We start from the raw sequence: 143,569 nt of genomic DNA, 5'->3' as shown, positions 1-143,569 counted from the left end.
TCCGGGGGAAAAAAAAGTCGAAAAGGGAGACACGCAATTTTCTAATTATTTTTAATATTGCCGTCCGGTTTCATGAAGGGGAGGGAAGACGTTTATTTCTTCAGCACCGACTATGCATTATACTTTCCTCCTTACTCCGTTCCTCCCTCTTCCCCGCTTAGTTTCCGCTTTTAAATCCGCCTCTAGCTCTATCTCAGTCACCCAAAAGCAAATACAAAGTCTCTGAAGGTTTTCCTTACTTGGTTACTTTCTTGCAATTTTATTTCCTCTGCCCCGCCGCTCTGCCGACGGGGACTTTCACTCTCCGTTCCTACAGCGGGTAAGTAGTAATCTCTTTGTTCCGCTCTTACGATTTTAGTTTCAGCGCCATCTTTGATCCGAAAACAGGTCGGGCTCTTTTAACTCAATCTATAAACATCCTTCGCCCCTTGGTTTTTATTTCTCAATTTTCGGCACCTTCCTTTATCACATAACGCCGAGGGCATCAGGTGTTAAATTTGCAGAGGTTTGTCGCCGTTTTCAGTGGGTACTGGAGGCATTACCGCATGGGGTTCGCAGAGCTTACCGGAGTGCGTCCCTCGATCCCGTCGCTCCCGAGTCTTCTCCAAAAATAGAAAAAACCCGAAGGAGTTTCTGGACCACTCAGACGCTGCTGGTTGCGCTTCTCTCGAGGGGGACCCCCTCGGGATTTTGGGGTCGCAGTGCCTATGCGTTGCCCCTCAAAAACCCCATGCAGAACGGAGAGGCTTCTCCGCACTCCCGCACTGCTAGCGATCCAAACCGGAAGTCGGAAGTATTTATTTTAGACAGTAACTCAATGGCGTTTGAGTCTTGAGTTCCCTTTGGTTATATCTTAGCTAAGAAGCCCATTGATGCGGTTCTCCCTGTGCTGCTTCAACCCAGAGCTTCACTAGGTATTTTTGTCAAGCCACACAACGTTCATTCTTGTAAGTAGGTTCACCAAGTATTCCAGCATCCTATCACAATTCTTCTGATTATATATATATATATAATCTGCTGGACTGGGCTTGTCTGAGAAGAGCAGGTTTACAATCTTGGCTCTCAGTGGCTTGAGATGAGCTTGTGTTATTCTGTCATAGACGAGGAAGAGCCCCGTGCAGATTCATCGAGCTGGTTCTGCTCCTCCCTGGGTAGTGCAGTCATCTGCATCATTCTGCCCATGAGAACTTGGACCACACACAAGGTGCAGATGCATGAGAAAATTGTCACCAGTAACCAACCAGGAACATTCCTGTGTTTGAAGACACCCACACCGCCTTGTGCGAATTAGCAACAGATGCAGCTCACGTCTTGCAGTCTGTGATCCACGAGATCCCAAACCTCTGGAAGACTGATCAGATCCACTCAAGCCTGCTGAGAAGCTGATGTGGCATCTCAGGATGCCAGTGTACATCACTGATCTCTCCTTCCCCCAGGAGTAAAACACTGGGTGAGGAGGATCAATATACATGCTTACTAAACAACCCAGAAACACCACATTCTGAGCTACATGACATGCAGTTGTGTACATCTTCTGCAGACTCAGGAGTAGGGGAAAGGAATCCCATAGTTTGGAGGACACTCCAAGGCCCATCTCTTGAGAAAAACCTGGATTGGGACCAACCAAAATGTGGGGAACTTTTGGGTCACCTGTAACTCTTGTTTAGGCAAGATGTCACCCAAAACTAGGCGGTAGGATTGAGTTGGAAAGGAAAGGCAAAATGTCGTATCCATGAGGTAAAATAAAAGGCATCACCCAACCAAGTTTTTCTCTTATGGACCAAAACTTTGGCTTTATAGTGTGGAATGTGATGCTGAGGTACGAGTATTATGGATTGCTCCAAGATTCACCTGTAGAAATTAATAGACCTGCAGAAATGTAGCATAAAGAGATTTCTTGTGAGTGATTTAAACCTGTCCAACAGTTGTGGCTTGTTCCAAATCTCTCCCAGAAAATGCCATTTTGTATCGGTGATCAGAATCTCTGATTGTTCCCTCTCTCCCATGTTAAGAGCACTCCTGCCCATTTTTGGCTTTTTACGATCCCTTCATGGCCTTAGAGAAGTCACTTTAACAACGTGAATAATATTTGTGCGTGGTTTTATTTTATTTTTTTAATCTTGAAGAATACTTTTGCCTTTCTGCATAATCATGGTTATAAATGTTGTCCGCTCCACGAATCTGCCTGCCTTTAAAAGTAAAGAAAGTTCACTGTTACGAAGATTTGTAACATCTGTGTGAAAGGACCTGCAGAGAAGCGTTAAGTGAAAAGTGGAAGTTCAGCTGGGTCTTTGGGACATGGGACATAATAAATGTGGTGGCCCCGAAAACATCTCATTCATTTGTCTTATCATGCTATGCAATAATATCATTAAAGACTTGCTGTCTTGGTTTGTGATTCACTGTGGTTATTCTCTCCCCCCCCTCCATTTCTGCTGGAGTCATCTCTGCTTAGCTCTTTATGGTTGATGATGGTGATGATTCAAAAAGAAACCCAGTTACAGCCCCCTTCCCCTCCTCCCCTTTCTGTACTTTTAGGCCGGGGGGGGGGGACACAGAAGAGTCTTGCTTGTGGACTCCCCTTGAGTACATGGTCAGCCACTGTGACACCAGAATACTGGACGAGACAGGCCTTTGGTCTGGATCCAGTAGGGCTCTTCTTATAGTAGAATCATATAATTGTAGAGTTTGAAGGGACCCCAAGGGCCATCTAGTCCAACCCTGAGCAGTGCAGGAATCTCAGCTAAATCATCTGTCACAGTCCGGCTCACAGGCGATCAAAGTCCTGGCAGGGGACCTCAGGACCGGGGGCAAGATGGTGGGGTGGGAGCAGGAACGGGAGTCAGAAAGCCAAGAGTCTGAGGGTCAGAGAGCCGGGAGTCATGAAGTCAGGGGTCCGAGGATCAAGAAGCAAGGAGTCACGAAGTCAGGGGTCTGAGGATCAAGAAGCAAGGAGTCACGAAGTCAGGGGTCCGAGGATCAAGAAGCAGGGAGTCATGAAGTCAAGGGTCCGAGGATCAAGAAGCAGGGAGTCAAGAAGCTGAGGTTCAAGGATCAGGAAGCAAGAAGCCCAAGGCAGGGAACATGTTGCTGTGGCAAAGAGTTGAAGGGACATGTTGACCTTATAACCCTTCCCAGCTCTTGCCACCAGGAGCTGTGAGTTACCAATCAGCCTTGCCTCTTCAAAACAAACTTAGGAAGGCCCCAATCCTGCAAAGTCCTAATGGTCACAGGGCCTGGCTCCTGCACACACAACTGACATCATCCATGACAGATGGCCACCCAACCTCTGCTTAAAAACCTCCAAGGAAGGAGAGTGCACCACTTTCTGAGGGAGTCCATCTCAGTGTCTAGCAGCTATTCCTACTGTCAGAAAGTTCTCCCTAATGTTGAGTCAGAATCTCCTTGGGGATAGCCTCAGAAATGGTCAAAAATCCAGAAGAATGTGGTGTTTCTAGAAACCCCCATCGCAGGACCTTGGACAGTTCCGAGTTGGCAGTTTGCTGAGGTCATATAACCCTTCCCAGTTCACTCTCCCTGTTTTCTTTGATGGTGTATGTAGCATTTATTTAATCATACCATTAGTTAGTCCATAAGCAGAGTTTCCTAGGTGATGGGAAACTTAAAGTGCAGTCTATAACATCGGCAGAGAATGAGCATATCAGTCGGAAGTTAATGCAATAGCAGCAAAATAAAAAAAATAAAAGGACACCTTAAGAGAGCGACAGAAATAGTATTTCAGGAGCTATGTCATATATTTGTACATAATGCTGTGCCTGAGTACATGTCCCAGTGGCCAGGAATGATGTAGCTCACCAATAACGGAATCCACCAATTCCTCATCCTTTGTATAGAAAGTAACAGAGAGATAGTAATCTGTTTCTTCTGCCTGAACTATACTGTTGAAAGCTGAAGCATACACTGGCTTTTTAATACTTTCCTGCCTTCAAACAGAAGATCAAACAGAAGTTCTTGCTTGGCAAAAAAAAAAATAAAAAAAAATTTTTTTAATTGAATAGGTGCCTTTCTTTCCCAGAGGCTGTTTTCCACTAGATGCATCTCCGAACATTTTTTGAGAGGGCCCCCTCCCTAGATCCACAGCCTTGCAGATATCAGCAGAGGACCTGGCAATACCTGAGCTGAGAATGAATTTCAAGAGGAAAGCAATCCTGGGTTGGGTGGTAAATTTTGGACAGCATGACCCAGCCAAGACTGCCCAAAGCGGAAGAAAACGCCAAGGTTATAACTTGGCTGACATTTACGGCTGCCAGCTTAGTTTCAGTTCTTCACACTGTCCACTGACTCAAATAAAGATGTTTGATGAAAGGCATTGGTAGTTTTAACTCTACTTTTTACTTGTGTGTCGATATCAGGGTTGTGGTTGTCCAACAGGACTAATTTTAAATGGATGCCATAAGCACAGTACCTGCCCCAGGAATTTGGAGACCTAGTGGCCTAAGTCTTGAGTGAAGAAATCGGGGGGTAGATGGGAATTTTTTTTTAAAAAAATAATCTCTTGACGTTCTCCATGGAACGGTTGTACCCCAGTAGCCCTAGACAACCAGCCTACACCTGTTTTGTCACTTACTACATGGCTGCCACCAAACAAGCGAGAGAATGGACATTGCATACTCTGCAAGTGTCCTGGAAATATCAGGACTTTGAGAGATTTATTGCAAGCAAAGTGTGCTAATAAATCTTGTACCCACACACTGTGAGCTTTGCAGAATACGCAATGTCGTTGGAAGCCATTTGAAGTCTGAACATTGTCCAGAAAACAGCTTGAAAGCTACAAGTAGTGTTTATTTGTAAAGGTAAAGGACACCTGACAGTTAAGTCCGATCGCAAACGACTCTGGGGTTGCGGCGCTCATCTCGCTTTACTGGCCGAGGGAGCCGACATTTGTCCGCAGACAGTTTTTCCAGGTCATGTGGCCAGCATGACTAAGCCGCTTCTGGCGAAACCAGAGCAGTGCACGGAAACACCTTTTACCTTCCCGCTGGAGCGGTACCTATTTATCTACTTGCACTTTTGACATGCTTTCGAACTGCTAGGTTGGCAGGAGCTGGGACCAAGCAACGGGAGCTCACCCGTCGTGGGGGTTTGAACCACCGACCTTCTGATTGGCAAGCCCAAGAGGCTCAGTGGTTTAGACCACAGCACCACCCGTGTCCTAGTGTTTATTGTAGTAAACGGTAATAAACACACATATTACTATTTACAGATACAGAGTGTTAACAGCATCTCTCAGCAAACACTCTCTCAGCAAACTGCCATCAACCAATTCTTCATACTCTAACTACCACAGACAGACAGACTCTCTGAGAACGCAGGCATACTGTATATATATAGCTGCTCTGTTACAGTATAACACTGACTGGCTGAGCTCAACCAATCCTTATCTTACACCAAACGTCTAACAACACACTCTGTGCATGCTCAGGAGCTAGCTGTTCTATGCAGGCTGTGAGGGGGTGTGAGATATTCTTGGCAGCCTGCCCAGAATATCCCACAGGGACATCCTGTTCTTTTCCTGCAAGATGTGGGCGCTGTGATCTCATGTGGCTTTTGCTCCGAGATCAAACGGGGGGCAGGGCCATGATGATCTTGTGTGGTGCAAAACATGCGTTTCTGGGCATTGTGAGCCCTGAAAAAGAAAGTGTGTCTTTGGGGCTCAGTGACCTTGCGCAGGTCACATGGCTTGCGCAGGAGCATGGACAGGAAGATGCATGTCCCGGTTTTGAGACTCAACATGCTGGAGGGATATGACATTGGAATACATTGGTTCCTGAGACAAGGACAGTACAGATTTTAAGAAAGACTGGGAACCATTCATGTTATATCTACAGAATCAATGTAAAGAAACGGACTCACTTGCAGGGTTTGATTAAACACTTGCAATTAGCAGAACAAATGTAGGAAATAGAACGAGGGTGTTAAAATGATAAGAGAATTATAATAATTATGTTTTTAAAAGTTTTAAAGAAAAGGAAATAAATAAGCTGGGAGAGATAAGATGCCAAAAAAACTGGAAGAGGAATCTGAGGGAAGTCGGGGAGGGGAGGGGGAAATTGGGGGATGGTATTTTTGCTATATGTTATGATATTTTGATGTTAAAAAATGTATAATTTCAATAAGAATTATTTTTTTAAAAAGGATTACATTGGTTCCTTCCATATGACCTTCTTCCAGCCCCCTGCCCACCTTTGGTATAAACTTAATTTCAGAATGGCTATTGAAACACATTAAATTCAGAACACTTTCACATTGGGTATTTTTGGCTAGGCCCTCAAACCTTCCTTATGACCCTGCTAGATTGGGCCAATCCTCCTGTTCTTGCGGTAGCCAAGCAAGGCTTAAGTTCCCATAGAAGCTTTGCAAGGGAGGAAGGTAGGGAGAAAACCAGAGAAACTTGGCTGCACCACTGTGACCCTCCGCCACTTGCACCCCACCCCTGGTCTAGCGGCCGCCAGCTGCCACTGGCTGCGACGGAAAAGATGGTATCACCCAAGCAGAAAAAGATATCTACTGCAGCCGTTCCTATCTATTGATTACAAGCCGATTGCTTTACGTGCCAAATCACTCTCCCGTGTTAATAGGAACGAGCTGCTATGTATTGTGTGCCTGTTCAGATGAATTAAAGCATCATCGTGTCTGCAGCAGAGGGGGAACGAGAAGTCCACAGAGCAGATAAGACAGTGTATACTTCTGACTCACCCTTCACGCAATTTATGTTTTCATATTTATTGCCGATTAGCCTTATTGCGTTTTATGCTGAAAGAGACTGTCATCTCCCTGTGTGTAATAACTTCCAATGTTCCACGGAAATGCCCCACATCCTTTATAATACTAGCCAAACAATACTTGGTTTCCTTTTATGCATTTCCAGTGTGCAATCAAGTATCATCCTGGGAGCTGATATCATTTATATGTTTATCATAGACCACATAAGGATATCAGAAGAGATCTGCTGGAGCTGGCCAATGGCCCATCTCATCCAGCATCCCAGTGGCCAACCAGATGCCTGCAGGGACCAGTTTTCCTGCACTGGGAAACGAGTTGAGTCGGGAGGGTGCTGCAGACTCCCCCTGCAACAATGACTTAGAATGGAAGGTTCTGTGTGTATGCGTGTGTGCGTGCGTGAGCACACCAAATTTTGGCATTGCACAGGGTGCCATGGAAATTTGGAAGCCCAAAGTCCACCACTGGAGGAAGCTGCAAGAAGGACCCACCCCCAAGAGCCCTCCTGTGATTCCCGGAAACGTATTCACAAGCATTCCTTCCCCTGACTGTGGAGGCAAAGGATTGCTATCATGGCTAGTAGACATGGATAGCCTCATCCTCCACAAATTTGCCCAATCCTCTTTTAAAGCCGTACAATTTTGTGGCCATCGCTGTCTCTTGTGGAAGGAGTTCCGTAGTTTAAACTATGCGCTGCGTGAAGAAGGACTTTCTGTTACCTGTCTTGAACCTTCTGACATTGGGTGTCCACGAGTTTGAGTGTTATGAGGGGCAGCGGGGGCTTCATCCACTTTCTCCATGCCTAACATAATAATAATTATAACATAATTATATAATTACAACATAATTATACGGGACGTGGGTGGGTTAACCACAGAGCCTAGGGCTTGCCGATTGGAAGGTTGGCGGTTCGAATCCCCATGACGGGGTGAGCTCCCGTTGCTCGGTCCCTGCTCCTGCCAACCTAGCAGTTTGAAAGCACGTTAAAGTGCAAGTAGATAAATAGGTACCACTTCGGTGGGAAGGTAAACGGCGTTTCCATGCGCTGCTCTGGTTCGCCAGAAGCGGCTTAGTCATGCTGGCCACATGACCCGGAAGCTGTACACCGGCTCCCTCAGCCAATAAAGCGAGATGAGCGCCGCAACCCCAGAATCGGCCACAACTGGACCTAATGGTCAGGGGTCCCTTTACCCCTTTACCCTTTACCCTTTACCCTTTACCCTTTACCCTTAACATAATTATATAAACTTCTGCCATGCCAGCTCTTACTTGCCTGAAAATGTCCAAATGTGGAGAACTGAATTTAAGATAGGAAAACTGAGAAATTGAGAGAAACCAAAACTGACACGTTCGCCCAGTCCTAGTTGAAACACAGAGAGCACCCACTATCTTTTCTTCCCAACAGGTACTATGGCTGGATCCACATTCCGTAGAGTACTAAGCCTAGAACAGTGTCTTGTGAGCTGCCATGGAACCTGTGCTATGTGGGTTGTAAACGATGAGAACCGCTTTGTATGCTATCGTCCACGCATTTCCACCCGGCCCCCAAGAGAAACAAAATTATTTTTTGACATTGCATAATTCAGGGATGGAGAACCTGATGCCGACTCCCAACTCCCATCAGCCCCAGAGAGCATAGCTTATGGGTCAGTGATGAGGGGAGTCAGAATCCAACCATGCCACGAGGCCCACAGGTTCCTCACCTCAGGTGTAAAACGGATCCCAACCAGACCGTAAGTCAAAGAAATCCATGTCACAATTGGTCAACCGGTGCTGAGGAAACCACCACTGTAAACAATAGTCTTCCAAATAAAACAATAAAAAATCTCCTCCGATTTTTTTCCTTCTATCGATCCAGCTTTTTCGTTCTCCTCAACATCATGACTCAGAGCACGTTTTCCACATCCTCACTTTCTTGACAGCACAAGCCGTCATCACCATTGCCGCCACTACCGCCATAGTTTGTGCTCCAAAGTCTTACGAGGTTCACAAATCATGTCTAAAGCTTCAACTGGGAACCCAGCTGTCAAATGGTGAAGCCCATTTCTTTGACGTTTCTGCTTGCATTGAGTGACCTCTACTGACTTGGCTAGCTGCTCTCTCTAGGTCATTAGGCTTTGTATTAGCAGAAAGGGTGAGTGATGGAAGAAGAACACAGTGGATGGTTTGTCTATATTTTCTGGTCTCTTAGTTTAGGAAAACCGAAATCGTAGCAGGTCTCTCCATTGCTACCACCACTCCTCACTGCAACATTTAAGCTGAATAGAACATTTCCTTTATGAGCCAGGATGTGTGATCCAAGCCCGGAGTTGTCTCTGACTAAGTTCTACTCAGAGTAAGCCCACTGAAATGAATGGACCTAAGTTAGCCATGTTCATTAATTTTCAGTGAGTAGAACTAGCAATGGATACAGTTCCTAGATCCTAATGGGAGTTTGGAAACATTACCCTGTGGCCCTGCTGTGGTCCCAATTGATCCAGGGCCTCTGTGCCTGCTATTTGCAACAGAAGGAAAGTTTCAATTTGCAACGATGGAAGGTTCAGGGCCAGAATTGCACCGGGGGAAATGGGTTGAAGCCTCAACCCCTTCCCACAAGTCCCAATCCAGATCAGGGACTCCACACATGCTATTTGCTTTTTTAAAACCCATTCACACGATTGCTAGCTGTGTCCATGCTGCCATGTCTAATTTGGCCCTTGTATTCAGGTATCATTGGAATGGAACAAGACCCAGTCTAGTGCCCAAGTCGTTCTTCAAAGGAACTGCTGCAGAGATCATTCCCCTTCTGGGCATCATCTCGACACCAACTCTTGCCCTCTGACGCAGTTATAGATAAAATTATAGCATGGAGCATATTGATCCCAACTCTCATCCATTGGAGTTTTTCTCAAATTGCTTTGCCAGCTCCGTAGGGTTCTCTTTTTAACTGAAAACCACTTGTACCATTTACTCCTTTCTACATTTGTGCTTTCCGCTATTGCAGGAGTAGCTTGACGCTGCATCATCACCAACCCACAACCCTAGAAGAGACCCTTCAAACTGGTTTTTCATCCTGAGGAGTAACACAATGGAAATTTTCTGACATTTCTTGACATACAGCCATTTACCACTGTATCCTTTTAGTCCCTGCCAAGCTTTTATGAAATTGGTGAATAAGGACCCTGAAGATCTCTTGGTGTGCGTCAGTTTTAGTAACCAGATAACTGGTTGCAGATAAGCATGACCAGCGAGCATTGCTCTTTTCCTTACAAACTTGTTTCCTCCACTTTGCCACTGCCTACATGTGTTTTTCTTAAGAGGGCAAATAGCAGCTGCAATGGGGAGGGGTAATCAGGGAAGCAGAGGAAGGTTAGCTGCCCTGCTCCTATGCCCTTGCCCTACTAATCTGGAAGCTCTTTGAAGCTGCTATTTGGAAAGGATTGAAGGAGACCCAGATACACTGAAAGAGGCTGGGCAGCCATCTCGCAGGGATGCTGTGGCTGCATCCTGAGTTGCAGGACCCACACTAAGCAAGGAGCGGGACAAGAATCTAGATCACTAAATGACTGGATCACTTGTCACTAGAACAGTGGCGTAGTGTGTGTGCGTGTGAGCCACAGGGGCAGTTGCACAAAAATTGGTAGGGTGCACAAAATTTCAGCATCCAGTGCTGCCTCAATACAGCCGTGCACTTCTGTCACTGGGCTCCATTGAAAATGGCTTCATGGGAACCAGGAAGTGACTTCTCCAGACAACGGAACGACTCTCCTTTTCTTATCTCTGTGGCTGCGATCTCCTGGGTGATGTGGATGCCATTAGGCAGTTGAATGCGCATGTGTACAATGTCCGTTTCCCTCCCTTCCACCCTCCCCTCCATGCTGCCCTGACTCTGGCAACCCATGCTATGCCACTGCACTTGGAAGAATGTCCAAGTTCCCTTTCAGTTCTATGATCACCATTGTCACATCAAGTTTGGCCCTTAGCCGTTCTCTTTTCTCAACATTCATTTGTAGATCTTGCTTCTAAGAAGCCTGCTTGAATGGGACCGATGATTCCTGCGACCCAAAGCCCATTTGAAATACACTATCAAGAATGACACTACCAAGTCATCATGCACCGCTTGCAACGAGGTGTCATCACACTCTATCTTTGGCATGCCTGCAGCGAGGTCTAAATCTAAGGAGGGGAGGTACTTCACACAGTGCTTTAGAAAGCCACTTCCCCATGCTAGCACCTCCCCCATCTTTAAAAGGGGCTGTGGCTTGGGATGAGAGGGGAAGGGCTTGGGGAGAGCTGGGGGGCTATTTGGGGGGGATAGGCAGGGGTGAAGTGTAAAGGGAGGAGGGCTTGGTCAGGTGTGTGGGGTAGGTGAGGTTGGCAAGCAGAGCAACTGGGGGATGCTATGAAGTCCTCCATCTTAGGCTCAGGTTGTATATATGTGTAGATGAGCCATCTATCCTGAAGACAGCACAGTCTCTGCTGTCCCTCGTTCCAAGAAAATCAAACTCTAGGTAAGCACATTGAAACCCCTGGAATCATTCACTGCTCAGAGATTGTAATGGCACTTAATTATATATACAGTGGTACCTTGGGATGCGAACGGGATCCGTTCTGGAGCCCCGTTTGCATCCTGAATAGAACGTAAGATGCGATGGCGCATCTGCGCGTGTGCAGGTCACATTTTGCCACTTCCGCGCATGCGCATGACGTCATTTTGAGTATATGCGCATGCGCGAGCAGCAAAACCCGGAAGTAGCACACTCCATTACTTCCGGGTTGCCGCGGAGCGCAACCTGAAAGCGCTCAACCTGAAGCACATTCAACCTGAGGCATGACTGTATATATAAATATACCATATTTTTCCATGTATAAGACACCCCCGTGTATAAGACGCCCCCTATTTTTGGGACTCCACATTAAGAGATTGGGGGGAGATTGCCAAGAGTTGTTAAGCTTTTTTTGGGGGGGGGGGAGATTGCCCAGAGTTGTTGAGCTTTCTGGGGGCAGATTGAAATGTTCACCCACCTGACCAACGCTGCCAATCACATGCATCATCAAAGACACCAACCATCATATGGAGAGAGAGAGAAAGAGCGAGAGACCTTCTGGCCCTTTTACTATTGGATATGTATTCTACTCTACTGCTCTTGAACAGCAAGCATAAACTCTATTGTGCTACCAGTACTTCTATATCCAGGCTGTTTGGCAATGATTTGCTGCCTGCTTAGCCCCCACCCAAGACAAAATCTCTAATTATGGGCTTGACCAGATTTTCTTCTACAAGGCCACACACTTCTAATGATCGCTAGCAGTGGAAAAGTGTTTTATTTTCTGAGTTTCAAGTCATAATCAGACAAATGGAAGGGATGGTGGGTGCAGGTACTCTCCTTGATGGAAAACCACTCTTCAAAAAAAAGCGCTGATTAGGGAATAGTGTTGGCTTCCATCAACTCTTAATTTTCCTGAAGGCTTTTGCAAAACACATTTTTCTCTGCTCCTTTTATTTCATTTTATTCCTGTTTTCCGAATTCAAACTCACCAATGACCCTTTCATTTTCTAGAAGTGTATACCCCCTGGGTTTATTCTCCTTCTTCCTGTCGCTTTCAACCAATTTGCTCATTCTGCTCTTCTCAGTATTCACTATAAAACGTAGTGCATATATACCAGTGGTGATCTCCTTTTTCCTAGTGCTTTTGCTCATGGAGCCAAAATGGCACCACGCACACTGGAATTATCACCTGTCAGTCGCCTTGAAATGCAGACAGACTTTTGCAGGGGACACCTGCCCACACAGAAGACCAGCAGGTAAGAGGAATGGAATGGAGGAACTCTAACCAGCCTTGAACAGCAGCACTCCATGCGGCAACATTTTGTTGCAGGCCTACCCTCGGAACAAATTCCGGCTTTTAAATCCATCATTCAGTCTGACTCCTATGGGGAAGAGCTGTCACTCAGCAGCAGAGCATCTGCTTTGCATGCAGAAGGTCCCAAGTTAAATCCCTGGCATCTCCAGGTAGGACTGGGAGAGATACTTTGGGATATTTTCGGGAGAAAAAAGGCTAAGGAGTGAACCCTATGCAAATCCAGAGTGGAGTCTCAAACAGGTTTGGATGGCGCCTTGTGTGCCTCCTGTCATGGAATTCTACTCCATATTGAACCAGAGCAGATTCCAAGGTATAGTTTGTTGTTATTGTTGTTTAGTCGTTTAGTCGTGTCTGACTCTTCGTGACCCTATGGACCAGAGCATGCCAGGCACTCCTGTCTTCCACTGCCTCCCACAGTTTGGTCAAACTCATGCTGGTAGCTTCAAGAACACTGTCCAACCATCTCGTCCTCTGTCGTCCCCTTCTCCTTGTGCCCTCCATCTTTCCCAACATCAGGGTCTTTTCCAGGGAGTCTTCTCTTCTCGTGAGGTGGACAAAGTATTGGAGCCTCAGCTTCAGGATCTGTCCTTCCATTGAGCACTCAGGGCTGATTTCCTCCAGAATGGATAGGTTTGTTCTTCTTGCAGTCCTTGGGACTCTCAAGAGTCTCCTCCAGCACCATAATTCAAAAGCATCAATTCTTCAGCAATCAGCAGTCCAGCTCTCACTTCCAACGTATAGTTAGCAGAGTAAAAACTTAAATACGTTGCGGGATTCCCCTCCAAAATAGACCAGAGGCAATTAATATTTCATCCAGCAGAGCTTTACTGCTTCTGAAGGCAAATGAGCATCATGGTCACAAATCCAATATGTTCAGGATTGGCACTGTCCATAAGAAATCCAGTTGCAGCAGACTTAACTTAAACTTACAATAACTTATAATAAGTCTAATCACTATATACAGAACACCACACCAGAAGGAAAGGAGATAGAAAGAGAAAGTGAAACCCAGGCTCCTTCTGGCCCTACTTTTATAGTCAGCATGACCTTGACAGAAGAGATGATCGAACCAGTTTAAGCCAGCTGCACTCAGCTTCTCGGAAGGAATAACCCAAACACCACGGATCTCTTCTGCTTGTTTCTCTCACACAGAGAAGCTTCCAGATCCTACTTGAATTAATTACAATAGGAAAGATCTCTACACATCAGATCAATTCTTTCTGCACTAAGAAATGCAAACTGGCATGCCTTCTGACAACTCCTGCCGCCATGCTGGTGCCAAATGTATTGCTCTGCTTTCCTTTGGACGATAACAACAAGGCCACGAGGGGAGTCTTGTTGTCTGGGCATCCCAGGACCCTGCCCAGACTTGTGTCCTGGGGAGGCCTCTTCGTTGCTTCTAAAGCCATGGTTTGACTTCACCCACAGAGGCGCACTCCATTGTCTCTCGAGACAGATGCCAACAATTGTTTCAGAAACTGTGGATCTGGTGGGCTCCCCTTGAAAGATGAAACGAACTGAATTCCTTAACTATCAGCACTGCATCCTAGTCATCACTCGCCTGCCCTTGTCTCAGGTGTCATGTAATCATTAACCACAACCTTTATCTCTTTTTTGCACTTCTCAGATCAAATTATAACATATAACCAATTTGGGAGAACGCTTCAAAATCTAACCAGTGCTGCTCTGTCTGGTCCTTCACCACACCACATCTTTGAGATGTTCAGGGAAGTTTTTAATGGTTGATGTTTTATTGTGTTTTTAATATTTTGTTGGGAACTGCAGAGGGTTGCTGGGCCAACCCAGTCAGATGGGCGGCATATAAATAATAAAATTACGATGAGGACGATGATGATATCAGAGAGCACATTACAGCAACGAAATAAGAATGGGTCATATTGTTTTATAGAAAGGTTTATTGTTTTGTGTACATTCAAATGTAAGATAAAACATATGCAAAGGGACTTGACAGGAAGGCAAAGTTGAAGAAAAGATTTTGGAAGATAAAAGGGGAAAAAATATTTACTTTCATTATTATCATTTTCTGTGCGGGTGTGGGTGTGTGGGTGTCTGCACATATGTGTGTTGTTATATGCAATGTTTGGGAGGAAATAAGACGGTAAATAACAAATAAATTAAATATCGAAGTATGTAATTTTTATTTCTTAATTATATTTAGTGGTAGTGGTAGTATGGCTGTATTGTTTTTTGTAACATAAAACCATTCAATAAAAATTATTTTTTTAAAAAAACAACAACAATGGGTCATATTGTTTTAATTACTAAGTGCAGTGTTGGTAAATGGATCGCCGATACATAATGGTCATTATAGCTCCTTTCCGTGATGATCAGTTTTATTTTTTGTAGTGGGCAACTGCCAACAAAATCCAATACATCTCTCACAAAGTAAAGTTCCCTTAGGCTGTTTCTTTCCAAAAAGATTGGTTGCTCTCTGTTTCCTTCAGAAGTGCCCCTTGCCCTCAGACAAATATTTTTGAAACTGAAGGCAAGATTGATTGAAGCTGGTTCAGGTACACAATTCTACACGCACGCACCCACCAAAAAATCACCCTCACTGTTTCTGACATTCAGACTGGGACAACTGTTGCTTATGTAACAAAACTGCAATAGCCATTGATAAGGGAGAGGTTTCCTTGTGGGGAACAAGGTTTGCAGAACTATTTTTAAAAAGTTGGTTCTTTAAAAAAACAAAAACCTATAGGGAACCCCTGAAACACTCCAATGACAACTAAACATGTCCAGTGACCAGAATGCTCATTGGCAGCTGAGAGGGTAAAAAGTAAACAGGAGGGAGGGGAATCTACCACAGTGACTGAAATCCTGATTCGGAATACTCCATGCTGCAACATTTTATCACAGGTTCCACTGGTCCATAGTCACGTTTTCACTTATAGATGGAGTCTGGAAAATTGAACATCTAAGAAGCAAAACAAAACACTTCACCTGATCTTTCAATATGTGATTACCATTCACTTCTGCATCTTCAAAATACAGTGGTACCTTGGTTCTCAAACGCCTTGGAATTCAAACAACTTGGAACCCAAACACTGCAAACCTGGAAGTGTTCTGGTTTGCGAACTTTTTTTGGAAGCCGAACGTGCTCTGTTTTGAGTGTTATGCTTCCAATTTGAGTGCCACACTTCCGTTTTGAGTGTTACACTGAGGTCTGTCTGTTCTTGCTATTTATTTTGTGGTTTTGTTTTTGTGGCTCTTTTTTGTTTTGTTTTTGTGACTGTGCAGAACCCAGTTCAGCTACTGATTGGCTGCTTGTGTGACTGCAGTTTATTGTGTTTATTGCTTTTATTTTATGGATCAATGGTCTCGTTAGATAGTAAAATTCATGTTAAATTGCTGTTTTAGGGGTCGTTTTTAAAAGTCTGGAACCGATTCATTCATTTTGCATTACTTTCTATGGGAAAGCGCGCCTTGGTTTTGGAACACTTTGGTTTTGGAATGGACTTTCATAACAGATTAAGTTTGAGAACCAAGGCACCACTGCACCCACCAACTGTCTTCCAGAGATGAAACACATGTACTTTTCCTATTTGTAAGAAAGCATTTGGCCAGAAACTTTTTGGGTTTTTAAAAGGACTGCTTTATATAATCTTTATCTGTAGGAAAATGTAAAAGCTTCCCACATTGAGCTTCTTGAGCACGCCTGACTTCTGAGTAAAAGCCTGCTTTGTTTTTGGCAGAGAGGCTGCCACAGGTGTCATCTGTCTTAAGGCGTTGCTTGCCAAACTTGAGCAAATCTCTACCAAGTACATCTTAAGAGATACCATCTGGCGCTTAACCTTGCATAAGGCAGGCCCTTAGCATAAAACATCAGGTCCACTATTAATATTCCATTCATTCCCTGAGGCCTTAATTAGGTTCAGAACTTCCAATATGGCTTCTGTGCACTCATACATCCCAGCGGGCAGCAAAAAAGACTCTCTTTCCAAACTCTCAGCAAAGTTCTGTGATTTGTGATAGAGTTGTGATAGGAAAGAAAACACGATAGCTTGTTTTCATTTATTTATTTGTATCCTATGGGGGGGGGCATGGTGGCAGGGATGATGTACAATAGGTGGGACTGAGGGGGTTGGACTTTTCTTGGAGCAATGCCATTATCTGAGAGAGACAACATTCCTTCATCTCTCTCTGTGTATATTGAATAAACTACGTGGTAAGAACTCTTCTTGTTTTTCTGCTTCTTGGCATCTCACTGCGAGAGGGAGAGGATTCCCTGAAGCCTTGACAATGGGCTCGTTCCAGACTGAGTACTAGAAGCCTTCTTTTTTTAAAAAAAATAATTTTTAAAATTCATTTTTCTTTTTCATTCATTACATACATCTCAAATTCTTAACATTTACTATATATTCCTCCCTCCCTCCCCTCCAAGACTTCCCCAACTTGCGCTTCTGGTTTGTCTCTATTTTCACCCACTTTGCTATCTCTCAACAGAAAAAGTTATTAATAACATAACATCAAACCTAAAAACATAAAAATAGAAGTAAATACACCATCCTATTTCACTATCTTCTAAACATTTTCTGATGCTGAGAATGTGGATGTTTATTTAAATCCTGCCATCAAGTCTATTGACTTTCTTTGTTTCTGCAAAAATAATATGAATGGTTCCCAATCTTTTTCAGAAGCCTTCTTTCTTTAGCTTTATGGTGCAACTCTTGACAACAGCTTTCTAGATTTTCTAACTATTCTTCAATCCAGAGATGCTCAGGGGGGTTGCCAATAGCATCCCTATGAAGCCTCAGAGTGCCCCAAGCATAGCTGTCAAGCGTCCCTTATTTGGCGGGACAGTCCCTTATCCCAACACCATGTCCCACTGCTGTCCCTTATTGATCATGTCCCTTAAATTTCCTGGGTTTCAAAGGAAGCAGCTCCTCTCCCTCCCTCCCTGCTGGCCAGGGAGGAGGGAGGCTCCAACTGTGTTGCTTGGCTGCGTTGCTTACCCAATAAGAAGTCTAAGTACGACTGGGGGGGGGTGGAGCTTGCATGCCTTGTGCTGATCAAATTGGCTGCGTTGCCTGGGGACTCGCCTTTGCTCAGCGTTTCCCAGTGGAGAGGTGACGGTGGTTTTCCTTGAGGCTTGGTTTGGCTGCTGACTGGGCTTTCTGCCTTCGGCTCAGAGGGGCTCATAAGTTGAACATACCTGTGCCCGGAAAATCCCTTATTTTGGCTGCTGATCCCTTATTTTGAGGCTGCTGGTCCCTTATTTTCAAATCTGTAAGTTGACAGCTATGGCCCCAAGTTTACCCCTTGGTCATGTGATGTTAAGAGTGGTTCCTTTTTCTGGGTACACAAGACCTCCGCCATGTGCATAAGATGTTATCCTCACATACTGGTTCTGTGTCATGGCGACCCCAATATTTTCAAACTCTTACTGCAAATCAACATGGTGAAAGAAAGCAGTTTCAGTTTCATATTCATCTGATTTTAATAAACCCCTCATAGAGAAGACTCTATTATGTGGCAGAAACGTAAAGGAAGGAAATAAGAGCACAAATAACGACAATTTGATTATAGAAATTAATATCCATAAATGTCTTCCTGATGCAGGAAGCTTGGTTGTGTCGCATTCTGCCTAAAGCTAAGAAGGAAAAGGTTTGAAAATTACAGCTAACCATCAGTTAGTTGTACACAGATGTGACTGCAATTTATTCGCAAGAAGGAGAAGTTGTCTCAAAGGAAAACAGCCGAGTCATTTAAAGTGAATTAGTGTGTTTGTTGCACCTGGATTCCCTTTTAGATGCTTAGTAACACAGAATAAATTACTATGATGGAAAATACAGAATTATGGTGGTGTATCTATACAAACTGATTTTGCAGTGTATAATTAAAGCACAGAAAAGAAGCTGTATGCATGCATTTATATTCAGGTTTTACTCTTTTTTCCCAAACTACAAAATACAGGGAGACGCTGTATGTTCAGGATGCTTCTGCCCTGGTTTCAGCTCAGAGGCTCGTGTGCACAGAAGAAACAAACCTCTGTATGCAAGCAGATGTTGCGAGCCCAGTTCCTCTCCCAGTGTTGTTTTTGGGAGCGTTACAAAATTGGCGATAGTGCCGGACAGCTGTTCAGAAGGAGGCTCTGGGGAACAGGAGTTAGCCTTGCCTACTCAACCGCTAATCAGTATGACAGGCATTTGTTTCACCAGGTTCCATTTACACAGCCCCATTGTGAGTACAGTGGTACCTCGGGTTACAGACGCTTCGGGTTACAGACACTTCAGGTTACAGACTCCACTAGCCCAGAAATAATACCTCAGGTTAAGAACTTTGCTTCAGGATGAGAACAGAAATGGTGCGACAGCAGCAGGAGGCCCCATTAGCTAAAATGGTACCTCAGGTTATGAACAGTTTCAGGTTAAGAACAGACCTCCAGAACGAATTAAGTTCTTAACCAGAGGTACCACTGTACTGCCTATGTCATGGGTAGGCAAACTAAGGCCCGGTCGCCTTCTAAATCTGGCCCGCAGACAGCCCAGGAATCAGCGTGTTTTTACATGAGTAGAATGTGTCCTTTTATTTAAAATGCATCTCTGGGTTATTTGTGGGGCATGGGAATCCATTCATTTCTCCCCCCAAAATATAGTCTGAGGGACAGTGGACCGGCCCCCTGCTGAAAAAGTTTGCTGACCCCTGGCCTATGTGCTCCTATTCACAAGATCTCTGTTAATGTTGCCATTTTAGAAGTCTTCCAGGAGCTGCCGCAATCTTTGATGTGGTTAAGGGATTCCATGCAATGTTTCTTCTTCTTGACCAATCAGCTTAGAAGTACCCAAGCAAAATGTTGGTTATAGACCTACATGAAGGAGGGTCCTCCCCTTCCTCCCCAACAATTGCAATATTTGTCGATTTCAGTCATCTGATCATTCATTCATTCATTCATTCATCCATCTATTTATTGATTGAAGAGCATTTGTAAACTGCTTAATTTTATTATAATTTCCTAAGTGGCGTACACCCCACCCCCATCATTTTAAAAATACAGCCTAAAACCAATAAAGCAGTGATATAAAAGCATATTATCACAGAATCTTAGAGTTGGGTCATCAGGTCCAACCCTCTGCAATGGAGGAATATCAGCTAAAGCATCCATGACAGATGGACACCCAACCTCTGCTTAAAAACCTCCAAGGAAGGTGAGTCCACAATGTCCTGAAGGAGTCCGTTCCACTTCCGAACAGCTCTTACTGTCAGAAAGTTTTTTCTGAATGTTTAGTCGGAATCTCCTTTTTTTGTATCTTGAAGCCATTAGTTCTCCAGAGCAGGAGAAAACAAGCATGTCCCCTCTTCCAGGTCGAAACAAAATTTAAAAATTCCTTCCAGTAGCACCTTAGAGACCAACTAAGTTGGTCAACTATGGCAGACCAACACCTACCTCTTCCAGGTGACAGCCCTTAAGATATTTGAAGATATCAAACATATAAAATAGGGTCTGATTCAGGTTAAGGAAAGCCTATTCATTTCCCCAACACCACTTGCTTTCTGAAAAAAAATAAAATTAATTGAGTGATCGTTGGTTGGGGAAAGCACATGTGAATTGCCCCATCAATGGTGTTCTTGTATTTGTAAATGTATTTGTGTCCTTGTAAAAGCATAACAAAACATCAAACATTAAAAACATCCCTGTACTGTGCCTTCCGATGTCTTCTAAAAGTTGCATAGTTATTTATCCCCTTGACATCTGCTGGGAGGGCATTCCAAGTAGTGTCTCTACTTTGCAGAACTACAAAGAACTGCAGCCGTGACGCAGAGAAGAATTTGGTGCAGATTTAATAAGGGAAGCAACGTGCTGGCGAAGATACTGCCAGGATCCCCTGGAGCAAAGTTGCCGCCTGTGTTTCTATGCAGAAGAAATGTGTTGGTGAGAGGCGGAGGGGAGCACAAAATGAAAGATGGGTTTGGAAAACTGGATAACATCAACAGACAGGGGCATGTGGTGGGTGTCCGCAGAGGTGTTCCCGGGTATCTCTCAAAGGCTCCAGGCGTAATAAATGCACGCAGGATACAATAACAGAGTGCACAAGGCTTTATCAATCAGAGGCGAGAGTGTTCACGTGTGAATATCCCTGGAGTTATCAGCACCAGTAATTCTCCAAATAAAGAGCCCCTTTCCCCTACTTTGATAAGGGAACAGAAGTCGGAGGCCTTATCAAGTCTCACCAACCAGAGGGGGAAACAAAGATTCCCACTTCATTTATGGACGAGGAGGGTCCTGAAATGGGGAGGGGGAGATGGAGTTTGCTTTAGACGAGGCAAAGCATGTTTCATTCCCATTGAGAGCTTTTGTTTGTTTGTTTGTTTTGTGAATAGGGGAGATATGAATGAATGGCACTGGGCAGAGCAGTGAGAGGGAGGGCTTGCGCATTAATCAGAAAATATCAGGAGCTTGCAACAGGGTGCGTTTGATGTGCAAAAGGAAGAAAGAGAAGAGGCTGCTGTGAAATCTGGCTTTCCCTCAGAACTGGTGCCAGGCCTGTAATAAATTATAAAAACATCACCACCGAGAAGACACAATCTTGGAGAAATTAAGCGCAAAAATTAAGCATGAAATTAACCAAGAGAGGAACTGTTGGAATGGGCAAGGATTTGAGGCTAGATGAAACAAAATTGCACCCCGGTCACCCTGGACTTGTGCCCTGTAGTCTGGCTCTACCACTGCATGGCCATATAAAATGGACTTATACGGAACTGAACCTCTGGTCTGTAAAGCTCAGCACTGTTTGACCTGCCTAGCAGCCCCTCCTCAGTTTCTCAGAGGGCATTTCCTCATTCTGAACCAGAAATCTCTACTTAGGGCTGCATCTGAGACATTATGTAGCATGGAAGGAATGAGCTATGTTGAGCTACGGGCATCTTCCCTACCATTCAGCAGAGGGGACAATATTGAGCAGCTGGCGGTGGGCTTGGTAAATGGGAAAACCTACATACATGCTTTCCCAGCAAGAAAGGCAAGTGTGATCTGCAACAAACTGTTGCAGTGTAAACTCCCTCCAAATAGGAAAACTCCTGTTCAGTGAACTGTTCCCTCCAAACAGGACATCCCAATCTCTCACCCCTGCCACAATTTCCAGTTTCCCTTTTCTAACTGACATGCACATTCCAGGACAACTGAGAATACTCAGCCCTCGTTGGACTGTTTTGTTGGGAGGTGGGGGGGTGCCTCCATAATATATATATATTAAATTGCTGTCAACTAGCTACCAGACTAAGTTCGAAGTGCTGGTTTTACTATACAGCTTGGGATCATGATGCCTGTAAGATCTCTCCCCCCCCCCCTAAAATACCCAATCCGCCACTGCACTCTGCAGGTGAGGGCTTCCCGGAGATGCCACCTTATCAGGATGCCCATCTCACGCAATACAGAAATCAGGCTTCTAGTGTCATGGCACCTGCCCTTTTCAAGTCCCTCCCATTAAATATTAATTGGGCTGTCATGGGAGGAAGCTGCCTCCGCAGCTCTCTTGCACCCCGGAGCCAGGGCCCGAAGGTCCTGTTCCTGAGCCCCAGCGTCCCTTCCTGCAGCTCCAACCTTGATGAGGGAGCCTTTCGTGGGACACCTGGTTGCGCCCCCTCAAAACAATGTGCCCAGGGCCACGGACCCCCACACCCCACGCTACACCACTGGTCTCCTCCCAGCACTTATTGCTAAAATGAGAGTGGACAGAAGCCCTTAGCTTTCATCTCTAGGTGGGAATTTCCCCGAGATCTACTCTTTAGCCTCAAAGGAAGGAAAATGAAAATAAGATCAGTGGAAGACAAAGTAAAGTTCATGTATAAATATGAAGAAGACTTGCAGAAGGGACTTGGAAAAGAGTTAAGAGCATCGGACAGAAGATCACCAGGTTGATGGACTATAGGGAATTGGCGGATATGGCTGGCAGAATCCGGGACCAGGGAGAAGAGTCGGTGGAAGAAGATTGGAAAAAGTTTAAAGACTATTTATAAAAATATTGTAAAATTAATGAGTGTTAGAAAAATGTTGGAAAGGAGCTATTTGGCTTTAGTAGAAATGTTACAAGGAATTAAGTACAAATAGATTATTAGAGTATTAAAGGGAAAATAAAGTTAAAATATGTTAAGACAATTATATATTAAAGGGAAAAATAAGGTTAGAATATGTTAAATTACAGGACAGAAAACAGAGGAAGATGGAAAGGAATTGCTGAAACAGTTAATTAAAGTGGAATACAAAAAGGGAGGTGTGAGGAGGTCGTTGAAACAAGTAAATGAAAGTTAAGATACTGAACTTATTAGATGTGTTTTAAATTGTGTTTGTTTGGTTTTGTTAATTTAATGTTTGGGGGTTGGCGTTGTGTGGTGTTTTTGTTTTTGTATTGTATTGTATTGTTTTGTTTAATTCTTTGTCTTTCTTTTGCAGTCTTTAAAACGTTAATAAATATTATTATTTTTTAAAAAAGAAGAAGCCCTTAGCTTTCAATACACTCTTACCTGCAGTGGGCGATTTCCCCTCAGAAGTCAGAGAAATGCACTTGGCACATGTTCAGAGGAACACTTCCAATTTATTAGGAGTTTAAGCATCTCAGGACTGAAATCTAGTCTGGGGCAAAGCCTTGATATACCTCAGCTGGAATTATCATCATCATCATCATCATCATCATCATCATCATCATTTCTATACCACCCTATACCAGGGGTCTCCTCCCTCCTCAGGCTCTCTCTGACAGGACAGCCCCCCCCCCCCCGCTTTCTAGAGGTAAGCGCTTGCTTGTGTGAGTGGGGCACGACACTCTGCACTGTTTCAGAGGCACCCTCTTCTTTAGGAGGACTTCACAAGGCTGAGCTTTGGGAGCTGACGCCACCCCTTCTGGCATTATTGCGAATTGCTATCCCGCCCCTCGCCTGCCATGGGGCTCTCATATTTCTGACGGGCGCTGTTTTCTAACAGGCAGAAGTTCTCCAGGTGCCGTTTTATCCATCCTTGAATCTGAGCGGTGGTGGTGGTGGGGTAGCTTTACCTGTAAGACTGGTGCTGTCAGCCCGCCGTGCAGCTGCTGAAGCCACAGACGGGGCGGGGGAGAGTGGGGTGGGGGAACCTTCCCCCAGAGGGTAGCACTGAAGCAGTGATGGCTGGACGGGTGGGCGTCAGAGGAAGGAGGAGCGATGGGCTGCGCTTTCGCCGTCGAGCCAGCCAGCCAGTCAGGCGGGCGGAGAGGCGCTGCTCCAGCAGCGCCCTCGAGGGGAGGCGTTAAGGGCTTGACCTTTCCTGCCACCTCGCCCAGCCTGCATATAAAGGCAGGTCCCGGCCGAGGAGGCAGAAGCAGCGCCGCGCTCAGTCTCCGCCGCGACTCGCCGCTGCCCTTGAGCAAGCAGAGCGCCGAGCCGCCCCGTCGAGGCCAAGCCCGGAACGCACCATGGCGCGCCCCGAGTTCCAGCTGCTGCCGAAGCCCCGCGGGCTCTTCTCGCTCCTGGGTCTCTTCGCCTTTGCGCTGTTGCTGGAGGGACGTGGCGTCCGCGCCGCGCCCTTGCAAGGCAGCGAGGGGGCGTCCCCGATGGCCAAGGTCTACCCCCGGGGCAGCCACTGGGCTGTGGGTGAGTACGCACGAATTGCGCCTGGGCGCCCACGGTCGCCAAATGTGTGTGTGTGTGTGTGTGTGTGTGTGTGTGTGGCGCGCGCTTTCTCTCCCCACCCCGACGCCGCGGTTGGCGCTTGACAGTGGAGCATCAGCCCCGAGGGAAAGTGAAAAGAGAGCGAGGTCTTTGCCGTGAGGAGCTTACAATTGCCGTTTCTGCAGGGGGAGCGAGCTGCAGGGGGAGGGTTGAGCGGAGGGAAGGAGAGTGAGTTTTAGAGGGACGGAGGGAGGGATCTCGTACTTTTCCCCAACTTTGAAAAGCTGGCTTGGAGAGCATCCATCCGTCCGTTATCATTTTCCTCCCAGCCAAGCTTGGTACCCAACCTGGCGACGCAATGCCTCCCGTTTCCAGTGAGCATCCCCTCTAGGTTGCCTCGCTCCCGCGCCATCCCCTCCATCCTGTTCGTGTCAATCTATTCCGTGTGCAGACAGATGCGTTGCTACTGATTTTTATTTTCCTGTTTTGGAAAAGAAATTGCGACTTCACACAGCAGGTCATTAATTTTTTATTTTTTTTGGGGGGGGGGGCTTTGCTACCCTGTAGTCATAACCGCCACTCGGTTCGAAGGAGAAGAATGCCATCCCTTGGGTCTTTTCAGTCCTGACAAGTAGGTCACCAAAACATTGCAGTGTGGAGTGCACCTGTTCAATGTCCCAGCCAATCATGCCTTTTGCCAGGATACTCCATTCCTCCCCGCTCCTTCATTTCCTGTTCCTCAACTCTATTCTGTGCCAATTGAACATCTTTGGTCCTCAGTCGGCTGCTATTAAACACCCCTCACTTGGGTCCCCCCCCTCAAGCTTTTTTTTTGAGTGGGAGGGAGGTACTTGGGGTTGCTAAAACATACTGATTAACTGTGGATGGTGTTGCCATTTGAGCTACATGGGGTTCTAAACTCAAGAGAACTGAGTTTTCTATTAAGATATAGGAGAACTAAATGAAATCTCCATAGGAGAACTAAATGAAATCTCCATTGACAGAGAGAGTATAGCTCTGAATACCAGGTGCTGAGGACAAACCAATCAGGGAGCACTGTTGCCTCCCATTCATGTATCTGGCCAGCCAGCCGCTGTTGGAAACAGGATGCGGGACTAGATAGATCCCTGGTCTAAACTATCAGGGTTTTTCTTAGGCTGTCATTGCACTGGCATCTGCTAGAGCTACTTTAGTTTCAGGATATCCTATTGTAAGGAGCAAAGGTTGTGCTAGATCAGGGGTCTGCAACCCGCGGCTCTGGAGCCGCATGTGGCTCTTTTACACCTTTGCCGTGGCTCCGGGGCGGATACTAGCGAGGGGAGGAGGCGCATTGTGCGCCCCGACACTCCCCACTGTGGCGGGCGCTGTACTGGCTGTGACGTCGCATGGGGGCGGTGCGTGCGTTAGTCACGCACTGTCCTGACGTCACCTTCCCGGTTTTGCGGCTCCCAGTTTTTTTTTCTTCGGAAACGGGTCCAAGTGGCTGTTTTTGTCTTAAAGGTTGCAGACCCCTGTACTAGATGAACAATAGGATCCCTGACAAGTTGGTCCCTACATCTTATAAAATTGATGTCTTGTCTCTCCTGCCATTACGAAGACAGAACGCTGCCTTATGCACAATCAGAGCCCTGGTCCACTTAACCCAGTGCTGCCTACACTGATTGGCAGCTGTTTTCATGTTTTCAGAGATAGGTCCTCTGAGCTCTAGCTGGAAATGCTGTGGATTGAACCTGGAATGTTCTGCTCTGCCATAGCCCTCCCCCATTAAAAATAGCTTGCGAAATATTGCATTGATCTCTCTAAGCCACCTCCCCCTTTATCTGTAGCATCCAGTGAGAGCCAGTGTGGTGTAGTGGTTAAGAGCAGTGGACTCGTAATCTGATGAACCGGGTTCGCTTCCCCGCTCCTCCACATGCAGCTGCTGGGTGACCTTGGGCCAGTCACACTTCTCTGAAGTCTCTCAGCCCCACTCACCTCACAGAGTGTTTGTTGGGGGGGAGGAAGGGAAAGGAGATTGTTAGCCGCTTTGAGACTCCTTAGGGTAGTGATAAAGCGGGATATCAAATCCAAACTCTTCTTCCTCCTCCACACATCGTACTATGCACAAGTATCTGCCGCCTCTTTGCTTTTCTCCTTGAGACGGTTCATTCATGTTATTACATATTTCTTCCATGCAGACAGTTCCAGTCTTCCATAACTGAGTGCATGGATTTACAGAAGAGGGTTGTGTGTGTGTGTGTGTGTGTGTGTGTGAGAGAGAGAGAGAGAGAGAGAGAGAGAGAGAGAGAGAGAGAGAGGGAACCAGGAAATCACAGGATTGGTTCACATCTGTGAATCTGTGGCTTTTCTCTGTTTGAGAGTAATTCCTCTCACGCCCATGACTGCGTGACAAAATATCTAAGAGTGCTGAACAGTCCATGAAGACTGCCTACAGGTATCTCTGCAGTTGTGGTGGCCCTGCTTGCCACCTGGTATAATTTGGTGTGGTGTCTGTCATGACACCCCTGTCATGCAACTTCAAGCATAGAATCCGGCAAAGAGAGACTACCTATAAGTATAGTTGGCTGCAAACCCCTTAACATGGTGGTATTAACCTCCCGACGCCACCAGCACCTATTGCAGTTGCAGGAGATGATACTGCCTGCCTGGAGACAGGTGACAGTTTATTCCGGAGAGTAGAAATGATATGATGGGAACACGGCTCATCCCAACAGAACTTTACATATGTAGTTGCAAGTAACATTGATTTAACTAGAACAAGCTCCAAGAGAGGCTTTGCTTTTGAGCAGACAAGTTGCTGGAGAAATGGAAGCTCTTCACCCTTTCCCCACCAGCCATCAAAATCACCCTCCCTCACACTGCTTTTCTCCTCCTGCTCTCTAGATATATGTGTCTTTTTCAGGGACATTGTGGTGGGGGAAAGCAGCTTGGGGGAGGTCATCATTGGGCTCACCCACACTTTCGCTCGTCCTGTGTTTGATCGTATTGTGTTTTGATTAGTTGCCCAGGGTCCGAGAATTTTTCTTGTTCTGCAGCTGTGCCTTCTGAAAATTTGACCTTACCCACTGAACTGAAGCTCAACTGAGCAAAATCTGCCTCTTGATTTTCTGTGCATTCGGATAACATACAAGTCAGCAGGTAAGATCGGATTTTCATACGGCACAGCCGAGGGACAATGAGGATAGCCCTTGCACCTGAGAAAAATCAATTGGTGCACAATATGATCAAAATACGTGGCAACCGAAAGTGTAGATGAGCCCAAAGGTGGCAAGGTGGCCGGCAGGAATAGGGTTAAAGTCAGGAAAAGGTCTTTCATGTCTATTTTAGCCCATAATTTTTGCATGTTTCTGTAGGGCTTCAAAAGCTACAAATAATGTCTTCCTAGACTGGATTACCTGTGCCCAGAAGCACCCTAAATAATTTCACAATGGCTGCCATCACCACTCTGCTAGCCTGGTACTCTTATGAGGGTACCAACTTTGATGCACTTCTGTCTGATTCAGGTATTCCTTGCCGGACGATAGAATCACAGCATAAAGCAGATAGCTCAGTCTGTAGAGCATGAGACTCTTAATCTCAGGGTCGTGGGTGTTAAGTTGTGGGTGAACATATCAGACGACACATCGATTCTTCAACAGCTCTTGTTTATTCACAGGCCAGAACAGAACTGAACTGAAGGGTTCAGCCAGCCTGCTTATATAGAGCTCCACTAGAACGCAACAGTAACCATTTTCTGTAACTATCCAATCACTGAACGTCACTTTCAATCCCTTATTTGCATATGTGGACCTGAGTGAAAACTATCTACAGTATCCCCCTGCTGGCCCAGGGTGAGAACTTCAGTACATAAGAGTGGGTTTGAGCTCCACATTGGGCAAAAAGATTTCTGCATTGCAGGGGTTGGACAATCTACAGTTCTATGACTTTTGGCACCACTTTCATGGCATTTCGGTTCCTCTTGCAGGGCACTTCATGGGCAAAAAGAGCAGCGGAGATTTCCCTAACATATATGAAGAACGAAATGAGTCACCTTTCTCTTTGCTACCCGATAATGCCAAGCAACTGGGAGACTATCTGCACTGGGAGGAAACATTCAAGCATTTCCTCCGGCTTCTTGAGGGGAACGAAAACCAAAGTGCTCAGGTTCTTAGGGAAGAATCTCCGTTTCCTGTCAAGAGCGCTTGGGAGGCAGAGGACAACAGCAGCCTCAAAGACGTAAGTGTAAACGCTTGCCTTCATCTCTGTGTTGATAAAAGTCACTTCAATAATGTAGATGGAGTCCAGAGAGGAAAGAAATCCTGATAACACTTTACTGAGCAAACTGAACAAAGTGTATAATTTGACGAGGAACGAGCAGAGGGATTTTGCCTTTCTTAGTTCAGGCCTTGTAAGCAGCAGGGAAACATTCAGCCAAACACACAAAGGGAAAGTTCCCTGAGAACTGCACAGCCAATCAGAGTGTGTTCTGCCTCAGTAAATGTCAAGCTGCTCTGTCTGGTTGCTAAGCAACACTTCCACCATCCCCCTGTTGGTTAGCTGACTTACTGATCACAGAGTTAACCTTTGAGTTGCAAACTGAATGATCCTTGCTGCAGCAATGCTTTCATTGACAATTTGAACATGGGAAGCTTCCTGTCACAGTTTGTTTTGTTTCGGTTTGTTTCCTTCAAACAAACATGCCAAACATGGTTCAACAGAGGTGAAAATACATCTGAGAAGGTCAGCAAGTTGAGCCTCAAAATAGGAACATGTGGGGAGGTAAAAAAGGTAAAGGGACCCCTGACCATTAGGTCCAGTCGTGGCCGACTCTGGGGTTGCGGCGCTCATCTCGCTTTATTGGCCGAGGGAGCCGGCGTACAGCTTCCGGGTCATGTGGCCAGCGAACCAGAGCAGTGCACGGAAACACGTTTACCTTCCCGCCAGAGTGGTACCTATTTATCTACTTGCACTTTGACGTGCTTTCGAACTGCTAGGTTGGCAGGAGCTGGGGCCGAGCAACGGGAGCTCACCCTGTCGCGGGGATTCGAACCGCCGACCTTCTGATTGGCAAGTCCTAGGCTCTGTGGTTTAACAGTTAAGTCTGTGGTGGTAACTTATGCTAAATCAGACCATTGGTCCATCCAGCTCAGCACTGTCTCTGCTGATCAGCATTGGGTCTCTAAGATTTCAAGCAGGGATTTACCAACCCAGAGGTGCTGTGGACTGAACCTGGGAGCTTGTGCCTGCAAAACAGATGCTCCACCACTGAGCTACAACTGCTCCCCAATTAAAAAACCAACCGCTTTCAAGCATTACCTAGAATCCTAAATGGGGCTGTGAGGACCTCTCAGTCAACTATAATTGCACAACCTGAATTTGATGGTATGTAATTGAATCCCATCCTGTAATAGTGACAATCTGGAAGTGCCCTAGAAATGGCAAAAGACTGGATCTTGGAACTCTTACCTGTGGAGCATATTCTTAACCTCCCAATTTACACAAAAGCACTTTTTAGCTTGTTGAAACATAAATAACTTACTGTCATGAGGTACTGGGAAGCTTGCTATACTGAAGGGGAAACAGCTCCCCCTTTCTGATTATTTTGATTTAATTTTCTAGAAAAACTGATTGATTTGTGCTTGGGGCGGCAGTAAATGAACTACAGCCCCAAGTAATGACTTTATTCTGACATGGTTCGGCCAGCGCCTTCATTATACACCTTAAGGGTGCCCGGCGAAAACGTTCCTCTTTAACCAGGCCTTTGGGTGATTGACATCCAATGCCCTTTTAAATATGTTGTGGAAGTGGAGGGCGGTATTGTTATCATTATAGCGAGGCAGCTATGTCAGGCAGCAGATGACAGATGTGGGGCAGCAGTAGCAGCCCCTGGCTGTTCCTCCTGAGTTGCTTAACTATCCCCATCTGTTGAATGATTGATTACAGTGGTACCTCGCAAGACGAATGCCTCGCAAGACAAAAACGCGCAAGACGAAAGAGTTTTCCGTTTTTTGAGTCGTTCCGCAAGACGAATTTCCCTATGGGCTTGCTTCGCAAGACGAAACGTCTTGCGAGTTCTTGCGAATTTGTTTCCTTTTTCTTAAAGCCACTAAGCCGTTAATAGCCGCTAAGCCGCTAATAGCCACTAAGTCGCTAAGCCGCTAATAGCCACGAAGCCGCTAATAGCTGTGCTTCGCAAGACGAAAAAACCGCAAGATGAAGAGACTCGCGGAACGGATTAATTTCGTCTTGCGAGGCACCACTGTATATTAATATGCTGCTTTCATTCAACTGAATCGCAAAGTGGCTTACAAACAATAAATACAGTTGGACCTCGGGTTTCGAACGTAATCCGTTCCGGAAGACCGTTCGAGTTCCGAAACATTCGAAAACCAAAAACTCAATACGGAAGCCTCAATACAGAAAACTCAATACGGAAGCCACATGGCATGTTCGACTTCTGAGGCGTTTTCGAAAACCAAAGCATTTACTTCCAGGTTTACAGCATTCAAAAACCAAAATGTTCGTCAATGGAGACGTTCGAAAACCGAGGTACCACTGTAACAATAACATAATAGAACACCGCAAATGCAACATAAACTAGACAGCGTAGTTAACAAACCATCAGTCAAAACAATTACAATTCACCAGTAAAACAATTACAGTCACAACTTGGAAAAGATAAGCTAAACAGCGCAACAAAAGTCATATTATAGGATTGCTCAAAGTACTACAGTGGTCATAATCTATAAAACAATGTTAACAACCTTGACAAAATAGCAACCGAAAGATAAGATAAGCACTGATATATTCGTTGACTCTTCCCAGCCCCGTGACTCATAATCTTCCACTCTGTTCAGTTCATTAAAAGACTCCATACACACTGCCCAAGCTTGACCTCTGAGGAGGTCACTTCAGTGCTGTTAACGCAGTGGTTCGACTTCACCCTCACAGGGCCACGTCATTGTCTCTTGAGACAATTGCCAACCACAGTGATATCTGCTGCCACATGGTCACTCTTGGTCCTCCTACTCTGTCCTGCTGCCTCGGGTCTGGTGGAGAATGCTCTCCTGTCACACCAGCGCTGGCATTAGTGGAGGCTGGTCTATACAGGGCAAATGGGCCAATATGCTGCCAGTCTGCCTTCAACCAACTCCTGTCCAATGCCAGCCTTACTTACAAGCAGTGCCGGATTTACGTATAAGCTAAATAAGCTATAGCTTAGGGCCCCACTCTCTTGGGGGCCCCAAAAAAATTTAAAGGAAAAAAACCTGCATGTATATTTCCAAAATATAAAAAACAAATAAAGGCATTTTTGTTATTGCCAAATGCCAATGTGTTTGCATTATTACGTTTGTTATGAATAAAAAATCATTTTAAGTTGGAGCTTAATAATTATTTCACTATTAACATACTTCTTCTTAATTGTATTTCACTATTAATATACTTCTTCTTCATTGTATTTCAGTTCAACAATTACTTGATAAAATACCTATTTTGTTATGTGCAAATGGTTTTAGATACCTGTTAGGTCCACAAATTACCATATAGCATATATTCAACACAAAAAACAGCGGCAACTTGTTGTTGACAAAGGACAGCTGGACATATAAAGGGCCCCATTACCTTCAGTAGCTGAGAGCCTCATCAGACCTAAATCTGGCCCTGCTTACAAATAGTCAGTGGGTGGCTCTGGCACTACCTGTTCTTGGTTTTCTGCCTTCCCCACCCCTACCAGTCCTAGTCTGCCCCACTGAAATGTGGGGAGCCACCCAGTCGGCTCCTGTTTGTGGAAGCCCTTCACCTCCAGCAGTGAAACATACTGGGCTGGAGCTGGTTGAGGGACGTATGACCTCTGCACCCATCACTGCAGCGGCTTTTGTCAAGATTGCCCTCTCACTGTTATTCTTCTTCCTCTCTCTCTGTGTCTTCATTAGATGATGGATTATCTGCTGCAAGCGATGGATAGAAAAGAGGCCTCTCCCAGTTGAAGCAACTGTCTCCCAGCACCGAAGGCATAGAATAATATCTTTGCGAAAGAGACTATTGGTTTCACAAGCATTTTATTGTATATGATAACTGATTTAAAAATAATATTATCTTTTGTGTTAAGCAAGATTTTTTCCCTCTCCCTTTGGCGTAAAAATAACCTGCTCACTTGTATTCCTAATCATGACGTCTCTCTTTGGAGGTGTTTATTTCCATCTGAGTAGCCTTTTCCCTCTTTCGAATGCATTTGTTTGTACGACAGCTTTTGCCACCCTTGGCACCCTCCAAAACACCTGGAGGGCGCTAGGTTGGCAAAAGCTGTTCTGCATTATTGTTGATGAAGGGTCTTCCAATTCTCTGACGGTAATTTGCCATTTCCTCTCCCTCCAATCACATCGTCTTTTGTGTTAACAATCATTCGATGTTTTTCAACATTCACAATAAACAAATATGTTTAAAAAAGGAAAGATTCCGAGGTTAGTGCTTTCATCTGTCTGAAACGCAGGCGATGCTGCAGTCTTGCTGAAGCAAAGCAGGTTGGTACGGGCTTGAATTTCTGGGGGCCATTTTTCTAAGCTGCCCGGAGCTCCATGATGAAGGAAAGGTGGCATACAAAATCAAAGGAAACATATGTACGATAATAAATACACACCTATTTGCGTGTGTGTTTTGATGCACTTATTTTTAAAAGGCATAAACTGTCCTGTGAAATGGTACAGAGAAGTCTGAAACGAAATTTTAAAGGGACAAATAGATTATAAACCAAATGACGACTATATTTATAAAACGACGGATAGGTTTTTAAAACAAGGAAGTTCAAAAGCATACCTCTCTCTGGAGGGCATTTTCAATTTCACATACAGTGGTACCTCGGGTTACATACGCTTCAGGTTACAGACTCTGCTAACCCAGACATATTACCTCAGGTTAAGAACTTTGCTTCAGGATAAGAACAGAAATCGTGCTCTGGCAGCACAGCGGCAGAAGGAGGCCCCATTAGCTAAAGTGGTGCTTCAGGTTAAGAACAGTTTCAGGTTAAGAACGGACCTCCGGAACGAATTAAGTTCTTAACCCGAGGTACCACTGTATCTGTCCATGGGGTGGCAACTGGTGAGGAATGAGACCTTGTTGGGGGATAGCTTGGCGAAGATGCCAGCCCAGTGAACGGCAGCTGTGAAAAAGGAAAATTCCATGCTAGGGATAATCAGGAAAGGCATTGAAAACCAACACTGTTATACAATCTATGATGCAACTGCATCTGGAATACTGTGCATTGTTCTGGGTCACTGGGTCCACTCAAAGAGGAAATTGTGGAATGGGAAAAAATTCAGAAAAGAACAACTGAAATGTCTGCCTGGACAGCTCAGTCGGCTAGAGCGTGATAACGTCATGGTTGCAGGTTCGATCCCTGCACAGGACAGCTGTATATTTCTGCATTGCAGGGGGTTGGACTAGAAAGGAAGTACAGTGGTACCTCGGGTTAAGTACTTAATTCGTTCCAGAGGTCCGTTCTTAACCTGAAACTGTTCTTAACCTGAAGCAACACTTTAGCTAATGGGGCCTCCTGCTGCTGCTGCCGGAGCACGATTTCTGTTCTCATCCTGAAGCAAAGTTCTTAACCTGAGGTAATATTTCTGGGTTAGCGGAGTCTGTAACCTGAAGCATAACCTGAGGTATCACTGTACTTCCTCACATAACAAACTCACATAAGTGAGGAAGTGATGCGTTACAAACTGTGATGGCTTCAAAGGCGGGTTAGACAAAATCCTGAAGCAGTAGTTTATCACTGACTATTAAGCCCAATGACTACATTCCACCTTCACCGTAAGAGGCAAGATGCTTCTGAATACCAGTTGATGGGAGTCATCAAATAGTGCTGATGTCTCAGGTTCTGCTTGCAGACTTCTCATAAGTATCTGGCTGGCCATGGTGGGAAGCCACAGAGTTGATCCAGCAGGGCTTTTGTTCTTAGTCCTAGAGCCCACACAAAGGAGGTCCCCCCGCCCGCCTTTGCACATTGAGAACGTGCTTCTCCCAAAGAAGGAACACAGAGAAGCACAGACCCCCTCAGCCACCTTTTATTTATACAACACATTTATACAACACATTTCATAAAGCACAGCAACAGTGATGAAACGTAATAAAACAATCACCCAGTGAAAACTGCCTGCGATACTCTGGGGCTTGTGAATTTCCAGAACGGTTCAGTCTTGAAAACTGAAAGCTGCTCATAACCCACCTACTTTCAGCAACCAGAAACATCAGAGCCAGACACTGGAGAGACCTGTCAGGAGTAAGCATGGACCAATGGTACCAAATAGTAGTATAGGAAACAGCCTTACAGTGGTATCTCGGGTTACATACTGTCAGAGCTGCCTCTAGGTCCCAGCTCACAGAGGACCAACGCTAGCCAGTAATAACGTATAAAAGTCTTTATTGAAGGTTAGTTTCCATTTCCAAACCGCAGCGTGCAACTCTACGTCTTAGAAGCTAGACCGGCGAAGCTCCATCTGAGTCTCCGCCTCCTAGACACCAGTTTAAGACTCTAGCTTTACTCCACCTCTTCCGTTGTTCTTTCCTCCTCTGGGTCCTTCTGCCCCCTGGGGTTTCCTCCTTTCTGGACTCTTCTGACGCTGACCCCCCTGAGTCTTGCCCCTCCATCCGGCGGGCTTTAGGACCTGGCTCCCTATCTGGGCTGCCTGCTGTGCCGCTCGCCTGTACCTTTGAACTTGGCGTGCGCGCCCAGCCGGTAACTTTCCTCTTGACCGTTTCCCCGCTCTCCGATGGAGGCGTGGTGAATCCTGACTCATCTCCTCTCGCTGGTGGTGAGAACACTGGTCCCGATGCCTGGGACTCCTCCCCCCCACTGCGCTCTGGTGGGGAAGCTGGTCCTGATTTCCAACTGCTGCTCTGGGAGTCCCCGCTGGCCCCTTCCTTCTGGGGTTTCCCCCTTGGCACCCCCCTTGCCCTGGCCATCGGCGCTCCCTTCTGTGAATCTTCCGATTCGCTGGAGAGGCTCATGGAATCCCTCGGACCACTTTCATCTCCTGTGCTTCCCTCGGATTCCTCCCCCTCGCTCTCCATTTCCTCCCTCTCCTGTGCCTCTGCTCCTGAGCCCCTGACACATACGCTTCAGGTTACACACTCCACTAACCCAGAAATAGTGCTTCAGGTTAAGAACTTTGCTTCAGTATAAGAACAGAAATCGTGCTCCAGTGGCACGGTGGCAGCAGGAGGCCCCAATAGCTAAAGTGGTGCTTCAGGTTAAGAAAAGTTTCAGGTTAAGAACGGACCTCAGGAACGAATTAAGTACTTAACCCAAGGTACCACTGTACTAGAAAAATTAACCAATAAACTGAAACGGGGACAAATAGAAGAAGATGCCTTTATCCCGGTATGGTTCCCCTTTATCACATACATGGCCCAACAAGGCAATGACAAAAATCCACCAACAACATACAAATCAATATGGCTAACCTGATCTAAAACACCCACTCACTCACACATGAAAATAAAGTTCACCACAGCCAACCGCAAACAAACAACCACACCCTAGGCCAACCCCAACCTCTCTCACCACCAAAGGAAGACAAGTGAATAGCAGAGAACCTGCACAAGCAACGCTGACACAAAACCCCACATATATTAAGTAAAATAGAAACATCGCCACCCGACCCCACCCCCACTCACCTTTCCCCCCTCCATCTCTTTCCCGCTTTTCTTCCTAATGTCTCAACAAGTGAAACTGATCTATAAAAAATGTTACTTGAAAAGGGAGAGAGAGAGATTGCACATACTTCCGTAAACCAAGAAAATCTTTAATAAAAACAAAACAAAACAAAACAAAACAAAACAAAACAAAACAAAACAAAACAAAACAAAACAAAACAAAACAAAACAAAACAAAACAAAACAAAACAAAACAAAACAAAACAACAAACCCTGAAAGCTGAACTCAACGGTGCCATTGATTTGATTCGGCAAGGGAGCCGTTCTGTTCTCAAATCACTCCTCCTAGCAGCGAGCTCAGGTGGCGAGCGCTGACAGCGATGCAGTCAAAACGGAGCCCCCGAGAAATGGAAAAGATGGATTAGCACACTTGAGGGAACCCTCAGGTTTACAGAAGTCAGAAAATATTTTTCTTAAAAAATGGGGGAAAGGCCAGTGAAGACCGAGCATACCTACAAGCCGCAGGTTAAAGAAACAGACACTGTGGGGAGGGGGGAATGGAGAATGAAGTATCCTGCTATATATACTGCAACTTGTTTGCTCTGCAAGGTGTCCCCAATGCTGCTACCACATAACTTCTTGTCTGGAGAGATTGTTGTGCAACGCATGCACGCAGACACAAACATTTGTGGCACAAAGCGTTACAGGGTTTCGGCAGGCTGGAAGCAAAGCCGTACGCCCACCCAAAATGTTTGCGGGTGCAAACGGTATTGCCAGTGGGATCGATCCCCAATAACATAAGGAACACAAATAATCGTGCACGTGCGATAGAAAAGGATGTCTGGAGAGGCCCTGGGTCAATTTGACATTGCAAAGGTGTGTGCTTTTTTTCTCTTTGAGAGAAATTGCGCCCCGCCAACAACTCTTCAAACACACAGAAGTGGGGAGGAAGATTTGCTGAGAGGCCTCTTGCTTTAGCAGTGCTAACAGTAAACACTGTAATCAGATCAGGACTAATCCGCTAAGATAAGCAAATGTGAGTCACAATCCCAGAGCCTAACGGAAACTTCTAGAAGCAACACTGTAAACACTGTTGAGTCTAGAGTGCCTCTCTTGAGAACATGCTCAGTGCAGGAGAGTGTCATGTTGAAGTTGTTCAGGGTGGCCACTTACCCAACACACACACACATAAGACAAACAAGTACACAGATCTGCATCTGCTAATGCACATATATAGGTGCAAAATTTAGAAACGATTGTTTTAAATCGAAATATAAGACATCTCACCATAGTGGAGAAGACTGCGACGGGCTGACCTGTGTACCTGCTCTGTCTGCTGCCAACTGTTGATGGGCAAGTTCCTTGCTCTCCTGTTTTAGGATTCTCTCTCTTCAAAACAGACCAGGACTAGGTAGCAATTCAAATGGAAGATGATGCTCTGTAAATCAAAGGGGGTTATTTTTGTTTAGTCGTTTAGTCGTGTCCGACTCTTCGTGACCCCATGGACCAGAGCATGCCAGGCACTCCTATCTTCCACTGACTCCCGGAGTTTGGTCAAACTCATGCTGGTAGCTTCAAGAACACTGTCCAACCATCTTGTCCTCTGTCATCCCCTTCTCCTTGTGCCCTCCATCTTTCCCAACATCAGGGTCTTTTCCAGGGAGTCTTCTCTTCTCATGAGGTGCCCAAATATTGGAGCTTCAGCTTCAGGATCTGTCCTTCCAGTGAGCACTCAGGGCTGATTTCCTTCAGAATGGAGAGGTTTGATCTTCTTGCAGTCCATGGGACTCTCAAGAGTCTCCTCCAGCACCATAATTCAACAGCATCAATTCTTCGGCGATCAGCCTTCTTTATGGTCCTGCTCTCACTTCCATACATCACTACTGGGAAAACCATAGCTTTTACTATATGGACCTTTGTTGGCAAAGGGGTTAGGGACACCTTTTTCAGCTCAGGGCCTACTTCTAGGACAACTTACAGCATTTTGCTGTTTAATAATGAGCAGGCTGGAGGAGTTAAACAAGAAATGGTTTTTATTAAAGGACTATATTCAACAGTCAAAACAAAACAAATTCCTTCCAGTAGCACCTTAAAGACCAACTAAGTCAGTTCTTGGTATGAGCTTTCGTGTGCATGCACACTTCTTCAGATACACATGTGTGCACACGAAAGCTCATACCAAGAACTGACTTAGTTGGTCTTTAAGGTGCTACTGGAAGGAATTTGTTTTGTTTTGACTATGGCAGACCAACACGGCTACCTATCTGTAACTATATTCAACAGGTCTTTTCTCCTTTAGTTACTCTCTCACCCTGCTCTAACCTTGCACTCCTGCTTGGGCCTAACCTACTAAGTGAGATGTGGGAGCTGGCCTTAATGGCCACATTTTATTTTTTTCACTTATGCCAGCCAAGCGGAGACACTTGGGCTGTTAAAGCAGGAGCAGTGCAAAGTGTGGCCTGGGGAGAATTCTAAGGGCCACACAGAGTGACACCAAGGACCGCACATCAGGAACTCAAGGAGATTCAACTGGGCACTTCCAAAGTTAGGTGGCTGGGGCCTATCCTGTTAAGCCCCTGTGTGCCAGGGCCAAAACAGGTGTAGACAGAAAGAGGATTATGCAACCTCCGTCCCAGGCAGGCCTTAGGAAGCCTCTGAATTTCCCGGCCTGCAGATCTTCCAAGTGTCCATATTGTCCAGGGAGAGTCCAGGATTACAGAAGCCATCCCGGTTTCTGTTTTGATCCTGGAATGTCCCACTTTTCCTTTGGATGTCCCTGTTTTCATTGGAGACATGTTTGAGGCTATGGAGTTATATGACCTCCGAGCCAAAGAGATAAGAGATAACTATACAACTTTTAGAAGGCATCTGAAGGCTGTCCTGTATAGGGAGGTTTTAAAATGTTTAATTTTTATTATGTTTTAATATATATATTGGAAGCCTCCCAGAGTGGTTGAGGCAACCCTGTCAGAGGGGTGGGGAATACAACAACAACAACAACAACAACAACTGATCCGTCCCTGTTTTCATGAGAGAAATGTTGGAGCATATGAGTCAGTAGCTTCCCATGTCTGAATTTATTTATTTATTTTTTTAAAAGTGCACAAAATGTTCAGAGAGAAATAGTTTGGTTTTTTCCTGAATGCTTATTGAGGGAGAGAGCTGAGATGATTCCAGACTAAATCTATCTATCTATCTATCTATCTATCTATCTATCTATCTATCTATCTATCTATCTTCTATCTATCTATCTATCATCTATCTATCATCTATCTATTATCTATCTATCTATCTATCATCTATCTATCTATCTATCTATCTATCTATCTATCTATCTATCATCTATCTATCATCTATCTATCTATCTATCTATCTATCTATCTATCTATCTATCTATCTATCTATCTATCTTTTCACTACTTCACAGATTGCCCTTACTTCTACCTGCAAAGTAGACAGGACAAGGTAAGGAAAGGGTTAGTTTCACCCACTTCATTTTCAGAAGGGAATGCATCTCCTCTGGTTTTTGTCTTTGCTTTAAATTCCTTCTTCCCTCCTCGATTAAAAATTTGGCAAGTTGGATCAAACACCATTTATTAGTTCTTATGAACTTCTCTTATATTCCACCAGGTGGCAATCTTGGCCAATGTATCCTTGCTGGAATATACATTTAGGAAAAGTTGTTTTGTGCACAAATCCGAATCATTAGCGATGATTTTGATGGCACAATACGAATCACAGCAGCACAGCAGTAATAATAGTAAGAATAATGATCTCATAATCACAAGTCTAAAACTTCTGCTACCTGAGATATTTTTCAGGCCAGGGTTGGACCTGGGACCATCTGCTTTGCAGTCCATCATGGGGAACAGGACACTGAACTAGGTGTTAGGGGTCTTCTTGTGTCCTTAATATGGATTTAGCTCTCTTATTTAGATGGCGCTGAAGCACAAAGAGGCCCCACGGACTATGGTTTTGTTTTAAAGCATGATGATCTGTGTCTCGCTCCATCTTCAAAAGACTAAGTTTGGAAAGTACCTTTATCAAACAGACCATCGTCTTCTTGACCTTGGGAAGTTCAGCTCAGATTAATTCCTTAAAGCTACTTTCCTCCTCTGAGTCTTTTCTCTTACTTATGGTTCTTAAGAGTTCATCATCTTTGCCTTTTTTCCACGCTCGGGATATATCTTTCCTGTGTGGGAAGATCAGGTGCGTAGATGTGTTTGTGTGTGCAGGATTGCTGGCATAAATTTCCCTCCCCAGCGAATGTTTGCTTTTGCAAAAGTGTCCTTGAATGTTGATTCAGAATTAAGCGGATCACGAAGACTTTTGACTGCCTGTGTTCCTCCCGGGTTGCCTTGTCAAGGAGGCAGGTAGAGACACAGTCGGTCACACAGCAACAGAGCATGTTGCCAATTCCACTGATTCCTGCGGCCTTCAGAAGGGTTGCTTGTGAGCAGGAATCACAACTGTTGTTTTCGCCAAATTGGAAAGCCTTAAAATGGAGAGACAACGTGACCCAGGCTTTAAAAGCCGCAGAGGGCTTTCAAGTGTGCCAGCAAAAGAATGTGCTAAAGAACCCCAAGTAACAGACACAGAAGAAGGAATAAACAATTTTGGGGGGGGGGAGGGGAGATACAATCCAGTCAAAATTCAGTGCTTTTAAGACCTATTGATTTCTGTGGAAAGCGAGCCCAGCCTGCACATAACTTTTCCTGTAGGAATTAATGGGTACACACCATGACTTTAAAGTGCATTCAAAGCACACACACCCAAGGTATCCTGGGAACTGTAGAGTGCTGGAGTGGTAGCTCTGTGAGGAGGAAACTAGAGTTCCCAGCATTATTTGGGTGGTTGAAATGTGCTTTGAATGTGCTTTAAAGGCGTGGTCCGTGTTCGCAGATTGAGATGTGTTTTCGCTTCAGTTGGCCCATGCCTCTGGTCTCCTAAATTTGTACAACGAGTACCACATCCCATAATTGGGAAATAATAAACTGCCCCTGCAGCTACCCTTTGAAAAACCTTGGATGTGACCCACCCAAAGGTTAAGAATTTTTAATTCCCATTGATCTCAACAGAAGAGATGAACGTGCTCAAAATAATTCTGTGTACATTGCGGCAGCCTTGTAATAATACTGTATGTGCAATAAAACTGACTGAGACTGAGACCGTTATTCTTTTCTCACCCAGATACAGTTTTGTTTGGACGTCTTACCGGAAATGTTCCTCTCTACCTCCTCTGCTGCCAAATGTACAGCGTTACCTACATGAACCCAAGCAACAGCAGAAGCACCCTGTCACATTTGCGAGGGATTAGCCAGGACAAATCTATCTATATGGAAAATTTTAGGCCTCCAGAAACCTTACAGGACTTTTCCTAATTCAATAGCTCTGTATCTCCGTAGCCAGAAGTGATTCAAATCAATCCATAGGTGGCAATAGAGGGGGGGAAGCACCCCCCCAAACAAGGACCTCATCCATCCCACTTGCCACCCCATTTCTTAACTCCAGTCATTAGCATATGCTGTCATTTTTCATTCTCACACACCTAAAAATATACATTGCCCCTTCTGTCCCCCCGTAACCCAATTTTTTGCCTTTTTCTGGCGCTGTCACAGAATCAATCCCTGTTCAAGCTCAACACTTGAATACCCAACCACTCACACATCATACTAGTGAGCATTCAATAATATTTAAAATGAGAAACGTTTTACTGATGGGTCACCCGGGTAGAGAAATTAAACAGCCTTTTTGCCGGATGGCCAGTTTGAATTAGGATTTAGGGAAGATTGAAAGAAAGAAAGCCTACATTTTCAGCAAGTTTCGTTTCTGATTATTTCCCATTGTTTCTTTACAGTCTTCTTTGGCATTCAAACGTTCTGTTCTGCTGTTAGCAGCTAATGTTTAAAATCTTGCCCTCGTTGCTGGAAGAGAGTTTTAAGTGAAAGAGGAAATAGGAGACTCAAGGAAGGAGGCCCAGGTTAAGAGCCTTAGCGAATTTAGAGCAAAGAAGTGGTTAAGGATCCAGATGATTTAATCCCGTTTTAAGAAAAGGTTTTACAGTGAGCAATTAGATGCTGGTTAAGGAATTAATCACTAATGGGTCATTAACTTTGACTGCCATTGTACAGTTAACAAGCTGAGGCAGGATTATTAGACTCAGCACCCAATTAAGGAGAAGATATTTACAAAAAAAAGGGGTGGGGGAAAGAAAAAAAGAAAATAAATCCCCAACAAATAGGATCTTAAAACGCAACAGGACAGTGTGTAAGAATCCACATGGATGTACTGGATAAAAATGCACGTAAAATCAAGAAAAGGCGGAGAACTGGACATTGACGTTCCTCCTCAGCCTCCATATATTGAAATGAATTTTTTCTGAATGGAAATAAACATTTATTTATACATCTGTCAGCTCAGTGCAAGTGGTGTGTGTGTGTGTGTGTGTGTGTGTGTGTGTGTGTGCATGCAGGGAGGAAAGCACCTGTTGGGTTTTTTATTATTATTCTGTATGTAATACAGTACGCACCCCGGAAATGATCTTTCAGCTTCTGCCTTCTGTAAGAAGGTATAGGATTATAAAGGCCAGGACTAGCCGCCTGGGAAACAGTTTCTATGCAAATGCAATTCTGGTTGTAAACGCAGCATAAGGGGTTTCTATAGTATAGTGTATTTTAAAATGGGGTTTTAGAGTTTTTAGGGGTTTTTGAATGTTTTATGTAGTTTTTATGTAGTTTTTATGTAGTTGTTTTAATGTAGTTTTATGTAGTTTTTCAATTTCATTGTTCTGCATGGGACAATGATAATAAAGATATATTGTAAATGACTGTTCTCTTGGTGATGTCCAATGTCTCTCTAGTAAAACTCTGCTTGCACAATGGCACCTCTCCTAGCCTATCTCCTCTCTCATGGTAGCCCTTGATGTGTATCCTAAAATCAGCTCTGGAGGGATACCCAACAGAGCCAACCCTCTGGATCAGATTGGGGGGCACACAGAAAGCTGTGGGGATGAAGTCCTTTTCTGCTCACAGACAACTGTTCCAGGAGTCCTACCTTCAGAAGACCTTTTGCACTCAGTGCAATCCTACACCTGTCTAGTCAGAAGTAAGTTCTGCTGACTTCCACAGGGCTTACTCCCAGGTAAGGGTGTCCAGGATTGCAGCCTCAGCCTGCAAGTGGTTCTTGCCTCTTGCAGAGGGTTCTGGATTGCACTCAGTTTATTCATGGTTCTAGACAAACATGTCGGGCTACATCATCACATCTTAGATTGGGATTGGATTTTGCAAAGGAAGATCAATAGCGAGGGACAAGCTTGCATGTCCTGCTCAGCGAGGCTGTGGTAAATTTTGAAGTGCGGGAGCTCATCATGGAGGCCCCAGTTGCCAACAGCCCAAAAGGCCAGTCCAAAAACGCAGGCAGCTTCCGTTACTATAGCCGTTTGTGACTGTTATCAATACATTGTGCTATTTGAGTATAGTTTTTTATTCTGTATGCTGTTGTTTCTGTAAACTGGCTTCATAAACTGACTAGGAGAAATCCAATATGCCTTGAAATTATAATGCGGATCTACTTAATTTGCACCTTCGGAAACAGTTGGGCAAACCAAAACACGACTATCCTTCAAAATTTGCACTTCTCTGGGTTTTGTGACGTAGTTTCCCAGCCAAATAATGTGTAAATAAATATGTAAATTAGGGGGAACCGCAAATAAAAATTTGTGTAGCATTGTTGTTGGTTGGCGGCAACAATTTCAGTCTGTGGTGACCATCAGGGTGTGAGGTTGAGGCTTATATCTGATGCCAGCACTGACAGGCATTGAGGCTGTGCAGTAACAAGCATGTTATGATTCTGTAGTTGGGAGCGAGTGGGCAAAACTACGTAGTTTTATACACACACAATCCAAGGCCAAGGATCTGCTCTCATATAAAAGTGCTCTCCTCTCACGTGAAAGATGGGAGAGAAGTATTAGGTGGTCCAGTAGCAGGGATGCACAGAATGGAAGGGCCAAGGGGTGTTGAATTTTGGCCTCCACTGAAATTTAAACAACCAAAGTTCACCCCTGGAGTGCACAGTCCCATTCAGAGATGGGGAGAACATCTTGCATGCCTAGGAGGTCCTGCAGTCCTTTGTATGTGGGTTGCGATATTGTTGAGTACCAGTGACAAGCTCAACTCCTGATAAATAACCAAGCAGCACTGGGAATCCCAGAGCCTAGGGCTTGCCGATCAGAAGGTCGGCAGTTCGAATCCCCACAAGAGGGTGAGCTCCCGTTGTTCAGTCCCAGCTCCTGCCAACCTGGCATTTCGAAAGCACGTCAAAGTGCAAGTAGATAAATAGGTACCACTCCAGCAGGAAGGTAAACGGCATTTCCGTGTGCTGCTCTGGTTCGTCAGAAGCAGCTTAGTCATGCTGGCCACATGACCCGGAAGCTGTACACCGGCTCCTTCGGCCAATAAAGCGAGATGAGCGCCGCAACCCCAGAGTTGTCCACGACTGGATCTAACGGCTAGGGGTCTCTTTACCCTTTACCTATATATGACCAACATTTGAGGGCAAGCTGGGGTGGTGGGTTGTAGCATAAATCTCATCTCTCCCGTATCTCCATACATTGGTTTATTTATATATTAGGCCGAGGGAGGGACAATGTTTATGCGGAAACCCATCGTCCCTTAAAGACCAGATCCTGGGTTCAGGAGTGGCTCCCCTGAGTGCTTCTTGGTTATGCCGCAAGCCATCCAAAACACGCATGTTCGTTGTTTGCCGGCTGCTCCGGGCTTCTCCACTTGGTTACAAGAGAATGGAGAAGGGCGAAGGGCTCAGAAGGAGGAGGAGGAAGGAGGAGGAGGAGAGAGGCTGTTTTCAAAATACAGTGATTCCCATTCTTCCCTGAGAAAGAAGGCTCTCAAGTCGGCAAATGGGAGCGCCATTGTTGGGGCCCCCGCCCTCCCCATCAGCGAGGGATGTTGAGAAATAGCTGAGGTTAAATAGCTCCCTGAAACGAGGCTGAACAAAAGATGACGAGCTTGTTTCTGACAGGCCCCTTAAAGATACGCACAGATTGTGAAAATATAATTAGAGGCCTGGCTTTGTCTGCCCACAATGAGTGGGAAATGTTGAAAGAAGCGGCCTCCTCACTCTTTATTGAACCATCCCCCCGCAGGAGACAATGAGGGGGCTTGTGAGCCTGCTCCTTCTCCTAATGAGAAATGTTAATTGCCACAATTTCCAGAGTGTGTAAAGCACCCTGTGCCCAAGGAAGCGGGTTGGGGGGGCAGGGGAGAGTCGAGAGGAGGGAGGGCCTCGGGAGGGGGTGTTTTATTTAAAAGCTTCTCAGCCCCATTAAATGTGGTAACAGAGATAATGGAAAATAAAATCGCTGTGTTTTCAAATTCTGCAGCTCCGACAATAGGAAAGAGTTAGCTGCAGATGTGCGATTGTCGGCCGATTCTCATCCTCAGAGCAAGTCGCCCTGGGAGGTGCATCACATTTCTTCACTGTGGCTCTGCGATTGCTTGCAAGATGGACTTCCTAAATAAAAAAAAAGTGGGAATGTGGTTTGTTTTAATTTTGTGGTAATTTTTAAAGAATCCTCACAGACCAAATGTAAACATCGAACACTGATTTCCACCCCCCTCCCTGTACAGCGTAAGAAGAGAACTCTCTTGGTTCAGACCAACTAGAAGCCCAAACACAGGGCATGAGCAATTCTGGAGTTGGGATGCAAATGTCTTGGTTACTAGCCATGGGGAATTTTTATTCAGTTCACATTTAAATGTGACCTACCCGACTCACACTTTTTAGAACTGTTCATGAACTAAAACTCAGTGAAATTCACACTTCTACGAATTTTGCAAGGCAGAAAAGTGCCAAGAATGTACATGTTTGGTTAAAGTGTGCATAAAAATGGATATGTTCATGAAAGTAACACCCAGAGTCACATTACACCAGGGGAAAATGTGTATATTGCAAAAATGTGTATATTAGGCAGGACCGTATAAGTTGTTGCTTCAGTTTTTTTGCACACCGCTTGGTGGTATCCTTAATACATTAAGCAATATAGAAATTACATAATCAATCCTACAAAAATACAATTTTTACATACAAAAATAGGAAAAATCATTCATACACACACAGACACACCAGAAACTTATGTAGAAATTTGGAGGACTGGACGTAAGATTGAAAGAATGAGAAACAGAGAGAAACAGAGATTTGCCCAGATCTATCCTCCATGAATTTGTCAAATGCCCTTTAAATGTGGCCAATTATGAGGGGCATCCTTACAACCACCCTGGCCATTCATCACGAGACCACTCACCATTCCCTCTTCTCGGGGGGCAAACCTGTATGTCACCCCTGACCACTGGTCTTGCTAGCTAGGGATCATGGGAGTTGTAGTCCCAAAACATCTGGAGGGCCAAGTTTGGCCATGCCTGACCTAATCCAACCCTCAGCTATTCAGGAATATGCAGCTGTCCCTTACTGGGAGCGCACCTGCAACCTTGGTGTTATCACCACCATGCTCTAACCAACTAAGCTACTATCCAGGCTGGTTTCCCATCCAATTTGAAACCACCCTGGACCCTGCTTAGCTCTGCAAATGTGCTAGCAGTTTTACTGCTGCCTCAATTGTCTTCAACACGAAGTTCCAGCTGTGTTGTAGTAATATAGAAGAGATATTTTATTAACATGCAGACGCCTACACACACACACACACACACACACACACATATATACAATGTCCATCAGCTGAACGGAGCCTTCTTTACTTGAACAAGCTAATGGACAGTCTTGCTTTTAAGGTTCTGTTCATCTTAAAGGTACAGTAACATATATCAGCATGGGTGGGTGGGTACCAAGGAAGCTGAAGAACAGGAGGAGGAGGCATGAAAACAAATCTGTGTGCAAGGGGGAGTTGAGAAAAGTAATGAGCATGGAGAAAAAAGGAGAGTGGAATGGGTACACCATGAGGTGCAAGAAAGAGGGTGCAGTAGGGGGTATGGGAATGGGCTTGAAGATGAAAGCAGCAGCATGAAAGGGCCTGAAAAATAGGAGCAGGGGGTGGCTTCATAACTGGACAGAAGTGGGAAAGGGTGCTTAGCAGTTGCAATGTGTGCAAAGAGGAGGATACAGGAGGTTTTCATGGGGTGGTTTGTGTGCAAAGTGGGAGGGGGTTGCACAAAAGGAGGGAGTGGAGGTGAAGGCGAAAACAGGGGTGCAAGGTGGAGCTGCAGAGATATAGAAAAAAGAAGAGGCTTCAGAAATGGGGTTGGGAAGGTGAAAAGTGAGTTTATTAATTGCATGGGGTGTGAAGGACAAGATCTTTGAGGTTCGTTAGAGGTGGGAGCAGGTGAGCAGGGGCACAGCCCCTAGCTCAGTGTTTCTAAACCTGTGGGTCCCCAGATGTTGTTGGACTACAACTCCCATCATACCCAGTCAGCATGACCAGTGGTCAGGGATGATGGGAGGTGTAGTCCAACAACATCTGGGGACCCACAGGTTGAGAACCGCTGCTAGCTGGTGAACAAAATGGCAGATTAATGTGGAAACGAGGCAGAATGGACTTTTGAACATGGGAGGATGCAGGATTTATTCTAGGGCAGGAGTAAAATACTGAAAGTGGGGAAATGGCAGCTGGACTGGTGACTCGGGGCTGCTGCCGAGACCATATAACACCAGTCTTGAAAGGCCTACACAGGCTCCCAGTACGTTTCCGAGCACAATTCAAAGTGCTGACCTTTAAAGCCCTAAACGGCCTCAGCCCAGTATACCTGAAGGAGTGTCTCCACCCCCATTGTTTTACCTGGACACTGAGATCCAGCGCCGAGGGCCTTCTGGCGGTTCCCTCACTGTGAGAAGCCAAGTTACAGGGAATCAGGCAGAGGGCCTTCTCGGTAGTGGCACCCGCCCTGTGGAACGCCCTCCCACCAGATGTCAAAGAGAAAAATAACTACCAAACTTTTAGAAGACATCTGAAGGCAGCCCTGTTTAGGGAAGCTTTTAATGTTTAATAGGTTATTGTATTTTAGTTTTCACACACAAAAATAAGATGCACAGTGTATTGTATGCAGTGGGTGGAATTTAATGTCACACTATTAGAAATATGCCATCTGCTCACGCATATCAGCTTGCTACACAGAATTATTCTCCTCTCCTCCACATGTTTTGGGGGTTCTCTCAGCAATTTGGGGGAGGCACAGAGGGCACTGAGGTGGAGGAGAGAAAGGAAAAGCTCTTTGCCCAAGCGGAAGCACATGCACAGGGCTGTCAACGCCCATGCTTTTGAGGGAACACATGTGGCGGTGACATGGACAAAAGCGAACTGCTTCATCCATCCCTAACTACCGTTCAATAATCCGGCACATGCTTCACTTGCGAGGGGTCTCTGGTACAGTCCTGGATGACTCCAGTTGACAGGAGCAGCTGGTGGGAAGAACTTCTGCCTGAGATCTTGGAAAGCCAGTCAGAGTACATAGTGTTGGGCTAGGCAGGAAACTAAAAGCTATGGTTTTCCCAGTAGTGATGTATGGAAGTGAGAGCTGGACCATCAAGAAGGCTGATCGCCGAAGAATGGATGCTTTTGAATTATGGTGCTGGAGGAGACTCTTGAGAGTCCCATGGACTGCAAGAAGATCAAACCTATCCATTCTGAAGGAAATCAGCCCTGAGTGCTCACTGGAAGGACAGATCCTGAAGCTGAGGCTCCAATACTTTGGCCACCTCATGAGAAGAGAAGACTCCCTGGAAAAGACCCTGATGTTGGGAAGGATGGAGGGCACAAGGAGAAGGGGACGGCAGAGGACGAGATGGTGGGACAGTGTTCTCGAAGCTACCAACATGAGTTTGACCAAACTGCGGGAGGCAGTGGAAGACAGGAGTGCCTGGCATGCTCTGGTCCATGGGGTCACAAAGAGTCGGACACGACTAAACGACTAAACAACAACAGGCAGAAAACTGCTTAACTAGTAAGTCCACAAAAAAGGGGCCGTCTTATACATGAAAAAAATACGGTATCACAAACCATCTGCAGATATCTCTTGATCCTGGCAATGAAATTAAGATGATTCTTCAGACAACAAATGCCTGGTAAAATATTACCTTTGTTAAAGCTCAAAGTAAATTCTTTGCATCAAGTCTCCCATGGCAGCTAGGAAGGACCACCTGTTTCTTCAAGAATGATTGGTAGCATGTGCTGTCTAGGGCCCTGGCTTTACCAGCTGAGTCTTGGAGGAGTCCATTGGTGAGTTGGTGCAATTCCCAGAACATGCTCCTTGGTTGAGGCCAGGCAGTGTTCTTTGCATACTGGCTGTGTGGCCTAGCGTGTTCCCCAGAATCCTTTGCAGTGCCCCAGAATCCTGCCATGACAGGTGTCAACTTGGGAAGTGTTTCCTGAATGCAAGGAGCATGAAAACTATGGATCCAAGTCTATATCATGGTATCTTATGCTATAAACATAGACCAGGAACAAGCTAACAGAGAATCAGTACTCTAGCAGAACCATTGAGGTGGTCTAAGCACATGAGCCAAACCTCATGATCAAGGCAGAAGCCAATGTCCCCGTCTCCCAGATGCAAGTCAACTTTGCCCTGTGGGAGAGGGACAAAATCCATTCAGGCCTCAAGTAGCAGTTATCTGCTCATCTTCAAGGTGCACTCATTCATCCAGTTTCCCAAAGAGAACATGCCTTTGGCCCTTTAGCGCAAGGGCAGGAAACAAAGTGCCTTCCATAGGCTATTGGACTACAGCTCCCATCATCCTTGACCATTGGCTGGGGGAAGATGGGAGTTAGAGTCCAGCAGTATTGGCAGGGTGCGGGGTTAAAAGTAAAGGACCATTAGGTCCAGTTGTGACCGACTCTGGGGTTGCGGCGCTCATCTCGCTTTATTGGCCAAGGGAGCTTGTGTACAGCTTCCAGGTCATGTGGCGAGCATGACTAAGCCGCTTCTGGCGAACCAGAGCAGCGCACGGAAACGCCGTTTACCTTCCCACCAGAGCGGTACCTAATTATCTACTTGCACTTTGACGTGCTTTTGAACAGCTAGGTTGGCAGGAGCAGGGACCGAGCAAGGGGAGCTCACCCTGTCGCGGGGATTCGAACCATCGACCTTCTGATCGGCAAGTCCTAGGCTCTGTGGTTTAACCCACAGTGCCACCCGTGTCCCTGAGCAGTATCGGCAGGGCGCAGGGTTAGTTAAGTACAAATGCATCACATGCAACATCCCTTATGCGACCACCGAGCCAAGGAAATAAGTAACTATACAAACTTTGGAAGACATCTGAAGGCAGCCCTGTATAGGGATTTAAAAAAAAAAATTTAATTATATTTTTATATATGTTGGAAGCCGCCCAGAGTTGCTGGGGCAACCCAGTCAGATGGGTGGGGTATTATTATTATTATTGACATTTTAAAGTGAGGTTGATCAGAACAAATGTTCACAGGTTATTTCCTTGTACCTAGGAACAGGTGAAACGAGCCACCATTGGCAGGGTTGGCAGCAACTGCAGCAGATACGCTCTATGCTTATGATAACGTACTCTCTTGTTAATTATGCTGCTTTAAATGTGCATTTTATATTTGACTTCCTTTAGTAGTGTCTTCTTTTGAAATGTTTTAAGATATATTTTTTTTGTTAACTTTTCTGCATTAAATGTGCATTCTGTAGCGGACCTCCTTCGCAATTGTTTATTTTGAAATCTTTCATATAACATTTTAGTTTCCTTCTAATGTTGCTTTGGGTGTATACTTTATATTTGACTTTATTCAGTCACGTTTTCTCCTGCATGGTTTTATTTGGTGTTTTAGTGTGTTGTAAAACGCTTTGAGTCCATCCCCCCTTTAAATATAAAACAGTATAGAAATGGAATGAATAATAATAATATGTGATGATCTGCTTACTGATTTAGGTTACTAAAACCAAACCTTGATGGTCCAGAGGGCTGCTGCAAACCACAGTGAACAGATTTAGAATTAACAAACCATAAGTAATAGATACAGAATTAACAACCCCAGCGTCCTGTCTGAAAATATGTGTGCTTTAATGTTACAAAACGTCCCTAGGAAGGATACAACATTTTCCTGCTTCTTCGTCACCTCTACTGTAATCCAGCCAATGAGTCAGGGATATTGGATGATTAGATCATTAAAAAAAGAAGAAATACAACAATCAAAGCAAAGCTAGAACCAAGCCCTAAGTCTTGTGCCAAAGGTGGGGAAGAACACAAAGATTGCAGTGGCTAAATTGGAGGATTAAGGGGTTGGTCGGTAGGTAGGTAGGTAGGTGCAGAACGATTTCTGTTTAATGCTCAAGTCCCTTCTACAACACAGAATGAGGGGGCACTCTTAACAGCAATAGTCTTTGCTTATCTGTCCAGAAGATAAGATCTAAGGGATGAGACCTCTTTCCAAAGGTGGAGCAAGGGGAGCCTTTCTCACAAACCACATGGGCCAGAGATCTCCCTCCTCATATTGTCTGCCATGGTTTCCCAATGGACTGGATGTGCTCCTTTGCCTTCATCCTCAGCGCAGCAATACTGGTGTTGCGGGGGTCCACCTCTTCCAGCGGGAATTTGTCCACAAAGTTTGTCCCGCACTGGTAAGGCGGTGGAGGCCCCATGGCTCCTAGGGGTTGCAAGGTGTGTCCCATGGGGGGAGAGTTTAGGAAAGGGGGAGGGGTGTAGCTGCTGGGGAGGCTCTGTGGGGAAGCCACGAATCCTGGCAACGTCTGCAGGGGGCTGGTGTTGGGCATGGGTGGGTTCAGCCACGAGTCCAGGGGCAAGTTGCTGCCGATGGTCCCGATGGCAGAGGGCTGAGGTGAGCGGTTGAAGGAGAGGATGGGGGAATCCTGCAACTTCATAGATGTCACCTCCAGCTTCTCTTGACGCCGCCACTTGGCTCTCCGGTTCTGAAACCAAACCTAAAGGGAAAAGGGAAAACCACATAAATACAAAGCAGACACATACCCTCCAACATTTCTCAGATGAAAATAGAGACATCCTATTCTACATAAAAAAAGATCAAACCTCTCCATTAAGGAAATCAGCCCTGAGTGCTCACTGGAAGGACAGATCCTGAAGCTGAGGCTCCAATACTTTGGCCACCTCATGAGAAGAGAAGACTCCCTGGAAAAGACCCTGATGTTGGTAAAGATTGAGGGCACAAGGAGAAGGGGATGGCAGGGGACGAGATAGTGGACAGTGTTCTCAAAGCTACCAACATGAGTTTGACCAAACTGCGGGAGGCAGTGGAAGACAGGAGTGCCTGGCGTGCTCTGGTCCATGGGGTCATGAAGAGTCGGATACGACTAAACGACTAAACAACAACATTCTACACATGGAAGCTTCTCCTGCTTTTGATCTCCCTCACACAAAGACATCATACACACATCAACACTGGCCACCTTGAGCCAGTGACAATGCATTCAAAAAATGAGAATGCAAAGGAAACATGATTTAGCCTAAAATCCACATGTGCTAATTTATAGGCATAGATGCAGATTTGGAAACAATAAGCAAGGAATCACCCAAGGAGTCCCATCAGTGCAAACCTGGTGCAAGAACCTCTGCTTGTGCAATGGGGCTTTCTCTCTCTCCTTCCTCTCACCCCCTGAATTTGGCTCGGGGGGGGGGGGGAATGGGGAGAACCCCAGAACAGGACACAGGGTGAGGACAGGAGGGGGTCATTTCATCTGGCAAGCTGCAGTGCTCATAGGATAAAAAAAATTCCTTCCAGTAGCACCTTAAAGACCAACTGAGTTAGTTCTAGGTATGAGCTTTCGTGTGCATGCACACTTCTTCAGAACATAGGATGTTCACCATAACAAATTACAACCCCTGTAATTTAATTGTGAGCAGGGTTTCAGTATGACAGTGGCATACCATACAGAAGTGCTCTTAGGAAAGCAATCAGCAGCTTTTCAGAAATATTAGTGCAGGGTATAGGGAAGTATAGGGACGTGGGTGGCGCTGTGGGTTAAACCACAGAGCCTAGGACTTGCCGATCAGAAGGTTGGCGGTTCGAATCCCCACGATGGGGTGAGCTCCCGTTGCTCAGTCCCTGCTCCTGTCAACCTAGCAGTTCGAAAGCACATCAAAGTGCAAGTAGATAAATAGGTACCGCTCCGGCGGGAAGGTAAACGGTGTTTCTGTGTGCTGCTCTGGTTTGCCAGAAGCGGCTTAGTCATGCTGGCCACATGACCCGGAAGCTGTACACCGGCTCCCTCGGCCGCAACCCCAGAGCGAGATGAGCGCCGCAACCCCAGAGTCAGCCACGACTGGACCTAATGGTCAGGGGTCCCTTTACCTTTACCTATAATGCAGCTCAGGGATACGGCTCAGGAAAAGCTGTGATGTGGTGAGCTGTGAGCCGATTCAGTCATCCATGCAGGTGTTAAACTGTTGATGAGCCCCTCCCGCTCTCCCTCCTGCAGCTTCGTTAACCTGGACTTGGACCAGGCAGCCCTTGCAATAGAGGGGTCCTTCAGTGAGCAGCGAAAAGGTTCAGGCAGAGGAAACCAAAATTTATGAGGCACAAATCCTGGCTCTGTTCCCCAGTGAGGGGGGGGGGTCTGGGGAGCTCACTGCATCCCGCTGTGCCACTCAAGCCCGTGTCTGCCAACTTGAAAGGCAGAGGGGTGTGTGACCTGGGAGTGTGTCCCTGCCATGGATGATCCTCCGTCTCCAGCATGATTTGTGGTTTGTTCCTCCATAATTCGGACACTTGGCATTAATCAAGAGGTGCTCTTGGACCGACATATGCTAATAGGCTGCAATCAGTCAGCTGCCAAAAGGACAGGGCTTGGCTTTTTGAAGGTATCTGAATGTTTTCTTTGAAGCTTGAGAATCCTTTCAACGGCTGGGAAAAGAAGGTGGAGTATAAGGTGATTTGTGCTTTCTTATGCTTTCTTATGGTTTTCAAATGGTCTCCTTTTTCCTGTCCTCCCCTATATAATGAAAAGAATGTGTGTAGCTCAGGAACAGGGAAACTCGGCCCTCCAGATGTTTTGGGGCTACAATTCCCATCATCCCTGACCACTGGTCCTGTTAGCTAGGGATGGTGGGAGTTGTAGTCCCAAAACATCTGGAGGGCCAAGTTTGCCTATGCCTGGTGTAGCTGATGCTATGTTATTCTGTTTGTTACTTCGGAAAGAGGAACAATGGAGGATAGTAATTAACTCTCCCAGCATACCAGGTCCGGAACAACAATGCATATTGTGAAATGGATTGTTTATTTATAAGATGTAACCGAGGTGCTGTTTGTAAGGTGAAAAAAGTGGCCAGCTGGAAGAATGGTTTAACGGCAAGTGAAGGATGTAAACTAGACTCTAAATAAGAAATGATGTGGCTATGTGAGGAAATGATGATGATCATATGTTTGGAAGAGCAGTGGGAAACTTGATTTTAAGAAAATGTATTAAATTAATATAAATTGGTTTGATTTGTAATAATCTGGAAAATTAATTTTAAAAAATTGAAAAGTGTATATATAAACTTGGCCACCGCAGAGTCGGGTGTAGATGAAAATGCACATTCCATGCAATTTTCAATCATGAGTTTTCAGATATGTGAAAATATATCTCTTGTACAGTGGTACCTCAATTTACAGACACTTCAGGTTACATACGCTTCAGGTTACAGACTCCGCTAACCCAGAAATAGTACCTCGGGTTAAGAACTTTGTTTCAGGATGAGAACAGAAATTGTGCTCCGGCTGCGTGGCGGCAGCGGGAGGCCCCATTAGCTAAAGTGGTGCTTCAGGTTAAGAACGGTTTCAGGGTAAGAATGGACCTCCGGAACGAATTACGTACTTAACTAGAGGTACCACTGTATATTAAATGAGACTTGTGAAACTGGCCTAGCTCATAAGTAAACAGCCAAATCACAGTTATTTGCCTTGAAGCCTAAATAATCACAAGGTGCTGCTGGACCCTGTTTTCATTTAAGTAAATGAGATCCCAAAGGTGCTTTAATAGTAGAATTTTGCCTTCCAACTGCCTTTCACTGAAAGTCAACCAGCACTATTTGACTGCCCAAAGAAAATGAGCTTCTCTCTCATATACTTTCTGAGTTTAGATGCTGGCCAAAATCCTTTAAAACCCATACCAAGCCCTGAGCTCCCTTAGTTAATTCAAACTTGACAGGTTAAAAAAGAAACCCCCTGCAGGCAATTTTGTCTCATGCTCCCCATCAAATAATTCCCCTTAGTCCATAAACCCAAATCTGCTCTCATTACCCACTAGAAGGGATAAAATTAGTGCTGGTTTTTGGAGGCTGCTTTTTCCAAACACACACACTTTTGGAAGCCCTCCCAGATTTTTTCCTTCTTCTTTTTACAGATGACTAGTAAATATTTCAGGCTTCTCAAACATTTTCGTGATCCAGGGATTACAGATCATTCAGCTTTCATTAAGCCTGCGAAAAACCTCCCACTTACAATTAAGCAGGTGGGTGGGGGAGAAATCTCCAACTTTCTTCTTTTCGGTGGGAACTGACGTTTCTGAGAAGCCGCAAAGGTGGAGACTCACACATGCATGAGAACGCACCTCTTTGCAACACACTCTACAACTGGTGGGATCCAGCTAAGGTTAAGTGCCGTACTTTTAAGTCCTTGGTGGAAAAAAACATATCTCCATATGTATCCACCCACAATAGGATCTCGATGCGATAAGGAGGTAAATATTGCTACTTGACACTTCCCCTCAATTTCTGTGAAGTGGGTGTATCAAGGGGCTCTTGCTTTCATCCGCAAAGTTCTTCAGCAATCCTTCATAACCTCCTCTAAACAAGTTAGGCTCTCACAATGCAATTCATTTAGCGAAAAACACGGGTACCGTAAAGAGCTTAGCTGGTTGCTGCAATGCAAATATATATGCTTTTGCTTGTCATTCACTTGCGCAGGACCCTGCCAGATTTAGAACTCTGGGAGATCAGGGTTCTAAATCTCACTGGGGGATGTGGGGTGGGAGTCTTCTCAAGTACAGCAAACTAACCTTCTCCAGAACTTCAGCCCCCAACATGTGGGAGGCTGTGCCAATGAGAACATGGGGGAGCAGACAAGGGGCTCCTCCCTTCTCCCCCCGCCCCACAGAGCAGCTCCTTATGCATCACCACAAGAGAGGGGGAAAGATCTGCATAAAAGGTGCACGTGCTGTTCTATATGCATAGATACACATTTAGAAATAATTGCTGGAATTTCAATAGAAGTATTCAATGCATCTCACCGCAGTGCGGAAGTGACCTATGCCTGCTCAGCCTGCTGTCTGAGCTGTCTAACTATTGATGGGCAACTTCAAGGCCTTTCTTGGTCCACTTCCGAAAGATTTTCAAACTGAGCTTGGACTGAACAGCCCTTCAGAGAAAAGGCTGCAAAGTTGGACACATGGGACAGGATTCAAGTCAATGGTTGCATGCACGGAATAAGGTCTGCTAGCTTGCACAAGTGGACATCCTGCTCTTCTGCTGTTATGTGTCCTCTTGCATGCTCCCTAAATCTGCTCCAGAGGGTTGGGATGGGGGAAACCAGGAACAGTATGTGGGGCTAGAAGTCTCAGTGCTCAAGCAGACCTTGTTCCATGCACACATACCCCACTTAGCACTATGTTGAATAAAGGAGGGGTAGGAAGGAAGAATACACGAGAGTCCTATGGGCACCACAACGCATACATGGTGTTACTGCACGTAGATGGGGCCGAACCAACTATTAGGTAGACTGAAGTGACTTTTTTGGATGCTAAGAGGTGGAGAGGGACCATGAGATGTTGGAAGGCAGAGCTGTGTGTGACACACAGTGCTGTTGACATCCATCTGTCTCAGGAGACAATGGAGTGTGCTTCCAAGGGTGAAGTCAAACTGCTGCATTAGCAGCACTGAAGTGGCCTGTTCAGGGTGCAAGCTTGGGCAGTGTGTATGGAGGTCCTGGGCTGCCCAGAAGTCAGATCTCTCCTCTCAGCCTTGCTGATGGGGTCCAAAGGAAAGCAGAGCAATATGTTGGGCACCAGCGTGGCTGCAGGAGTTGCTGGAAGTGTGCCCCATTATTATTATTATTATTACTATTATTATTATTATTATTATTATTATTATTATTATTATTAAAAAAATTGTAAACCACCTCTTATCTGTAGATCTCAGGGTGATTCACAACATGGGGCTCCTGCTTAGAAATGTGCTGTGAAGGACATTCTCTCGTCTACAGTGTTGCAGGAAAATTCAACCGCTGGTCCAGTTGGCGTCTAGACATATCAGGAAGGGGAGCACTGCCCTTTGTCTTGGAGCCAGGACAGAGTGAGTAGCTCCATGTGCACAAAAGGTGCACATCAGTTCTACCTCCACTTCAGCCAATGGGGTGGCCCAATGGGCTTCGGTTTACACCAAAGCCCTGATGAAGCACGGCCACCTCTCCCCCCGGACACTGGGCGCATGCCTTTAAGTTTATCGTGAAACGGGAAAGGAGGCAGCTGTGGGCCTTCTCACCTGCTGGCTTCCCAGTTCTGTTGCCTTCCCCCTTCCTTAGCTGCTGTAGCAAGCAGGTCTCCAGGTGTAGTGCTGGATTAAACCCTGAGGCAGTTGAAATCTCGGGGTCTCCTGCTCTAGTATGATAACATTCAACTAAGAAAGCTTGGTTCCAATTTTCTTTCAAGATCAAATCAATGTTGTTTTGATCTGTTTGTCACAGGGCCCTTAAAAGTTGCAGGGCCGACGGACCGGTGCCTACTGTGCCTGTTTGGTAATCCAGCACTGTCCAGGTGTGCCGTTCAGCAGGTGAAGTAGTGGGACAAACCAGGACTGGGGACCAAGTGAGCTGACATCTACAGCTGCATTGGGAAATTTAAAGGGATGTGTGACTTTAAATGGGAAGCAATCCTGAACTCCCATCCACAGCTTATCACCGAAAAGGGGAAGCAGGTAATAAAAGAAACCCTGCTCTCAGTTTTGCAGTGCTGCTAGAGGCTACATGGAGCAATAAATTCAAATTCAGAAGCAAGAAAATGAACAAAAAGAACTTGAAAAGCCTGCCTCTCTGTGGGCATTGCTAGATGCTAAGGTGCCGATTACAAAGGCTGTATTTCAAATGACATATTATTATTCTATATTGCAGGCCAGTGGTGGACCTACATTTTGGGGGGTCCTGAAGCTTGAACTGTTATGGGGACCCCTTTGCAACCCGCAAGAAGGTCTGGGTAACCATCGTTATCTTCTTCAGTGGGGCTGTTCCACGACAGATCACCACTATTGACTTTGGGATTCACTCAAACATTGCAGGAAAGCTGGTTCTTGTTTAACGAATCTCTAAGTTTCATGCAAAGGGTTGTAGCAGGAAGAACATGGAAAGAGGTGCCAATTGCACATGCTATTTCTGGAGCATTCAAAGAATTTGAAAATTAATCCTGATTGTCACATACTTGGGAAACTAAAACTAACCTAAGGTGATTATTATTATTATTATTATTATTATTATTATTACTACTATAGTTTCTCCTTTCCTTTTCTGTCTCCCCCTCTCTTACTCCAAAATCTACGGTACCCTATAAATAAATAGGGAACTTCCAATAAGTTTAAAAACACATACATCAATGTAAATGATATTCTAAATTGCACAATCTACCAAAACGACGACAAACCAACCAACACCTTTCTCCTGTGCTGGACATTGCATGATTAGGAGAATTCTTAGCCAGAGTATCTGAAACTAAACACTCATAATTAGAGAGAGATTGCGGTCTGGAGTGTTAAAAAAAGGCAGATTAAGGAAAATCCTTTACTACGTATGCAAAGTCTGAAATTATATCCAGGGTGGGGGAGACTTTTACTGGATTAGCAGGGAAAGGCTGCTTTTGACTGAGGTCTTCTAATGAAGATAAGAACCTGAGGATTAACTGCCCAAGATTTCACCATGTGGCTAGATGGAGAAGGAGGAGGAGGAAGAAGAAGAGAAGACCACCTGCCATTTTACCTGGACTCTCACTTCAGGTAGGTTGACCTTCATAGCCAGCTCCTCTCGGCTATAGACATCAGGATAGTGGGATTTCTCGAAGGCTCGCTCAAGTTCGTGCAGCTGGTAGGTGGTGAAGGTTGTCCGGTTCCTCCGGTGTTTCTTCTTGGGCTGGTCTTCATCAGACAGTTTGCCGTCGCTGTTGTTGCAAGTGGCCAGCTCTGGACTCAAGCACTCCTCTGAGCGTTTGGAGCAGTAGGGGTCTGGGAGGGGGGGAGAAGAAGGAGAGGTGAGGCAACCCACCAACAAATGGAGCCAGAGCTCATGGATTTAAGGCTGTAACCTTGTACACACTTACCTGGGAGTAAGTCCCATTGAAATCAGTAGAACTTACTTCTGAGTAGGCATGCATAGGATTGGGCAGCCAAGCTGATTCACACCAGCATGTCTACCTGATGCTAAGCACATTTGAGTGAACGTAAATATACCACTGATTTCAACACCATTTGCTTCCAAATTTAAAAAATCCAGACTTCTTGTCTTGATTTGTTTTAACATTTTGAGCTGGTTTCACAGAGAACTAATAGAGATAGATAGATAGATATAGATGATAGATAGATAGATAGATAGATGATAGATAGATGATAGATACAGTGGCGTAGCGTGGGGGGTGCAGGGGGTTTAAAGCAACATTGATATTGCTTCCAGTGTTTAAAGCAACATTGATATTGCTTCTGTTTCTGCCTTTTGCAGCCTTGCCCTGGATCCTAAAACCTATTACGTATATGCAAATTGCCATTGATTTCGTTGCTTTGAAGTCCCGTTAGCTCTGATCTGGACTGGAGCAATCCTGTGCATGCCTGCTCAGAATTATGCTGAACTCAGCAGCTCTGTGCGCAGCCAAGGATACATGGTCTTGGTCATTTATATATTATTATGAGTTATTAATATTCTATCAAAATCTAAATGAATGGAAGCTGATCCACACAACTGCTCTGCACAGCTTGATGCTTCCCTTCCCCTTCGTCCCAGCATTGTACTATTCCCTTGGTAAAACAGAGTCCATTCCGAACCATTCTCCAATGGCTGTTTTTGGACCATCGCTCATCTGCTTTGGAAAGGTCTGAGACTGCATCTTGCTGGCTTAGAGCAAAGTCTGCCTAAGCCAGCTTTCCCACTGCTTCCCATGGTGCTGAGCCAGATGCTCACAAGTGGGGTGTGATCCACATGACACAAGTGCAATGTAGCCTGGGGGAAGCGATTGGAATTTGATGTGCTGGTGGGACTAGAAAACAATGAGACCTACACTTCGTCCAGTCTAGCACCCTGTTCTCACTGCAGCCAACCAGATGCCCACGAGAAGCTTGCGAGTAAGGCAGGAGTGAAACAGCACTCTCCCCACTTGTGATTCCCAGGCAGTTCAAAGGCATATAATCTCTGACTGTGGAGGAAAAACATAGCCGACAAGGCAAGTAGCCATGTCCTCCCCAAATTTGTCCAGTCCCCTTTAAAGTCACGCAAGTTGGTGGACTTCGCTGTTATCTTTTGGAAGTGCAACCTTAACTAGGCACTGAGTGAAGAAGAACTTTCTTCTTTTTTAAAAAATAATATTTATTAAGAGTTTAAAGATTACAAAAAGAAAGAAAAAGAATTAAACAGATCAATATAATACAATACAAAAACAGAAACAAAAACACTACATAAAACATTGAATTAACAAAACAAAACAAGAACAATTAAAAACACTTCCAATATTTTCAAGCTTATCTTTCATTCACTTGTTTCATTGACTTCCTCACGCCTCCCTTTTTGTATTCCACTTCAATTAACTGTTTCAGCAACTCCTTTCCATCTTCCTCTGTTTTCTGTCCTGTAATTAATATTAACATATTCTAACCTTGTTTTTCCCCTTTAATACATTAACAGTCTATCTGTACCTAGTTCCTTATAACATTTCTGCCAAAGCCATATAACTTCATTCCACCATTTTTCTAAAGCTCATTAATTTTACAATATTTCTGTAAATAATCTTTAATTTTTTTCCAATCTTCTTCCACCGACTCTTCTCCCTGGTCTCGGATTCTGCCAGTCATTTCCGCCAATTCCATATAGTCCATCATGAGTGAAGAAGAACTTTCAATGTTCCAAGATTTAGCTTCATTGGATGTCCCCAAGTTCTATGTAGAAAAACATCTCTGCGTCCACTTTCTTCATAAGCTGCACAATTTTGCACACCTTCATCATGCCCCAACTCTTTGTCATAAAGGGAGTTGCTCCACCTTCTGTGATCGTTTTGCTTTTGCCCCATGTCTGACTCTTTCCCAGCTCTACAGAACTCTTCTTGAGGTGTGGGGATCAAGACGGAACACAGTGTTCTAAGGGTGGTCACACCGGCTAAGCTCTTCCTAACGTGAGCAGAGGTGGGAGCCCTCAGAGAGAGGAACTCCTGGATAAAATGGACAGCTCATAGGCGTATTGGTCCATTGGTTCCGTGCCATTTGATGGATCCATTTGGGAATAAGCCACGCAAGTGTGGCAACCCCAGATGAGATAAGAAAACAAGCTTGAAGAACCGGACAAGACCATGTTTCTCTGTCTCCTAAGCTCCAAGGCTATTCCCCCCAAAATGGAAACAGCACCCTTAGCGCAGAAGCAAGTCCCACTGAAATAATCTGAAGATGAGTTTAGGGAGAGAATCCCTCCCTGGGAAATCTGGTCCCCAACATACGTTGTTGTTTAGTTGTTTCTGACCCCATGGACCAGAGCACGCCAGGCACTCCTGTCTTCCATGCCTCCTGCAGCTTGGTCATGTTGGTAGCAAACTACGTACTTCAGTATAAAATGCCATTGTAATGGCATTAACAGCCGCATTAACAGCCCATGCAGGGAGCCTCACTAAGTTCAGTGGGACATGCGACTGTGTCCAGTTTCAGCGCGCTTGCCTTAATTTGCCATGCTGTGCTCTGGGAAATGCTCTCTTTCCTCCCTTGCATGCCAGAGTGCCTTTTCTAAAGTTGTACAATTTACAGAACACCCATGGCACTGTTTGCTCAAGCAGCCAAAGACACACTCAATAGGTTGCTCCTTTGAAAAGCATCACCATCACCCGGGATCTGCGGGCAGGGCTGGGAGATCTGGAAGAGATGCCTCTTGGAAGCCCTGGAGAGAGGCTGCCAGTCAGTGTAGACAAGACTGAGTTAGATGGACCATGGTCTCACTCTGTGTAAGGCAGCTAACTGTATTTGGGATTTTTAAAGAGTAGGGTTTTTAGAGGGCACTTAGCTGATCTTTATAATTGTGTCTGTGGCGTCTCACAAAGATGCCTGATCTTTAAAACGCTTTCCTCCTCTTCTTCTTCAGTTATCCCCTCCAACACTTAACTGATTTTAAAGGCGCACATTTAAAAAATGCGCCCCTCTCTTAATAATAATGTTATTATTTTTACCCCACCCATCTGGCTGGGTTTGCCCAGCCACACTGGGCGGCTTTCAGCACATAATACATCAAACATAATAAGACATCAATCATTAAGTACTTCCCCAAAATAATAATAATGAGGAAGTTATTCGAACTTGCTTCCAAAGAGTGGGGGGGGGGGTTAAGCAAAGGACCCACACACTTTCACTGGTCCCAGCAGCTACAGGAGGACCGGGTTCCTCCAGTAAGTGGGGGACTATGACCTGACACCTGACACCCGACACCCCCCCAAAAAACCCACCCCTCGCACCCTGCCTTACCTCCGAAGTGTTCTTCCGGGGTCCCTTCCTGGCCCTGCCCAGGCTGCTCAGCTGGCATTTTGGAGAAGCAATCTCTGGGGCTGCGCTTCTCTGCCTCCTTCATAGGCCTGCCTCCGCCGCTGGCATCGTGGGCTTGGAAGGCACCCAAAAGGGGGTCCTCTTTGGTAAATCCCAGGATCGCTTCGATGCTGTGGAGCCTCGACGGGTTCCCTCCTCCGCTGGGGCTCCGCACCAAGTGCCCAGTCAGGGAGAAGCCGCCCTCGGTCATGTTCAGAAGGGAGCCTTGCTGCAGGTGCATGGAGCTCTCCTGGCGGCAGGGCAGGGGGCTGGTGTGGGGAGGGGGGAGGGCGAGGAGGACAGCCCTCGATCCTCCCCTTCCAAGGACCCCCGGGGGCTCCCCTATGCCATGCGCGCTCCTTCCTTGCTCAGCCGTCCAACAAGAGCACGACGGAGGGACCCTGCTTTTTCTTCTTCCTCTCCTCCTCCTTCCGACGGCTGGCAGGATTTGAGAGGCTCCTCAGGCGACCAACTCCCGTCGGGATCTGCTTGTGTCAGAGGGCAGCAGCGGGCGAAGGCGGCTTGCGAGTCCTCGCTGAGCCTAAGCGGCTCTCGGCCCCAGCCTCCCTTCCCGTCTCCTTCCAAGCTGACGGGGCCGGGTCGTCCTCGGACGGCCGAGGATCAGCGGCCAGGATTGGAGTGACCTTTCTCCGGACAGAGCAAGGAGCTCGCCCGCGCAGCGACGCCACCAGCCCTGCCTGGGAGAGGCGCGGCAGAGGTGCGTCCCGTCGGAGTCCCGCGGGCGCTGCTGCTTGCGTGCTCCCGTGCGCTCCGTCTCCCGGGGGCTTTGTGCGACTTGGGGGCCGGAGGCACCTGAATTAACGGGGGTGGGGGCTCTCCTTCGCCTCAGGCTCCTCCCCTCGACGGGAAGGGCGGCCCTTCGAGGAAACTGACCAGCGGGGAGGAAGCAGCCAGAGAGAAACGGTCGCCGTCGAGGGAGGCTGAGGAGTGACGCGGTTTTGTTTTGTTTTTTGCTAGGGTTTCGGGGAGGTCTCAACTTCCGACGGGCAAGGAAAAGAGGTTTTATTAAATAGAATTGAAAGGATAATATTAAATGGCAATACTAAATATAGAGAATGCGTAAAAATGGAAAATATGGATGATTGGTGGAGAAGCTGGTGGAAGTCCAAAAAGTTGAAATTTGTGAATAATGTTTGACATAGCGAATTTGTAAAAGGAAAAATTTAATAAAAATTATTATTTTTAAAAAAAGGAAAAGAGGTTTTATTTTTGCTTTTAAAAAGGGCAGAAAACTTGTTTCAGAAGGACCCGGCGGTTGCAGAGGGAGGAGGGAGGAGCACAGCAAAGTTTCCAGGAGGCATTTGGGAGCTCACGCACGTCTTAAAAACAAGTGGGTTTTAAAAGAGGGACAAATTCACGGAGAGGAGCAGCGAAGGCTACTAGCCACGCTGACTATGCCCTGTTCCACAAACACACTTTTAGAAAATCTCCTCCTGCGAACGGGAACAAGAGGATTTCTTTGTCAAAGGAGGAGCTATCTAGGGGCCTAGGGATCTAGTCTGGGAGTCTTGTCAGATTAGGATCTGAATGTGCGGCGGGGGGAGGAGGAATCGTGGAAGAGGCGCAGCTTCTTTCTAATCTTGAAAGCCTTTCCAAGAAGCCCACCCTTGAAATCCGGGGAGTTTAACGAAAGGATGGAGGTCGTTTTGTGAGAAAGGCGCCTGATGGTTTCACTGATTTCTCTCTTCCCACCCTCGCAGACTGTTAATTAATTAAAGGCAATCAAAATTAGTTAATTGAAATAAATTGGGCAAGTCACAGGAAGGGCTATCGGACGAAGACAGCGATTTAAGGAGCCATCCAGGTCAGGACTGTGAGGTTTTAATTCGATTTCACCCCGTTGGCTTCGACGGAGTGTTTTTGGCTCCTCGTCTAAAGGAACCGCTTGTTCTTTTTTGCAAGGACCTCGTTCCCAGCGCGGGATTGAAAGATGTTATGCAGAGAGGACTCAGGGATATGATATCGTTCCGGGGGGGGGCGGGGACTCCGTTTAAAATCCTATTTAAAATGTAACCGCTTAATCCGCAGTTAAGGCATTAATCGATTTGCCGCGCCTATTAACCACTCCTTGTTTTAACCTTCCCGGCTTTGAATAAATGAAATCAACTTATTTTCTTGCGACTACCCAACCAGCTGGATTTTGTGTCTGTTGTTCTGTCCCGTTTCTGGCCCTACATTTCTAGCGCTGATCCGATGTGCTTTTAAAAAAAGTTCTGCAAACGGAGCTGTTTGTGCAGACGCAGAAATACCATTTGAACGGAGTCAATCCGGTCTTACAACGAGTGTGGAATAAAGAAGGCAGCCACAGCCGCTGACTCTCCTGGGATTTATCAGCTGGGAGGGGAAAGGCACTCTGCACATGCTCAGAATCACGCACGCCTTTATTGCTGATGGTCCGTTTCCTGACCTTTTGTTGTCGTTATTGTTAGGCTTAAACTCACAAGTGTGTGCTTTTGGTTGAAATTAAGGATAAGGGCTGCCAACACCGATCTGAGTCGATTCCTTCAGTTTCCTTCAGACTGAATCATTCCTATTCTCTTTACTCAGTATTTCCAAAATACAAAATCGTTGCAAATCAAGCATCTGGTCGCAGAAACTTCATTGCAGGTAGAAAACAGAGAACAAATAACAAGGACAATAAGAATACAAGACACAGACACACACACACGGGATAAAGTAATAAAATAAAATCGCACAACTGGAATAAATAAGCAGATAAACCCACAATTTATTTATCACATATTAATATAACAAATGCAAACTGTTATGTTTCGAAGGATCTGTTCACGAAAACAAAGATATGCAGCAGCTTCAGAAAGATGTGAGATTGTGCGAAGGTATGTGTTTGAATATCAACGTATGGGGATGAATTTGATTTTACTTTTTTGGCGGGGAATCAACGTGTGGAACAAGGGGAAGAGCAAATCTTAAAGAAAGAGACACTTAAAGAATCTGGCCGATGTTAGTTTTGAAGCCACTTTCTGCTGCTGCTGCTACTACTAGTAGGAGTCATAGTACCACCCTGCAATACTGCAGCTCAATCTGTAAACAAGTGTTAAAAGCACAGACAGCTCTCTGCCCTGAGGAGTCTACAGTCTAAATTTTGCCTCTGAGGTGGGGATTGAGGAGCTTAGAAACATGGGCATAGCCAGGATTTTTGTTAGGAAGGTGGCAGCTTTTTCAGGAAATCAAAATTGTTGAGCTTTTTTGGGGAAATCACGGGTAGAAAATACCCCGTAAATAGGACATTGCGGGTGGCAGGCTTCTGCTGGGGGCGAGGGGCAGAAACTCAGATAACTGAGTACTTTCAATGCTTTTCGACAATATTTGTGGATCTGGGGGGGGGGGCAGCTGCCCCCTGTCCCACTTGGCTACTTAAAAACGAAGTTGAGAGTGGGTGAAGCATAGGGATTAAGGGACAGACGTGGGCAAACACGTACTTCCGTTTCCACTCCGTTTTGAGACTGGAAACTGAGATCTTTAAATAGGCTTTAGGGGAAAGTGGGCTTCTAAAGAGGGAAAGTATTTTGAAGATAAGCAGTGGAGGTACTTGGAGTGGTAAGATTCAGGGTCTCTCTTTCTCTCTCTCTGTGTTATTTGGGCAGTGTCTTCCTGTTGTAACAACTGATCAGCACATTGGTAGGCTGTTGTTCCAGAGGCCATCCGCTGCCCTTTGAAACTGCAATGCCCAGAAGTTGCTGGTACCTCACTGATGATGATGATGATGATGATGATGATAATTTATTTATACCCCACCCATCTGGCTGGGTTTCCCTAGCCACTCTGGGCGGCTTCCAACATAATATTAAAATACAATAATCTATTAAACATTAAAAGCTTCCCTAAACAGGGCTGCCTTCAGATGTCTTCTAAAAGTCTGGTAGTTGTTTTTCTCTTTGACATCTGGTGGGAGGACGTTCCACAGGGCAGGTGCCACTACTGAGAAGGCCCTCTGCCTGGTTCCCTGTAACTTGGTTTCTTGCGGTGAGGGAACCACCAGAAGGCCCTCGACACTGGACCTCAGTGTCCGGGCAGAATGACGGGGGTGGAGATGCTCCTTCAGATATACTGGACCGAGAGCCACTGTATCATTTTATCATCTTGCACAGTGTCTTAAGGAAACGTAGCAGCCTGGATTGAGCTTGCAGCACCCAGAACAAACAGCTTCAGGCAGGAGCCAGCACCAGGTTCTTTGAGTTGCTGAGTTCTGAAGCTGCTGAAAAAATAATGGCAGCTCTGGTTTGGTTTAAGGCAGCTTCCTATGTTCTCCTTTGAGAACAACACAAGAAGCTCTGCATAAGGACTCAACTACACACCTGTTTCGCTCTGGGCTCATCCCTTGATGGATCCTACATGTGAAGAAGCCATCACAGATCAGATGGCTGCTACATGTTACATTAAACACACATTTGGAAAAGTGTGTGGGGAATGGGTTATTTGCCATCAAAGATGCTTTTTCAAAGGATGAACAAATGAAGCGTCATTATACAACGTACAATTTTATAACAAGGTATAAGTTTTAAAACATCATACATTACACACTCATACCTCGGGTTACAGACACTTCAGGTTGTGAGTTTTCAGGTTGCGCCGAACCCGGAAGTACCAGAATGGGTTAATTCCGGGTTTCGGCACTCGCGCATGCGCAGAAACATTAAATCATGCTTTGCACATGCGCAGAAGTGCCAAATCGTGACCCACGCATGCGAGATGCAACGCTGCGGGTTGCGAACATGCCTCCTGCACGGATCACATTTGCAACCCGAGCGTCCACTGTACTGACTATTTGTTCAACTAGCCATGTCTACACTGACCAGGAGCAGGTATTTCTCACCACTTGCCACCTAAGTGAGACAGGGCCTTTTTCACTGTGGCACCTTAACTCCAGTCAGGAGAAGCCTAGGGCTTTGGGAGTTGGTGTTATCTTGTATGCTCAGGGAGTAGCACAGGTGGAATGCCTGTTAAAACGCCCCAGTCCAAATGACAAGGCATTAGGAACTTTGTACCACTGTCACTAACAGAGTTCCTTGGGAAGACACATGCAATTTTAAGTGGCACAATCACTCCCCTGTTGATTGCTTTGAGTGTGTTCTCTGCTGCCTCCGCGATGCTGCTAACTTGTCTCCTTCCTCTTTCACCCAGTTCCCTTCTGTTTTGCCATCACACACACACAAAATGGGCTCGATAAAAGGTAACCTTGCCTGGCAGCATTAGGGAGTGCAGGGCAACGGGTAAAAAGAATTAACTCTGGGAAAACAAAAGACTATAAGCCCCTTAGCAGCATGCATGCAAAAGCTTAGAGGAAACACAGCCAATCGTGGTTTGCCCTGCCTCTCTGGTCTGGGTTGCAGGTTGGTCTGCCTAGCTGCCTGCCACCAGCAACAGCCAAAGGAGCCGTGCTGCATCAGACCATCTAGGTCCATCTAATTGTCCATTATTCTGTTTGGCCAGGCAGATGCCAGTGGAGAGCTTATTTTGAATGCAGGAGCCTTTCCTTGTTCTTTGTCCCAGATATACTACTGGACAGAGAAGTTCCATTGGCAAGAATGGCTAACAGTCATTCTGGCAGATTGAGGGCCACACTAATGCTGATGGAGAGGCTGTGAACCTGCCTGCCCTGCTTAAGTATAAAATGGAGGGCGGGGTGCAAAATAGGATGGAGGAGACACACACATTACCTTCCTTTGCTGTGCTGTACAGTGGTACCTCGGGTTAAGAACTTAATTCGTTCCGGAGGTCCATTCTTGACCTGAAACTGTTCTTAACCTTTAGCTAACCTTAACTTTAGCTAATGGGGCCTCCCACTGCCGCCGCGCCACCGGAGCACAATTTCTGTTCTCATTCTGAAGCAAAGTTCTTAACCCAAGGTAATATTTCTGGGTTAGCGGAGTCTGTAACCTGAAGCGTATGTAACCTGAGGTACCACTGTATGCAGATAGCAGGGTTGAACGTGAGTTTAATGAACTGTATCTCTATGGTTATCATTTTCTGTTTGTGTAATTTTGTACCAAAACCAATAAAATATAAATAAACATTAAAAAAGAAAACCCAAACTAGAGCCTGAAGGCACTTTGGGATGAATAATAATAATATTTATATGCCCCCCATCTGATTGGATTGCCCCTGCCACTCTGAGGAACTTCCAGCAAAATCTAAAACCACGATAAAACATCAAACATTAAAAATTTCTCGATGCAAGGCTGCGTTCAGAAGTCTTCTAAAAGTCATAAAGCTGTTTATTTCCTTGACATCTGATGGGAGGGTGTTCCACAGGGCGGGCGTCACCACCGACAAGGCTCTCTGCCTGGTTCCCTGTAACCTCACTTCTCACAATGAGGGAACTGCCAGAATGATGGAGGTGGAGATGCTCCTTCAGGTATAAAGGATCAAAGCCATTTAGTGCTTCAAAGGTCAGCACTAACACTTTGAACTGAGTTTGTAAATGAACTGGAAGCCAATGTAGCTCTCTTAGGACCAGTGTTATATGGTCTCAGTGGCATTTCCCAATCACCAATCCAGATGCCACATTCTGGATTAGTTGTAGTTTCTGAGTCACCCTCAAGGACAGTTCCACGTAGAGCGCATTGCAGTAGTCCAAGCGGGTGATAACCAGAGCATGTACCACTCTGGTGAGACAGTGTGCAGGCAGGTAGGGGCTCAGCCAATGTACCAGATGGAGCCCTGGACACAGAACTGACCTGTGCCTCCATGGACAGTTGTGAGTCAAAAATGACTCCCAGGCTGCGCACCTGGTCCTTCAGAGGCACAGTTGCCCCATTCAGGACCAGGGATGAAGCTCAAAAGAGATGAGGAGGGAGCTAGGAGGGCTAGTATCCAGGGCAAAGTGGGGCAGAGCCTTGTCCATGCTTTTACTTAGGTGTTTACGGCATCTATGCAAGGGATGACAATTGGAAGAAGACCAGAAGAAATTGACCAGAAGAAAGAGACCTCCTTGGCTTCTCCACCAGACCCCATTTTACCAGCGACCACTGTGAGAGGACACCCAGTGTTAATGAATGCACAGGAGCCCAGAAAGGAGGAAGAGTGTGAGGCTGCCAAGCCAACCTCTGTCTTTCATGAACGAACCACCACAACTTATTTGTCAAATCTCCCCACCCCCCTCATTTCTCCCATGAGGTTTTTGAGTTTCACACAGTAAAGCTACATTAATGCAATCCTTCTTTACTTGTTTTCCAATTAGCCTAATTGAATTCAGATTGCTTAAAAGTGGGCACCCAAGACGTTTATCTTGATGGGATGACGGCTCTGAGCTCCAGCGATCCTATTAGCGGTAAGAAGAATGAAAATCCGGGGTTGTGTTGTTGTTCCTTTGGCGGCGGCAGCCGGCAGCTCCCATGTGATGGAACACCAGTAAGACCACCTTCCCCCCTTCTTCTTCTTCTTCTTCTTCTTCTTCTTCTTCTTCTTCTTCTTCTTCTCTCTGCTACCTTCCTTTGATATGGTCGCCATCCCTGGCAGAGATACACCCATGTGCACATATTGCATCTCAATGTGTGCAATAAAAGCCATGGCATCATGGCATTTTTCAGAGGGGCAAGTGGGGGCTAGGCCAGCACAGACTATTCTGGATGCTATGCACTGCTGCTCTTCAGCTTTTGTGAGTGTGTGTATGTGTGTTTGTAGAGGAACAAAATATCTAAAATTTTGGACCCTATCTAAGGGAGTGGATATGGGGGATCCAACACTTCAAAATGTACATCTATATCACTTCTCTCATACACTACGAATACCAAACCTTAATAAAAATGCATTGCAACCTTGGCTTTAGTCTTTTGCATTTGCAGGCAGTGTTCTAAGTGTATTGTACTTTGTAAACTTTTTTTTTTTAAACACACCTCCAAAATAAATAAGGGAGAGTCTGAGAGAAACAAAAATGGGCTTGCCAATTTTATAGCTGGCCATTGTAGCTGTGTAGCCTTAAAAAGCAGCTTGACGTGCATTACTAGAGTAGGGGAAGGTTTCCCCATAGCTAAGGCAGAGGCAAACTTGGCCCTCCAGATGTTTTGGGACTACAACTCCCATCATCCCTAGCTAACAGGACCAGTGGTCAGGGATGATGGGAATTGCAGTCTCAAAACATCTGGAGGGCTGAGTTTGTCTATGTCTGCCATAGCTTCAATTCCACGTCAAGAAACACTTTACTGGGTTTTCTGGAATTCTGGGTAAAGTCAGCTGTTAAAGGCACAGAAGCAGCTCCTGTTTGATTTCTACTAAGCTGGCTCTTGACTGTTTTGCAGTGACTTTTATGACGTGGCCCCCAATGCACGCCGATGACCATGCCCATGCTTGGGCCGTGGACGTGTCACTCACTGAGTTCCTTGTCTGAGCAGAGATAGGAATGTGAGGTCCTTGTCTTCATTAGCACATTCTCCATAAGGGGGGGGGAGTTGCGCCGGTTGAATTTCAGTCGATCACATAGTATTTGGAGGAAGAGTGCCTTCCATAAAAACGATGATGTCCTGTTTAGCACATCTTCATCAGTAAGGAGTGGGGCTATATAGATAAAATATGACTTGATGGGTTTCATTATGATGGAGCAACATGGTTTAGTGTTTCTCAACCTGTGGGTCCCCAGATGTTGTTGGACTACAACTCCCATCATTCCTAGCCAGCATGACCAGTGGTCAGGGATGATGGGAGTTGTAGTGACCCTGTGGATATATTGATGATGAGATACTGGACAACAGCGCTCCCTCTCTCCCTCCCCTCCCCTCCCCTCCCCTCTCCTCTCCTCTCCTCTCCTCTCCTCTCCTCTCCTCTCGCAATGGTCCCTATAATTATATTTCAAACCTGTTAACTCCTATCAGCCTTAAATTTGATGGAATCTCATTAACCACTTGTTTGGTAATTCTGATTGTACTTTCTCCTTTGACCCCTTAAACCAGGAAAATGCTGATCCTATATGTGCTGACGAATTTAATTAGCTCCTCTAAACCACCAGATGCTTTCAATAAGATTTTCAAGATGTTCCTGTCACATTTTAATTCAAAGGTCAAGAGCTTTAGGTTTGTTTAGTGCCGTGTTTTTAGATAAGGTACTTTGCTCAGTAAAGTACCGTAATGCAAAAGGTTGGAGATCCATCACCAATGGCCAGCTTGCAGTCGAAGTCTCTCTCTCTCTCTCTCTCTCTCTCTCTCTCTCTGTGTGTGTGTGTGTGTGTGTTTTTAAAGGAATATAGAGCGATCGTCTCAGACCAGAGCTAAGAATAATTCTGTGTCTGTAAAGAATCATTCTGAGTCTGCTTTGGCATATTGATTCTCTCCTTCTCATAAACAGAACTTTAATATTTCTCAATAAAGGAAAAGTAATTAAGGGTTTATAGCAGGGTGAAAAAGAAGACAACGTTCTGCCCTTTAGTAGTTGTATAGAGGAGGCAATATTAGCAATGGTAGCTTGCTGGTGAGTTACACAAATGACGCTTGTCGAATTAATCACTCTCCTTAAAGGAACCATGTAGACTTTTGAATCTAGTTTGCAGAGTTTAGAACAGCTCTGAAGTGTTTAGAACAATGCCCAACCCAAGTATCCTTCAGATTCTTGTTTGTTTTATTTTGCAAGGTACTTGTCGGTATTTTGTAGGACATCGGCAAACCAGTGCAATAAGAGTACAAGGAAGAAATGATGATAAAAAAGAGAAACTGTGTAGAGTGGATTATTGTACATCTCATTACATGCCGATACAATTGATGGGAGTACCTGCTAGCAATCTCACGAGGTGGCACTCCTGCAGGTGCCCCCACAACCCTGCCACCACAGCAGCTGCACAACCCTGGTAAGCAAGACTTTGGCAGCAGGTGGCAAAATGGACTGGGCCACCCCTGGTTATTTGGGGTAAGGATGTGGAACCTGTGGTCGATAGCCAATGGCAATGGAACATGGAACCTTATAATATTACAAATTGCCCATCCCTGATGTCATAGGAATAATAGAATTGTACAGTTGGAAGGGGTCACGTGGCTCATTTAGCTCAACCCCTGTAGTGCGGGAATCTTTCACCTATGCGGGATTCGAACCCTCGATCCTGAGATTAAGAGTCTCCTACTCTACGGAGGTGTGCCTGTTTTGCATGTAGAAGGTATCCAGTTCAATTTTCCTGGGACTAAGGAGGAGGAAGGTTGCAGGCAGTGGCAGCCCCTCGGCTGGTTGCAGGCAGGTGGGGTCTACCTGAGGGCAGATTAAGGTTGGCATTGCTATTGGCCCCAATAGACCACCCTTCACTGGACATAATGCACTCTCACCCATTCCCAATCACCCATTCCCAATCACCCATTCCCACCACCCTTCTGAGTAATACCCCTCCCCACCTTCTCACTATATAGAAGGGTCTGGAACCTTCTGTTTCAGTGTATCTGAAGAAGTGTGCATGCACACGAAAGCTCATACCAAGAACTGACTTAGTTGGTCTTTAAGGTGCTACTGGAAGGAATTTGTTTTGTTTTGACTATGGCAGACCAACACGGCTACCTATCTGTAACTGGCACTCTCTTATGTTCAAGATGACCTAAGACAATAGGACAGCCTTTGCCAACCTGGTGCCCCCAGGAGCCGATTCCCAGTGCCCGTGGGGGCTTTGGCCCCCGCAATAAAATATTTGAAGGGGCTGAGTCCCTGCAAAGTTGATGGGCGTTGCCATTCCAATGGTGTGCTTGCACTGTGTCATGTGATCGATTATGCAAAGCAGGGCTCACCTGCAATATTTCATTCAAGTTGGCACTTCTCCTGGTGCCCTCCAAGTCTTCAAGGAGACAACTCTTGTCAGACCAACCCAGCATTGGCATGCTGGTCCCTAGAAGATTGCCTTCCAAGGAATGTGGCCCTCTGGAAAAAGCTTCTCCAACTGCCCTGTTATGGTATTGTTGAAAAAAGTTTTTTCCCCCCTGTGTGCTTTCTCTGTTTCCCTCTCTCTGCAAAAGGTCCATACCCACAACTTCATTTTCATGGGAAAATATTGCCCGGTGCTGCCATGAGGTGAATGATAAGATTTGTAAGGGATTAGTAAGGATTAGTCGATAATCAGAAACTCTTCCAGGCACCTAGTAGATTAGCAGGTCCTGCTTCTTTAATAAAAGAGTTTCAGGGATAATTATAGCATGATGCTACCTATTATAATAAATCCACTTGGCTGTGTGCACAACGGGGGGAAAACCCCTGCCCAATGCGGACAGGAATCAAGTGGCGTCGGTTTCTCATGTGTCTTTCAGACCTGTACCCAATGGCGCAGTTGAGCAGGGATGAAGTGCCACCACTCTCCTCACAGAAGGGATGACATCATCATCTCCAGGGGGTGCTATTTGCCGAACCTCTTGCATGCCAAACAAATAAGCTTTTTATCAAAGAGAAACTCACCAGATAAGCTCAACAAAGGAAGAGGTAGCTAATGGTTAAACTGCATGGAAGATGGAGCAAGCTTGTCTTCTCCTGCTCTGGAGGCTAGGACCCAAACCGATGACTTCAAGTTATAAGAACGGAGAGTATGACTAAACATCAGCAAAAACTTTCTGACAGTAAAAGCTGTCCGACAGTGGAATGGACTCCTTTTCGAGGTTGTGGATTCCTTTCTTTGGATGTTTTTTAGCATCTGTCTTGGATGCTTTAGTTGAGATTCCTGCATTTCAGGGGGTTGGACCAGATGACCCCCAAGGTGCCTTCAAACTCTACAATTCTATAATTCACCACTCAAGTACAGGGATTCTGTGTTGGCCACCATGGCAAATAGGATTCTGTACAGTGGTACCTTGGGTTACATACGCTTCAGGTTACAAATGCTTCAGGTAACATACGCTTCAGGTTACACACTCCACTAAGCCAGAAATAGTGCTTCAGGTTAAGAACTTTGCTTCAGGATAAGAACAGAAATCGGGCTCTGGCGGCGCGGCGGCAGCAGGAGGCCCCATTAGCTAAAGTGGTGCTTCAGGTTAAGAACAGTTTCAGGTTAAGTACGGACCTCCGGAATGAATTAAGTACTTAACCCAAGGTACCACTGTACTGGATGTCTCCTGAGTCTGATCTAGGAGGGTTTTTATGTTCTGAAGCAGGTCACTTGTCCTTCCTTCCTCCAGACTAGAAAGGCTTTAAGGTCTTCTGAAAGAGGCTTATGTCTGAACCATGCTGGATTTGTGAAATAAACTTACCCCTCCCTCCCACACTTAGAATCATAGAATCATAGAGTTGGAAGAGACCACAAGGGCCATTGAGTCCAACCGCCAAGCAGCCTCCACCTGATTTGGAGGAGCAGCCATTTTCAACTTTTGCAAGTTGTTTTCTTGAAAAGCTGAGTAGCAGCATATGGAAGGAAGTGGACTTGTCACAATTTTGCAGGAGGGATTCATTTGCATACAGCTGAAGTTAGTGGGACTTGAGCTTCTGAACAGACATGTACTGTTAGCCCAAACTTTCCCTAGTGACTTGAGAATACAGAATATATTGCTATGTGTTTGTGGGTGCTAGGCCCCTCAAATCCCCAGGTCCAACAGGTGTTAAAACCTAATCAAGCCTTCTGATCCCTGGATCCTGCAAGTGTTAAAATATAAGCTAGGCTAGTTTCACGATGAGGTAATCACCTGGGTGTTGGGCCATAAAGAGAACAAAGGAAAGGGGGCTCTGTGTGAGATGGCAAATGGGTGGGGCCCCTCACACAACTTGTAGACAGTGAGAAGGACAATAGCCAGAGTTTAGAGCTGAAAGTGGGTGTGATGTGACCTAGAAGAAAAGCGCCAAGCAGGGAGAGAGAGTGTCAGGCTTCAGGGAATCTGATCCTCCTCACAGCTGGCAGCCAGAAATGGGAAAACAAGACGTTCTTACCATGGTATTTTATTTAATATTCACAGAGACGGATGATGCCGCCTCTTAGATAATGGCGTTGCTCTGATTAAAGTCCCACCACCTCTGTCTCTCCTATTATACACCATCCCTGTGTCAGCTGATCTGTGCTTTCTGCCTTTGAGCTTTCTGTTCTACTACTCTCAATGCACGCCTGGCCCTGAGGTGGTGGTCAGGAATTATTTCTAAAGACACTGAGTCTATCAGCTGTCTCTGCCCTGCTTCTCCCTTTCTGCTCTCCCAATATTTCCCAGCTTCTCCCCTCTGCAGCCTCTGAACTATGACCTTCTGCAAACCACTGTTCTCCTCTTCTTGGGAAGGTTCAGGAGGGTGTGTGTGTGTGCTATGTCAGACCTCTGATCAACCTCAAGGCTGCAGCTAAGGGAGAAACAAGATCCTTTTGGGGTGTTGATGTTGTGAACCCCTCATTGCAAACTCAGGTTGTAGATATGTGCAAATAAACCATATATCATAAAGACACCACAGTCTCTGCTGTGCCTCATTTCCAAAAGGAAACACGAATCCTGGGTAAGCGCACCAGTCGGAGACTGAGGTGGCATGCAATACTATAATTGCATAAGGGAAACAGTGTACATTTAATCAATCATAACAACAAAATGCCCCAAAGCAGTTGGTAGGAGGAAAAAGTTTAATAACTACATTTCCCCCTCCCATACCCAGTATAAGGAATATCAGAAATATTATTCTGGCATAAGAGACACAGTATGGAAAATCTGCACATGGGTCGAATGTAGAAGTATGTTTTCCCTGTACTTAGAAACAAGTAATCTCTGTGCCTGGAGTTGCAATGTGAAAAAGAGCCACAGAGCTTTTTGCCCATAGAGAGGCTGCTTTCAGATGGGAGTTACCCTGCCCACACACTCTTAATACTGGTGCAGCCAGCAAAACTAAGTCAAAAATCTGAGGAACCGTATTAGAAGGAAGAGGTGGCTAGGAATGGGGTAGAGATTCGGCTCAGTTCACATTTAAATGACATTCCTAATTTGCATTTTTCAAAATGATATGCACAACCAAAACAAGGCAAACTTTGGAATTTGCACTTCCCTGAATTTTCCAGTGCAAGTAATGTGCACAAAAATGCATGAGTCTGGCCATGCCATTTATTGAGAGGCAGTGTGAATCCAGTGGTTAGATCAGCCTTCCCTCAGTCTAGTGCCATCTTGTCGCTTTGGACTGCAATGGCCATGCTTGCTGGGGCTGATGGGAGTTGTAGTTCAAAACAAAGTAGATTGTGGGAGGCTAGGTTAGAGTGCTGGATTATGGTGGCGGCAGAGACCCAAGTTCAAATCTCCACTCAGCTGCAAATTTCCTTGGGCCAATCACTATTCAGAAAGCACTCCTGGAAATTTGGATGCGGCCTTAATAATTTATTTTGTATGCTAACACCTGACATAATTCCATTAAGCCTTCTGGGTAAGTGTAAACATTCATGCAAGAAGTGGAAACCTCAATATTTGGGGGAACTCCAAAGTTGGAGAGCTCATTCAGCAATACAGCAGCTCCGTTATGGTTTAAACTTTTTTATTATTAAGAGTAATAGATGAGAAAACCTTCTCTGCATTGGGCTGCTCTTAAAAGCACAGGGAGTGGAAAGAAAAAGATAGCAGCCACATAATAAGCCTTAGTGAAGTTATAGTCATTTGGCTGAAAGTTGTAGGTGTCAGAAAACCTTTAGTAGTTCTGTGATTTGATGCATTCTGAGTTGGTTAAATAATATGTCCTGTATTAAAGTGGCAGTGATAAAACAGTTAATGTTCTGAAAAACAACAACACTGGAGACCTTTTTCTTTTCTTTTTTAAAGAAAGGTTCTCTGCTTTCAAGCAAATATAAAATCTACATTATAAATAGGGAGAGAGGAGGTTTGGAAGGTGTAAGTAGGTTTTATCTTAAACATATTCTGCTTTCACTCTACGATAAGGTTGCCATATGTCCGGTTTTTCCCAGACATGTCCGGGATTCCAAGGGCGAAATCACCATCCGGGGAGACTTTTTAAAAAATGGGCAAAATGTCTGGGTTTTTGCAAATAGAACCAGGAAGTGTGTGCGCGAGTATCACGCTTTACTTTTCCCGATCTCTATGGACACGCCTGCTCTCTGCACAGAGACATGCTTTGCAAGAAGAGTCAAGGAGTGTGCATGTGAGGATCACTCTTTACCTTTTCCTGTCTCCATGGTGTACCCACATGGTGCATGCTGGGATGGGGCAGATGGAATGGCAACCCTACTCTATGACATCACTGACCCCACTGGAATATAATAGGAATATCTTCTGCTCAGCAAAGTCCTCGTGTAGAACTCTAATATTTTTTTATCTAGGAAAGTCTGTTCTAATAACCCAAGGTGTGAACTACCGTACCCCTCTTCAATCCTGCAAAGCAAAATAATTTTAAGCAGTTCCATTCACAAGTGGCTCTTGCCACGTAATTCAGAACCTGACACCATGATGGGCGTTGGCAGGGACCTATATGAGCAAGTGTATTTGCAATTGCAAATACTAAAATCTAAAGAGAGGAGACTCTTGAGAGTCCCATGGACTGCAAGAAGATCAAACCTCTCCATTCTGAAGGAAATCAGCCCTGAGTGCTCACTGGAAGGACAGATCCTGAAGCTGAGGCTCCAATACTTTGGCCACCTCATGAGAAGGGAAGACTCCCTGGAAAAGACCCTGATGTTGGGAAAGATGGAGGGCACAAGGAGAAGGAGACGACAGAGGACGAGATGGTTGGATAGTGTTCTCGAAGCTACCAACATGAGTTTGACCAAACTGCGGGAGACAGTGGAAGACAGGAGTGCCTGGCGTGCTCTGGTCCATGGGGTCACGAAGAGTCGGACATGACTAAACGACTAAACAACATTTGCAATTGCTGCTTTATGTTTCGATATTTACCTGCGACATTGGGGTCCCTCTGCCTCCACCATCATATGTCAGCACACATACCCTTATTTTTTCTTTTTGGGGAGACACACACACACACATCTTTCCTCGTGGAGGGGTAGAGAGTGAGTAGCTGCCGCAGCCACAGCCTTCCATTTCTATGGGGTATTTGTATACGGATCTTGTAAATGTCTCTATTTACATTACAGAACACTTCTCCCCAGCTGCTTGTTTAATATCAGTGAAGGTGGCTTGGGCCTTTTCTTTGATTTGATCCATGTCCATGTTCTGGATGTTCTGAAGTTGCCCGAGTATAGAATCCTTGTCTTCTTCTTCTACTTGATCTTCCGCCACCATTTTCTGGAGGTCTTCCGGCAAGCCCACGTCGTCCCCAGCCATCTGGATCTGATTCTCATCTAATTCACTCTGAGCAAGGAGGGAAAGGGAACAGGAAAGGAATATAAGTAGAAGAAGTGATGAGCATGTTCTGCAGGGAGAACTTAAATTTAAATTATCCCATTGAGTCAAATCTCAATCGTGCGCCAATAAAAACTTCCTGTAATGCTTGTAAGTTCAGACGGGGTGGGGGGGGAATAGCAATTGCTATAACTCTTTTATTTCCTGTTTTCTCATTGTGTCTGGTTCTGTGTTCAAATCCTTTGCAGACGACCACAGTGCCTGGAGACAGATAGTCGGGCTGTGTATCTGCAGCAGTGACCAGAGGAGGAATGACTGCTGAGAGAAGAAACGCCATGCTAACAGGAAACCCAGACTCCTTCACCTGCCCCAGCTGCAATAAAACATGTCTCTCTTGTACTGGCCTCCACAGCCATGGCAGGCTCTGTAGGTCTCCAACAGTTTGACCAATGGTACACCCTTCCATTGTCTCTCAAGACGGACAGGTGCCAACAAGGAAGAAGGACAAGGAATTTTGGATTCTTATATTTCACAAAAACGTTGTAATATTTTTATGCCCAGTTAGCAATGCAGCCATTGCCGCAGTTGCAAAAACAAATATTCAGCCCTGTTCAGGGTGAGCAGGACTTCCCCTGCATAGCTGTCAACTTTCAGATTTGAAAATAAGGGATCAGCAGCCTCACCTGTCCCGGGGACAGTCTACGGGATATCTAAAAATCTGGGATAGCAGCGGGAAGCAGCAGGAAACGGCGCTGGAATAAGGGAATTTCCCGCCAAAAAAGGGAAGGTTGACAGCTATGTACCCCCGCCATGTCGTGCAACTCTTTTTTCTGCACAACAAATTTGCTAATTCTGCTGTTGGGGCAGGGTAGGGTTTGGGGGCAGAAGTCCAGTGCCCCTGTCATTATAATCATAGGAGCCAACTTCTAGGGGCCGAGGTCCCTTCAGCCCCCCCAGTAAAATATTTGATGGGGATTACCATTCAAATGACATGCGTGCCCCATGTATTGTGATAATTATACGGGGGGCCGGGTTCCCCTACCCATACTTTATTCAAGTTGGCATCCCTGATCATAATGATTGGGAGCACCTTCTGATGTAGCCATGTTAGCTCACCACATTTTCAAGTAATAAAAATGATACACATCACCATCTAAGAAGGGGGGGGGGGTCTAAAAATTTTCAGCTGCAGCCCTGGGCAATGCATCTTCAGTCAGTTGCCTCTTTCCTTCCCATCCCAAAACACTCCATGCATTAGAAGGCTAAGCCAGTAAAATCCGTGCTCAGGCTATGGCAAAGGGTCTCTCTAAGGGCCGTGAGGGAAAGAGGTGGAAGAAAACCCCTCTTCTCTCTCTCTCCTAGTTCCGGCACCTCTCAGGTGGGTGCCATTGCCATTCTAAGAGAACAAGGGAGGCGGTCATGGGGAGTTCTGGCACCTCTTTTTCTATGAAAAAAATAGCACTAGTAAACACCGTACTACAAATACTCTTCAACACACACACACACACACACACACACACACACACACACAAAAATGGCACAAACAAATGAAACGAAAAAGAGTAATAAGAAAAAACAGCATAAAAATAAAGCTGATTTGTTGGTAATAAAAATGGAAAGTGATGGGAGCCTGTGAGAAAAAGGACACCGCCTGGTTCACCATAAGTTTCCAAGCAGCCATGCTCCAGAGAGACAGAACTTACTAGAGAGCAACAAGCACACACGAAGCAAAACGTTTTCCCATCAAGGTCCCTCCCCTAATGCACAGTGATTGGAGGGCCCTGGCAAAATAATTTCCTCTGATTAAAGGCTAAGAGCTATCCATCTTCTTGCTCCACTCTCTCTCTTTCCTGCGCCTCGCTCAAACAGCAACAGGCCATTCCCCTTATGGTCAGCTTGGTTTTGCCTTTAGATAGATAGATACAGTGGTACCTTGGTTCTCGAATGTCTCTGTTGACAAACATTTCGGAACCTGAGTGCTGAAAACCCGGAAGTAAATGCTTCCGTTTTCGAACACGCCTCAGAAATCGAACGGCTTCCGCTGCGTGTTTTTCAATTTTCTCAGTTGAATTTTCAGATACCACTTTACGTTTCGGTTTTTGAACGTTTCGGAACTTGAATAGTCTTCCAGAATGGATTACATTCAAGAACAGTGGTACCACTGTAGATGATAGATTAGATAGATAGATAGATAGATAGATGATTGATTGATGATTGATTGATAGATAGATAGAGATAGATAGATGATAGATGATAGATAGATAGATAGATAGATAGATAGATAGATAGATAGAGATAGATTAGATCAGTGTTTCCCAACCTTGGGCCTCCAGCTGTTTTTGGACTACAACTTCCATCATCCCTAGCTAGCAAGACCAGTGGTCAGGGATGATGGGAATTGTAGTTCAAAAACAGCTGGAGGCCCAAGGTTGGGAAACACTGGATTAGATAGATAGATAGATAGATAGATAGATAGATAGATGTTAGATGATAGATAGATAGATAGATAGATAGATAGATAGATAGATAGATGATAGATAGATAGATAGATAGATAGATAGATAGATAGATATAGATATAGATAGATAGGTATAGATAGGTATAGATAGATAGATAGATGTAGGTAGGTAGGTAGGTAGGTAGGTAGATACTGGTAGATAGATAGATAGATGATAGATGATAGGAAACACCTCTGCAGCATTTCGTGTGGGGGGGCGACAAATGAGGCTTTGCAGGCCGAGAGGATGTTGCTACTCTTGACCTGGGACACCTTGCTAACATCCTGATTCAATCTTGGCATTCAAAACAATGACACCTCAAGGCACCCTGATTTGACTTGTGACTAGGACTGCATGCAGAGCCACTGCACACTGTTACATTTAACTTACAGATATAAACAAGACCTTCAGGATAAGGATTTGTAGTGAGTCGACCACTGGCAGAACTGGTTGGAGGGAGAAATCCGTCACATGTGGCATGAACTGAGCCAGGATTTCCTGGCAGCAAACCCTTGCGTCCTGACTCTTACAGGAACACCGATTAGCCGTAAGGACCCTGAGACATGGAGTTGCTCTGTTCAGCCATTTGCCAAGCGAAAGCTGAAGGTGGGGGGGAGATATAATTTAATTGCCACTGAAATGTCTTTTGCCTTGAGCTCCAGGTCTAACGAATGGTGGTAAGATGGCAGTGGCTCATTCTGAACTCAGCCGCTTTTAAGTCCTCCCAAGCTGCCTGCTCCACAGTGCTAAATTAGAAGCACCATGAGTCACTTTTTCTGACCAACTCTTTCATTCCAAGTCAGCCTTTACTATCCATTCATACATATTTTTTTCCACTACATCATATTCATGCCAGACGACATGCTTTTTTGTTACAGTCAGAAGGGTGAAATAATGAACAATAAAATCACCCAGAAATGTAAAATCTGGCCTACTCAATTGCCTTTTATTGTGTGTGCCAAAGGTGAACCTGTTCTCTCTTAAGAAAGCTAACAGGCATGGGTCACCTCCCTTTTCATTTGACAGATTCGTTGTTTCACCACCTGCTCGATAGGAACATACTTTCACGCTATATAAACGAGGTTATATTCTCATAAGACACAATTAATCAGGGCAGTTACTCCAGGGTACAAGAATGCAAGGACTGACCTGTTGGGTTTGGACAACAATACCTCTGGTCTAGCGTTCGCCTGTCAGCAGTAGCTACTAGCCAAACTCCCCAAGAAAGTCACAAACTGGGCACAGTTGGTATTGTGAATCCTTCCACCCTAATTGCACTAAACTTGGAAAAGGGTCAGATGCTGAGCAGGAAACTCCATCTACTCTCATGGGTTGGTTGGTTTGCTTGTTTTATAACAGGGCACGGGTGGCGCTGTGGGTTAAACCACAGAGCCTAGGACTTGCCGATCAGAAGGTCGGCAGTTCGAATCCCTGCGACGGGGTGAGCTCCCGTTGCTCGGTCCCTGCTCCTGCCAACCTAGCAGTTCAAAAGCACATCAAAAGTGCAAGTAGATAAATAGGTACCGCTCCGGCGGGAAGGTAAACAGCGTTTCCGTGCGCTGCTCTGGTTCTCCAGAAGCGGCTTAGTCATGCTGGCCACATGACCCGGAAGCTGTACGCCGGCTCCCTCGGCCAATAAAGCGAGATGAGCGCCGCAACCCCCCCTTCTCCTCCTCCTCCTCCTTCTCCTTCTCCTCCTTCTCCTCCTCCTCCTTCTCCTTCTCCTTCCTAGACTCAGATATGGATTCAGATGTATACCTTGTTACAATTCTCTGATCTATCTATTGTATGAAGCAATTACCTGTGTATATGCTGTTGCCTATACATATGCACTTTCCTCATTTATTTCAATGCAAACACCAAAGTATCAGGTGACACCCTCGTTCCTGAATATTGTGGTTCGCAAATGCTAAAGCAGAACAATGCACTGGGCTTCTGTCTACCAAGAATAAATATGTGAGTAAATAACTGGTTAAGTAGCTGGCCAACCCATTCTGCTCCTGAAGGGTTGTGCCTATTCATGCACTGTGTGCACACTCATTCATTCATTCATTCATTTGCTCCTACTTTTATTCAGATGCACGATCCCATCTTACATTCTGAAACACCTCCTGCTGACAGCATTGATGCTTATTCCTGTTGGCCTTTAGCTGCTGTCAGCGTTCGTTCTGGAGATTTAATGAAGCATTAATGCTTATCTTTGATGGGTGAACTGTGTGTTTTTTGGTTTTTTTTTTAAAAAAAACACAAATCCTGTACATAGAAAGCCTGGGTCCATCACAGCAAAAATCTAAACAAAATGGCCATTGTCTGAAGAAAGGACTGGTCCCATCAAGAAGGCATTACAGTAGATATATAGGAAACAATGCCATAGGAAACACAGCAAGTCCTATGCAAACTTACTTTAGAGTTAGCCCATTGAGACAAACTTCTGAATTAGCCTGCATAGGAATGGGTTGCATCTAGGGATGGGCAGATCTGTCAATTTCAGTTTCTCCCAGTCTGTCATTTTTCCACTCTTGAGTTCAGTTTTTTACATTTCCACATCAATTTCCTTTTTTCCTTTTTTAAAAAACAGTTATTATGAAAATTCATCAGCATTTGACTGCGAATTTCTCCTAATATGAACATTTTTGCATGCAATTTTGTCCAAGATACAATTTTGTCCAAGTAAAGCGCTTCCCCCTGAAAAATGTGTCCTTATATGTCATTTTCACTAACATATGCATTTCAATGCACAATTTGCTCTTGTTTATGCATTTTTGTACACATCATTTGGCACTGCAAAATTTGGAAACGTAAGAATTTAAGGGATGGCTGTGCTTCAGTTTGCATATTGTTCCATAAACTGGAAATTAGGTAGATTCACCTTTAAATATGAACCGAATCAAATTTCTCCCCACCCCACTCCCCTAGATGCCTGGCATCCTATTTTGAATGTCTTTCGGTGACTGAACATCACTATTACCCACCTGCCCTCTTTCTGTAGCCCTTAGCTCTTTTTGTCATGCATCTCGACCACAATACGTTTTTTAAAAGAACAGTTGTCAGAACATATTGACCGGCCTGTGCTGCCTTTTCAACACAAGGAATGTGGTTTGGGCCTTCAGTTAAAGATGTATCTTTTTCAGCAGGCAGCTAGAGGAGGAAAGACCTGATTACTGTTGTTGTTGTTGCTGTCAGTAATTATTCTTTAGTGGTTTGTTACATGTTTCTAATGAATTGTGTTACTTTATGGGGCTTATCACTATAACTAAACAAACAAACCAAAACAGATGAGGATAAAAGAATGTCAGTTCCCCTTCCTTGAGCAAGTTTCCATTGGAAGATGATCCATAAATAATACAAACTAACAAGTAGCAATTCATGCATCCAAACAAATGTAAATGGCTGCTGTTCAGACCTTTTCAGCAAAAGATTTTTCTACATGATTATGGGTGGTAAATAAACTAACCTCCACCACTAGGTGGCACTGCAGGTACTGAACTGCTTTTCTTGCCTAACCATTCATTATGCTGGCCTGGCTAACACATATAGGTCAATTAAACAGATTCAGTAAGAAATAAAATCCTCTTGGGCCTGTATAAAGTCTCATATCTCTTTTCTGAGGAGCCCTAAGTAGACCCACATCCAGTTATTTCACCCCCGACCTTCACCAGAAGGGAAATCTGTGATCCCCTCCCTCAGGGGTTCTCAAAATTCCTACCCCCAGAGCCCACGAGATGCCTGGAAATTACTTGGGTCCACCAGTCATGAAATGGTGACAGAAGGAGGCAGAGTTTGGCATAATCAGCTGACAATTACATCCTTCTCTACCAATACCTAATCCACCTGTGGAAATTGCTACGTTCTTTGCCAGAGCATTTTGCATGTGGCAAGGAGTTCCATAGCTCCACTTTCCTTGTGCTAAGGAGGCATTGTGATTCCGCCTCCCCATTTTATTTGATTCTGCGATATTTTTTTTTCTGATCCTGATGCTCTTCCTTACACCTACAAGCCTTTCAAAGTACTAATACCCATCTCCTGTATTTTCTTATTCCATTCTCACTCAGCTTGTACACTACTCCCAACACCAATACCACACCAGCACCTCCTTTGCCCCTTTCCCCTCAGAGGAGGGAGAACTTCCTTCCCTCCTCAGCCTTGGGACATTGGTGGCTCCCAACCACATTGGTCTAACCAATGCCTATAACAAGGCCAAGGGGTTGGTCAAGCAGGTGAGGGGTCACTGGTCAGACTGTGGTACTAAGACCCATCTGAAAATGCCTCAAGGCCCACGGATGAGTCCTGGCCCTCTGTTCAAGGAACATTGCCCTCATGTTTTTCAGGTTGTCCGGGTCCTTCCTCACCACATAGAACTGTAGAGTTGGAAGAGAAACCAAGAGCCAACCCCCTGCAATGCAGGAATCTCAACCACATTGCACTGCAGCAAAGAACTGCCTGTGCCCCAGTGCCTTCATTCTGCAGTTCACAGTGTTATACCTGTGAAAAGGATCTAGGGGTCTTAGTAGACCACAAGCTTAACATCAGTCAACGGTGTGATGCAGCAGCAAAAAAGAAGCAAATGCTATTCTAGGCTGCATCAGCAGAAGTCTAGTGCCCTGATCAAGGGAAGTAATAGCAGAGCCGTCTTTCCTATTGGGCTTACTGGAGCACTGCGCCAGGGCGCTGGCCCCTTGGGGCGCCCCAGCGAGTGGGGGAGCTGTGCGGCTTTGCCGGTGGCCTCCCCTTTCCCTGGACGCCTATCAGCTGTGCCCCGTCAACCATATGGCTGGCGGGCATGCAGCTTCCTTCCCAAGCCTCCGTAGGAGGAGAGCGATCCCCGCAGAGGCTTGGGGAAAGGTTGCCAACTCTGGGAAAGGAGGTGGGGCGCCAGAGGAATCTTTGAACCACACAGCCGGATATGCTTAAGATTGCCCTGAGTAATAGTCCCACTCTATTCTGACTTGGGCTCCACAATTTAAGAAGGATATTGACAAGTTGGGATGCAGGCAGAAGAGGGTGACCTTGGGCCAGTCACACTTCTCTGAAGTCTCTCAGCCCCACTCACCTCACAGAGTGTTTGTTGTGGGGGAGGAAGGGAAAGGAGATTGTTAGTTGCTTTGAGACTCCTGAAGGGGAGTGATAAAGCGGGATATCAAATCCAAACTCTTCTTCTGCTCTGGAGGGTCGGACTTGAACCAAGGTATTCAAGTTACCCAGCCCCAGCCCACCTTCTGATGCAGTCTTGGGCATAAAAAGGTAAAGGTAAAGGGACCCCTGACCATTAAGTCCAGTTGTGGACAACTCTGGGGTTGCGCTGCTCATCTCACTTTACTGGCCGAGGGAGCCAGCATTTGTCATGTGGCCAGCATGACTAAGCCACTTCTGGCAAACCAGAGCAGCACACGGAAACACCGTTTACCTTCCCGCCGGAGCGGTACCTATTTATCTTGCACTTTGATGTGCTTTCGAACTGCTAGGTTGGCAGGAGCAGGGACCGAGCAACGGGAGCTCACCCCGTCGCGGGGATTCGAACCGCTAACCTTCTTGGGCATAGCTATGGGCAAACTGAGCAGATAGATGATTTTCCCTCCCTGTTTTATAATGAAGCTGAATGTTGACTGATTCGAGTCTGGCAATAGTAAGTACTTCTTCGCACAGTGCATAGACTATAGAATTTGCTCCAGCAAGAGATTGCCACTGTCTTAGATGACTTTAAAATAGGATTAGATAAATTTGTGGAGAATACAGTGATTGATAGCTGCTAGTCATTATGGCCACTGTTCATGGACTGCAGAGGTTGGGCATACATCTGATGTACACACATTTGCTTGCAAAACAGCCATGTAAACCAGGGAGGAAATTTAGTGGGGAGAGTCCCTATATATTTCAAATCCTGCGCTAAGTGACTTTCAATGCCCCTTTAGCATTCCAGCAATAGAGTTCCACTTATGAGCAAGCCATAGGACTCATGGATGAAAACATCTTTTCAATGACAAATCTAACCTGACAATCCTATTAATAGGATTAAGGTTCATTAAGGACATGTTTTGTCATATAAGTCTGCCCCAAATACCCTGGAGGTTTAAGTCTTGCATTGGAACCTGGGGCCTCTTACAGACTAAAATCTAAAGTACATCTTCTGAGAGCTACCTACATTTTTAAAAAACAACATCACCAGACATCACTTTAACCAGAGAATACTATATCAGTTTTATACCAGACTGCCCATCAAAATATATATTTTACATTTACATTCCTGCCCGTCTTCAAAGAAATTCAAGAAAGTGTAATGGGGGCTATTCCATTTTATCTCCCTCAAAAACTCTGAGAGGTAGGTTAGGCTGAGAGAGTTTCACAGCAAAACCGAAACTTGAACCTAGGTTTCCCCGGAATCAAATGGATTCTGGTGCCAGATTCTTCTGTAGCCTGGTTCTGTTCGATTTTATCATTACCCTTGAGCTGAATGTTTGCCAGTTTAAGTAAAAGTTGGTATTCCTCTCTCTTGCAAGCTGAGGCATGACAAATGAGTAGGGGATTTCTGATTCTGCCTGGATGAAGCAAGCAAGTTGAGGTGAACCAGATTTCCTCCATATTTTTTACCATATTTTTTAAACGTGCACGTTCACTACATTCACGGAACTAACGTCACTTCTAATTTGGCCCTGAGTCGCAAAGTCTGACATGCAGTGAAGCAATCGCACTATTTCTTCACTGTAGTTCTGCTTTTGCACAGTTAACACACATGTTGTCAGGAGCTCAAATCTGCAACAGGACTGAAAGTGATGTTTGGGGCTGTGTTTCTTTAGGCCAAGCCTCCACAGAGGCGCCAGCTTGCGAGGATGATGGGGGGGACGCATGATGTCAGGATATTTAGGAGGAGCCAGGGCTCTGCAGTTCACCTCCACGCTTTTTGGACATTGGGGCGGAGGAAGGGGTGTGTGGTGGGGGTGGGCCGCCCCGGGTTTCACCACTGAGGGTGGTGACAAAATGCCCGGCAGCACTCACTGCGGGACCTGCAGCACGCATGAGCCACACATCTCTCCTGGGAGTGACGCGGTGGCTTGGGTGCCTGAAGGCTTTGCTCTGCCCCAAACGGTCTGCCCATTGCCTCCCCCTCAGCTGTAGGGTGGCTGAGTGGGAGGAGGCAGGAAGAATCCTTGGAGCCCCCGTGGAGTGTCCTGTCCTGGCTGGCCCCGCTTCTGGGCGCAGGGCACACACGCCACCCTAGGCGCCCGATCAACTTGCTCCGGCACTGCTGGCCCCCACTCCAAAAATATTCAGGAGAAGCCTCAGCCCCCAGGAGTTGGCACTCCTGCTTTCCAAGCTGGTACCTTCCAGATGTTTTGGATTACAGCTTCCATCAGAAGCCTGCAGGCCGGGGAAGCCTGGTTTAGGCAACAAGAAAAGACCCGTTTTGTATTCTCAGATACAGTGGTACCTCAGGTTAAGAACTTAATTCGTTCTGGAGGTCCGTTCTTAACCTGAAACTGTTCTTAACCTGAGGTACCACTTTAGCTAATGGGGCCTCCCACTGCCGCGTGGTTTCTGTTCTCATCCTGAAGCAAAGTACTTAACCCGAGGTACTATTTCTGGTTTAGTGGAGTCTGTAACCTGAAGCATCTGTAACCTGAGGTACCACTGTATTGTATTCCGTTCTGCCACTGTTGTCCTTTTGCACCAACTGCAAAGTAGGGTCTCGATTTAACGTTTTATTCTAAAGGTTTGCAAGTTTCCACTTTAAAAACAGTGTATAAATAATTTTTTTAAAAAGCACCTAGCAACCATCAATGTACACTTTTAAAAAGCACAAAAGAATCATTGATCAGAGAAACATGCGAAGCACTAAAAAGGGGTGTGTGGAGGAGGAGAAAATGGATGAATCCGGCAGCCTGCATGAAGTGTGGCAGGAGGGTCAAAGAGGAAGAAGAAAATATCTGGATTTGATCCTCACACTGCTGATTTTGTTACTGGGCTCCGTTGAAAGTGTCCCTTCATAACTTGGGACCAATTTACCTGAAGGATATGCTCCATGGCCACTTCAGTCTGTGGAACTTGCACTTGTAGAAGTGCCATGTAATGTTGGTTCCACATTTTCCATGATTCAGTCTTCCACCTATGCTCTGAAGCTCCCTGCTAATTGATCTGTCCTGAGTGCTTTAATAATAATAATAATAATACAGTGGTGCCCCACAAGACGAACGCCTCGCAAGACGGAAAACCCGCTAGACGAAAGGGTTTTCCGTTTTGGAGGCGCTTCGCAAAACGAATTTCCCTATGGGCTTGCTTCGCAAGACGAAATGTCTTGCGAGTTCCTGCGGGTTTCCCCCCCTTTTCCTAAGCCGCTAAGCCGCTTATCAGCTGATCCGCTGATAAGCCGCTAAAAGCCGCTAATAGCGCTAATCCGCTAAGCTGTCAATGGGCTTGCTTCGCAAGACGAAAAAACCGCTATACGAAGAGCCTCACGGAACGGATTAATTTCGTCTTGCGAGGCACCACTGTATAATTTTATTTATATCCTACCCTCCCCAGCCAAAGCCAGGCTCAGAGCGGCTAACAACAGTAAAAACAGCACAGTTTACATAAAATCACAGTCAATTAATTGAAATACATTCTATTTTTTTTTAAAATATTTTTATTAATTTTACAGGATACAGAGATACAGAAAAGAAAAACAGATAAAAGAAAAAGAATATAAAAGTTTCAAATTTCCGTAATCCTTTTATCAAATCTACTGGACTTCCCCACATCCTCCAGACCTTGCATTATTTATAATACAAACTTCAGCAATTTGTCATCTTATTTCATAACTTATTGTATCTTTCAATTTATCATGTTATCAAATTCCAAATATTGTACACCAATTCTTATATATTTTAATTAAAACACAATAAAATTATTTCCTAATTCCACCTCAAATTTCTTGTACCTTAATTTTCATTTCACCTAATTGCTATTGCTGGGGCTAAGATTTCCTAAAAGGTGCATTTTCTTAGCATTCATACAATTTATAATGTTTTTGTAGATAGTCCTTAAATTTTTTCCAGTCCTCTTCCATTGCTTCTTCTCCCAAGTCTCGGATTCTGCCAGTCATTTCAGCCAATTCCATATAGTCCATCAACTGCGTCTGCCATTCCTCCAGCGTGGGTAAATCTTGTGTCTTCCAATGCTTTGCGATGAGAATTCTTGCTGCAGTAGTAGCATACATAAAAAAGGTTCTATCCTTCTTTAACACATTCTGGTCTACAATGCCCAGAAGAAAGGCCTCCGGTTTCTTAGGTAAGGTATATCTAAATACCTTTTTTAGCTCATTATAAATCATCTCCCAGAAGGCCCTCACTTTCGGACATGTCCACCAGAGGTGAAAGAATGTCCCTTCCGCCTCCTTACACTTCCAACATTTATTATCAGACAGGTGATATATCTTAGCAAGCTTGACTGGGGTCATGTACCACCGGTATATCATTTTCATAATATTTTCCTTCAAGGCACTACATGCCGTGAATTTCATTCCGGTGTTCCATAACCTTTCCCAGTCTTCAAACATAATGTTGTGTCCAATATCCTGTGCCCACTTTATCATGGCGGATTTGACTATCTCGTCCTGTGTGTTCTATTTAAGCAGCAAGTTGTACATTCTGGAGAGCAGTTTATTTTTTGGTTCTAACAATTCTGTCTCTAATTTCGATTTTTCCACCTGGAATCCCACCTTTTTGTCCACTTTAAAAACCTCCTGAATTTGGGCATAATGCAACCAATCTCGCACCTTGTTTTTTAATTTTTCCAAGCTCTGTAACCTCCAATTGTCTCCAATTTTTTTCAATTATTTCCCAATATTTTGGCCAATAGGCCTCCATATTGAGTCTCTTACGTGCCTTGGCCTCCACCGGTGAAAGCCACCTTGGGGTCTTACTTTCCAATAAGTCTTTGTATTTTGTCCAGACCATAAAAATTGCTCTTCTAACAATATGGTTTTTAAACAGTTTATGAACTTTAACCTTGTCATACCACAAATATGCATGCCATCCAAAAGCATTATCAAACCCTTCCAGATCTAGGACATCAGTGTTCTCCAGCAAAATCCAATCTTTCATCCAGCAGAAGGCTGCAGATTCATAATATAACCTCAAGTCTGGCAGGGCAAATCCCCCTCTTTCTTTCGCATCAGTTAAAATTTTAAACTTTATTCGGGGCTTTTTGCCCTGCCAAACAAACTTAGAAATATCCTTCTGCCACTTTCCAAAACATTCCACCTTGTCCACGATCTGTAGGGTCTGAAACAAAAATAACATTTTCGGCAATACATTCATCTTTATAGCTGCTATTCGACCTAACAAGGAAAGTTTCAATCTTGACCAAATTTCCATGTCTCGTTTAATTTCTGACCAACATTTCTCATAATTATCTTTAAACAAATTCAAATTTTTGGAGGTCAGATACACCCCTAGGTATTTCACTTTTTTAACCACATTTAATTCTGTCTCTTTCAGGAACTCATCTGTTTCTGTAGATGTCAAATTTTTTGCTAAAACCTTAGTCTTTTGTTTATTCAACTTGAATCCCGCCACTCGACCAAAATCAGAAATTAATTCTAAAACTCTTTTAGAACTAGAGACTGGCTCCTGTAATGTTAATACCAAGTCATCTGCAAATGCTTTCAGTTTGTATTGTTTCACTCCGACCTCGATTCCTTGTACCAACCGGTCCTTTCTGATCATGTTCAATAGCACCTCCAGGACTGAAATAAATAATAGAGGTGATAGGGGGCACCCCTGTCGTGTCCCTTTTTCTATTTTGAACTCCTCTGTCACCACATTGTTAACAATCAATTTAGCTTTTTGCTCTGAATAAATTGCTTCTATTCCATTTTCAAACCCCCGTCCCACTCCCATCCCTTCCAAATTTTTCTTCATAAACATCCAAGAAATGTTGTCAAAGGCTTTCTCCGCATCAATAAATATTAACACCGCTCTAGTGTTAAGATTTGTTTGTAAAAGTTCCAAAATGTCAATGATGTTTCTTGTGTTATCAAACAAATGCCTACCAGGGAGAAAGCCTGCCTGGTCCTTATGAATCACTTCATTAAGGACTTTTTTAAATCTATTTGCCAAAATGTCCACAAAGATTTTATAATCCACATTTAGGAGTGAGATGGGACGGTAGTTCTTAAGTTGGGTCTTTTCAGTTTCTAGTTTAGGTATCAATGTGATGAAAGCTTCTTTCCACGTTTCCGGTGCCTTCCTCCCCTCCATAATCTGATTACAGACCTCCATCAAGGGTTGTATCAAGTAGTCCTTCAAAACCTTGTAATATTTGGAGGTAAGTCCATCAGGGCCTGGAGATTTGCCTAGTTGGAGGTTCTGTATGACACTTTCGATTTCCTGCCGTGTAATTTTACCATTCAGGATTGTTCTCATTTCCTGGGGTATTTTTTGTAATCCATTGGTTTTGACATATTGATCCACCTCAAACTCTTTCTGCAGCCCTTGTGCATAAAGTTCTTTGAAATATCTCTGGAAACACTTTCTAATTTCCTCGGGTTTCTGAACAATTCTCCCTTCAATCTCTAGATTTGTAACTATATTTAATTTTTGTCTTTTTTTTCAACTGCCATGCTAGCAGTTTCCCACACTTGTTAGCTGATTCAAAAGATCTTTGTTTCATTTGCTTAATTTTCCATTCCACTTCTTGGTTTATCAATTTCGAATATTGTGCTTGGAAAAATTTCACTTCTCTCAGCACTTCCTTCGACTTAGGCCTAGATCTTAATTTTTTCTCTCCTTCTCTTATTTTCTCCAATATCTTCTCCTTCTTTTCATTCCAGAGTCTTTTCTTTATCGTATTTTGTTGTATTAGAAACCCTCTCATGACTGCTTTGCTTGCGTCCCAGATTGTTCTTTTTTCCACCGTAGTGTTTAAGTTTATCTCAAAATAGTCCTTTAGAGTTTTTTGGGCCTTCTTAACAATCTCCTGGTCCCTTAATAAGGTGTCATTCATTTTCCATCTAAAGGATCCGGTTATGTTAAGTCTCAGTTCCACTTTCAGAGCATTATGGTCGGAGCAAGTTTTTGGGCAGATTTCCACTTTTCTAGTCTTAGGTACCAGTCCTCTAGTTGTCCATATTTGGTCGATTCGTGTCCATGTCAGATGAGCTTCAGAAAAGAAAGTTCCTTCTTTTCCTAAGGGGTTCTTAACCCTCCATATGTCAATTAAGTCCATATTGTCAGTCATTTCAAAGAAAGTTTTAGGTAGTCTGCCATCTTTCGTTATGTTAGCACTTTGCGACTTATCCATGTTTACAGATACGACCCCATTCATATCGCCCAACATAATAATGTTGTTGTAGTCTAAGTAGTCCAGCATAATCTCATGCAGCTTCCTGAAGAATTCCGATTTTCCATCGTTTGGTGCATAAATTCCTAATATCAAAAAATTTTCTCCTTGTGTTTGAATTTCAATCGCCAAAATTCTGCCTAGTTCATCTTTAAATAAAAATTTCGGTGACAGGCTCTCCTTTGCATATATCACCACTCCTCTTTTCTTGACTTTATCCGAAGAAATGAATTCCTGGCCTAACCTTTTGTTAATTAACACTTTCCTATGGAGCCTTGTCACATGGGTTTCTTGCAGGCAAATAATGTCCAATTGTTCTTTTTTCAAGATATGAAACACTTTTCTTCTTTTTTTCCGGGGAGTTTCCGCCATTTATGTTCCAACTAAGCAGTTGCAGAGACATCCTGGATCAATTCGTAAGTCTTACAATGGGGTATCTTGATTTTCCTCCGATCCCGGTGGTGGTAATGCTGGTCCAGCTCCAGGTGTAGGTTCCGGTAGTGGCGGTGGCCAAGAAGCTGCTGCCCCCTTTTGGAGGTCTTCCCCGTGGTCGTGTAGGAACTTCTGCTGGTCCTCTGGTGTTTTAATTCTTACTTTCCTTCCTTTGTAGGTAAATGATAGTCCTTGCGGAAACTCCCACCTATAAGGGATTGCGTTGTATCTCAACAATTTTGTCAGTTCTAAATATGAGGCTCTAAGATCCAAAAGCTGTTTGGGTATATCTCTGTAAATTTCAGCCTTTTTACCTTGTATCTCCAAAGATTTTTTAAAATGTAGGCCTAGTATCTTGTCTCTTTCTTCTCTTGATCTCAAGATGACCAAACAGTCTCTGGCCTTGTCTTTCTTTACCGATCTACCCAGTCTGAATGCCGTCACAATTTTAAAGTCTTTATCTTCTTCTATTCCCCAGAACTTGGAAAATAAAAGTGTCAAAAATCCCTCCAAATTACCTTCCTCCGATTCTGGGATGGCCCTCAGCCTGAGGTTATTCTCCTTATTTTTCAGTTCAACCATTGACAGGTAGGCTTGCTGTTCCCCTACCTGTCTTTGCCTGTCTTTTCTCCCTTAATCTCATCAACCTTTTTGTTCGCTTGCTCTGCTTTTTGAAAGGCTTCCTCAGCTAATTTATGATTTTCAGCTGTTGCTTCTTGCAAATTCTCAATTGCTTGGGTATGCTGGGAAACCTTTTCAGACAGTTTACTAATAGAGGATGTTGCTTGGTCAATTTTTGTTGATTGTTTGTCCACCTTTTGGTTCAAAATTGCTAATTGCTCCAAAATTTGTTTAAAAACTGCTTCAGACCCTCCTGCTGCCATATCTTCTGCAGCAGGCTGTTCAGCTTCCACCTCCTGTGCTGTCAGCACAGTTGGGACAGATGATCTCCGTTGATGAGTTAAAGTTGTTTGAACGAGTTGCACAGCTTTTTTTTCTTTTTCTTTAGCTTTAGCTGCTCTTGTTTTCCCTGTGCCGCTCATTCCCCACCTGCCTCTGTTCAAGGTCAAATTATCTTTTATTCCATGGGATAGACAAGTCCAGAATGTAAACAATTAAACCTCAGAAAGTCCAAACAAAGTGTAGTTCCCAGGCCTCTATATCTCCACAATCCACTAGGGGGGGTATCTCACAGTTTCAAGGAAGGGAATAATTTTTCCGCCATTAAAGTTCCTATATTCCCTATGTTAAATCCTTATAGTTCCGAGACAAAAGGAAAGTTCCCAAAAGTTCCCAAAAGCCTTCTATTTCTTAAAGGAAAGCCACAAGGTAACAAGAAAGGTGACAGCAACAATGTTTAAGTGTTGAGACCTCAATGCGTGTAACAGTTTAAACTCTTGCAACAGTAATCCGCAGTTTGACAGCTCTCTTGCGCGCTGGCAGCCCGACGGCTTGGTTGTCCCTTTTAAATCCAAAAGCAAAGGAAAAACAAGAAGAAAGTTCCAAAAGCAGATCCCACAGGTTTAAGAATAATTTCTCCTTTATCCTTTAACTAAGTCTGTAAATGCACAATAGTTCCACTTTTACGATCTCCTTTAAACTCCTCAGCATTCCTCAGAGTCTTTGCTTTGATCTGTTTAGCAAGATCGGGAGACGGACTTCCTGTTACTCGCCTCCCGTTTTCGGCCGAATTTCCAAGTTTTAAATTTTGGATCCAGATTTTAATACCCCTTACTCACGGGTAAATTACAGCCAATCCGATGTTTTTCAGGAAGAAAGGTCGGCGCTCATCGGCAGCAGCTGCGCGGCTTTGCATCCACGGAAAGAGCGATGAACTCACAGTGCCGCTCCCCCTTTCACATTCCGGAGCCCCTTACGGGGTCCCTTCTGCGCTTCTGGGGGGGTTTCTGGCACCCGCCGAGTCCCACGGCCACAGGCTCACTCTGCCTGCGGTTTTTCTTGATGGGTCTCCGCTTTGCCGCAGCGGACGACCCTTTTCCGCGGAGCCCCTCTTCACAGCGTAAAGAGGACCACCATTGCCGTTTCGCGTCGCCTCCGGAAGAAATACATTCTAAAATCAAATCTATTGAAATACATTCTAAAATCAATTCAGAATCAAATTAATGGCAACCATTGGGCTAGGGTTCTGTGAAGAATACAGAAGGATAAAGGGGGTCGGACTGCACCTTGACCAAAGACCTAGTGGAACAGCTCTGTCTTGCAGGCCCTGTGGAAAGATGTCAAGTCCCGCAGGGCCCTAGTCTCTTGTGACAGAGTGTTCCACCAGATCGGGGCCACAGCTGAAAAAGCCCTGGCTCTGGTTGAGGCCAGCCTAACCTCCCTGGGATCTCCAAGATGTTTTTATTTGAAGACCATAAGGTCCTCCGTGGGACATACCAGGAGAGGTTAGAGATTCTTGCATTGCAAGACTTTGACTAGATGTTCCTTGGGGTCTATTCTATGACATAGGTATATCAATATGCACCCCGATACATATATTTTTTTCTTAATACCGATTGCTTCAACCATTTTCTTCTGATGGGACTCTATGATTTGAAATAAACCAGTTTGAATCTAGCCCATGCCACCTGGCCCTGCTGTACAGTACATCTGCAGTCCTGCCACTGCCCTGCTGTATCCTAATGATGCTGACCCAGAGGCCACATGAAAAATGTGGCTTCAAAGAGCGTATTTGAAGGAAAAGAGAGGGGGCAAACTGTAGGTGCTCCCATAGGATCAGAGGCAACAAGGGAAAGTGGGAGGAGATGCTTTTAAAAAGCAGCAGGCTTTAGGGTGGTTGTGTTGAACAAATCAAGATTACAGGTGGCGATCCTGGAGAGATTCAGTTCATTTCACCTTTTAATGTAATTTGCACTTCTTCAAACAGTACGCAGCCAAAATGCAGCCATAGTTCAAAATCTGCCCTTCTTCAAATTCTGTTTGTTGGTACAAATGCACGTACACAAGGGGGGAGTGTGCATTACAGTGCATTCAGCAATATGCAGTGATGCATTCTATTAAGGGGAACGGATGCAAACTTGATCTTGAGATTGGGAAAAACAAGAAACCGAGAGAAACCAACATTGACAAATGTGTCCATCCCTTCTTACAGGCAGGGGGATGTATTGAAAAATGGAGGGCACATCACCACACAATCTGTAAGCTTGTCCTTTGCCCTCATCAAGCACATCCACATTTGGGTAAAAGCAAAATACATTGTGTCGGTGGGTTTGAAGAACCTAACCCGAGTCATGTTTTGCACCGGTCATGTTTTGCGTCCTACTTGTCCGTTACTTTATTTTAGCCTATAGAGCATGATTTGCAGTGGTAGTCGGATGCCAAAAGACTTCTCCGCCTCCATGCGCCCTGAGAAAAATGGTTCCCAACCCCCAAGGTCTGGCAAAGTGAATATTACGAGACCTGACAGCTCCTGCGAAGATTTTTTCCTAACTTTTCTTTAAGTTGCGCCTTAACAAGGTGCCTGCGCATGGGCCCAAGTTTAACGCTTTCCCCCTGCTGTTCCATAGCCTCGGTGATTGTAACCCTAAGCAATTATGAATGAAGGACCCCAAGGATTCAATAATTGGTTACCTGAGGACATTTCTGAATGTGTCAGATTCCCTGTGGATTGTTAATGTCATTACCAAAGCTTAATTTATACAGAAACCAAAAGGCTGCAGAGAAAACTTCCGAGCACTTAATTGGGCCATCGCTTCAGATAAATACTTAATTCAATTATTATTATTTTTAAAAACCAAAACATGTGCAGGAAAAATATCAGTACCAACACTTAACACTGCTATCCTGACATTGTAAAAGCTTGTTTCATTGATTATTTGGACAAGTGCATCTTGAATTGGATTTTGGCTTGATGCAGTTGGTCACTATGGCAGGAAACAAGGGGGAATAGACTGACAAGGGTTCAGCGTTATAATCTGGAACCAGAACATTGGTGCTATGACATGTTACAGGGTTTCAGCAAGAAGTCGCAGGACATGTACTGATTGGAAACTAAGCAATATGACTGCCCTGAAAGTTTTCAGGCACAAATAATATTAAAACTGGGATAGGCAAATCATCTGTAGATGATTTGGTAATTACAGTACAGTGGTACCTCGGGTTAAGTACTTAATTCGTTCTAGAGGTCCGTTCTTAACCTGAAACTGTTCTTAACCTGAAGCATCACTTTAGCTAATGGGGCCACTGCTGTGCGATTTCTGTTCTCATCCTGAAGCAAAGTTCTTAACCCAAAGTACTATTTCTGGGTTAGCGGAGTCTGTAACCTGAAGCGTATGTAACCCGAGGTACCACGGTAAAGGTAAAGGTAAAGGTAAAGGTAAAGGTAAAGGTAAAGTTAAAGGTAAAGGTAAAGGTAAAGGTAAAGGTAAAGGTAAAGGTAAAGGTAAAGGGACCCCTGACCATTAGGTCCAGTCGTGACCGACTCTGGCTTTATTGGCCGAGGGAGCCGGCATACAGCTTCCGGGTCATGTGGCCAGCATGACTTAGCCGCTTCTGGCGAAACAGAGCAGTGCCCGGAAACGCCGTTTACCTTCCTGCCAGAGCAGTACCTATTTATCTACTTGCACTTTGGCGTGCTTTCAAATTGCTAGGTTGGCAGGAGCAGAGACCGAGCAATGGGAGCTCACCCTGTCGCAGGGATTTGAACCGCGACCTTCTGATCGGCAAGTCCTAGGCTCTGTGGTTTAACCCACAGCGCCACCCTCTCCCTAAAGTGATAGAAAAAAACCCAAAAGTATGGACAAATGGCAGGGTTTAAATTGAATAAAAACAAAACTAAATTATTAGTCAAAAATCTTAGAGAATCAGAAAAGATGGAACTCTCCCAGAGTTTGAATATAGAAAGCCATAAAAAAGTAAAGTATTTAGGAAAATGGTTAACAAACAGGAATCTCAATATATATAAAGAAAATTATGAAAAAATGTGGAATGAAATGAAAAGGAATCTAGAAATTTGGAGTAGGGTGACTCTTTCTTTTTTAGGAAGAATTGCAGCAATTAAAATGAATACATTGCAAAAAATGTTGTTCCTCTTTCAAACAATACTGACAAAAAGTAATAGCATTTGCTTCAAAAAATGGCAAAAAGATATTTCAAAATTTATCTGGAGGGGGGAAAGACTGAGAATAAAACATAAAATACTTACAGATGTAAAAGAAAGAGGGGGCTTTTCCCTTCCAGATTTCAGAATTTATTATGAAGCAGCTTGCCTTACTTGGATTCTGGATTGGATCAAATTGGAGAAAGAGGCGGCAATAGAACTGGAGGGACATGATAACAGATTTGGCAGGCATCTATATTTGTGGTATGGAAAAATGAAAGTACATAAAGGATTTCACAATCATATAATAAGAAAATCTTTAATAAAAGTTTGGGAAAAATATAAAGACTTATTAGAAGAAAAAACTCCATGGTGGTTATCACCTATTGAAGCACTATTATTTAAAATTACAACAAAGAAAGAAATATGGCCAACATATAGAGATCTATTAATTGAACAGGAAGGAAAGCTAAAATTAAAGGATTATGAGGAGTTGAAGGAATACCTTCAAAGCTGGCTACAACATAGACAGATAAATGAAATCTTTAAGGAAGATAATAAGAAAGGATTTGGTTATACAATTTCTAGATTCCAAAGAGAGATAATAGATGACAATTTCACATTACTTAAGAAAGCGTAAAGTTTGTTATTGGAATGGGAAACTAAGGAGGAAGAAGTTAAGTCAGTAATGATTAAGTGGGCACAAGATGTGGGCATAATATACAATTTGAAGAATGAGAAAAACTTTGGAAAGTAAATATGAAATTCACAGACTGTATTTTATTGAAAGAGAATTACATGAAAATGATGTATAGATGGCATATAACACCGATTAAGCTGGCCAAAATGTATAGAACAGAAATAACTGTTGGAGATGTAAAAATAAGGAGGGTACCTTTTATCATACGTGGTGGGAATGTAGTATCATAAAAAAAAATTGGGAGAAGATATATAACAAACTGAAAAAAATGTTTAAAATGACGTTTGTTAAAAAAAAGAAGCATTTTTAATAGGTATTTCTGATCAAGAATGCTGAAAGAGAAATGGAAAATATTCATGTACGCAACAACAGCAGCAAGAATCCTAATAGCACAAAACTGGAAGACTGGAGAAATACCTTCGAAAGCACAATGGCAGGAAAAATCGAAGAATTATGCAGAATTAGCAAAGCTAACGGATAAGCTACATAAAAAAGACAATAGTGATTTTAAAAAAGAATGGGAACCTTTCATAAACTATCTGCAGAAACAACTGAAAGAAATGGACTCGGTCGCAGGATTTGAATAAACATTCACAACTTTATTTAACAAAATGAATGAAGAATAACATTGTAATAACATTTTGACAGATAAGGAATAGCAGATTGTATCATTTGATGTAGCAAACCAGAGGGGTAGCTGAAGGATGTCAACGGGAGGGGGGGGATGTAGAATGTATGTCTGGAAATGATTTTGATATTTGTTGTTAGAAAAGAAAACTAATAAAAATTATATACAAAAAATAAAATAAAAATGGGATCACATGTAACTGCCCCAATACCATCATGAGCACAAGCAATCATGAATGCATAATAAACAAGATGTCTGGAGAGGCTTCTTTTAGTTTTGGTGGCAGCGATGGTTGGGCTTATCTTGGAGGTCCCAGGCCACAGAGAGGTTAGGCTGGCCTCACCCAGAGCCAGGGCTTTTTCAGCTGTGGCTCCAATCTGGTGGAACGCTCTGTCACAAGAGACTAGGGCCCTGCGGGACTTGACATCTTTCCACAGGGCCTGCAAGACAGAGTTGTTTCGCCTGGCCTTTGGCCAGGGCACAGCCTAACCCTCTCCTTTGCCAATCCTCACAGAACTCTAGCCCAATAGTTGCCATTAATCTGATTTGAACTGATTTTATAATGAAATGATTTTAGAATGTTGTATCATTTTACTGTTGTTCTCCGCTCTGAGCCTGGCTTCGGCTGGGGAGGGCGAGATATAAATAAAATTTTATTATTATTATCTGTGTTCATTTCTTGGGCTTCATTTGTAACTCTGGCAATGCCACAAACACATGACAAATGGGGATCTGCTCTTTTTGGTCTACATATCTGGAAGACCAACCCCTTTGATGCCTATCAGGTATAGAACTACTGAGCTGCGCAGAGAGATACAAGTGATAAACAAAACCAACATGGGGTCTTAGCAGTGGTGGACATCCATTTTGGGGGGCCCTGAAGCTTGAATTGTTATGGGGACCCCTCCACAACCCCCAACAAGCTCCAAGTAACTACCATTATCTTCTTCAATGGGATTGTTTACAACATCTGTGCTACTGAAATATATCCAACAAAAAAATTAATCAATTTGAGTTGTGCGACTCAAATTGGGTCTACTAGACCCATCCCCCCCCCCCAAAGCAATGTAGATTAAGTCAGGGAAATGTAGCCCCACAAAGTGCTGAGCAACTTCTGATCCAGATTCCTTTTGCCCCTCAGAGAAGTATAATTCCCAGAGTTCCCTAAGCCAGTTTGAGCTTGCAGTGTGGATATGCACGTTCACTGCGGTCAGAAGTAGGAAGATGAATTTGGTTTAATCCCCAATTAAACTAATGTATCCGTCTCCCTGATTCAAATGGCTCTGAATTTTGCTTGCATTACCACTGGATTAAAAGGGAGCATTACAACGGGAAAGGGAATTTCAAAGTGCACCACATTCATTTGGCTGAGTGGTTTGAGGAACGGAGCATTTCAAACCTTTGAAGAATGCCATGTTTTATACATGAAGCGTTTACTTTTCCATTTCCTTCACCTAAGGACGGCCCCAGTTTTCTTGCCCCAGGTAAATCAATTCCCTCTTTTGGCAACGCCTTAAATCAGGGGTGGGGAACATGTGGCTTTCCAGATGTTGATGGACTGCTACAAATTCCACCCTCCCTCATCATTTGCCATGCAGGGCTGATGGCAATTGGAGTTCAGCATCTGGGGAGCCAGGGGTTCCCCATCCCTGCCTTAAAATGTTCAGGATGCCCAAGGGTTCCTTCCACTATTTATATCAGTTAGTAAACTGATCATAAAGACAAAATTATGATGTTCCATTTGCTCAAGTCCAAAATACATATGAGGCTAAATCTACCTTTGCCAAGCTAGAATCTCTCCAGATGTTTTGGCCTACAACGTCCATCAGCCCCAGTTGTGTGCACACTTGGTTTTCAGTTCTTTCATACTCCCTCTCAACAGTCTGCCTGCTTTCTGCCTTAGTCCTCTCTGGGCTGTATTTGGCAGTTTCCCACTTAGATTCCCCCCTCTATCTATCTATCTATCTATCTATCTATCTATCTATCTATCTATCTATCTATCTATCCTGTATATGGAAGTGAGAGCTGGACCATAAAGAAGGCTGATCGCTGAAGAATTGATGTTTTTGAATTATGGTGCTGGAGGAGACTCTTGAGAGTTCCATGGACCGCAAGAAGATCAAACCTCTCCATTCTTAAGGAAATCAGCCCTGAGTGCTCACTGGAAGGACAGATCCTGAAGCTGAGGCTCCAGTACTTTGGCCACCTCATGAGAAGAGAAGACTCCCTGGAAAAGACCCTGATGTTGGGAAAGATGGAGGGCACAAGGAGAAGGGGATGACAGAGGACGAGATGGCTGGACAGTGTTCTCGAAGCTACCAGTATGAGTTTGACCAAACTGCGGGAGGCAGTGGAAGACAGGAGTGCCTGGCGTGCTCTGGTCCATGGGGTCACGAAGGGTCAGAAACGACAAAACGACTAAACAGCAACAACAAGAAAATGTTGTGCTTCTGCAAACATTGGGGTTACCCTGGATCTGCCAGTGCCTCCTTGTTGCGCACAACTCTTGACAATTGGGCTCTATTTATTTTAATTTATTATTACATTTATGTCCCACCTTTTCCTCCAAGGAATCTAGGGTGGTATACATGGTTCTCACCCACCCCATTATCCTCACACAACAACCCTGTGAGGTAGGCTGTTCTGAGAGACAGTGGTTGGCCCAAGGCTACCTAGTGATCTTCATGGCTGAGTGCAGATTCAAACCCACATCTCCCAAGTCCTGGTCCAATACTGTTACACCACAGTGATATGCCACTGTGCAATTCTTGACTTAATTCATGTCTCTTGCGCTTTCTCATCTCCTCTTTGTAACGGTTGTTTCTCACACAGACCTGCCAAGTGCACTCATCGAAGACTCACCACTTCAAGTGAAGTGTCCATTCTGAGGACCACCCCACAGCTCTTAGGAAAGCTTTAAGTATTTAATACCCTCCAACATTCCTCTGGTGAAAATAGGGACGTTCCATTCCATAATGATAATTCTACTATTTATACCCCACACATCTTACTGGGTTGCCCCAGTCACTCTGGGCAGCTTCCAACAGATATAAAAAAGGTAATAAAACATTAAACATGAAAGAACTTCCCTATACAGGATTGTTTTCAGATGGCTTGGGGGTCAGATAACCATCGGTGTCAACTTTTCCCTTTTCTTGTGAGGAATCCTATAAGGGAATTTCCCTTTAAAAATAGGAAGCGTTGACAGCCATGCAGATAACGCCATACCCTCCAACATTTCTCCACTGAAAATAGAGGCATCCTAAGGAAAAGGGGGACATTCTAGGATTGATCCGAAACTGGGGCAGATTCTCTAAATCAGGGACGTCCCTGGAAAATAGGGACACATCGAGGGTCTGGTATCTGCAAACTCCTGGAGTCAAAACAGTGGTGATAGGCCCATTTGCAGTGTAACCAGACAACAAACTCACAACGATATAGGCCTCTTTGTTCCTTTTGGTCTGTAAACAAATGGATAGGGAACTGTAGCACTACGGCCATTGAACCAGCCCCACTGGCATCCAAGCCTTCAGCAGGATATCTGGAAAGGAGAGGTTATGGGTGGGGTTCAAGTAGTGAGTGCCATTAGCAGAAGCCCTTTACCCCCATCTCTTCCCCCATGCCCCACCAAAATTGTCTTGGGGTAAGTCAGAGAATGCTTGGAACACTGCACAGCAGGGAGAAAAAGGCAATTGTTTTGTCTGGCAAACCAAAATGCTTGACCTGACAGAATGATGACCTTAGCACAGCATTGAATTCCTACTTCTGTGCATACAATTCTATGTGCATGGGCTCTCCATGTTGACCACACAAGGCTGCCACTCCTGTGGATCTGCAGCTTTTGGAGTTAGTCCTAAAGAACATGCCCACCTGGAACAACATCGTTATGAGATTGTGGCTGGGCTGGACCCCACCACACACATACACACAATTGATGGTTTGGTCCAATCCTGACCAGGCATATCCTGTGCGAACCAGTGGCAAAGTGATACATGCTGAAGTGCAGGTGCCCTTCATGACCGATCCCATAGACACACCTCCTTAACCATGCTCCTTCTAAGACGCCACAGCAAAAGCGAGCTTTCGACTAACAATGTTTCAGTACCAAGCTACCATTTTTCTCACCCCACTTTCCCCAATATGAACCCATCCAGACCCTTTGCTCTTCCTCTCAGGTTATTCTCTGGGTGCCCTCCCCACCAGGAAGTTTGAAGGATGGTGACAAGGTGAGGGCCTTTTCGGTTGTGGCTCCCCACCTGTTGAATGCTCTTCCCAGCAAGGTCTGCCTGGCACCATCATTAACATCATTTTCGCAACACTTGAAAAACTCTCTTCTCCCCAGGCATTTGATGGATTCTGGTTATTTTTCTGTCTATCAGTGGTAAGTTTTAGCTGCTGAAGTTTTGCTGCTGTTTTATAGGGCCTGTTTTGTTGATTAGTGCATGGCTTTTATTGCAATACATTTATGTCAAGCATGAGACTCGTAATCTCAGGGTAATGCGTTTGAGTCCCAAATCAGGTCAAAGATTCCCGCATTGCAGGGGGTTGGGCTAGATGATCCTTGTGGTCCCTTCCAACTCTAGGATTCAAACTTCAAATTTTGTTTCAGCTGAAACGATACATAAAGATCAGGCTGACTTTCTCCCTGGTAGACACTTATCTGACAATATGAGGAATGTAATTAATATTTTGGAAAAGTTACAAGTGAACATCAATACAGAAGCAGTTTTGATATTTGTAGATGCGGAGAAAGCCTTTGACAATATTTCTTGGAGTTTTATGAAGAAAAATCTTCAGGGGATGGGAGTAGGGCAAAATTTTGAAAACGGTATAGGTGCGATTTATTCTGAGCAAAAGGCTAAACTGATAGTTAACAATGTGGTGACGGAAGAGTTCAGGATTGAGAAAGGGACACGACAAGGCTGCCCAGTTTCCCCATTGCTTTTTATTTCGGTCTTGGAAGTTTTGCTAAACATGATAAGAAGGGACCATTTGATTCAGGGTATCCAGGTCGAAGTTAAACATTATAAACTTAAAGCCTTTGCAGATGACCTTGTATTGACATTACAGGAGCCAATATCTAGCACTAAGAGGGCTCTAGAATTAATCCAGGAATTTGGTCAAGTGGCAGGTTTTAAATTAAACAAGTCAAAAACTAAGGTTTTGGAGGAATTTTTTTTTTCAAACTTCAAATTTCAAGCTTGTAGGCTCCTTATGTGGCAAGAGAAACCTTAGAGTAAGAACTGGAACCCGTCAAATCTCACTGCTTGAATTGGAGCATGTGTAACAATACTGTACTCTCAGAATGTGAGCTGAACTACTAACACAGGATTTTTCTTGTAGCTTTATACTGCTGAACAGTAAACAAAATACAGATAGAAAGTCACCCAGCCTCTCTCTCTATACTTAGAAACTAAGTCCAGCTGTTAAAACCTAATAACCAAGATTTAGCCATCATGTCATTCAGTTGCAGACTGTAGTCACGCAATGTTCTGGCCTGGTGATGAAAAACACTTCAGACTTATATAAAGCTTTAAACTTCCCGTTGAAAAGGCATTAGGCTCTCCAGGTAGCTTTGCCATTCGCCTCACCTGCTTCCACTAATGTTCAGATACACACCTTTTAAGACATTCCCATTTATATGTTAGTGGGTGACAGAACATTAGATCTGCGTTAGACTTGGCTCAGGGGAGTGTTCATCTCTGTTATGGCACCCTGGCTGTGGAACTCCTTTCCACTGGAGACAGTTGTGTTGTGTCCCCCCCGCCCCTGGCCCCAATAACAGCCTTTCTTTTCCTAGGGGCCTCTGGAGGAGACTGGTGTTTCTGCTGCCGAATTGTTGCTGTTTTTCAGGTGTGGTTTTTATGGGTTTGGTCTGTTTTCTTTGATATGCTGCATTTTAACGAAAGGTTGGATATACTGTGGATTTGGGGGGAGAGAAAGGGGGGGTAAGGCAAGTGGAAGGCTACTTGCAGCTGCTCTCGCCTCCCTTCACCCCCAAGGCATCAGCAGCACTGAAGATCTCAGTTATACATTGCCAATAAAGAGGACAAAAGTGGGGCAGGGAATTCACATTCAACTCGCAGAGGCATCTTTAAATGTATACACATGCAAATTGAGAAATAATTTAAATAGTACTATAGTGGAAAAGACTAGTGGGAAATACAGTGAGTGTGTGATCTGTGTGCCTGTACAACATGCTGCCAGGGTGCTCACTGCTGGTGGGCAATTTAGGGGCCTCACCTGTTCTCCCTGAATAATGGTTCTTTATCTTTAAACCAGGCCTGGACTGAGCAGCCCTCCATCTTTGAACAGAGGACTGCCCTCTGAAAACTAGCCCTCTCTCCCTAAAAGGTGTCACACACTTCATTTATATATCCCAAGGTGTTGTTTAATGCACAGGAGCAGGGACACCAAAAAAGAAATATTCAACCTGTTGCTGAAAACAGTCAGGGGTTTCTGGTAAATCAGGTTGGAGAGGACAACAATTCTACCGTACTTTTCCACATATGTGTGTGTGTAATAATACATACATACACACACACACACTAATAATAATAATAATAATAATAATAATAATAATAATAATACGTTATTATTTGTACCCGGCCCATCTTATTTGTTTCCCCAGCCACTCTGGGTGGCTTCCAAAAAAGATAAAAAATACATTAAAATGTCACACATTAAAAACTTCCCTAAACAGGGCTGCCTTCAGATGTCTTCTAAAGGTGTATATGTATATGTATTCTCTCTCTCTCTCCACACAGATAAGTAGTCAAGAACACACACACATATATATCTTTAGGTTAATATTTAAACAATCTATGTTGTTCCCTCTTGTACTGATTGCAACCCCAACATGGGACATTTTACATTTTGTTTAAAAATGGTGGGCTACTGCAGGGGTCAGCAAACTCTTTAGGGAGGGGGCTGGTTCACCATCCCTCAGACCTTGTGGCGGGCCAGACTGCATGCGCGCACAACAGAGGGGGGCTTCTCTCACCCCAGCCTCTCTCCTCCCCCTGCTTTCCTTCCTCCTCCGCTCTGCCTGTGGTTGGGAGCCGGCAGTGGTGGAGGCCCCACTTCTTTCCTGGCCAGGCTTCCCAGGTGCCAGGCATGGGGCCAGCAGGCGCACCAAGCTCCAGCCGAAGCCCCGCAATGTGCCTGTCACAATGTCCACAGAGAGGCCATGGACGGAGAGGCTGGCAGGCGGGTGGCGAGTCTGGGCTGAACCTCAGCGTGGGGGTGGCGAGGCTTTGGATTGGCTGGCACCAATCAAAGCCCAGCTTTTTTAAAAAAAACCAAACAAAAAAACCAAACCCCAAACACATCTGATCTTACCTTTGGGAGTCTGTACTTCTCTCGCAAATGGACCCTCAGGACGGCTCTCTCGGCCTTTTTTGTTGCAAAGGCTGCATCTCTTTCCATCCTGGGAACAGAAATGGGAGGTTTTGTCATCATGGATGGCTAAGAAATTGGCAAGGAAGGCTGCACCACAGAAGAAGACATTGCGGAAAACCACACAAGCGCAAGATAAATATTCTAATAACATAATGAAGGTAATGATTACATACACACCATGCACTTAAAGCACATCCCCCCAAATCCCAAAGAATATTTCGAACTGTACTTTGCTCCCAGCAACCAGCTCTCAACAATGAGTCCCCCTCCTTAGTCTCAGGTTGCATTATACACTAACCCATTTCTAGCCTTAACCATTTAGGCCCAGGGTACCTCAAGGACTGCCTAATTCCTTATATCCCGGCTCAGTTACTGAGATCATAGAATCATAGAGTTGGAAACATGAGGGTCATCTAGTCCAACCCCCCTGCGATGCAGGAATCTTTTGCCCGAGTTGGGGCTCGAACCCACAACCCTGAGATTATGAGTCTCAGGCCAACTGAGGTATCTCAGACCTGGTCTTTGGAAGAGCCATTGTTACTGGTCTCTCATGGCTTGGATCTACCAGAAGCCATGTGTTTAGTACTGGGAGCCCAGTTTTGTAGAATTCCCATCCAGAGGAGGGCCGATAGGCCGCTACCCTCCTGACTGACATTCCAAAACACATACACACACATCCCAGCAGGCATTTTAACTGAAGTTTGATTTCATAGTTTTAACTGATTTTTATTCTTTTTTGTGGGACGCGGGTGGCGCTGTGGGTTAAACCACAGAGCCTAGGACTTGCCGATCAGAAGGTCAGCGGTTCGAATCCCCATGTCGGGGTGAGCTCCCGTTGCTCGGTCCCTGCTCCTGCCAACCTAGCAGTTCAAAAACACGTCAAGTGCAAGTAGATAAATAGGTACCGCTCCGGTAGGAAGGTAAACGGCGTTTCCATGCGCTGCTCTGGTTTGCCAGATGCGGCTTAGTCATGCTGGCCACATGACCCAGAAGCTGTACGCCGGCTCCCTCGGCCAATAAAGCGAGATGAGCGCCGCAACCCCAGAGTCGGCCACGACTGGACCTAATGGTCAGGGGTCCCTTTACCTATTCTTTTTTGTACAGTGGTACCTCAGGTTACAGATGCTTCAGGTTACAGACACTTCAGGTTACAGACTCCGCTAACCCAGAAATAGTACTTCAGGTTAAGAACTTTGCTTCAGGATGAGAACAGAAATCTCACAGCAGTGGCGCGGCGGCAGCGGGAGGCCCCATTAGCTAAAGTGGTACCTCAGATTAAGAACAGTTTCAGGTTAAGAATAGACCTCCAGAAAGAATTAAGTTCTTAACCTGAGGTACCACTGTACTGCGATTTTGAGACTATTGCATATAAGTTGTATAAATAAATAAGCAAGAACATAAGTGGGGCCCTTCCAGGTCTGACCAGGGGTATCATGTTCTCACAGTGGCCAACTAGATGTGTCTGGGAAGTCCAGCAGCAGAGCAGAGCATGAAGGCAATAGCTCCCTCCAGCAACTAGTATTCAGTGAAATGAACATACATCAGCTATACTAGTAGTAGAAGAAGAAGAGTTTGGATTTGATATCCTGCTTTATCACTACCCTAAGGTGTCTCAAAGTGGCTAACAATCTCCTTTCCCTTCCTCCCCCACAACAAACACTCTGTGAGGTGAGTGAGGCTGAGAGACTTCAGAGAAGTGTGACTAGCCCAAGGTCACCCAGCAGCTGCATGTGGAGGAGCAGGGAAGCGAACCCACTTCACCAGATTACGAGACTACCGCTCTTAACTACACCACACTAGTAGTTGGGCAGCATCTAAAGTGCTGGACCAGACATTACTTCCACCTACTGCAGCATCCTGCTTCCAACACTGGCCTTAAGGAAGCCCCTAAGATAGGCAAGATGAAGAATGGTATCCTTAGCACCTACTGTCTCTGAACATGGAAGTTCAGAGGGACATGTGCATTGCGTTGGGCCTCTAGGAAGCACTTAGCTTAAAGCCATGCTTCTGAAACTGGGAAGTGAAGGCCTTTGGGTGAGTGTGGAAGGAAGGCAAAGTTTAAGAGGAGGTTGGAATGGTGCCTTCCTCAATCACCATTCAAGACACATGTGGTGGCTTTTAGCAGAAGACCTCTACTGGATATGTAGCAGTGGACACCTCCATACTGCATGATCATCCTGGGCTACATCAATAGGAGTATAGCATCTAGATCAAGGGAAGTAATAGTGCCACTGTATTCTGCTCTGGTCAGACCTCACCTGGAGTACTGTGTCCAGTTCTGGGCACCACAGTTCAAGAAGGACACTGACAAACTGGAACGTGTCCAGAGGAGGGCAACCAAAATGGTCAAAGGCCTGGAAATGATGCCTTATGAGGAACAGCTAAGGGAGCTGTTTAGCCTGGAGAAGAGGAGGTTAAGGGGTGATATGATAGCCATGTTCAAATATATAAAAGGATGTCACATAGAGGAGGGAGAAAGGTTGTTTTCTGCTGCTCCAGAGAAGCGGACACGGAGCAATGGTTCCAAACTACAAGAAAGAAGATTCCACCTAAACATTAGGAAGAACTTCCTGACAGTAAGAGCTGTTCGACAGTGGAATTTGCTGCCAAGGAGTGTGGTGGAGTCTCCTTCTTTGGAGGTCTTTAAGCAGAGGCTTGACAACCATATGTCAGGAGTGCTCTGATGGTGTTTCCTGCTTGGCAGGGGGTTGGACTCGATGGCCCTTGTGGTCTCTTCCAACTCTATGATTCTATGATTCTATGATTCTAGATATGTAAAGATGAGAGTTCAGAAGGAAGCTGCTACTTTGCAAATATGGCCTAATAGGCATTACTGAAACCTGGTGGGGGAGACTCATAACTGGAATGTAGAAATCGAGGGGCATAACCTATTAAAAAGGAATAGACCATACAGAAAGAGAGGAGGAGTAGCATTATATGTAAAGGGTGTGTATACATGTGAAGAGAACCATGACCTGGGTCGTGGAAACCAGATGGAGAGTATATGGGTAAAAATTGTAAGAGAGAGAAACAGCTGTGACCATGCAGTGTGTCTGCTATAAACCTCTAAGCCGAACTGGATATTTAGAAGATGCTTTCCTACAGCAGATTGCCAACCATTCAAAAAGGAGAGTCATGGGAGACTTCAACTACCCCAATACAGTGGTACCTCGGGTTAAGTACTTAATTCGTTCTGGAGGTCCGTTCTTAACCTGAAACTGTTCTTAACCTGAAGCACCACTTTAGCTAATGGGGCCTCCCACTGCCACCGCACCGCCGGAGCACGATTTCTGTTCCCATCCTGAATCAAAGTTCTTAACCCAAAGTACTATTTCTGCGTTAGCAGAGTCTGTAACCTGAAGCGTATGTAACCCGAGGTACCACTGTATCTGTTGGGGTATCTCTGCCAAGAATGTAAGGTCCAACAAATTCCTCTATAGCCTCGCTGACTATTTCATTTCTCAGAAAGTGGGAGGAGCAACAAGGGAATCTATCTTAGACCTGGTCCTCACCAACAGGAAGGAGCTGATCAATGAAGTAGAAGTACAGGGAACCTTGGGAGGAAGTGATATTGTTCTCTTGGGTTTCATTATACAGAGGCAAGGGAAGGTTAAGTGTAGTTCAACATGCACTCTGAACTTTAAGAAGGCCGATTTCAAAATGCTTGAAGAATTACCGAATGATATCCCATGGGCAGAAATACTCAAAGAGAAGAGAGTCCAAGATACAGTGGTGCCTCGCAAGACGAAAAGAATCCGTTCCGCGAGTCTCTTCGCCTAGCGGTTTTTTCGTCTTGCGAAGCAAGCCCATTGACAGCTTAGCAGATTAGCGCTATTAGCGGCTTTTAGCGGCTTATCGGCTTAGCAGATAAGCAGATAAGTGGCTTAGCGGCTTAGAAAAAGGGGGGGGGAGGGAAAAAACCTGCAGGAACTCGCAAGACATTTTCGTCTTGCGAAGCAAGCCCATAGGAAATTTGTTTTGCGAAGCACCTCCAAAACGGAAAACCCTTTCGTCTAGCGGGTTTTCCGTCTTGCGAGGCGTTCGTCTTGCGGGGCACCACTGTAGATGGAAGTTTCTTAAAGGTGAAGTACTGAAAGCACAAATGCAGACCTATTTTTATACACAACAATAGCTGCAATAGTATTGTTGGCCCAGAAACGGAAGCAAGAGGAAATACCGATGAAAGAAGAATGGCAGACAAATTTAATGGACTACGCAGAATTGGATAAAATAACAGGAAGGATTCGAAACCTGCAGGACCAGAGATTTACAGAAGATTGGAAGAAATATATGAACTATTTGAAGAGCAACTGTAATCAACAAATTATGCTAGTAGGACTACAAGAAGTTTTGTAAGGAGAAATATATGAAATATTGCAAAGAAGGGAAAGAAGAGAGACATTAGTTATGATATTTAAATGTAACAGTGAAAGTAAGAAATGCAAATTAAGTGAAAAGACTGGAAAATTTTCAGATGTGATTGATGGAAGTCCAAAAAATTGTATAAGATATAAAAGTATGTTTAATAATTGTTGGAAATGATATGTTAAAAAAAACACACACAAACACACACACACATATGTATGTCTGTATGAAAGAAAGCACAAATGTAGACCATTCCCACAAGGAAGAAAACCAGTAAGAAAACTTCTAAGAAACCAGTGTGGCTGCATAAGGAGCTTACAGATGAACTGAGCTTTAAGAAGGGCATGAATAAGAAATGGAAGAAATGGGAAATGGCAAAGGAAGAATATACAAGTGTAGTCAACAGCTGCAGGGGGAAGGTCAGGCAGACCAAAACTCAGAAGCTTACTGAGAAGCTAGAACATGTGTGGAAGAGGGCGACAAAGATGATCAAGGGTCTAGGAAACAAGACATGTGAGGAACGGTTGAGGGAGTTAGGTATGTTTAGCATTGATAAGAGAAGACTGAGAGGAGATATGAAGGCGATTTTCAAATATCTAAAGGGCTATCCCACAGAGCAAGCTTGTTTTTTTCTAATTCAAAGGGTAGGATCCAAACCAATGGCTTACAAGTTACAAGAAAGGAGATTCCGACAAAACATCAGGAATAACTTTCTGACAGTAGGAGCTGCTCAACAGTGGAACAGACTCCCTCGGAAGCTGGTGGACTCTCCTTCCTTGGAGGTTTTTAAGCTGAGATTGGATGGCCACCCGTCATGGATGCTTTAGCTGAGATTCCTGCATTGCAGAGGGGGTTGGCCTTGATGACCTTCAGGGTCCCTTCAAACTCTACAATTCTATGATTCCCTCAAAGAATCCTAGTTTTTTGAGGATGCTGGGAATTATAGCTCCGTATGGGGCTAAACCATAATTCCCACGATTCTTGGGGGGTGGAGCTGTGTGTTTTCAAGGTATGGTGTAGATCAGGCTTCCTTAACCTCGGCCCTCCAGATGTTTTGAGACTACAATTCCCATCATCCCTGACCACTGGTCCTGCTAGCTAGGGATCATGGGAGTTGTAGGCCAAAAACATCTGGATGGCCAAGGAAGCCTGGTGGAGATCATCAGTTTGATTCCCTGTCCCCAGTGCTGTCACTTTCATGACTGAATAACGTTCATGGTTATTTGGTTGTGGGCTTTATCTCACATTTGTCCTTTGCAGACTTCTAGAATTTACAGTTTGGCAGCACTGCTGCATTCTGAGCATCTGACGAAGTCGCAAATACAGGGAAACAGGGAAAACCAGAGAGGGAAAACCGGAGGGTCACAAGGCATTTAATCCAGCCTGATCCACTGATTCAGTGTGTGACCTTTGGCAAGTCATTTAACCTCTGTGAACTTCGGCCTATTCATCTGTAAAACCGAGATATTACAAGGGGAGGGGGAACGTTGCGCCCATTACCAAGTTCTTTTGATGGCTAGGGTCTTTTCCAGATGACCTGGTTATTGAGCACCCATCCTGATTTGCTTGTACAAGGTTTGCGGGCGATGCTGCCAGCTGCTTATTCATTCCGATTTGTTTGCGGGGAGGTTATACCATGTTGGACCAAGCAGGTGTCATCCCACACTTTGCTGGGAGTATCCCCATCACTTTGCTTACCCCCAAAGTCTGATTGTCGGGGATGGTGGATGGGTTTGTTGCGCAAGAGCTTCAAAACAACTTCAATGGCACTACCTGAATTTGCTGGTATGTCATTGAATCCCACCTGGAAATGGTGACTGTTATGTAGTGAAGTTTCACCCTGGGCCAGCAGGGGGATACTGTATATAGTTTTCACTCAGGTCTGTAGATAGTTTTCCCTCAGGTCCGCGTCAGTTATTTTAGGCGGGAACTCTGGGCTGTTGTTGCTACAATGTTGACAGCCGGCTGCCTATAAAAGCAGGCCGGCTGAGCTGTTTGCAGTCAGTTCTATTCCAGCTTACGAAATAAAGAGCTACTTGGAGAAATCGCTGAGTCGTCTGCTATGTCAACCCACAACTTAACAGTGACAATCCAGAAGTTACCTTAATCACCCATTTCCATGGTGGCAGCTTTTCCCCCTTCTCTGTGTAAAAGGTTTCATTCCAGTCCTGAAATACGTGCAAATTCTCTTCTCAGCCAAGAAACAGCTTTTAGCATTTGATGCAATTTGGCTTAAAAAGCAGTATTGAAAGGCGTCTTTCACCTACGCAAAGATTGTATTTGTTCCAGGTGTTAAAGGAGGGGAGGAGGTTGACCACTCCCTGGTGTACCTTTTTTTTTTTTTTTGCTAAGAACTGTCCAGCATAAAGAAGTTGCATTTAAGATTCCATACGTTTAGAAGTCCACCTCACAGAAATGACAACTTCTAAATATAACCTGGTCTGCCTTAAATTCCATAGATCATTAACCTTTCACCCTTAATCATCTTAGATGTGGGATTTAGACAACCATTATGTAATTGATCATTAGCGAAATGATGCACTAGGGATTTGAAATTCAATTGTTTTTGGAGTTTCAATTGTGCTTGGCTTTAATGCTTTCATTACTGAACCCCTTTCATTTTCCTTCACATGAGCGTACAGGCAGATTATTGATATCACTAGTATACTTGACAGTGTTAACATTTCACAGAGCTTTTCTACAACTTTAAAAATACCCAGCTTCATTTTAACAAGTAAAAACAGTTACTTGTGTATGCTGTATATTTGAAAGTTTGGGCAGAGGAAGGACAAATAAAAAGGCTTGTGATTTTTAAATCAGTAGATTCTCCTCTAGGTATAGAGAATTAAATTACAGCAGACTAAACTTTCCTTTTTTTTTTTTTTGCATAATTGTAATGACTCATCGCAGGGGGAAAAAGCCAGGGATTATTTTAAGCACATTATATAGCACTTTCAAAGGAAGGCTCACATAACACTGAGCATTAATTCCCCATGTATTCATTTATTTTTAGGTGGGGGGGGAATACAACTTCCCCTCCCATTCATTTAGTCTACAGAAATAAAATCAAAACTAACCAACCGAATGAGGCATTCTGTTGAACTGGTCAAAATGTTTCAGTGGATTGAGGGACATTGTGACGCACTAACCACAAAAAAATATGGTTCTGTTCATACAGCTATCATTATATGGGACGTCTCAAGATGTTTCTCTTTCCCCCTCTCTTAGTAATCTGGAGGAAGGGAATTAAAATGCCCTGGTGTAATTCTCAAGGAGACAGTGACATGAAAAATCAACAGAACTTCTTGAGAGTAAGTAGCAGAAAGATTTTACCCATATACATCCCCTGTGGTTTTATTATCTTGTTCACAGACTGAGACAGAGTGGATCAGTTACAAGCTGATAATACAGGAATCTATACTCACTTTTCCTCTATCACTTGCTTTTGATATTCTTCATATTCTTCCCGGGTCATCCCTGCGGCTGCGGCTGGGTCAGTGGGGGCTGCCTCTTCCTTGGCTTCATCACCCCCTCCACCAAGCCCCAAATTTTTCACTTGGTTGCTCAACATGCTTTTCATTAGGAAAGCCATGTTCTTCTTTCCTTTCGCCCCAAAAGCGGCTCACTTCCGAAATTTGAAAAACCAGCCAAGAGCAGAGAGACGCGACCTCGAAAGGAAAAAGAGTAAACTATTCGGCAAATGGAATTTCTACAGCCTTGCACACAGATCTTGAAGGGCACGGAGCTACAGAAAACTCTACGCCGAAAACAGTTTGTCAGCCATAATCTGGATTAGCGCAGTGAACTCCTTAGTATCCAGAGGCAGATGGTTCAGATTACTCGGAGGAAAAAATCATTAGATGCAGCCACCTACTTTTTATATTAATACCTTAAGCCAATTGTCATTTTAAAAAAGAAAAAACACCCAAAAATTTGCCGACATTGAGACAATGGGAAGATGCCCGTTATTTCAAGACCTTTGAGCGCAAGAGATGCCTGCGATTGATGGGAGATGCTTAGTTTAAATGGCGGAACCTGGTTGATTGCATGAGCACCCTGCGATACGGGTCAGCAAACCATGGACCAGAGAGATTTGTAGGGAAGGAGGGAGGGGGGAATAGGATTCGTCATTAAACGAGAATCAATCCTTTTATCCATTAATATTGTTTTATCCCATTGGGCACTGGATTTCAGCCTGGTCTGCTCTTTCAGATTCCTAAGTGGTTTGTGGTCCACCATTGGAACATTGTGCCAAACTTCTATGGAACCCTTTCTCTGCCTGCCAGTCATTCATACTCCGGCATGTAGAATCAAGTAAATAAGGAGGGAAATTAATGACACATATAATTAGATGTGAGTTATATTATTAGATGTCTATTATGTTTTATAGTTGCATCTGAGAGAAGTGGGTAGTAGATTACGAACATATTTAGCAGGGGCAGAGGAGTTTATTGCTGGGATGCCGGTATTGTGTACACAGTGGTACCTCGGGTTAAGTACTTAATTTGTTTCAGAGGTCTGTTCTTAACCTGAAACTGTTCTTAACCTGAAGCACCACTTTAGCTAATGGGGCCTCCTGCTGCCAGAGCATGATTTCTGTTCTCATCCTGAAGTAAAGTTCTTAACCCAAGGTACTATTTCTGGGTTAGTGGAGTCTGTAACCTGAAGCGTATGTAACCCGAGATACCACTGTACTTTGACATTGTAGCTTAGTATAGAACCATAGAATCATAGAATTTCAGAGCTGGAGTGGACCCGAGGGTCATCTAGTCCAACCCCCTGCAATGGAGGAATCTCAGCTAAAGCATCCATGACAGATGGCCACCCAACCTCTGCTTCAAAACCTCCAAGGAAGGAGAGTTCACAACCTCCAGAGGGAGACCACTCCACTGTCAAACAGCTCTTACTGTCAGAAAGTTATTCCTGATGTTTTCATTATGCATTATGTACTAGTGTGTAGTATGGAAATGTTACCTCTTTTTTTTCTGCATGTGGCAGCCATTTTGTCCTAACACTCACAGTATTTTTTTATCAAGATACCAGTACCAACACTTCATTTTTTTTTTTTACCAAAAAAAGAGCAAAGAATGAGAGAACTGTATAAAACAACTGTTTTACTTTTTCGTATTGTCTGGCTAATGGGTTATGCCTTGAAATACTGTATATTATTTATTAAGTTCTATGTTGTAAATTGCCCATTGGTCTTTGGACGAAGGGTGGTATATGCATATATAATTTTATTTCTATGCCACCTTTCCACAGTTCAAACCATGCTCAAGGCAACTTACAACATGAAAAAACACATAACCACAACCTAACAAAAGTAGTTATAAACATCATAAAATACACAACCAAACCTAACAATTTCCAATCAGAAGATCTAACATGAAGACACACACACAAAAACAACAGCAACAACCCCCCCAACAACTTTTGTAGCTGGAGTCAGTCAGGGCTCCGCCCTCCCAGGCCAGGTGGAAATGGCCTGCAAGGAAGGGATGGTGATATATAAATGTTGACAATAAATAATAAAATAAAACAATATGTAGAGATTAGCAAGTGTATATCACTGAGGTAGTAAACCTCTGAGCTCCACTAATTTCACACTATGGTTTGCAGCTCATGTGACTGGGCCCTAATTTTAAAATCACAAAATCCTGCCCAGAACACAGAAAACGGGATGCCATGGAGGAGCAAATGTTATTTATGTGGAGTATTCAATCTGTCATTCAAGGACTCCCCCTTTATAGTCTGAAGTAAAAAAAATATGTAAAAAAGGTAGTCTGAAGTGGTATAGTCCAGACACAACTTTACCCCTTCAGCCAGAACCAAGCCTCTCTCAAATTTATACTCAAATATACATAACTAGCTGGACAGCCAAAGTCACGCAGAAGCTGCAAATAGTTTAGCATTTACCTGGATTAGTGTCACAAGGAGGGCTCAGTAGACTGTCCTTGCATCCTATTTTTAGGCACCAATGTCTTTGATGGAGCACTTCTGAATCGAGCAAATGACGGTAACTTAATGGTGTTTGGAAACGCTTTGGAGCATTGGAGCCAAATTCACAGCAAATTTGTGTGTGGTGCATGGGGGAAATAGGCAAAAATAAATAGCACAGTTTTGCTGAGAACAAATCAACTGGCAAATCAACCCAGTGTCTCTCCCTCCCCTGAGGCCATGACAGTTGCTGGTCGCCACAAGACCCAGATTTGTGCACTGACAACAGGTTGGTGGTGCGAAAGGAAAAGGGCAAGCTGTGAAGGAAACATTTTTGATAACGCAGAATGAAAAGAAACGAGGAAGAAGTGAAATTGTATAAGACGGGAATGGGAAGAGGCTGCGCGACTCCAACTACCATCAGCCACAACCAGCATGGTCAGCGATCAGGGATTATGAGAGATGTAGTAAGCAACATCTGGATGACCTCTGGTTCCCTATCCCTGATATAAAAAAGACAAGCCGACCAAATAAAGAGAAAGATTTGGAAGCACTGGAAGTAGTTACCATATTGGCCCGAATATAAGCCGCACATTTAAAAGTCAAGGGGACTCCTGGCTGCATACTGGATTTTTGTAAGGTTGTGAGAATATAAGCAGCACTTTAACTTTTCACAGATGGTCAGAATTTTTTTATTTTTTTGGGGGGGGAGTAAGACTTTTATTCGGGCCAATACGGTAATACTGCTACTATGCTCATAACACTGCTTCTTTCAATCTGTACCTCTTTAAGGGGGTGGATACCCATGATTTGAGTTAAATTTTAATGCATGTTTAACAGGGATTTCTCTTAAAGGTTTTGCAGCACAGTCCACATAGCTTGGAGGAGCGGTGTGGTTTTGCTGTAACATGCTCTTTTTGAGGAGTACTACAGAACCATGTCAACCGTTTTTGGGTATAGCTTTAATAACTGTTTGTGTTATTTCCATGTGAATGGGCCTCCGAACAGAGCCACCCATTTCGTTGGACATATGGGAGGAGTCATTCTTGGCTAATCCCTTAATCCACCTTAGTACCTTTCTAATTAAAGGACACCCTACTCCTTAAAAATAGTACAGGATGTTCAGTAAGCCAAGCTTATCACTTGTTAATCAGCAGACATGAACTTTCCTTTTGAAATAAGATAGCATCTTGGGCAAGGTTGTCCAAGATGGTTTTGATTTGCTTTATAGGAAATTAAAAAAGACTGATATGGCTTTCATATATTCTTTCAAAAAACAACAACAACCCACTAGCCCAATAAGCTTTGCCTGGAGAGGTTGGCATGTAGAATAATACTGAGCTAGACACACTAGCCCAAAGCAACTTTAAATGTATATTATTTTTTCCACGTTTATAGCTCATTGCAGCTCTGGATGCTGCCACAGAGGAAGGGCACCGTGAATTTGCCAATCATTATTTTGAAAAAGACTGGAATATCACCTCCTGGAAAACCATGATGGGCAGGGCTGGAAGCAGATGTGAGCAGATGAATAGGTTTATCTTTAAGCACTAGGCCACATCCCAGACAGGAGAAAGGCAGTTTTCTGTGCTCTCTCTCACACACAGAATCATACAATCATGGAATTGGAAGGGGCCCCAATGATCACCTTGACCAAGCACCAACTATGCAAAGGAAGGAAGGATAGCCCACAACTTCCTGAGGGAGTCCATTCCACTGTCAAACAGCTCTTCCTGTCAGAAAGTGCTTCCTAATGCAGAGTCAAAATCTCCTTTCTTGTAACTCGAAACCTTTGCTACAGGTCCAGAGCAGGCTTGCTCCATCTTCCATGGGACAGCCCTTAAGATATTTGAAGATGGCTATCGTATCTCCTCTCATGCACCACAACGTCTCTCCACGCAGGCAAGAGACATTGGCTTTGTACACATTAGTGGCTTAGAAATGCACTGAGGTCGAAAATGATGTGTGGTTGGTATCTAACAGAGTAAAATTGCGAAACTGTATAAAACTAGTTCGAATCTGTGTTGGAAACGCAAAGGGGAGGATACTTTTTAACCACATGTGGTGCACAGGTAAAAGCTTTCTGGGAAATGCTATATAATGAATTAAAGAAAATGTTTAAAAACAAAAAAGCCAGAAGCTTTTCTGTTAGGTATAATAGGTGAAGAGATATCAAAAGAGGACAAGAGACTTTTTATGTATGTAATGTCAGCAGAGGAATGCTACTAGCCCAGAGATGGAAGGAAGGAAGAAGTACCAACAGGAGAAAAATGGCGGACAAAACTGATAGCGAACACAGAGACGGCGAAACTGATGGGGAAGATCAGAAACCCAGAAGATCAAGTATTTTTAAAAGACTGGAGTAAATTCTTAAAAGACCACTGTAAACAGTTAAAATCATTGGCAGGGATGTAATCACTTGTAATGTGGAATTATTTATGGCAACAATAGATGCATAACAGATGGCTAAAGGAAAAAGATGCAGAAAATTTCATATTAAATATGGAACCCATGGAGGGAGGGAAGGGGGGAGACACATCAAAATGCAGTACAGTGGTACCTCTGGTTGCGAACAGGATCCGTTCCAGAGGCCCGTTCGCAACATGAAAAGCCCACGACCTGAAGCGCCGTATCTGCGCAGGTGAGCAGCATGATTTGGTGCTTGTACGCATGTGCAAAGCGCGATTTAGCGCTACCGCACATGCATGAGGAGCGAAACCCGGAAGTAACCCTTTCCGGTACTTCCGGGTTGCCACGGGACGCAACCTGAAAAATGTAACATGAAGCAAACGCAACATGAGGTATAACTGTACTTCATAAGAAATGAAAAGGATGGATATGGATTGGGGCTAATGCTGTGTGCACATCGCTTCTCAAACCAGTGGTGGGTGCAGACTAAATGGGAGCATGGACACAGTTGTGGTCAAGATTCTAAGGGCATCCCAGCCATGCAGAAGCAATTAAGGCCAGGCAATGAGAAGCAGGGCCTGGGAAGAGTTGCTAGGATATAAAAGGTATGGAGGCTGCATTCAGTCCGAAGGCTGAAGACTGCCATCCCCACCCACCCGGACTGAGTAATACTGGGGGGGAACTTAGGATATTTTACTTTGTATACAGATAAGTCTTCATATTATAGGTTGAATCACTTTAAAACAATCACCTTAAGCATCTTCTTCCTCCTTCCCTCTACCAGTGCAGCTTTGCCAAATTACAAATGTCAACAAATCATTGCTAAAAATAGGTACTTTTATTCAAATTCATTTCCAATTTCCTTTAAGTGCTTGGATTTTGAGGACAACAGGACAGCTTTTTTCTTTTAAGCATACAGGAGTTGACGATACAAAGTTATCTTCAGCAGTGTTTTTCCATTAAACAGTAGGTTTCACCCATAGAAGGTGGTCTGTACATAGTTAAGAACATTCTGCACTTGCTCGTTTGAATTTTATCCATCATCAGCACGATCACGTGTAACAGTGAACAACACAGCACCGGTTTGATGCAAAGTGCTTCTAAAACTGGATTCGTACGTTGTTCTCTTGCAGTCTAAAGGAATAGTATTTACACCAATTAGAAATGCTAACACAAGTAGCCTTTTGGAAAATGTGCTTACATTTGACCACATACCAGAACAGAGAGTATAGCTGAGAATTATGAAAAAGTGGGAGTAGCTCGGTTTAGAAGCAAACACGCCAGGTAGATGTGTAGAATTGGCAGGGATCACATAGCAAATCTCTTCTTTTTGCTAGCACCAAGTCAAGATGCACCAGTTTGGAACACCACCTTTGAAAAGGGGGGTGTTTTGGCAGCCTTCTACTCCCATTCAAGACATAGGTCAAAATGCTGCAGTTTTCAGAAAAGCATTGCTCTGGTATTACTTCCCAGGCTACAGGTTACTTCAAGACCCAGTTTTATCCCACCCGGACACAAGATAACAATACCACTAGTTGCTTCAATATTTTAATTCTCAAATTGAATGCATCACAGCTGGGAAGATTCACATTTTGTTGAAAGAAGATAAGAGATGTCGTCTACAAGCAGATTCTCGTTTCTCCAACGATATTTCAGAAAGAAACATCTCACTGAAATCAGCTCTTTCAACATAAAAAGCACTGAAAAGTCTTTCTGCAGTAGAAGCCGTATCTTTCTTTGGTGCTGGTGGGAGCAAAGCTTGAGCAGATGTTCCTTTTTTTAATTAAAAAAAAGAACATTAGCTTTTACGTATTTCATTTAGTCCAAGGCACCTGTAAAAATACTTGCTGGTGTGAGTCTGAGCAGGTTAATTTGCCCTCTTGTATGATTTTGGTTAGTTAAAAATGCTGCTGCTGTTTTATTTGTCCTTATTTGCATATTATGAATTGAAGTTTTGAGCAGCAGGTCCTTCATAAAACAGTAAATAAAAGCCTGATGAGAAACATCTATAATTCAGCACATAATGTTACTGAAGTCATGGCAGGGAGGGAAGGAAGGGGGGAGACCACATTTGAGAAGGAGAAAACTATTGCATAGATTTTGTTCAATTTTTCCAAGCTGACAAGGGCAATATGCCTTTAACGTACGTAATACTGAACGTGGTAGACTGTTGCTGCCTTTGGAAAAATGTTTAGGGTGGATTCCAATACTGTCCTTCCATTTGCAGAACTCCTGTGAACAGAAGTGAGTTTTTGCTGATTGTGTATTTCCTCTGCAATCCCCATTGCCTCTCCCCAGCCCCGCTCCAGATGGTTGTCAAATCCTCCAGCAAAGTCAGAGATGGTGTGAAGGGAAGGGGCATTTGGCAAAACTCACTCCCCTCACTCCTCCGTTCACAGGGTCAAAAACCTTTCCACAAGCAAAAGAACAGCACTGGATACAATTCTTAAAGTCAAACATTGTTAGAAATCCTGATTTAAATTCTATTAAAGGCCTACAATTTCCACGGCCATTTGAATACAATTTGGAAGGCAACAAGAGCGAATTGCAAGATGTAAACAAGGCAAGAGTAAATCTGTATTTTCAGTTGGGGCGTGGGAATTCCCATGTAATGTGTTTACATGATAAGGCGGCGAGGCACCAAAAACTTTAAGCAGATTATAAACAACACCTGTACAGCAAAAGCAGGGATGATCAACAATGGGCCAGTTTGTAAGAAAACGGTTGATGTGCACTCACAATGTTCCCAGGTGAAGGTATTCAACGTTTTGGAGAACATTCTAAAGAGTTCACTGCAGGATCGGCATGGTTTTCAACGCTGCTCAGTGACTTTTTTTAAAAAGAGGACCACCACTATATCATATACTCTGAACTCAGATTAATTTTAAAAAGTCATGCAAGCTAAGGTCTCTTCCTTGAAGAGAGGTTAAAGAACACTTTTACAAAAGTATGGTCAGTTTCAGAAGAACTATACCAAAACATGCTTGAAAGGACTACAGTATTCGGCAGACTTGTTTTCTTCCGTTGTCGCCACACTAGAAAATTCCACCTTGTGTTGGTCCACTGAATCGTTGCTCTAAAGACCTTTTGATTAAACGTCTCTGCTGATCACTGTTATTGTGCATATTTCTGAAGGTGGGCTTGCAACATACCAGACTGAACTTGCCCAAGATATGAATGCTAGTTTTGCAACCTCTTTCCATAAAACAGAAGGGGAATGCAATTTTAAGGTTTCCCAACCCCAAATAAATCTGATATGTAACAAATGTTTTATAGCAGCTCTTCCCGCCCCCTGCCCACCCAAAATCAGATAATGTAATAATCAGTGCGAGCAGGACCACAGTCCCAGTTCTCTGCCTGGGAAGTATCTTGACAGTAGAATTAAGGGGCATATTCCAACATCTCCTGGAAATGCAAGGACAGAACTGGTCTCATTTGCTTCCTCAGCGTCCTTGTCAATTTTACATTTTATCTGGAATTCAGCGTATTCAGTAAACACTCAATAATTTAAAATATTGAAGCATTTTAAACACTAAAGTTTCCCTCATCTGCAACTCCTGTAACGCTCTGCATGCACACAGACTGGCCATCAAAAGAACTTCTTGGCTGCAGCTTCTTGTTGAGTCCTGCACACAAACAAAAAGGCGAGAGCAATTAGCAAAACCAAACACAGGAAGCCTTTAGCTCATTTCAGCAAGGCAGTACCTCTTTCAGATCTAGGAACGTCAGATCTAGAATTCAGAGCAAGGGTGCAAATATCAGCCAGAGTAGTACAGCACTAGTCTCGGCTCCTTCTTTTATGGGGTAAGACTAGAAGCAGAACAGGCATGAACCACCCCTGCAGCTGAACCTGAACCAACTGAGTCAACTCTTCAGACATGCAGGCCCAAGTGTGGGTAGGGCTAAGCTGAGTTTTCAAAACTGTTTCAGGTTCTTTCAAATAATAATAAAAAAGCTTTGTGAAAGTGTGGCCATTTTAACCTACTTTATTTTGCACTAACTTTTTGGTCCTTTTAGGGACAAACTACCTACACCTGTATGTTGGAGAAGATCCTTGAAAGTAGGAACTTTGAAGCAAAGAAGGGATGTGTGGGTGGTGGTGGGGGGGGAGAGAATGGCGTTTAACTCTTCCTGTGCAAATCATTTCCCTCCTGAAACTCTCTGTCCTCCACCAGTTTGGAACTGTGGGTGGCTGGAGAAATGGCTCCCAAAAGTTGCTCTTATGCATTGCAAATCAACTATTCCCCAAGGGCACGACAGAGGAGACAACAGGACTATTGTTAACACAGCTGCCGTGCAGTGTGCTGCCTAGCCTGCAAAATCTTGTCCACTTGTGTTCTGCAGAACTTGGCACTTCTAGCAAACTAATCTCTGTCTGTCACTTGCCCACAGAATCAGGTCCGCAAAGCCATTTAAAGTGAGTTGCCAGTCTCCTCTCCATTGCTGCAGCCAGACAGGAGGAGTGTCTCTTTTTTTCCTCCATATCCAAATTAGCAGAGAGATCACGCTTGCCATTAACTTGCATGGGGAGCAGAGGGGAAGGAGGACACGTCCACCTCAGAAACAGCAGGTGAGAAGGAAATCCTGTCCTTCCCCAGCATGAATCCCATTAGGGTCCTCGATGGGGTGTGGGCTTCAGCTTTGGGGGCTGCAGCCTTCTTCCACCTCCACAGAAGTATGCCTGGTGACTATGTGTGGCTGAGTGTGGTGTGCACAGGATTTGTGCACGTGGCCCTACAGCACTGCTGCCATGCAGTATGGTGAATGCAACACTCAAGCTAGGGGGCGGGGGAAGCCACCCCTACCCTAGGGCAAGGAAAAGGTGTAGGCAGTGCTAATCTTAAAAGCTGACATGAGAGAAAGGGCGATGCAATTGCTTCTTTGTCCTGCGGAAGTGTACTTTGAACTTTTGGGAACCCTTGATTAGAGAGGTATGTATTGGGAGTTGCCAGGCTTCAGTTGCTAATGAGATGCTTAACCTAACAGACTCAATACTGGACACGGGTGCATAGCTTTCCTACTGCGGAATTTAAGGTGGGGTGGCACAACTGTCTTAGATCATCTTTAGGATGCAGACTGGCTGAGGAAAAATAGCTCAGGACTCCTGAAATATGGAAGACAATATAATGAAGTGGTTAAGATCCTGGAAATGATGGTCACAAAAGAAAGGGAGGATCTTTGCACAAAGAAGACACCCCTTCTCAGGAGTTCCACTCAGATTTCATCTCTGCAGAAAATTTCTAAGTATTTGTGTGCGATTCTGAAAAACTGTTTGAAGTCAGAAATCCACCAGAGTGTGCCTTTAAACTCAAGCTCGGGAGAAGAACTGGGCACTTCACAGTCTCACTTTCAGAGTTTCACTGAGGCTCAACACAGCTTCAGGGTGGTTCTTACTAAGCTCAGAACTGGGAGGACAAGAGAGTGTGGCTCCCTGCAGTTGGGCAGGGGACCTGAGAAATTCCAAGCACCTCTGAAACTCTCTCTGATACTGCAAGGAAGACCTTGGAGGGCAGGGTGGAAAGGGAGTTTTGGCTAGCCACCAAGTCATCCTGGCGCCAATGACAGGGCAAAGCCTACCATTTACCAGTATTAAATTTTGTTCAGACAAGGGAAGGTTTTTACACCTTCCTCTCTGCAGTTACTCATGCCTGCTTAAGAGAAACTGTTTTGCACTTTTGAGCCACTGAATCAATTCTATTCCGGCACGATGCATGCAAAACGCATTCCAACTTACCTATACATGATGTAACCGATGAACAGTAAAGTCTGGACTGCTACAAATATAAAGAAGTGTGTTGTTGATAAACATGATGGGAACTGTGGCAACTCTGGACATTTAGGTTTTTCATTTGATGGCTAGAAAGCAAGAGGGAAGAGAACAATTTCTCAGCAAATGCAATATGCAGTAGGGAAGGTTTCCCTTATGCTTCCGTGTAAGAGAGTGCAAGGAATACTTGTGAATGTACCAGAGTGTTGGTATATTCACAGGAGGTAACCAAGCCTACCGACAGGCAGAGATTTTGGGCATCACTCTAGAACTTCAGGTTCCGGAGGGCCCTTTGGCAAGACAATTTTCTCACCACCTCTTCATGGCTACTGCTCCCAATGTTGCTGCTTTCCCTTCATCACTGTTATGTCCTTGCTGGCCACGAAAGAGACCCAATAGTCAAGTGAGCAGGTGGGTGATTGATAATCCTCCTGCTCATTGCTGCTGTCAGTTCCCTCTGGGCCAGGGGAAAGGGCAAAAAAGCAGGCAGAGAGGCAACCACCACCACCACCAGCAGCAGGGGCCAGGGTTTCTTGGCAGTGGGTCTCCCGCAGAGGGGTGAGCCTTGGTAGATGCTCTATCATGCCAACACCATCCAAAAGAGTGGCAATATAGGTTTTTACAGGATTGGATTTTAGTCTTTAATCTCAAAATGACTCAAGACAGCCCTACTATCAGAAAACAATAAATACCTCAAAATTACTTCAGAATAAAAGTTTAGCAATAAAACCAGTGACGCCTCAAGTGTCTCATGCTATGCATATTCTCTCTCTCTCTCTCTCTCTCTCTCTCTCACACACACACACACACAGAGAGAGAGAGAGAGAGAGAGAGAGAGAGAGAGAGAGATCCACCCAAGAAGCATGCAAAAATGACTGGACAGGCACCAGGTGAAAAAAAGCAAATTTGCATCGCCATCCCAAGCATGCTTACTTGGAAACCTAACTGAATGTCAATGGGAAGGAAAGTGTGTGCAGAATTTTACATGCACAGCCCTGGTCTGACAGCCTCCTCTTGGGGCGCTTCTGAGCGGCTCTGAAGCTTTGGAGCCAATCAGCATTGTCACAGACCCCCTTGGATCCAAGCATCTATGAGGTAGCGATTCTTGCCCAAGTCAAATGCCCAACCCTGGCACCTTGCCAGGCCTTAAAACACTCCCTTGGTAGCATGCAAGCAGACACAGCGCAGCAAACTGCTTCCGCATTTGACAAGAGGCTGCAGTACCATGTTCCTCTGGACTAGATGTTCGATGTCCCTCTTTACTACATGGAGATGCTCCTTGATGTCGTTGAAGTGCTGGGTTGTTTCATAGATTCCCCCAGCAGAGGCAGGATGTTGACTACCACTGACTAGCTTCAGTGTTTCTCCCACAGAGTTCCTGGAAAGAGACAAAAAAACCCAATAGTGATGTTTCCCCTCCCAAACAGAGGTTCGCCCTCCTTCCCAAAGGAAGCAAGCAGCCGTAAGAGAGGATCAAAAGCTTCTCTAGCCTCCCTACAGCTGCAAAGCTAACAGAGGCAAACAGCTCTCTTAGCACCGTTTGTTTGGTCCACTACTTGCGAGGGCCAAGGAAAAGAGAGACAAGCTAAGAGCAAGCACTCTATTCAAACAGCCCCTTTGTGTACCTCAACTGCTTATTCCCATGTATGGAGCCAAGATGCAGCAGATGGGAGTGAGCAGCCAAGGGTGAGATTCTACCACGACCATTGCTGCTGCCCAATCCAAGGAAGGCGGGGTTAAAGGTCCCTTTTGCTTGTGCTGCGTTTGACATAAGGCAGCACACCTCACTGGCTGCTCAAGATTGCCCAAGTCAAGCTGCAGTTTGAGTGTTTGCTGCTGTCCAGGGGTGCACACCTAGCTAGCCTTGTGTGCTGTCTGGGTGTGGAGAGCCAATCGGACACATGCCCCAAATCAAGGCATTTTAGAATAGGCATCAGGAAGCCCTTACACTATGCATTTCATAAGGGGTGGAGATCCTGTACATATCCAGATGTTGTTTAGAGTCCAACTCCAAGTCTGGCTCCCTGCACCCCAATTTTATTTGGAAATTATATCTGCATTCCTCAGGTGTAGTCCTATACACGTCTGCCCAGAATTAGGTCTCACTGAGTTAAATGGCACTTACTCCTAGGTAAGTAGATTACAGCATTGATCAGCAGCACAGTTGTATGGGTGGTATAAAAGTGCCCCAGTGAAGTAGAAGTAAAGTGAAATAAAGTTTTTTTAAAAAGAAAAATAAAGTAAGAAAACCCACCACTCTTTAGTAATGAATTCTAAAAAAAAAATCTATTATTCTACTCTGCAGATGATGATGCAGCTACGCAGTGTTTCAGTGTCAGCCTTCGGCAACCTGCTGTGTGCAATAAAATATTTTGTGGCTGTTGCAAGGCTTACAACTTTGTTCCAAAGACTGATCTGAATCCAAGTCTCCCAAAGCTTTAAATGATGTCAAAACTCCAAGGAAGCTAAAATCTGTTTCAAGCAGCAGAATATGCTTTAGGGATAAGCAAAGATTTAAAGACATGGCCCGTGATTACCTTTTATACGACAAATTTCATTTCCCGCATGCATCAATGCAATACACAGAATTATCTTGGAATAAATTCATTTTCTGCTCTTACAGAAAAGAAAATTAAAGCCACAAAAAGTGCAGATGCTGTAACTGGTGATATTAGACATCTAAACTGATTGGATAAGGGAGGCAGGCCTATTTCTTAATCAATATGTTCATATAAGTTTCTTGTTGTGATGCCTCTTTCCAGTTGCAAAGAGGATTAGCATCTACAGCGACATATCATCATATGAATGGTAATCCCTTTCATTGTTAACAGAATAATCAAAGTCTATGCCCCAAATTTGCTTCTATTAATTTACTTGAAACTTCACATTTGCTTGGACAAAAGATGATTTCACAGCAACTCTTTGTTCAGAGACTTACCCTGTAGCCTTTAGTAAAGCTCTTTATTCAGCCATATAATAACAGTGATTGCAACTTTACTTAAAAGAACCGATTCAAATCACTGCTTCGTGTAAACATTCAAACACACTGGAAAGCTCATCTTCATTTAAGTGTTGCTATGTGCTGAAGTTAAGCATAAACGCTTCATGTTTTAAGCAGGCATTGTTAAGATCCAACATTCGTAGATATGAATGATTCATTGGTTACCAGTTGCATAAGATTTAAAATTGCAAAACATGGAGCTGAACTGCCTCCTGGATCCCAGAACCTTGTTTAAGACAGGAGTTGGGAACTGGCCCATCAGACGTTGCCAGAATCACAATTCCTATTAGCCCCAGACAACATAGCCAAGGGCCACAGGTTCCTCAACACTGGTTCAGGATTAGAATACTGTTTTAGGAGACCAAGGCTCAAAGTCATCAAAGTCACTGGATGAAATGTATCTCTTGGCCTCATTTACCCCCAACAATTGTTTCAAAGAGAACTGTTTACGTGCCACATGTGTATATTGTTCCAGAAAAATATAGATCGTTACATGTTTAGCAGGGAATTGCCAGGCTTAAGTAAGGTTTTGTTTTGTTGTTTTTAAAAAAGATTATAATCAAGTAACTCATCTACTTGTCAAGTTACCAGAAATGCAAATGTTATGAATCAAAAATCTCAGTAAACACTCAACACGGAGCACTTTATTTCAACAATTCTCTGGTCAAAAAGGGAAGCGGACCAATTTCTTCTACATAAGCTAGAAGTCTTTTCTAATGAAGCGATTAGGAAACATACAAATCTTGACATGAAAATTGCAAGGACTGTAAGTCTTTCCCCCTCTGGCGATGGCCACAAAGGCCAGGAAGCTGGGGGTTGGGGGATACTGATTTGTTTTTGTTTTGTATCAGCAAGACATTCTTTAATCTCAAGCTGAAAATATTAAGATGATGTTACGCAAAAGCTTTCTTAATAAGTAGTCACTAAAAGGGCAGGCTTCTGATGTTAACAAGGAAATCTAATTTACTTGTCCGGCATAAAGATTTGCCAAGAATATTAAAATAAAAGCCGTCCCCAAGAAACAAGGGTGAAAATGGAAGTACAGTCTATAATCTTTATTCTATAAAAGCTGACCTACTTAGGCACACTGAAGGAGCAGTCCTTGAACCATTAATAGTGATAAACGTTGACGGTTCAAAGCCGTTGCGTGAAGATTGCAAGAAAATTTCCTACAAGGTATGTCCCTCTCTTGTTTTCAAACTGAACACAGGGGCGACACAAGCTCACAGGCATTCTGATGGGCAGAGCCCAGTAATGAATCTGTCACAAAACAACTGCTTGGGCGGGTGCTTACTCTGTGTCCAAGAACATGTGTCGACACTTGGTACATCTCCCTCTGGGAGTGAGAAGCAAGTGCCAGCTTCCTGGCAAAAGCTTTAGAAGAGGGGTAGCCAATGGGGAGTCCTCTAGGTTGTTCCAAACTACTAACTCCCATCATCCTTGACCATTAGCCATGCTACCGCTGCTTTAGACTGCTCCGTAGGTAGGACTGTATAGAGGGCACAAAGGTCACACTTTGTCCAGCAAGCTAGATTGCGCTCATTCACAAGGTCCTCTCAACTATCAGCCTTAAAGCTCTCCTCTCGCACCAACAAACCTTGACAAACAGCTACTCAAAACTCCAATGCCAGAACTGTTGGTTTCGCAGGCCTACCACCTGGAGCCCTCTCCCATTTTATTGTCATAAAGCGACCTCGGTTTACCCAAACACATGCTATTTTAGGGGAAAACTCTACAACCTTACGGAAACGTATTTGCTCGCATTTCAGAGTCCCCTAGAAGTCTGTAAATACACTGGGTGCTGCATGGTGTAAAATGCTTAAGCAGTGAACTGAGAAAAAAAATGAATAGAAAGGAGCCCTACACAAATAAACAGAAGGTAATGAGGCTTCCTATTAGGCAGCTTACCCAATATAGTGCCCTCCAGATGATGTTAAACTACAACTCCCATCAGCCCCAGTCAGAATGGCTAATGGCCAGGGATGGCGGGAGCTGTAGCCTACAAAACTTCTGGAGGGCATCAGGTTGGCTGCTACTCCTTTAAATTAAAAAAGGAATCCTAGAAAAACATTCTAACCCTCTAAGAGAATGCAGTGGTTTTACAGAAGATGTATATATCACCCTGCTTTTCTGCAATTGGTTTAAAATTTCTCAATCCAGCTTTTGGGGAGGGGGGCTAGCAGGTCTGAATGACAGAAATTCTATTTTCTGTTGGCTTCTTGCAATAATGTGTCAATGTGTTATATTGCAAAATAATATTGCAATAATGTATATTTCAATATTATTGCAAAATAATATCGCAATAATGAATCGGTGGAGGTAGGGTTTGCCTTGGTGGCTTCTAAAGTTAGAGCCAATTTTCTACCTTCTCAGTAGTGTGATAAATAAGTTAAACTATTATTGTGCACATTTCGTTTTGTTGTAATTATTAATTTTCTTTGTTCCACTATCATTCATGGTTGCAATGATAAAGGCTAACTGAGCAAAGATAACACTTTTCTCAAGCGCGTTATGAAGAGCAAGGAAATCCCAGGTCCCAACACTTCTGTATATGTACCAGGCAACATGAAGCACAACTCAGAAACAAACTGGGGGTGGGTTACATCCTCTTTTGTGCATGCACTCTTACTTCATTTCGATGACTTGTCTCAGGACCTCCTCTTGAGTTCTTACAACATTATCAAGCTCCTGTTGGGAGACCTTAAGGAAACACAGAAAGAGACACAAACCCAATACAGTTAGTGAAGAACGGCAAAGAAGGGGACCTGAGAAACATGCATGAACTGCGTGTTTTGCTTGCCTGGCCTGGCTGTACTGGGCCACCACTTCCTCTTTTGGAAATCTCTTCTGTCACTGTAGAGACGTATCTCCTCTGCTCATCCAGAATCATGTCCAACTGCCTGTTGAGCTGCTTTATTTCAAGATGAATTCGATTCTGGCCTTCAAAGATTTGCCTAAGCTCACGATCACTCACAGTCTCGTAGAGATCATCCGCTTAAAAAACAAATAAGAAACAAACTGAAAGGACATTCTAGGTATACGTTATCAATGTTAGAATTCCTGCTCCGTAATTGCAGTCATGGGATTGTTGTGTTTTACATGACGGTGTATGTTTCGACTCCACAGAGTGGGAAGTGACGGAGACAGGATGTTTGTGTTACTGTGTTCCGTGAAATGGGACTATTGTCCTTTGTTCCTTTTCTCTTTGCTGTCTGATGCTAGAGAGAGAGGGAGCCATGTTGCAGTGCTCCGTGTGTGTTTATATTGTCAATGAAATAATGTCAATGAAATGAATGTCAATGAAATCACGCCGAGAAATGAGCCTCAGTTTAGCTTGATTTGTCCAAACCCGGCTCATGGTTTGCTTCCCTCCAAACCATCAGCAGAACACAAAGTTTTTTCTTGGTTTCCACTCGTGGTTGGCTTGGAGAGAAGGAAGTCATGAACCCAGGTTTGGATGACTGAAGCTACACTTGCTTGCTTCCTGGCAGAAGCACTGTGCGAATGAAGCAACCATTATTGTAGCAGCGTGCACAACCATACCACTCAATCATTAAAAATCATAGTTTATTTTTATTATGGTTTAAGGAGATGTTGCCATAGCAGATGTCTAACAGCAAATCAAGATGGATGCATGACAAGAAGGCAAATATTCGAAACCGAGTCATCCCTCTTCCCAGTCACCTGGCCACTTACTAGGCTGCCCTTGCATGTCAGGGTGCTCCTTCTGAAATTCCTCCTTCCTTTTGTCCAGCTCTTGCTGGAAATGCTGAAACTCTTCTTGATATTTCTCTTTGTCCTTTTCAGGAATTTCTGTATCAGGGGGAGGCTATAAAACCAATTTTAAGAGAAATTTGTTTAGGAAGACATTCTAAATGTCTCCAGCAAATATCTTTGGTATTCTGAATCCAGACCTACCCTTACCATTAGAAGCCAGAAAAGTTAGCATTTGTTCACATGCCTTTCTCCTAATGAACTAACAAATCCCTGATATACCACTTGCCTCTGGCCTGTTCTCACACACTAACAACCAAGCATGGACCAGTATTTTTAAAATCATGCTGACCATGTTGACAGATGGTACACTTAGAAGACCACACCCCTCTAACCTGCATCCAATCAGTTCAAAGCAACAGCCGCATCCAGTTCTGCATTGCATTCTCACCCACATTGCTCTGGGCAAGCAATTTCATCCCAACCACACAGGACCTTGTACATGCATTACAGATGCTGAATTCAAGCAATCGTGGTTTTCTGGCATCCCAATGTGTGTTTTTGGCTAGGCCAAATCAAGACACTGCAAAGTTTAAGGAAAGGACTTCATAACCAGCGTGCCATCACCTACTAACTGGAGCCCATCAAATTCATGAACATAATATTCAAATATTGATGTCAATGACAGCTCCTCAATCATTAAGGCTTCAGGGCATTCACCTTAAAGAACCTATGTGGAAGCGACGTTCAGCTAAATAACTCTACAGCAATTCTTTTCTCCTTATCCAAAGGCTCATTGACTGAAAGTAGAATTTAAGGTAATACATTAGAACTGAAGCACAAATTGACAGATAGTTTGCAGAAGAGTGATGGCTGCCAAAACACCATTATACATAAAAAGAAGGAAGTTCCCCCAGTTGCAAGCCAAGCATTCATCTTTTGTTTCATTTAAACACTCTTCACACTGTGAGAGTGAAGTATTATCCAGTGCTGACAGGAACGAGGAAAATCTCTTTTCTCACAATGCTCCTGTCACACAAATACATCGAGGGAAGTAATTTTTATTGCCCAAGGATGCCTACCGCGACTTTGCTAGGTTCCGTCAACTGGAAAGTCAGGAAAGACAAGACATCATGGTCATCTGGGTAAAAAGAAAAATCCCAAACACAGCAAGTGATTAGCTCTGATTGTTCCAACACAGTAGAATGACATCCGTATAAAAGAAAGTTCGCCTCTGCACCTGGTCTACTGCGTGACCAGCAGTACCACACATTAAGATTGCTGAGATGCATCGACAGATATGCATTGCAAGGCTGACCATCAGCATCTGGGGCCCCAGAGAGCTGACTGTGGCAGACTCCAGCATCATGGCACTTTCTAGGAGAACTTTGGGCCTGTATTTCCTCAAACAACCACCTCCCTCCCCCTGAAGCTCTTGGTGGTGAGGATCTTAAAGGACATCAGCGTGAGCCTCCATGAAGTTAAAACCAGCACCCTCCTAGACTGGGCACAGTGCTATACAGAAGTGTTCTTACTGGAGCCAATGCTCTTGATTCTATCCTTCTCCATCAGGAAGAGAAACTCACCAAGGAGTCTGCCCAAACCCACCCACCAATAGCACTGGTATATACAAGTGCCATGAACCAGAAGTGATTTAACCAAAAGGAACGCATCTAGAGCAACGACTTGAACTTCTACATCCTTGTTTAATTCCTTTCTTCTGCAGACTTCCACAAAGCACATTAGCATCAGGTGCCAGTCATGGTTGCAGATTCTCTTGTTCCTAAGCTGGCAGACATTTCACATTTTAGCAGTTATTAATTTACCCAAGGGAGAGGGGAAGTCTTTGCTAAAAAGGAAGGAGAGAAGGTATGTCTTCAGTACTAAAAATCACCTGCAAGGCCACCAGTTGCTGCAGAGATCCCAAAGTATCCATTTGAAGGAAGCACCATGTTTTCCACTTTGGCACAAAACTCATAGTCTTCTTTGTCTGGAGTAAATCCATTGTTGATCAATATCTTTTAAAGAGAGAGAGATGTAAAGATAGGAAATTGCCTTATACAGTGTTTGGCCAATTCCCTGTCTAGCCCATATAGGTCTACTTCAACTGGCAGAAGGATTCTGAGGGTTTCCCGCCATTCTGCCACCTGAGATTTAGTAGAGATGCTAAATGTATGTCAATTACAGTGGAAGTCCTCTGTAAAAGGTAAAGGTAAAGGGACCCCTGACCATTAGGTCCAAGTCATGGCCGACTCTGGGGTTGTGGCGCTCATCTCGCTTTATTGGCTGAGGAAGCCGGTGTACAGCTTCCAGGTCATGTGGCCAGCATGACTAAGCTGCTTCTGGCGAACCAGAGCAGCGCATGGAAACGCCGTTTACCTTCCTGCCGGAGCAGTACCTATTTATCTACTTGCACTTTGATGTGCTTTCGAACTGCTAGGTTGGCAGGAGCAGGGACTGAGCAACGGGAGCTCACCCCATCGTGGGGATTCGAACCGCCGACCTTCTGATCAGCAAGTCCGGGAAGTCCTCTGTACCCAACCTCAAACATATGGTTCTTCCAGTTATATGAGGAACTCATTGTGATGCCCAAGGCCAACTAGCTTGCTCCTACATCTTAATCTGTGTAAATTGGGCAATAAAATTGTAATTTAAAGGACTATTTAACTCTCCATTAATTAGGGGGACCATCTAATGTGTTACTTCAAGCCTGTAGCGCAGCCTATTTATTGAGAATTCCATTCTTTATACCTAAAGGCACAATGAATGATAATAATCCCTAGTTACCCTGCAGTCCTTACTATGAATGCGATCAATACAGTGCCACATTTTTCCATGCTGCACCCAACTTCTGTTTAGCTTTGCGGGGGGAAATGTTGTTCTGCAAGATGCAATAGGCCAAACTATAAACAAATGGAATAGAAACTCTGATTGTACAGACTACCTGGCCTCTCCTAACAAAGACGCATACATCTTGCTTTCATTAATAATATTTTCCCAGCTTTTAAATCCCTAAGGAAGTATGCCTGCTCAGAGACTGCAACATTAAAATATGTACACACAGAAAAGTATAGTTAGAAGAATATAATGAGAATTAAGAGTACATACAGTCAGCGTCTTTTGGTAGTATGTGATCTTTGCTCGAACGGGGTAAGGTTTGTTACGAAAGTCTCTTTGACACGACGCCAGTGCTTGTGTGGAACCATCACTTTAAGAGGAAACAGACAAACTTTAAAACCAGAAATATGGTAGAAGACACACAGGTGTGAAGAGTTGACACCATGACTAAAATAAAGTTCAAGCGATCTAATCAAGAAATGAAATATTTATCATAATTTCCATTAATGTACACTCTAAGAAGAAACCACATGCAGCAAAAATCCCCTCTTTGCCAGGAACTGCAAGTGGTTTAAAAAAAGATTCAGGCTAACTACTGTTAGCCATGATATGAAACCTGGCATCATCTTGATCTGTTTTTAGGCATGAGGTTAAAAAAATAGTTCTATTCACCAATGCCTTTGGAGCTCAACTCTGCATATTTTTAGTGGGGCCGAGTTGAATTCGATTTGCTCCTTTATTATTATCATTGTCTTTTAGGTTGTTTTTACCCTTGCTTTCATATCTGTTTCTCAGTTGCTTTAGTTCATTTTTCCTACTCATTAACAGTAATAATAAAAAATGATGATATCTGCATCAGTGCATATGCAACACTAAAATGCTTAAAAAGAAACAACTGTATTTGGGGAATCCCAAATATACACCCAGCTTTCGCTAATTTTAGAACATGCTGCAACCCTCTGTCATTGCACAGGATAAAATAAAAATGAAAGCAAACAAACATAATTTACTTAAATAATTTTCACCCTGGTTTATAAGCCTTCCAAGTACCTTACCAAAGACAACTTACTTTTGATGGTCATAATGGAGCTTGCCATTGTTGCCAACAACAATCACCGCTGGGTTGTTTTTCTGAGGGGGGAAACACATATCAAGATAAAAGTCTCTCTCAAAAGTGTTTTTTAAGTCTAATCTGGAACTCATTTAACTTGAAAGGTGACACTGCTTAGCACTGTATAGTAAAAAAAAAAAAAAACTAGTACAATGCTTCTGTGAAGTTTGTGGTCCTGGATCATGCACTAGTCGTAATCTGAGGCATTATCAGAGTTCAAGAACACATTGCAGTCAGGCAAAAAGCACTTGGGGTGTGAAGCAGGGCCAGTGAAGGGCCTATGAAGTGTTCACAGAGCCAGTTAACACAACTTTTCAACTGTGTGGAGGGGGATATTGTTTTTGTTTGTTATTACTGTATGTATTTTTGTGTTTTTATACTGTAAACTGCCCCATGCTCTTCATAAAATACAGAAACTTATTAAATAATAACACTTGATACAGACTATTCATATCTTATCAGAGAATAAACAATGCCAGCTTGAAGCATTAGTATTCACGAATAAGAAGATTAACAGTAAAAGGCATTGTTCAGAAGTATGCAAAGAGCTAAGTAAAGCTGGACAGCTTAACATACAACTGGAAAAATCAAAACCAAGGACTTTTAAGACTTGGTGCAATACCACTATCTCTAACAAAATAACTGAGAAGCAGTCAAAAAACCCCAACAAAACCTACCAATGAAATAGCTCTTTATATTGGGCCACACCTGTTCAGCGAGACTTGCCAACGTAAAGAACTTTGGGTGGCTGAATGAGGCCCTTAAACTTTTAAGAAAAAGCAACTGATTTTTACACAAAAGTCTCTAGACTTCATGCAAAAGGGGTGCTAATTCAGAGAATGAGAGAAGCTGCTCTTCCTTTTCTACGCCCACAACTTCATTATTTACAGTTATGCTTGCTTTTGATTTTTACCAACAACTTCAGTGTTATTGCATTTTCACATGGAAAGAAGGGAAGGGAAGAAGTCAAACTCATGAAGAACAGGTCTAAGCAACATAATCTAGCTTGTCACGAGGGCTATATGGAACCTCTGTATTTCAAAGGCAGCATACCTCTGAGTATCAGTTCCTGAAAAGCAACAGTGAAAGAAAGCTACTGCCTTTTCCCCAACTATGGGCTTATCAGAACTATCTGGTGACAAAGCCAGATGAGACAGACCCTTTTGCCTAATTCAGAAGGCACTTGCATCCATTCTAGCTCAATAGAGAATATGTACGAATACATTCTCTTCCAATGTGTCCAAATGCAGTTACTCTTACATTATCCTGAAAGCATCTTGCACATACCCACTCTATCTGCATAGATGGGTGTGCATTACGCACTATAACAGTTTCCCCAGTGAACAAGTTCCCACTTTGGCTGTGGCAAATGAAAGGGTCAAGGTTTTGTTTTAAAAACACAACAATGCAATTACAAAATAAATGAATAAATCATTTTATGTTTGCCCCATCATGCTATCCACTCTAACAGTATATGATGGGATACCATGTAAATAGTTAAATCATCTTCAAGGAACCCAAGCATTTATTACCTCCCAATCCTTTGAACAACTGTACTGATACAAATGTTCATAGGATCCTGAGCTAAGATTCTACTACTGGCAACAAGAGACAGTTTATGAACCTGCTCTGCAAAATATATTTTAGGTGGCAATTCTATGACAAGTCATTAAATTCAGTAGGACTTGCTTCCAAGTGCAAACTGGCTGTAAATTCACATGTTCTGCAACAACTATCTTAAGAAATGGGCATCTAGAGTCTACAGAACCTCATACAAAATAGGGCTACTACACACACTATTAGAGAACTTTATTTGCTGTGCATATTCTGTATGGCTTTCCACTAACCTTTGCGTCGTTGTCAAATGAGTCAAAGAAGATGCCAACTCCATTCCAGTTATCTGCTGCACCGAAAACAGGACCGTCTAAGCCTTGTTCTTCTGTAAACCAGACTGCCTATTTAGAGAAATCCAAATCTAAATTTTATGTCTCAGGTTCATACAACCGATTTGTCTGCAAATGCAACCATTCTACCTACCAGTCCATCAGCTCCTACTCGTCCTCTCCCTGTCACTCGGAAAGTCACTTCGATTTCCCAGTATTCAAATATAGATTTGCTTTTTGTCCATACTGATCCCCTCTGACTTTTTAATGATGGTGTTATTCTTATCTGATCAGCGCTGGGTATAGCATCTGAAAGGAAAGTAAGAAACAGATTTTTAAAATCATCAAGTGTTTCAAAACACACACCATTGGCTCTATTTGCAGAATTTATTTTTGACAACTGAAAATTACATGTGTTTTACCCCTCTCATATTCCATTCCCATATTATATTACACTATAGAAATAAGTACTTTGCAAAATATATTGCAATACACTAAGCAGCTCGTATTAGCTGTAGAACCATGTCCTGTTCTGGCCAAGAAAGTTTCAAGAAAACAGTGTGCAGATATTTTGTTTGTTTTCCCCAGTTCATTAGTAACAAGGCTATTGTGTTAAGTGTGAGTGTTTCTTTAGTGTTTATTCAATCAAATGATTGCAGTATCAGAAGTTATTTGCTTCATGTTTCAAGTGCTGGTTTAATCAATGACAGAGCAGTCAACATTAGAACAAATTACAGGCAGTGAGGCTGGTACATTAGAAATAAAAACAAAAAGAAGTTGCAGTATAATACACGGATTAAGACCAAATTAATCAAAACTCTTATCAGACTAAAGTTTTTATTTTAATATATTTTATTAAAATGAAATAATTGTCAGAGGGGGTCAGAGAAAGAGATGCTGCTGGACACAGAAAAAATTATAAGCAGGCCTCTCATTTCTGTCATTTGTGACACATCACCATAACTATACAATGGTTTCCCATATGGCATTTCTATAAATGCTTTGACTAAAACGAACAAAGCAGGCAACCACAAGCAAAATTTCAGTTTAAAGTAATTTCACATGTTCAATAAAAAGAACATATTCATTCTTAAAGAGTATATTTAGACCATCCTTTTGGCACCTGCATCATGTACTGACTTAGCAAACTAATGACAAGTCACACACTGAAATCTGAATTTACAGCCTCAAGACCAAACACATGTTAGCTACGGAAAGTCCCTGAGTGGGACCGAGTTGCTAAAGCAGGCCGCTGACAGCAGGTCCCAAGATCCTAATATGTTAATTAGGACCTAGTAAGGAATAGCTGCCACCCTCAAATCAGTAGTCGCTATTACCAGCATGAATAAAAATTATTTCTGTCCATTAGACACACTTATATGAGAAAAATCATTTAAACTGTAGGTATCTCACTGCAATAAAATGGCAGAGGGGGGAATGACCTGAACAAACAAGCGACAGAAAGAGCACTTTGCTTGTCAGAACACATTTAAAGAAACCTATTAGAGAGACATCCTTGTGGCTTACCTAAGCACCATATGGTGTGGTTTACCTCATGGGAATGAAAGATGCTACTAATCACCTACCGTGGAAAAGCACCACGACAGTGTAAACACTTCTGTAAAAAGAAATACGCTGCTCCATCAGCAAGCTATATATGCTAATTTTTTTAAAGTAAAATGAACACATACAGTAACAGCATTCAGGGACAATAAAGTATTACAGCCTGTGCCTACATGCTATAAAATTGCGACAGAGGTTAATAAAATAATGACACAGTATGAAGGAGTGTAGGAAATAAAGGCTTGTGGTTTTCTTGAGGAAAGTTAGAATGGAGTTTCTGCTCAAGTCACATTCAACAAGTCTTTACTCTTGGTTACAAAGGATTGGGGGACGGGGTGAGGAAAGGCCTGTACCAATAAGCCAATAATATAAAACAAAAGGAGTAGCTGATAGGTATTCACCAACTGAAAGATGAGGTGGCAATGGTGTGTCTGTTCTAATAAAGCCACGATTCCCTGCCCAAACCTTGTAATTCCTTTAAAGAGAAGCCAAATCACTTCTGTGTAGCACAGTAGTGTTGCTATATGCTGTATTTTTCACCCCATAGGACACACTTTTCCCCCTCCAAAAATGAAGGGGAAATGTGTGTGCGTCCTATGGGGCAAATGCAGGCTTTCGCTGAAGCCTGGAGAGCGAGAGGGGTCGGTGCGAACGCCGGGCTCCCACGGCTTGCGGAGAGTTGCCTGCATGCCGAAGCCTGGGCGCACTGAGCTCAGCAAACCCAGACTTCACGCAGCTCTCCACAAGGTGCGGGAGCCCTGCGCTGGGCTCCCACGGCCTGCGGAGAGTTGCCTGTTCTGGGGGCTGGGGTCGGGGGAAGCTTGGGCTTCCCCCGCCTCAGCCCCGCGCCTGGGGGGGGGGGAATAAATTTTTTTCCCTTTATTTCCCCCCCCCAAAAAAAAACTAGGTGCACCTTATGGGATGGTGCATCCTATAGGGCGAAAAATACGGTAAATGAGCAATAGCAGTGGCAGCAGGCAGAAGTGTATGCATCTAGAGTGAATACTACTACGTAAGGCAGGAGTGAGGAAGCTGCAGCCAGATGTTGCTGCATCTCAACTAACTTTCCTGACCATCGGCCATGCTGCCTGAAGATGGAAAGAGTTGTAATCCAACAACATCTGGATGGCCACAGGTTCCCTGCATCCACTCCAATATGCAACAGGTTTGAAAACAGTGGCGCCAGACCTTTTATCCTCATTGCATTCACATCACAGAAGACTTGATGCATGACAAAAGTTTATGAAATTAGCCATGGCATGGGGAAAGCTTGACAGACTTTTTTTTCCCCTCATTCTCACATGGCACAAGAACTTTTAGAAACCCACTTAAGGTGAATGTTGGAAGACTCAGGACAGGTTAAAAAAATGTACTCCTTCACGTGATGCATAGTTGGAACTCTGGAACTTTTTCCTACAGGAGACAGCAATGGGCACCAACTTAGCTAGCTGCAAAGGACAACTGGACAAACTCACAGAGGATAAGGCTATCAATGACTAGAGCCATGGTGGGTATGCTCTGACTCCAGAGCAACTGGTGTTTAGAGGCATCATTGTTTCTGGAGTCCCACTTCTGTCAGCACTTAACAGGCTACGTGTTAGTAATTTTGGATGGGCATAATTACAAGACCCACATAGAAGGCCAATAAATATCATAATCGCTCTGAGCAGCAAGCACTGCTTTCCTTATAAACTCTACAGAAAGAGTGTGTGTGCACACAGCAAGACTTAACCAAGCACTTAGGAGCACTCAGTTAAGGCTTTACAAGTGATCTGTGTTTCCCCCCCAAATCTGTATTTTCTCCCAAATATGCGCTCCTGCTAAGTAGCGCCTTGGCCGAACAGACTACGTTTCAGCATTTTGTGCAACTATCTCAGCACCAAAGGTAGAGGACCACCGTCAACCTTTGGTCCACTTTACCTACAGCTGACAAGGAAGCAGCAGCAACACAAGGGAAAACCCCAAAATACCTGGGATGAAGGGAGAACAACACACAACCTCCAGCCATATGCCTTGCTTTGCGCATGTGGAAGCTTCTCCTACCTGTACTATTAAGGGCGAGGGGAGAAAGTCCAGAAGGGCCACGTGGCAGACCTTACAGATAAGGAGGTCAGGAACGCCTGGGAGGCCTCTCTAGGTTTGCAGCTCCCCCCGCCGGGGTCGTCGCAATAAGTACATTTTTATTTTTCGTGAGGGCGGAGAACCTGCTGGACCTGCGAACCCCAGGCGCGCGTAGACAAACCACGCATGCTCAGAGAGCGAGGCAGCCGCACTCTGCACAGGCTCAGGGGCACCCTCGCCTTTGCTGTTTGCTTGCGGCGCTTCCCGGAGCCGAAGCCCCGGGCCTGACGTGAAGCCGTGGGACCCCTGGCGCTCCCTCCCCTCCACCCGCGGAGCCCTGCCCGCCAGTACTTACTGCCCGTGTGCACCCAGAAAGGCACCGACCCGTCCCCCTGCACCAAGTGCGGCCCCTTGAAACTGTATTTGTACTCGAACCGCCGGTGAGGCGGCGCGGGGCCGGCAGCTCCGGCGTCTATCTGGCCGGTGGCGTCTGTGGCGGGGAGGAGGCTGCCGACGAGGCAGAGCAGGGCAAGAAACCTCCCAGCCGGGCTCCCTTTCTGCACCCACACCGCCGCCATCTTGGCCCCAGCTGCGCGCAGACCCGGCTCGGCCAACAGGGCGCTACCTGATTGGCCGAGGCTCCCGGGGGGTGGGCGGGGCCTGAGCGAGGCCTGCGAGGCGAAGAGCGCCGCGGCCGGGGGGGCGGTGCCTCGTTTTATCGCCCCCGCCCCCTCCTGCGTAGTAACCCAGCCAGCCCCGCCCACAAGGCGAGGAGGGGGGTGCGAGGGCGTTGTGGACCCACGTGGTTTGAGCATTGTCCCCGCCCACTCGCTGCCCTCGCTTTAAATGCCCAGCAACCGTCACCGCCTCGTTATTTTGTGGCGGTCGCTTTTAGCTTACGTTGGTCTTGTTCTCTCTCCCCCCCCCCCAGCTGTCAACTTTTCCCTTTTCTTGCGAGGAATCCTAATCGGAATAAGGGAATTTCCCTTAAAAAACGGGAAACGTTGACAGCTATGCTCCAGTATCTGTGACATCTATTTGTGACAGAAGCAACTTAAGGAAGGGTCTAACCCTGATCCTAACATAACATAATCACCCTATTATATACACGACAGTCGGTTACCTTTCACTTTTTCATGATGCCTACATAAAAAGAAATTAAGGGGTGAGCAGT

The 143,569-nt window shown here is 44.4% G+C and overlaps 4 protein-coding genes across 8 annotated transcripts; 1 reads left to right on the top strand and 3 right to left on the bottom strand.

Moving 5' to 3' along the window:
- The first annotated feature begins 23,776 nt into the window (after positions 1-23,776).
- GRP (gastrin releasing peptide) lies at positions 23,777-32,618 on the top strand. Its single transcript, XM_081881727.1, has 3 exons — positions 23,777-24,168; positions 28,151-28,401; positions 32,100-32,618. The coding sequence occupies exons 1-3, from the start codon at positions 23,991-23,993 to the stop codon at positions 32,151-32,153; spliced, it is 483 nt and encodes a 160-aa protein (XP_081737853.1). The 5' UTR covers positions 23,777-23,990; the 3' UTR covers positions 32,154-32,618.
- An 18,238-nt stretch (positions 32,619-50,856) lies between these two features.
- On the bottom strand, positions 50,857-63,299 carry RAX (retina and anterior neural fold homeobox). 3 transcript variants are annotated; one of them, XM_081880831.1, is made up of 3 exons: positions 62,482-63,299; positions 58,766-59,007; positions 50,857-51,734 (listed from the first exon to the last, which is right to left on the bottom strand). In XM_081880831.1, exons 1-3 carry the CDS (start codon positions 62,777-62,779, stop codon positions 51,282-51,284), a joined length of 993 nt encoding a protein of 330 aa, XP_081736957.1. In that variant the 5' UTR covers positions 62,780-63,299; the 3' UTR covers positions 50,857-51,281. The 3 variants fall into 3 exon arrangements, with proteins under 3 accessions (XP_081736957.1, XP_081736958.1, XP_081736959.1); XM_081880832.1 differs by having other exon boundaries at positions 58,778-59,007; XM_081880833.1 differs by having other exon boundaries at positions 58,766-58,983.
- A 15,071-nt stretch (positions 63,300-78,370) lies between these two features.
- CPLX4 (complexin 4) lies at positions 78,371-118,190 on the bottom strand. Of its 3 annotated transcripts, XM_081881717.1 has the most exons (5): positions 118,028-118,190; positions 115,537-115,779; positions 107,687-107,774; positions 81,683-81,811; positions 78,371-78,722 (listed from the first exon to the last, which is right to left on the bottom strand). In XM_081881717.1, exons 2-5 carry the CDS (start codon positions 115,701-115,703, stop codon positions 78,495-78,497), a joined length of 612 nt encoding a protein of 203 aa, XP_081737843.1. In that variant the 5' UTR covers positions 115,704-115,779; positions 118,028-118,190; the 3' UTR covers positions 78,371-78,494. The 3 variants fall into 3 exon arrangements, with proteins under 3 accessions (XP_081737843.1, XP_081737842.1, XP_081737844.1); XM_081881716.1 differs by lacking the exon at positions 118,028-118,190 and having other exon boundaries at positions 115,537-116,501; XM_081881718.1 differs by lacking the exons at positions 81,683-81,811; positions 118,028-118,190 and having other exon boundaries at positions 115,537-116,501.
- Positions 118,191-121,276: 3,086 nt separating this feature from the next.
- LMAN1 (lectin, mannose binding 1) lies at positions 121,277-143,004 on the bottom strand. Its single transcript, XM_081881541.1, has 13 exons — positions 142,751-143,004; positions 138,926-139,080; positions 138,736-138,843; positions 136,847-136,908; positions 136,048-136,147; positions 134,834-134,957; positions 134,022-134,080; positions 132,922-133,054; positions 132,026-132,219; positions 131,855-131,925; positions 127,449-127,602; positions 126,192-126,313; positions 121,277-124,083 (listed from the first exon to the last, which is right to left on the bottom strand). Exons 1-13 carry the CDS (start codon positions 142,971-142,973, stop codon positions 124,047-124,049), a joined length of 1,542 nt encoding a protein of 513 aa, XP_081737667.1. The 5' UTR covers positions 142,974-143,004; the 3' UTR covers positions 121,277-124,046.
- Positions 143,005-143,569: the final 565 nt, after the last annotated feature.

This window comes from Podarcis erhardii (assembly GCF_964252035.2).
Source record: "Podarcis erhardii genome assembly, chromosome: 11".
Classification (NCBI taxonomy): Eukaryota; Metazoa; Chordata; class Lepidosauria; order Squamata; family Lacertidae; genus Podarcis; species Podarcis erhardii.
Note: the sequence above shows the minus strand (reverse complement) of the source record. Positions and strands in the feature narration are given on the sequence as shown.

Excerpts from the sequence above, each read along its gene's own strand:
- LMAN1 (XM_081881541.1), bottom strand. The coding sequence starts at position 142,973 with ATGGCGGCGGTGTGGGTGCAGAAAGGGAGCCCGGCTGGGAGGTTTCTT. Across the intron at positions 127,603-131,854 it reads AGACAAGTCATCGAAATGAA|GAACTCTGTGGGAGAAACAC; the intron begins GTAAGAGTGCAT and ends GTCTCTTTCCAG. Across the intron at positions 126,314-127,448 it reads ATCTAGTCCAGAGGAACATG|CCATCAAATGAAAAACCTAA; the intron begins GTACTGCAGCCT and ends CTTGCTTTCTAG.
- GRP (XM_081881727.1), top strand. The coding sequence starts at position 23,991 with ATGGCGCGCCCCGAGTTCCAGCTGCTGCCGAAGCCCCGCGGGCTCTTC. Across the intron at positions 24,169-28,150 it reads GGGCAGCCACTGGGCTGTGG|GGCACTTCATGGGCAAAAAG; the intron begins GTGAGTACGCAC and ends TTCCTCTTGCAG. Across the intron at positions 28,402-32,099 it reads ACAACAGCAGCCTCAAAGAC|ATGATGGATTATCTGCTGCA; the intron begins GTAAGTGTAAAC and ends TGTCTTCATTAG.
- RAX (XM_081880831.1), bottom strand. The coding sequence starts at position 62,779 with ATGCACCTGCAGCAAGGCTCCCTTCTGAACATGACCGAGGGCGGCTTC. Across the intron at positions 59,008-62,481 it reads CCCGGAAGAACACTTCGGAG|ACCCCTACTGCTCCAAACGC; the intron begins GTAAGGCAGGGT and ends CCCCCCTCCCAG. Across the intron at positions 51,735-58,765 it reads TACCTGAAGTGAGAGTCCAG|GTTTGGTTTCAGAACCGGAG; the intron begins GTAAAATGGCAG and ends TTTTCCCTTTAG.
- CPLX4 (XM_081881717.1), bottom strand. The coding sequence starts at position 115,703 with ATGGCTTTCCTAATGAAAAGCATGTTGAGCAACCAAGTGAAAAATTTG. Across the intron at positions 107,775-115,536 it reads AAGCAAGTGATAGAGGAAAA|GATGGAAAGAGATGCAGCCT; the intron begins GTGAGTATAGAT and ends TTCTGTTCCCAG. Across the intron at positions 81,812-107,686 it reads AGAAGTACAGACTCCCAAAG|CTTTCGCTTGGCAAATGGCT; the intron begins GTAAGATCAGAT and ends CCCCACCTTCAG.